At 36.7% G+C, this 144,179-nt stretch overlaps 5 protein-coding genes across 5 annotated transcripts; 2 read left to right on the forward strand and 3 right to left on the reverse strand.

The window, feature by feature from the left end:
• Positions 1–23,473: 23,473 nt before the first annotated feature.
• Positions 23,474–38,050, reverse strand: LOC132562032 (uncharacterized). Its single transcript, XM_060226754.1, has 18 exons — positions 38,003–38,050; positions 37,834–37,913; positions 37,361–37,401; positions 36,635–37,229; positions 36,437–36,477; positions 33,441–33,551; positions 32,883–33,005; positions 32,498–32,620; positions 30,831–30,914; positions 30,188–30,327; positions 29,389–29,476; positions 28,967–29,067; positions 28,313–28,435; positions 27,056–27,233; positions 26,258–26,398; positions 24,180–24,265; positions 23,839–23,909; positions 23,474–23,600 (listed from the first exon to the last, which is right to left on the reverse strand). Exons 1-18 carry the CDS (start codon positions 38,048–38,050, stop codon positions 23,474–23,476), a joined length of 2,301 nt encoding a protein of 766 aa, XP_060082737.1.
• A 4,928-nt stretch (positions 38,051–42,978) lies between these two features.
• Positions 42,979–57,394, reverse strand: LOC132562039 (uncharacterized). The gene is made up of 19 exons (XM_060226762.1): positions 57,337–57,394; positions 54,158–54,267; positions 53,809–53,888; positions 53,465–53,505; positions 51,553–52,093; positions 51,294–51,322; positions 50,359–50,460; positions 50,041–50,163; positions 49,562–49,684; positions 49,193–49,276; positions 48,945–49,084; positions 46,641–46,727; positions 46,192–46,281; positions 45,844–45,969; positions 44,986–45,175; positions 44,630–44,770; positions 44,310–44,395; positions 43,877–43,947; positions 42,979–43,431 (listed from the first exon to the last, which is right to left on the reverse strand). The coding sequence occupies exons 2-19, from the start codon at positions 54,236–54,238 to the stop codon at positions 43,323–43,325; spliced, it is 2,244 nt and encodes a 747-aa protein (XP_060082745.1). The 5' UTR covers positions 54,239–54,267; positions 57,337–57,394; the 3' UTR covers positions 42,979–43,322.
• Positions 57,395–61,508: 4,114 nt separating this feature from the next.
• Positions 61,509–85,871, reverse strand: LOC132562033 (uncharacterized). Its single transcript, XM_060226756.1, has 21 exons — positions 85,215–85,871; positions 84,828–84,907; positions 84,447–84,481; positions 82,867–83,878; positions 79,479–79,552; positions 75,945–76,025; positions 75,598–75,720; positions 75,065–75,187; positions 74,861–74,935; positions 74,353–74,480; positions 73,662–73,748; positions 73,361–73,450; positions 72,908–73,015; positions 72,551–72,743; positions 71,905–72,045; positions 65,610–65,695; positions 65,363–65,433; positions 64,815–65,110; positions 64,075–64,240; positions 61,843–61,916; positions 61,509–61,613 (listed from the first exon to the last, which is right to left on the reverse strand). The coding sequence occupies exons 1-21, from the start codon at positions 85,869–85,871 to the stop codon at positions 61,603–61,605; spliced, it is 3,711 nt and encodes a 1,236-aa protein (XP_060082739.1). The 3' UTR covers positions 61,509–61,602.
• Positions 85,872–91,663: 5,792 nt separating this feature from the next.
• Positions 91,664–94,168, forward strand: LOC132562034 (uncharacterized). Its single transcript, XM_060226757.1, has 3 exons — positions 91,664–91,800; positions 93,003–93,196; positions 94,017–94,168. The coding sequence occupies exons 1-3, from the start codon at positions 91,664–91,666 to the stop codon at positions 94,166–94,168; spliced, it is 483 nt and encodes a 160-aa protein (XP_060082740.1).
• A 30,274-nt stretch (positions 94,169–124,442) lies between these two features.
• Positions 124,443–134,497, forward strand: LOC132562035 (solute carrier family 23 member 2-like). The gene is made up of 11 exons (XM_060226758.1): positions 124,443–124,634; positions 127,652–127,809; positions 129,284–129,381; positions 129,619–129,716; positions 130,220–130,401; positions 130,761–130,881; positions 131,176–131,332; positions 131,836–132,089; positions 132,372–132,645; positions 132,879–132,974; positions 134,229–134,497. The coding sequence occupies exons 1-11, from the start codon at positions 124,443–124,445 to the stop codon at positions 134,495–134,497; spliced, it is 1,899 nt and encodes a 632-aa protein (XP_060082741.1).
• The last annotated feature ends 9,682 nt before the right edge of the window (positions 134,498–144,179 follow it).

A 144,179-nucleotide genomic window follows, 5' to 3' on the forward strand; every position in this document is an offset into this window, starting at 1 on the left:
TTAAAATATATCAACATAAAAATAAATTTCAATGTAATTCATGTCACTAACAGACAAAACTTGCAGTAAAACGTTCACAGAGAGAGTTTAACCTGTGACAAGTTACTATGAGGAGTGGAAAGATAGCGGCAACCCTAGCTGTCGCATCCTCGATACTCCAGGGATGACAATCACTTTTGTTATCTGCAAATATGTAACACGTCATGGCAAAATTGAAGACACAAGAGAATTAATTTGATTGGTTCCAGGAGAAAACAATTAGCCAATGACAGGCTGATCCACCCCTTTTGAAGACTATAAAGGAGCGACACCGAAACGCTAAGCCATTACAATGTCCAAGGCTCGGTTATAACCGGAACAAGGACGTTAAGCTCAAAAAAAAAACAAAAAAAAACATTACAACATACTGTGTGCGACCCCAATATTAGCTTGATATATATCAAATGACCAAACTAGCCCACTCGCCTTGATCACAAGGCGTCGTGCATAAAATCTTCAATATTGCAATGATATGTTCCAGGGGTGCAGAGAGCGAAAGTGACTCTAACCCACGGAGTATCGAGGATGGTTCAAGGGGTGTAGAGAGCGAAAGTGATTGTAACCCCTGTAGTATCGAGGATGGTTCCAGGGGTACAGAGGGCGAAAGTGACTCTAACCCATGAAGTATCGAGGATGGTTCAAGGGGTGCAGAGAGCGAAGCGATTGTAACCCCTGTAGTATCGAGGATGGTTCCAGGGGTACAGAGAGTGAAAGTGATTGTAACCCATGTAGTATCGAGAATGGTTCCAGGGCTGCAGAGAGCGAAAGTGACTCTAACCCATGGTGTATCGAAGATGAACTGTCGCTGCCGATGACAAATCCTTCTGAAAGATTTAGCTCCATTTTCTAGTCGTCCGATTGAGGATTGAGTTTGATCTCTGATAAGGTCATTTGAGTTACTGGTTTGCATTGTTTAGTGACTTCCATGGAAAAGAATATCGTGTTGCTAGTATATAACCCTTTCTGGTTTCAGGATTTGTGCCTTTTTGTACCGGGCTTCATGATTTGACAGTTTTATTAGATGCTCTGTGTAACACTTTCATCAGTGTGATATTTCACTATATACCACAAACAAAAATGTAATAAAACGGATTTATCATTATCTAGATTTATTGATATCAATAAATCGTTTAAGCGATAAATTTATTTCAAATCAATAGTGTCACAAATTGTATTTCTGAGGTATCATCAATTTTATATATGGATATAATTATAGATGATATCATAGTTAAAAAGAATAGTAAAGTGGACCCAATATAGATCTGTGATAATCTTGAAGATGTGTAGAATAAAGATTATCAAACTTACATCTAGAATCATGTCCTACAACTGTTCCGGGCCCACCCCTATCTTGGTTTCCCCAGTTCCAGCTTGGACCGCGTCGAACACGTGTTCCAATGGAAGGCATGTACGAGTTGCACTCTTCCATGACATCGCCCGTATGGCCCAAGTGACCTAATGGACGAGTCGAACTCTTGCAGTACTTCAGTGACAGTGTTAAAATATCCATCTAAAATTAAACCTATGATGTTACCAATTTATATTCTGCAGTTGTTTGAACGGAAGAAGATATTAGTATTAAAGTAAGTAAAATTAAACTTATGATGTTACCAGTTTATATACGGCAGTTGTTTGAACGGAAGAAGATATTAGTATTAAAGTAAGTAAAATTAAACTTATGATGTTACCAATTTATATACGGCAGTTGTTTGAACGGAAGAAGATATTAGTATTAAAGTAAGTAAAATTAAACTTATGATGTTACCAGTTTATATTCTGCAGTTGTTTGAACGGAAGAAGATATTAGTATTAAAGTAAGTAAAATTAAACTTATGATGTTACCAGTTTATATTCTGCAGTTGTTTGAACGGAAGAAGATATTAGTATTAAAGTAAGTAAAATTAAACTTATGATGTTACCAGTTTATATACGGCAGTTGTTTGAACGGAAGAAGATATTAGTATTAAAGTAAGTAAAATTAAACTTATGATGTTACCTGTTTATATTCTGCAGTAGTTTGAACGGAAGAAGATATTAGTATTAAAGTAAGTAAAATTAAACTTATGATGTTACCAGTTTATATTCTGCAGTAGTTTGAACGGAAGAAGATATTAGTATTAAAGTAAGTAAAATTAAACTTATGATGTTACCAGTTTATATTCTGCAGTAGTTTGAACGGAAGAAGATATTAGTATTAAAGTAAGTAAAATTAAACTTATGATGTTACCAGTTTATATTCTGCAGTAGTTTGAACGGAAGAAGATATTAGTATTAAAGTAAGTAAAATTAAACTTATGATGTTACCAGTTTATATTTATATTACGGAAGAAGATATTAGTATTAAAGGCAGTTAGTTTGAACGGAAGAAGATATTAGTATTAAAGTAAGTAAAATTAAACTTATGATGTTACCAGTTTATATTCTGCAGTAGTTTGAACGGAAGAAGATATTAGTATTAAAGTAAGTAAAATTAAACTTATGATGTTACCAGTTTATATTCTGCAGTAGTTTGAACGGAAGAAGATATTAGTATTAAAGTAAGTAAAATTAAACTTATGATGTTACCAGTTTATATTCTGCAGTAGTTTGAACGGAAGAAGATATTAGTTTTAAGAATATAAAATAAAACCTGTCGTTCCCACCTTAGATATCTTTATGCTGGAATTTGATTGATTTCATCAAAATGTTTCAGAACTGTATGCAAGAATATAGAATATAGTTTCTGAACTTAACAAACAATGAATTATACTTAATATTATCACTATACTTTGTCCTGATCAAAGGTTGGTTCTCCCAGTGTCGTTGACTCGACACCAATAATGGCTCTCAGGAAAGGTTCTCTGTCTTCCTCCTGAAGACTCCTACAATCGTACGCTAAGTTTGCGGCCTTGCACTGCATTCGGAAGAAATAGCCGTAAGCATTTAAGTTAACTTTAATCTTTTTATCTAATAATTCTTCTAATCTACTTATTACATTATGTTTGTCTTAGACGATAAATATTCGTTCAAATACATATGAATTTATAATTAAAGTTATTACATACATACTTGTTTATGATACTGCTTCAATATGGAACCATAGAAAACACAACATTATTATACATACAACTGTCCCTGTGTACAGAAAGCAAAAAATGAGTGGACAGGAAATGCATGCTAACATTGAACTCCACATTGGTGTTTAATATTCCTCCGACCAGCTATTTTAACATGCAAATACATACCACTTCGCGTGAATTATGAAATAAATGATTTAATGACTCGAAGGGTGTGTTAAATGAGTTTTCCATAGTTGTACACAGCCTTACCTGCAGCTGTGCAAATTGTATCATTCGGCTAAGGTTTTGGCTCTGAATCATCCATCCACCACTGGCATCGGCTATTTGTTCCAGAGACAACTATACATCAGAAAATGTTGATGTTATAGTTTTCAAAATACAATTTGACACAATAAATTGGATTTCACAGAAATCAAGTTCAACACAGAGAGCACAAGACTGACGGTCACTATAACTCACTTTCGTGTAATCGCCAACTGGCACCGAGTATACCGTATTCCCACGGGATTTGACTACCTGACCCGCAGCGAACACATTGCTATGCACCTGAAAATTTGCAGATGTATACTTAAATTGTTAGTTAAATATCAAGTCAAAAACATTGTAAATAACAATTCTCACCAATAAATATACGCCAACATACCAACAAAACTATACATTCTCGCCCTTATTTCATCAAATATATCTGTGTGGTATTCTTTTAAGTTATCAATAAGAAATATGTGTTGGTCCTTTACCTCTTACCAGGCAGTTTACACAGCGACATTGCTGTACACACGTCAATAGTCACATGAATTATTTTACATCGTTGGCTTAGTATAACATGTTTTCGAAATTCAAAAATCGTTTCCAGCGTATAGATATCACACAGTATTCTATGACAACTCACCAATATTCTTGCCCTCGCGTTGTCGGGGCTGACTGTATCGCCACTGAGATTCCACTGATCAGGAGTGCCCTTGCCATCAGATATCAGTATGATTCTGCTACCAACAGGGATTCCACTTATGGAAACACCTTTGCCTTATTATAGTGAATTAGTTTTCATTAGTTAGGTTGTACTTTGATATTAAACAATATCTAAACATATATATGTATATATATAGAGAGAGAGAGAGATAAAACATTGAAGAGTTATGTTACCTTTAGCCGAAGTTGTAACAATCCTCTATCTTAATATAGTATACTTTATACCCAAGTAGTGGTCTAGCTATAAGTAAAGTGATGTACATAGTTTTACAATAGAATCAGTGAAGCGATGTCAAAGTAGATTTCAAAGAATTAGCGAAAATGGCATTACTTTATAAATAAAATAGGAACTTAAGGACACTGACTCATTAGGGTACCTCTATATCTCATATTAGTTTTTAATTGTTTTCGTCGTTTACCAACCACACACCATTCAATAACGAGCACATCTTAAAGGCTTCATCAAAGCAGCTTTCGACAATATCTACATTCATTTATCTATATTTTGATCGGGTTTAGAAGTTAGAACCAATGAATACTCGTAGTTGAGATAAACACTCTAGAACAGTATCAACCTTCTATTATTCTTGTCCATAAAGACCGCTTCACTCGAGAAGACAAAAGTGGCCTTAATTGACAAGTGATAAATATACAATTTTAAATATGATAAATAAAACTACATCAATATCTAATACCTCAAAAACAGGTATTTGTGATATAGATGTAGCGTTAGAGCAGGTTCAGCTGTAGCTGTGTATAGAAGATTTCATAACACATCCAGTAGAAGATTAGAGTGTGACGTTCCGATGACTACACTGTCACCTTCATCTTATAACACAACCAGTCGAAGATTAGAGTGTGACGTTCCGATAACTACACTGTCACCTTCATCTTATAACACAACCAGTCGAAGATTAGAGTGTGACATTCCGATAACTACACTGTCACCATAATCTTATAACACAACCAGTAGAAGATTAGAGTGTGACATTCCGATAACTACACGGTCACCTTCATCTTATAACACAACCAGTAGAAGATTAGAGTGTGACGTTTCTATGACTACACGGTCATCTTCATCTTATAACACAACCAGTAGAAGATTAGAATGTGACGTTTCTATGACTAACACAACGGTCAGCTTTATCTTAGAGTGTGACATTCCGATAATACACTGTCACCTTCATCTTATAATACAACCGAAGTAGAAGATGTCACCTTCATCTTATAAGTGTGACGTTCCGATGGCTACACTGTCATCTTCATCTTATAACACAACCAGTAGAAGATTAGAGTGTGACGTTTCTATGACTACACGGTCAGCTTTATTTTGTAATACAACCAGTCGAAGATTAGAGTGTGACGTTCCGATGACTACACTGTCACCTTCATCTTATAACACAACCAGTCGAAGATTAGAGTGTGACGTTCCGATGGCTACACTGTCATCTTCATCTTATAACACAACCAGTCGAAGATTAGAATGTGACGTTTCTATGACTACACTGTCACCTTCATCTCATAACACAACCAGTCGAAGATTAGAATGTGACGTTTCTATGACTACACGGTCAGCTTTATTTTATAATACAACCGGTAGAAGATTAGAGTGTGATGTTTCAATTACTTTATCAATCAAATGACCAGTGTGGAGTTTGATAGTACTGACGTAGGTAGTGTACAGGATGGTAAGAAATCGACCAACTGCATACGTCAGTACTAGTATGCCCAACACTGGTCATTTTTCTGTATTACCAACCAGGAGAAAATGTTCTAAAATGTAGCTGTATATATCTTGGAAAAGTAACAGGGAACCCTTATCTTTTTGATCGATGTTGTCTAGATTAGACGTTCTTATAGACTAAAAATTACTTATAAATTATTTGATTGATTTAATATGGACAACCATCTTGTAAATGTAAAGTGATTGAGAGATTCTCACCGTTCCCTTCGCAAGCAGCCACTGCCATGTGTATTCCTTCCAATATCGGACTAGGGCCCTCTGGCTTCAGTGACACTGTTAATTGTATTTTATATTTGTCAATTATACATTCTGTACTTAACATTACCATATCACTGGTAGTTTAGGTGGTAATAACTGCAAATAAATAGAGAGTGCATCAATTATATATACCTTGTAACTATCACAGATTAGCTAGTTCGGTAAAGTGTTTGTATTCTCCGGAAACAAGATGTCTCGTATTATAGACACCGTATCATAACGTGAGGTACCATACATATTGTTTTTCAATACTGTAAACTCGCATTTCTCAAACACAGGTGATTAATATATTTGAGATATTAAAGACGTGTTTTGGTATTGTAAATGTGCATTTCACTAACAACACGTTGTATTTCAGTGCATTTCTCTAAACACGAGGAATACTGGTTTTTAAGATATACCAAACACATTGTATTTCAGTGCTGTATACAAGTATTTCTCTAAACACGAGGAATACTGGTTTTAAGATATACCAAACACATTGTATTTCAGTGCTGTATACAAGTATTTCTCTAAACACGAGGAATACTGGTTTTAAGATATACCAAACACATTGTATTTCAGTGCTGTATACAAGTATTTCTCTAAACACGAGGAATACTGGTTTTAAGATATATACCAAACACATTGTATTTCAGTGCTGTACACATTGTATTTCAGAGCTATATATTTCTCTAAACACGAGAAATAGGAATACCAAAAACTGGTTTTAAGATATACCAAACACATTGTATTTCAGTGCTGTATACAAGTATTTCTCTAAACACGAGGAATACTGGTTTTAAGATATATACCAAACACATTGTATTTCAGTACTGTATACAAGTATTTCTCTAAACACGAGGAATACTGGTATTAAGATATACCATACACATTGTATTTCAGAGCTATATACAAGCATTTCTCTAAACACGAGAAATACTGGTTTTAAGATATACCAAAAACATTGTATTTCAGTGCCATAAACAAGCATTTCTCTAAACACGAGAAATACTTATTAGATGTTATAGATATACCATACACATTGTATTCAATGTTTATCATTACATGTATGTACACTTACATAATACGTCCTTGACCTTGTGATATTGGTTGGTGAGGTGTATAGACACTCCTGACTTCTTTCCGAAAGTTGCCACTCCAATATTCTCCTCTATGCGAAGGACTTCAGACACGTGTTTGATACCTTATAAACAAGTCAATTGAATTAATGAAGTAAACAATTATTATAGATCTTATTTTTCCAGATCAAATCGTGAACATTATAATTGATAAGCAGAACAATGGACAAAATTAGAATCGTTGAGTATGAAATCTAGCAACTATTGTATCAAAAGCAATAGAAAAAAAGGATTGGTTGGACAAATATATCTTCAATAAATTATTTAATTTTTGAATGATAATGCAGTAGATATATTAAACATGGTACAAATGACATAAGTTAATACAATGTACATACCATCAACAAAACTAATCGCTAATGATATCATTTCCTGGAATGCCGTGCCTTTCATACTGTCTGAAGTGTCTAGACACAATACTGTGTCGGGACCAATTCCCCGAGGTAGTTTCTCATTCTCTCCTGTACAACACAGTTAACACCGTCGTTTAAAAGACAATTGAGGATTGTGTTTCGTGTGATCTACCTGCATCTGTTTCCATCACTTTGGTAAATCTATCGAATAACTTTAAACAACATCAATTGTACGTGTATATGTCCGGGCCGATAGGGGACAAATGCATTGTTTTAGTAGCATTCAGAACTGTTTCTATGTAACACGTATATAACACGTGTTTTACTAGGTTAGGAAATCGTAAAAGGACACACCCCAGTAAATTGTTGCTTTCAAAAAATTGTTGCTTTTAATAACAAGTTGGGGTAGAACGACATCATACAACTGTTTCGGCCTCATACGACTGATCCTACATCATACAGCTGTTTCGGCATTATACGACTCGTCAGTGATGGTACATCATACAGTTGTCTCGTCCTTCTAGGACTCGTCAGTGATGGTACATCACACAGTTGTCTCGTCCTTCTAGGACCCGTCAGTGATGGTACATCATACAGTTGTCTCGTCCTTCTAGGACCCGTCAGTGATGGTACATCATACAGTTGTCTCGTCCTTCTAGGACCCGTCAGTGATGGTACATCATACAGTTGTCTCGTCCTTCTAGGACCCGTCAGTGATGCTACATCACACAGTTGTCTCGTCCTTCTAGGACCCGTCAGTGATGCTACATCACACAGTTGTCTCGTCCTTCTAGGACCCGTCAGTGATGCTACATCACACAGTTGTCTCGTCCTTCTAGGACCCGTCAGTGATGCTACATCACACAGCTGTCTCGTCCTTCTAGGACTCGTCAGTGATGCTACATCACACAGCTGTCTCGTCCTTCTAGGACTCGTCAGTGATGCTACATCACACAGCTGTCTCGTCCTTCTAGGACTCGTCAGTGATGCTACATCACACAGCTGTCTCGTCCTTCTAGGACTCGTCAGTGATGCTACATCACACAGCTGTCTCGTCCTTCTAGGACTCGTCAGTGATGCTACATCACACAGCTGTCTCGTCCTTCTAGGACTCGTCAGTGATGCTACATCACACAGCTGTCTCGTCCTTCTAGGACTCGTCAGTGATGCTACATCACACAGCTGTCTCGTCCTTCTAGGACTCGTCAGTGATGCTACATCACACAGCTGTCTCGTCCTTCTAGGACTCGTCAGTGATGGTACATCACACAGCTGTCTCGTCCTTCTAGGACTCGTCAGTGATGGTACATCACACAGCTGTCTCGTCCTTCTAGGACTCGTCAGTGATGGTACATCATACAGTTGTCTCGTCCTTCTAGGACTCGTCAGTGATGATAATATCGTTATTTTCATATATCTGATCATTTCATTATCAGAGAAACGTCAGCAAATGAGATTTATTATATGCTGAACTAAAGAGTAAATAATTTTGATATTAAAATTCACCAACATAACGAGTTGTGACAGTAATACTAACCTTTTTGCTTCTCTATTTCTGCTCTATTGACGATCCCATCGACACAAGCAGTCATTTCCAGGCTATCCTTCAGTAACGAGTCCAATGCTGTAGTGCAAAATACCATAGAAATAAGCTAAATCGATACAACTTCTAACTCCTATACTATATAAATGAAAGGAAGCTACAAACAGAATCATTAAGCTGATATAGAAATACCCTGTTGATGGCGATAGTCTCAAGTGTACCATCAAACAATACAGATCAAACGGATAGTGCGTTTATTATAAGTTATAGATAATATACCTCGCTAACCTATAAATAACTCATTTCTAAGTAGGTGTCCAAATGAGGTCTGTAAAATGCATCTTTAAGAAGCTTCTCTAATGAAAACAAATAGATACATGAAATGTTACAAAAAGTCTCACAAACGTGTCCTTCCTGTTCCACACACATCTGCAAGAGATCTCTGTTTTCCGTTACAAGTTTCATTGTTTCTTCAATTCCGACACTGAAATGTGGAAAAATCAAATTATTTTGAAGACATAGCTTTAACATAGCCAGTAGAATAATATGTCGTTATAATTTATTCACAAGAAGAACACTCCGTGTACTTTATACTTAACAGGACACAAAACGAACATTCTATGTACCTTATTGTAAACAGGACACAGAACGAACAGTCCGTGTACTGTATTGTAAACAGGACACAGAACGAACAGTCCCTGTACTGTATTGTAAACAGGACACAGAACGAACAGTCCGTGTACTGTATTGTAAACAGGACACAGAACGAACAGTTCCTGTACTGTATTGTAAACAGGACACAAAACGAACACTCCCTGTACTGTATTGTAAACAGGACACAGAACGAACATTCCCTCTACTGTATTGTAAACAGGACATAGAACGAACACTTCGTGTACTGTATTGTAAACAGGACACAGAACGAACAGTCCCTGTGCTGTATTGTAAACAGGACACAAAACGAACACTCCCTGTACTGTATTGTAAACAGGACATAGAACGAACAGTCCGTGTATTGTATTGTAAACAGGACACAGAACGAACAGTCCGTGTACTGTATTGTAAACAGGACACAGAACGAACAGTCCGTGTACTGTATTGTAAACAGGACACAGAACGAACAGTCCGTGTACTGTATTGTAAAAAGGACACAGAACGAACAGTCCGTGTACTGTATTGTAAACAGGACAAAGAACGAACAGTCCGTGTACTGTATTGTAAACAGGACACAGAACGAACAGTCCGTGTACTGTATTGTAAACAGGACACAGAACGAACAGTCCGTGTACTGTATTGTAAACAGGACACAAAACGAACACTCCCTGTACTGTATTGTAAACAGGACACAGAACGAACAGTCCGTGTACTGTATTGTAAACAGGACAACGAACGAACAGTCCGTGTACTGTATTGTAAACAGGACAAAGAACGAACAGTCTGTGTACTGTATTGTAAACAGGACACAGAACGAACAGTCCGTGTACTGTATTGTAAACAGGACACAGAACGAACAGTTCCTGTACTGTATTGTAAACAGGACACAAAATGAACACTCCCTGTACTGTATTGTAAACAGGACACAGAACGAACAGTCCGTGTACCGTAGTTTAAACAGGACACAGAACGAACACTCCGTGTACTGTATTGTAAACAGGACACAGAACGAACAGTCTTTGTACTGTATTGTAAACAGGACACAAAACGAACACTCCGTGTACTGTATTGTAAACAGGACATAGAACGAACACTTCGTGTACTGTATTGTAAACAGGACACAGAACGAACAGTCTCTGTACTGTATTGTAAACAGGACACAAAACGAACAGTCCGTGTACTGTATTGTAAACAGGACACAGGACGAACACTCCGTGTACTGTATTGTAAACAGGACATAGAACGAACACTTCGTGTACTGTATTGTAAACAGGACACAGAACGAACAGTCCCTGTACTGTATTGTAAACAGGACAACATTGTAAACAGGACACAGAACGAACAGTCCGTGTACTGTATTGTAAACAGGACACAGAACGAACAACGAAAAGTCCCTGTACTGTATTGTAAACAGGACACAGAACGAACACTCCGTGTACTGTGTGTAAACAGGACATGACAACACCGTGTACTGTATTGTAAACAGGACACAGACACAGTCCCTGTACTGTATTGTAAACAGGACACAGAACGAACAGTCCGTGTACTGTATTGTAAACAGGACACAAAACGAACACTCCCTGTACTGTATTGTAAACAGGACACAGAACGAACATTCCCTCTACTGTATTGTAAACAGGACACAGAACGAACAGTCCGTGTACTGTATTGTAAACAGGACACAGAATGAACACTCCCTCTACTGTATTGTAAACAGGACACAGAACGAACAGTCCGTGTACTGTATTGTAAACAGGACACAGAACGAACAGTCCGTGTACTGTATTGTAAACAGGACACAGAACGAAAAGTCCGTGTACTGTATTGTAAACAGGACACAGAACGAACAGTCCGTGTACTGTATTGTAAACAGGACACAGAACGAACATTTCCGGTATCATAGTGTAAACAGGACACAGAACGAACAGTCCGTGTACTGTATTGTAAACAGGACACAGAACGAACAGTCCGTGTACTGTATTGTAAACAGGACAAAGAACGAACACTCCCTCTACTGTATTGTAAACAGGACACAGAACGAACAGTCCGTGTACTGTATTGTAAACAGGACACAGAACGAACAGTCCGTGTACTGCATTGTAAACAGAACACAGAACGAACACTCCCTCTACTGTATTGTAAACAGAACACAGAACGAACAGTCCGTGTACTGTATTGTAAACAGGACACAGAACGAACAATCCCTGTAATGTATTGTAAACAGGACACAGAACGATGCAATACCTGGACAGGCCCGTGTCTAGTGTGTTATACAATACCTGACAAGGCCCGTGTCTAGTGTGTTATACAATACCTGACAAGGCCCGTATCTAGTGTATTATACAGTACCTGACAATGCCTGTGTCTAGTGTGTTATACAATACCTGACAAGGCCCGTATCTAGTGTATTATACAATACCTGACAAGGCCCGTGTCTAGTGTGTCATACAATACCTGACATTTCCCGTGTCTAGTGTGTTATACAATACCTGACAAGGCCCGTGTCTAGTGTACTTTGTCCTGAAATTCCCTTTATTTGCTTCATCATGTCATGTTTCAAATATCTCATCATAGTATCGTCTCTCATAAAAGCAGCTAACCGATCACGGACGTCATCTTTGTTACCATCAAACACACTCTTTTCATCTCTTTTCCTCTGTGTAGATCGTTTTTCCTCTCGGTGTTTCATTTCACCTTTACTTAGAAAACGGAGTCTGTTATCGACTCCTGGTTTGGTCAGTTTTCGTTTGAAACCGTTGTCACTTACGGTAACTCTGACGTTTGGGTACAAGGTCTCTCTATAATTTTCCTCACTGCTACAGCAATATGACTCCTCTCCATTACTTCTATCAAAAGATCCGCCTTTCGTACTTCGGGAAGAACCCCGAAAACCTACGATATTTACATCCTGCCCACTTTCATTTTCATCAGCAAATCTTACTTTCTGTTTACTTTTCACCTTTTTTCTGTTGATTCGACCAGGGTTTGGTATTGGCTGTCTTGTATGTTGATCACACTGTTCACTAATGACGCAGATAGTCTTTGATTTATTTTTTTGTTGTCGAGGAGAATTTTCAGATCCTTCGTCATTAAGGTGTAAATCAACTGACCGTTGACTCTTCGTACCACGATCTCTGGTCCACTTCTTGTGCGGTTTTCGGCTCAAAAAGCGTTTACAAGTCATCACCTTTGAAGCTGCTTGTTCGACCTCGGACGAAAGGTTCCTGATCATACAATCTAACTCTTTAAATTCATTGTCACCGTCCTGAATACGTTTCTCTAGGCGTTGGAAGGTGTCCTCTAGATCTTCAGGAATAAGATACGACGGAAAATGCACGTGAGTTCAAATACACTGATATCAATTACCAAGACTAGGACTTAAAACCCGAACGTGCTTCATATTTCCTGCATAATAAAGATCTTTACCAATTATATAAACATGCATTAAAATAATTTGTTGTACTTTAACTAAAATAAGATTTTTTTCATTTCTTTTTAACATAGACTACCATCAAATTATTTGAAACAAAAGAAGTGTGAACGTGTGAGAGAGGTGATTAACCCCTCTTAACCAAACCATTCTCTGATCAGGTGTACAACTTGATGTGTTGATACTATGTTGATATTACAGAATTTACTTTATTTGGGAGGTCCTCAATATATGACATGGATTTGGAATGGGACGTTACACGACGCGACACAACAGACGGGCATTCTATTTAACAACAAATAACAATGACTTTGTAACCGAGAAGAAAACTGTGCAAGACCCCAAAAAAGGAATTCATTACACCCGAAACTGGGTAAAAAGCTGAAGCCATAAAACTGGAGAATCATGGTGGCATGTTAACCCACTTCTCGTGTTAAAATTCTTCTTTATCGCGACAAATTGTTTCTTATTAACAAGACTTGTCATGATAACCTCTATCAAGACGTCTCCTTAAGACGACTAGTTGTGATAATTACCTCTATAAACGATCTTCGAATCACCTGCAATTACATGACCACGTGACTTTTTGTTCTGATAATACTCAGCACACTAGCAAATAGACACTGACGATAATCCGTCTTCCGTAAGACACAGTGACCCTGAATACATCAACATCATTTGATTCTGGTGTTGCTCTTATGATAGAATAGCGGTATTGCTTACGATAAGATAATGCAACTTCAAAAAAACATGATTAGGCTGTACAAAGTGGACATTGGTCATCAAACAGTTGAGACCTGTATGGTTCTACATAACAATCGTTCTATATGGTATCTATTGTGGCAAGTGATCATAGATTATGGATGGGGGGAGTGGGGTAAGTTAAAAGGCGATGATGTCGATGACATACCACGTATTCGGGGAGGGGGGGGTAAGTTAAAAGGCGATGATGTCGATGACATACCACGTATTCGATGACAGCGTTTTTCATCTGCTTCATCATTGGCATCCCTGCAAAAGATAAATATATTTTTTTGTTATTATTTCTAAAAGAATTCGTGCGTATTGTATCATTCCTGAAACATAAATTTATCTTATTTCATCAACACATTATCTTTACCTTTATTGATATTCCCTATCTGTCCCTGACATCCCCCCTCACCCCCGGTAACTCCCCTTACATTTAATGATATTCCCTATCTGTCCCAGACACACACCCTCACCCCCGGTAACTACCATTACATTTATTCATATTCCCTATCTGTCCCAGACACACACCCTCACCCCCGGTAACTCCCCTTACATTTAATGATATTCCCTATCTGTCCCTGACAACCCCTCACCTCCCGTAACTCCCCTTACTTTTATTGATATTCCCTATCTGTCCCAGACACACACCCTCACCCCCGGTAACTCCCATTACATTTAATGATATTCCCTATCTGTCCCAGACACACACCCTCACCCCCGGTAACTCCCCTTACATTTATTGATATTCCCTATCTGTCCCTGACACCCCCCCCCTCACCCCCGGTAACTCCCCTTACATTTATTGATATTCCCTATCTGTCCCAGACACACACCTTCACCCCCGGTAACTCCCCTTACATTTATTGATATTCCCTATCTGTCCCTGACACCCCCCCCCCCACCCCCGGTAACTCCCCTTACATTTATTGATATTCCCTATCTGTCCCTGACATTCCCTATCTGTCCCCCCCCCACCCCCGGTAACTCCCCCCGATATTCCCTAACTCCCCTTACATTTATTGATATTCCCTATCTGTCCCTGACACCCCCCCCCCCTCACCCCCGGTAACTCCCCTTACATTTATTGATATTCCCTATCTGTCCCTGACACCCCCCCCCCTCACCCCCGGTAACTCCCCTTACATTTATTGATATTCCCTATCTGTCCCTGACACCCCCCCCCCCCCCCACCCCCGGTAACTCCCCTTACATTTATTGATATTCCCTATCTGTCCCTGACACCCCCCCCCCCCTCACCCCCGGTAACTCCCCTTACATTTATTGATATTCCCTATCTGTCCCTGACACCCCCCCACCCCCCCACCCCCGGTAACTCCCCTTACATTTATTGATAGTCCCGAGCTGTCCATGACACCCCCCCCCCTCACCCCCGGTAACTCCCCTTACATTTATTGATATTCCCTATCTGTCCCTGACACCCCCCCCCCCCCTCACCCCCGGTAACTCCCCTTACATTTATTGATATTCCCTATCTGTCCCTGACACCCCCCCCCGCCCCTCACCCCCGGTAACTCCCCTTACATTTATTGATATTCCCTATCTGTCCCTGACACCCCACACCCCCCCCACCCCCGGTAACTCCCCTTACATTTATTGATATTCCCTATCTGTCCCTGACACCCCCCCCCCCCATCTCCCGTTACTCCCCTTACATTTATTGATATTCCCTATCTGTCCCTGACACCCCCCCCCCTCACCCCACCCCCGGTAACTTACATTTCCCCTTACATTTATTGATATTCCCTATCTGTCCAGACACACCCTCACCCCCGGTAACTCCCCTTACATTTATTGATATTCCCTATCTGTCCCTGACACCCCACCCCCACCCCCGGTAACTCCCCTTACATTTATTGATATTCCCTATCTGTCCCTGACACCCCCCCCACCCCCCCACCCCCGGTAACTCCCCTTACATTTATTGATATTCCCTATCTGTCCCTGACACACCCCCCTCTCACCCCCGGTAACTCCCCTTACATTTATTGATATTCCCTATCTGTCCCTGACACCCCCCCCCCCCCCCCCCCGCCCCTCACCCCCGGTAACTCCCCTTACATTTATTGATATTCCCTATCTGTCCCTGACTCCCCTTACATTTATTGATATTCCCCCCCCCCCTCACCCCCGGTAACTCCCCTTACATTTATTGATATTCCCTATCTGTCCCTGACACCCCCCCTCACCCCCGGTAACTCCCCTTACATTTATTGATATTCCCTATCTGTCCCTGACACCCCCCCCCCCCCCCCCACCCCCCCCCCTACATTTATTGATATTCCCTATCTGTCCCTGACACCCCCCCCCCCTCACCCCCGGTAACTCCCCTTACATTTATTGATATTCCCTATCTAATTCTCCTTACCATTCATGCAGTAATTGTATTACTCTTTCGTTGGTTTCAAAAATGCCTACTAGCATTGTCTTCATTCTGTTTATCTACAAGTAAATATCATTAGGTTTAACATAAATTCAGTGATAACAAGTTATATTAGATATTTTACACGTATTAACACGAACATTCTAAACCAAGTGAATCAGGAAATGGTCTTCAGAGTATTAAATCATCGTTATGAAGCAAACACAAAATGATCAACGAAAAAACATACCTTGTGTGCTGGTCTAATGATAGTTTTGAGTTTTGAAAGAATTTAATGCAAATCTTTAGGTATTTAAAATAATGCTATGTAGTTGAGTAGTTGGGTAAAATACTTTTCATTTTGTAATTCGTATATAACACAGTTTTTATTAACCTCTTCCATGTTGTCTCTCGGCGCACTTGACGTTGATAAGGGGAGGTTACTCTTACGTACAACCAATACTTTTCCCGTATAATCGAAGACAACTATAAAATAATCATAAAATTTAATTGATCAATTTATTTAAAAGTGGTTTTTAAGTGTCTATACATCACATCGTGTAGCAAGAAAAAATATACAAATCGATATCTACATTATTGTACTTTCGGTTTATATGTATATATTCTCAGTGTGTAGCTGCAGCCTTTGCTACTTTCGGTTTGTAACAGCAGACACTAACATTTTGAGTAACTATGGATACGTGACTTGGTCAGTGAGATGTTTCGTTACTGTTGTATTCGGTAAACATATTATCTATTCGTAAGCAAGATTCAGTACAACAACAGAAACACTAATGAGCAACAGAGCGACTTACTTTGTGTGTCGTTTCCTCCTTGTTATCGATTACGTCTCACGTGATATTGTTTTAAACTTTCCTGTTAAGTACATTCTGAATTGAAAAACAAATATTCAGGAAGGGATTAAAGCTGTGGTCAACTTCCCAGTGTTGTGTATTGCCTGAATATATACAGGGACTATGCCAACTGTCACGTGATATATTGATACACTATACAAGGAAGCGATAATATTATGTTGCACAAAAGACGGTCATGGTGTCTACAGGTCATTGATGTTGTTTGTAGCCACAAAATAGTGTATTTTGTAAGTGTTTTTACCAACAAGTAGGTTGATGACGCGTGTTTCCTTGTGTGATCATTTATTTCCTTCATATGAAAAACCTATAAATAACGTGATATATATATATTCAAATACAGAAATTTAATTCTCAGTGTCCGGTTATTACGTGTTATTACGTCACAGACATTGTATCTAGGCATCATGAAAGTTCAGAAATGAAAGCGCTAATGCTTCATTCGACGTGTTGTTTTAAGTTATTCTAATATCTAGTGAAACCTCCATTGGTCGACTGTTTCCTTACTTTTGTAGTAAATATGTATGGTTCATTCATGAATCATTTAACTTCAGTTAAAAAAATGTAGGACAACAAATGTAAGTAAGTTAGCATTATAAAGATAACTAGATACAAAAATACTGTAGATCGAGAGACCCTCAAGCTGATCACCATTGTGGATTCAGAGATCCTCATGCTGGTTCCCTGTACAGTGAATCAGGCCTTCAACACATAATCTGAAACTCTTACTAAACTGTTCCGATAAATATCTCAATTCAACTTGAAAGCCTACGAACCGATAGTCTAAAATACTTGCACTGATAATCGAGTTTATCTCTTCTTTAAAATAGATATGATCGATATCCATGATAATTTATATTTTTAAGTGTAAATTGAGGGACAGTTTTCAACCAAGCTGTATGATAGGCGTAATAACGGTAAGACTGTCTACTGGCTATACAACAGACAAAAACTATAACGGAAGTCACGGTAAGTAATATTGTCTACTGCCGTTACAATAGACCTAAACTGTTACGGAAGTAACGGCAGATAAGATTGTCTACTGTTGATATATCAGAAAAACCTACAGCGGAAGTAACGGTAGGTAAGATTGTCTACTGCCGATACAACAGACAAAAACTATAACGGAAGTTACGGTAGGTAATATTGTCTACTGGCGATACAACAGACAAAAACTATAGCGGAAGTAACGATAGGTAAGATTGTCTACTGCCGATACAACAGACAAAAACTATAGCGGAAGTAACGGTAGGTAATATTGTCTACTGCCGATACAACAGACAAAAACTATAGCGGAAGTCACGGTAAGTAATATTGTCTACTGGCGATACAACAGACAAAAACTATAGCGGAAGTCACGGTAGGTAATATTGTCTACTGCCGATACAACAGACAAAAACTATAGCGGAAGTAACGGTAGGTAAGATTGTCTACTGCCGATACAACAGACAAAAACTATAGCGGAAGTAACGGTAGGTAATATTGTCGACTGGCGATACAACAGACAAAAACTATAGCGGAAGTAACGATAGGTAAGATTGTCTACTGCCGATACAACAGACAAAAACTATAGCGGAAGTAACGGTAGGTAATATTGTCTACTGCCGGTTACGGAAGTAACGGCAGATAAAGTGACGATAAAACAGAAAAACCAACAGCGGAAGTAACGGTAGGTAATATTGTCTACTGCCGATACAACAGACCAAAACTGTAACGGAAGTAACGGTAGGTAATATTGTCTAGCGGACAGACAAAAACTATAGCGGAAGTAACGATAGGTAATATTGTCTACTGCCGATACAACAGACAAAAACTATAGCGGAAGTAACGATAGGTAATATTGTCTACTGCCGATACAACAGACAAAAACTATAGCGGAAGTAACGGTAGGTAATATTGTCTACTGGCGATACAACAGACAAAAGCTATAGCGGAAGTAACGGCAGATAAGATTGTCTACTGACGATAAAACAGAAAAACCAACAGCGGAAGTAACGGTAGGTAATATTGTCTACTGCCGATACAACAGACCTAAACTGTTACGGAAGTAACGGTAGATAAGATTGTCTACTGACGATACGACAGACAAACCAACAGCGGAAGTAACGGTAGGTAATATTGTCTACTGCCGATACAACAGACCTAAACTGTTACGGAAGTAACGGCAGATAAGATTGTCTACTGACGATAAAACAGAAAAAACCAACAGCGGAAGTAACGGTAGGTAATATTGTCTACTGCCGATACAACAGACAAAAACTATAACGGAAGTCACGGTAGGTAAGATTGTCTACTGACGATAAAACAGAAAAACCAACAGCGGAAGTAACGGTAGGTAATATTGTCTACTGCCGATACAACAGACCTAAACTGTTACGGAAGTAACGGCAGATAAGATTGTCTACTGACGATAAAACAGAAAAACCAACAGCGGAAGTAACGGTAGGTAATATTGTCTACTGCCGATACAACAGACAAAAACTATAGCGGAAGTCACGGTAGGTAATATTATCTACTGTCGATACAACAGACCTAAACTGTTACGGAAGTAACGGTAGATAAGATTGTCTATTGACGATACAACAGACCTAAACTATTACGGAAGTAACGGCAGATAAGATTGTCTACTGTCGACACGACAGACAAACCAACAGCGGAAGTAACGGTAGGTAATATTTTCTACTGCCGATACAACAACTATAACGGAAGTCACTAAAGCTGTTACGGAAGTAACGGTAGATAAGATTGTCTATTGACGATACAACAGACCTAAACTATTACGGAAGTAACGGCAGATAAGATTGTCTACTGTCGATAAAACAGAAAAACCAACAGCGGAAGTAACGGTAAGTAATATTGTCTACTACCGATACAACAGACCTAAACTATTACGGAAGTAACGGCAGATAAGATTGTCTACTGTCGATAAAACAGAAAAACCAACAGCGGAAGTAACGGTAGGTAATATTGTCTACTGCCGATACAACAGACAAAAACTATAACGGAAGTCACGGTAGGTAAGATTGTCTAATGGCGATACAACAGACAAAAGCTATAGCGGAAGTCACGGTAGGTAAGATTGTCTACTGCCGATACAACAGACCTAAACTGTTACGGAAGTAACGGCAGATAAGATTGTCTACTGACGATACAACAGACAAACCAACAGCGGAAGTAACGGTACATAAGATTGACTACTGGCGATACAACAGACAAAAACTATAGCGGAAGTAACGGTAGGTAATATTGTCTAATGGCGATACAACAGACAAAAACTATAGTGGAAGTCACGGTAGATAAGATTGTCTACTGCCGATACAACAGACAAAAACTGTAACGGAAGTCACGGTATGTAATATTGTCTACAGCCGACAAAACAGATCACAACTGGAGCGGAAGTAACGTTCAGAAAGTGTACCACCGATACAACAGTCCAAAAACATAATGGAAATACCAATGTCAAGATGATCATAATGCAAACTCAAATTTAATAAAACTAGAGCAAAACATGAACAAAACAAACCTTTACTCAGAGACTCGTGAAAAAATACACGGAGGATAATACCAGGAATGGTTATCGTCTTCTGCTTCATCGACGACACCCGCCATGTTAACTTTGGTCAATCCAAGTTAGCAATGTCACATCCTCAAATGAGAACAAAGGTATACAACAACGGAACAAATACGCAAACTAACGAACATCAACCACGTCCAGCTTCATATAACACAGGGAAATAGAATATTTCTCAATGAGATCACTATGACCACCATGAAACTTCCTCATGATATTCATCAACTTGCATCTTTTGAACCCGAGTTTGTCCGTCAGTTGACGACGTCTTGCACGGGAATCGTGATAATGGGATTAGGCCCTTAAATATCGAATCGACTGTGACATGTAAATGCCATGAGTTGGGGATGTAGGATATTGCTATTCAGAAATGGAAAGTTCACAAAAAGGGAAATTGAAATCATCACTTTTATCATACAGCTTTGCTGAAAGCTGTCCATATTGGTTTCGTTGTTGGAAAAATCGAGATAAGCAGCTGATTTAGAGGGGTCTGTCGTGCCTTGATTTCCAATTCTGGTAGGTTTATAACGCGGACGTGATCAGTACATTTCTTGTTATTCAAAGTCCAAACGTCATCAATATATCCGCATGTGAAATTAAACGACATTGTGAGCTCTTATGGCAATCTCTTCAATAACTTCAACCTCGTATGAAAACACCCTCTTCAACATTCTTCCCACCTTTATATCTCAACTCTACATAATTTAATTGGTTTTGAGAGAGATATGTATTAAGTGATTTTTGTTCACATTTGATATACTTATATGATTGATATTCAATAGCTTTAGTTGTCAATGTATTTCATTTGAATGAAGAAAATTTTTCTTGAACATATTTGAAACATGTGAGATATTTTATTTTGAAAAAAAAGTAGAAAGACGTTTTTAACTAAATGTACATATTTTGTCTTGAACCTGAAATTTCATTCTGGCGAAATATTTGAAAAAAATTATGCATCATGTATCACTAAAATAAAATCACATTGAAATATTGTTACTGATGACTCGAAAATATATGACGTCGTTCTTTCAGTCGTGCATGTTGAAAAATGATTCATTAAGGTACTGTCGATCATGTCATGCTTTCATGTTTTTAAAACACAACATCATATTACCGTGATTTATCTGTCATAATGTTTTATTGGTCACCGCAATTTTGTTTAATGATTATATCACATTACATTTGTACAAACTATCAATAGTTATATCGCATTTACATTTTGTACAAACTGTCAATGATTATATCTCATTTACATTTTGTACAAACTGTCAATAATTATATCACATTTACATTTTATACAAACTGTCATTGATTATATCACATTTACATTTTGTACAAATTGTCAATGATTATATCACATTTACATTTTGTACAAACTGTCAATGATTATATCACATTTACATTTTGTACAAACTGTCAATGATTATATCACATTTACATTTTGTACAAACTGTCAATAATTATATCACATTTACATTTTGTACAAACTGTCAATGATTATATCACATTTTGTACAAACTGTCAATGATTATATCACATTTACATTTTGTACAAACTGTCAATAATTATATCACATTTACATTTTGTACAAACTGTCAATAATTATATCACATTTACATTTTGTACAAACTGTCAATGATTATATCACAATTACATTTTGTACAAACTGTCAATAATTATATCACATTTACATTTGTACAAATTGTCAATGGCTATATCACATTTACATTTTGTACAAAATGTCAATAATTATATCACATTTACATTTGTATATAGTGTCAATGGTTATATCACATTTACATTTTGTACACATTTACATTTTGTACAAAATGTCAATAATTATATCACATTTACATTTGTATATTGTCAATGGTTATATCACATTTACATTTTGTACAAAATGTCAATAATTATATCACATTTACATTTGTATATAGTGTCAATGGTTATATCACATTTACATTTGTACAAACTGTCAATGGTTATATCACATTTACATTTTGTACAAAATGTCAATAATTATATCACAACTGTCAACGGTTATATCACATTTACATTTTGTACAAATTGTCAATGGTTATATCACATTACATTTTGTACAGACAGTCAATGGTTATATCACATTTACATTTGTACAAAATGTCAATGGTTACATCACTTTTACATTTTGTACAAACTATCAGTAATTATATCACATTTACATTTTTACAAAATGTCAATAATTATATCACATTTTGTACAAACTGTCAATGGTTATATCACATTTACATTTTGTACAAACTATCAATGATTATATCACATTTACATTTGTACATTGTGTCAATAATTATATCACATTTACATTTTGTACATAGTGTCACGACTCATGTCAAATTTATAAACCGTCAAACAAATAAGATGGCCCAATTTACATACATTCAATGATATAACATTACTGTCCCTAATGATATGAATAGATTCACATATCACAGTATTACACCTACATTGTGACGACTGAATCTGTAATTCATATTGTCACTAATATGTCATCTTCAGTTTTTCATTTGTGTTAGGAAACGATCGGTTATTTTCACTCATGAATCCCATGGATTCTCATTAAGGGGATTCCAACATGTTCACACTATTTCATTTAACAAGCCTTATCTTTTACGAGAACATAGCAGTATACATGGTGTGGTACTGATTAACAATATTATGAATCAGGCTACATTAGATATAAATAATACAGTGTTAATTTTGATATGGCCTGTTTTTTCTATTCAGGTCTCCGACAGATGTTTTGGCGAAGGCTACATAGCCGTCGTGTGTCGCTGAACGACACGCCTGATTGTCCAACGGTGTAGTTATATCTTCAGTACTGTAAGTAAGAACTTGAGTATTTAAACATGTATTGAAACTTTACGAAGAAAAGGCAAAATCTAACAATTAACACGATGCATAGCTTAAAACGTATATGCTTTGAAATACGAAAAAAAATAAGAAAATACCACCTTGTCACAAATACCAACAGAAGCATCAGGGAAAAGAATAACCAAAATCAAACATATAAAATAATTGAATTCTAATTCAAAATGAAGTAAATCATGTGAACTTACACAATTTTCACGTCAAATTCGCCATCAAATCCGTAATGGAGGTTAGAAAACGACTTATTTGGCCACCGGATCTGAAGAAGTACATCCTATGTTAATCAGGTTTTTAATCAAGACATTTAAAATTTCAGTCAACACATCGAAATAAACTTCACTCCTCTAACTAATACCAATCTTCCAGTCTACTGAAGACATTCCTATGGTGACTCGTAAAATGACACAATGCAGTGTTAAAACTGAAATTCCCTCTTGCGAATCCACCACTCCTTTATCAAAAGCAAGATACAATATTTCTGAATTTCCCGCGATAACCTCATAAATAACATTATGATATGTGAACTTACAATCACAGATCCGTTCAGGAACACCCGTATGACCACACCCACCGATCCGGGCCCACCGTCCTCATCTGCGTACCGCCATCTATCACCTGTAAAAACCGTATATTAAACGTACGTTTATCACATAGTTTTAAAAAACAATATGAAAATACCATCATTAATACAAAATCATCATCAAAATTCAAGAAACTTGTGCAAAATATGAACAAAAGAAACCTATACAAGCAGAATCAGGAAAGACCAGATGTTCCTTAAGAATGGACATCTTTTGCTTCAACAACGAAAGCCGTCATGTACAGATTGGTCAATCCAAGTAATAAATGAGAACAAGGTATAAAACAACAGAACCAAGAGGCAAACTAACGAGCATCAAACACGTCCAGCTTCGTATCGTACAACAGAACCAAGAGGCAAACTAACGAGTCTCAAACAAGTCCAGCTTCGTATCGTACAACAGAACCAAGAGGCAAACTAACGAGCATCAAACACGTCCAGCTTCGTATCGTACAACAGAACCAAGAGGCAAACTAACGAGCATCAAACACGTCCAGCTTCGTATCGTACAACAGAACCAACAGGCAAACTAACGAGCATCAATCACGTCCAGCTTCGTACTGTACAACAGAACCAACAGACATACTAACGAGCATCAAACACGTCCAGCTTCATATTACACAACGGAACCAACAGGCAAACTAACGAGTATCAAACACGCCCAGCTTCGTATCGTACAACAGAACCAACAGGCAAACTAACGAGTATCAAACACGTCCAGCTTCATATCGTACAACAGAACCAATAGGCAAACTAACGAGCATCAAACACGTCCAGCTTCATATCACACAACGGAACCAACAGGCAAACTAACGAGTATCAAACACGTCCAGCTTCCTATCGTACAACAGAACCAACAGGCAAACTAACGAGCATCAAACACGTCCAGCTTCATATCGTACAACAGAACCAAGAGGCAAACTAACGAGTATCATATACGTCCAGCTTCGTATCGTACAACAGAACCAACAGACATACTAACGAGCATCAAACACGTCCAGCTTCATATCACACAACGGAACCAACAGGCAAACTAACGAGTATCAAACACGTCCAGCTTCCTATCGTACAACAGAACCAACAGGCAAACTAACGAGTATCAAACACGTTCAGCTTCGTATCGTACAACAGAACCAACAGGCAAACTAACGAGTATCAATCACGTCCAGCTTCGTATTGTACAACAGAACCAACAGACATACTAACGAGCATCAAACACGTCCAGCTTCATATCACACAACGGAACCACCAGGCAAACTAACGAGTATCAAACACGTCCAGCTTCGTATCGTACAACAGAACCAACAGGCAAACTAACGAGTATCAAATACGTCCAGCTTCGTATCGTACAACAGAACCAACAGGCAAACTAACGAGTATCAAACACGTCCAGCTTCGTATCGTACAACAGAACCAATAGGCAAACTAACGAGTATCAAACACGTCCAGCTTCGTATCGTACAACAGAACCAACAGGCAAACTAACGAGTATCAAACACGTCCAGCTTCATATCGTACAACAGAACCAACAGGCAAACTAACGAGTATCAAACACGCCCAGCTTCGTATCATACAACAGAACAAACAGACAAACTAACGAGTATCAAACACGTCCAGCTTCGTATCATACAACAGAACAAACAGACAAACTAACGAGTATCAAACACGTCCAGCTTCGTATCGCACAAAGAAATGGATTTTTTTTCTCAATGAAGTCGCTGTGACGATCGTTAATCTTCAACTACAATTTTCATGAATCACCTTTGAAAGCGTTTGTTACGAATTTGCCATCAGTTGACGACTTTTTGCACGAAAATCGAGATCATGGGAATAGACTTCATTGACGCATCATTGTTTCTTACTTCTTTTTTTCAATTCAAAGCAAACTACTGCAGTATGTAACATTTTATTAAAAATTGTTGTGACAGCGAGCAGAAAAAACTTGTTTTACAAAGCTCTCAATAGTGAGTATCCGTAAGAGACATGCCAATATTTAGCCATATGTGTTTCTGTGGATACCAACATACCCCTGGTAACTCGACATCCAGTAGCAATCAACTCATCAGACTTTAGAACTCTATATTCGTTCACAGCCATGACATCTTTTGGTTCAGTCTTGTAATCATAGCTGAAAACTTTTCCATTGTCCCATTCAACCCACACCTTACCTACAAACAAAACGTAGCACTCATTATATTTCTGGTGGAATGTTCTTGTTCCAACCATATTTGGTAAGTAAGACTCTGACAGAAGACGTTCAAACTGGAGGAAAAATCAGGACTAGTATTAGATAGAACATCCCAATAATATAACTTTTAGGCAAGTATTTCTTTCTCATTTTAACACATGTTGAAAGATCTGTATCCTGGTAGTGTAACAACATATTATCCCGTTGTCAGTATGATGTGCACGGTGCAGTCGGTAGTGTACTTCGGTGTGGTAGCACCAGTTCAGGCAAGTTTATTTATATATATATATACCTATTAAGATTTCTATGATGTTAACTTATAAAACAAAATGTTTATATCTTTGTAGGGTATGATGTAATATTCAAGCCTTATAAATCGTTTCAGTATCTCGTTTACAAGTCCCGAAGGGACCGTAATCGGATCACTGAATGAAAACGTTGGAAGAGAATACGACCATGTGTTCCGGAAGAGTAAGTGTTTTCTGCTTCATCGACTGCCCGATTGGGAACGCGGTAAACAAGGTCGTTACTGTATTCAATGAAGATTTATAGATATAGGAAATTCCTTCATTGGGTTTTAAACTATCAAATGCAAGTTGATATCGTAATATATATTGAATTAGAATAAATCAACTACCGTCCTTTCCATGGGAACAGACGGTCCCCATGCCCTTAGAATCTTGATCTTCGTACTTCCAGCCAGAACCACGTCGCACGCGAGTTCCAAGGGCAGGTAAGTCATCGTCATGTTCCATAGCAAGCACCAGGTCAGGTAACTCAGGCACAAAATCGTGCATAATTTCTAGAATTTCAACCTATATAGAAAGACAACATGTGGATATTTCCTCGTCAATTTCGTTAAAAATAGAAATAACACATACAGAGGATTCCATAAAGACTTCCTCAACAGTTCCGTTTTATATCATGATTAAAGTCGTTTATCAGAAATAGCATAGACAGATACTATCTCAAAATTTCCGCCTTCTTTTACACGGAACAGGGAGACATTCACACCAGTTCCAAAACAGGGAAAAATAAATAAATGCTTTTTTTTTATCTGTTACGTTTATAAACAACAAGAATATTTATAGAAACTGTATCGCTAATTTTGTCAGAAATAATGTATATGTGGATTTCTCACCAGTTTATGGAGAAAGGGTTCTAAAAAGTACGTTTCTGTTAGTGTTCTTGAAATTGTGTACAGAAATGTAGTAAAGTATGTATTATTGTTTTTATAATGAGTAATTGGTATAGAAGGTAATTAATGGTTTTCCGTTGAAGATTAGATACATTTCACAAATGACGGACTATCTACATTGCTTATTTTAACAGGCGCGTAGCATGAAAAACACATATATTGTATCATACGAGTGAAATATATATACTATTGAACGAGAAACCAATAAATTAATTTTCTTTTTATTACATTGTAAAAGGAAACCAAATAATAGAAAAATGATCTAAACATCAAGTAAGGCGGTAATAAAATATTAGTACTCCCTTTGACATAAGCTTGTTTGACATTACGTTTGACAACAACACGACTCGACATTGAATATTGTATTCTACCATTGTATGCTGTTATCTAGTTAGTATCGAACGAAAGGGGTTTTTTTTACAGCAAATAAAAGAAAATCAAAAATATACATTAGAATTACTCGATAGAAATCAACCTACGCTTACAGGGAAATTGGCGAATTGCAGCACCGCCTCGGTCTGTCAAAGGTTCAAAGTTCATGTCATCGATGGGAAAGTTATATCATCACTAGTGATATAAGACCAAGTTATAAACATTTCCGTATAACGTGAACTTAAGTTTGCATGTTCTCTTATGACACTCAGAGTGTGCTTTACTGTGTTCTTTGCGTGCATATTAACATGATAGGAACATTACCTTATCTTCTTCTGTAAAATGCTCCTGGTTTTGGTCTCTTTCAAACAGCAAACGCAGAATGAAATTATTTGGTAGGAAACCCAGACTTCTGCTAACCCCCAACAGTAGCAGAGCAGCTGATATCTAGAATGTAATATGTAATAAAACCTGGCCTTAATAAAGGGTTTCAAATATTTTCCTTCAGTGTGATTTCACTACATGTTTTTTTTTCAATTAAGCCTATCATCCTTTATTTCCAAAGTTCAAGAGAAATGATTAATACATGATATTTTTTGCTGATACAGCAACTCAAACAAGCACGACGTGGTTCATACTGCCCCACATGCAAATGAACAAAAATAAAAACAGACAAAATATGATCATCCATGACACAGAGGTATAGTGTTGTAATTAGGGTAATCATTACTGATCTGTCAATATGTCCATTGACTTTGTATCAAAGAGGATCTGGTATACATTTACCTTCTTATAATGTAATCCGTCATGATAAACTGTTGGTAAAATATCATTTGTATTTTTAAAGAGTTAAGAACATATACATGTAGATCCTCATTGTCATTTGTCTCTGTATCGGTTATATAAAACTCAGTTCTGGGAGGATTCTAAATGCTAGGACTTCGCAACAGGCAAAAAACATTATAGTATGATACGTACTTTTCTCATTGACAATCCCAAAAGTTTATCAATCGCGCTCGGAAGGTACACTTTTCCTGATGTGATTTTGGATATGGTTTCCAAGGCAGTCTGTACCAAATATTTCATATAAACAAAAATAAGAATATTATTGGAAAAATAAGCTGTTATACTTCAGTCTCCAAACTGCTTGTTTGTAAGCGGCCAATAAAAATGTGATGGAATCTGACAACGTGAAAATGTTGGTTCAAAATAGCACCATGGATGTGTTTTTATTTTGAGTCATTGACATTTTAATTTTTTTATATGAAATTCATTATATAGTTCCAATGTGATTATAAATACATTCTGAATGCACAGTTTTACGGAATAGGAATTGTAGAAAATCAATAAGACATGAAGTAGGAGACGCGCTTTGTACAGATATTCTTTAACATTGCATACCTGATCTGCATTTCCCACAGGAACACAATACACTCGGTTCCGCCGTTGCTTTAGATTTTCACAGACTGCCTTTTGATTGGAGTCCACCTTCACGATAAAAGATAATATGTTTTCAACAAGGTAGCTATCCAGTAGTGAAAAAGGACATGTATAACATTGAAATACCAAACCCATGTAGATAACAGTAACACAACATTAGTGCGATACATAGAAGACAAGGTAGTGTTATTGAATTAGCGTTTCAAACCTAAAAACAATGAATTCATTTTTTACAACCTTTTGAATGCATTATCCTATAAAATACTGAGCCGACAAACTAATTCAACTTCGACGCATTTCTGAATTGAACATAAAAATATTAACACACACACACATATATATGATACAGTTGATGTGTGATACAAATGATTGTCACTGTCATTAGTTAATATCAAATCAAAATGTGATATTTTCGATATGAAAATGTTTGGTTATGCATTTGCTCACATTCAGTTTATTTTCAATGTTAAAATTTTACAAAACATTCGTAGATCTGATTGTGTCACTGGGTATTAACTGGTCATATGTCTACATATTAAATTATAATGTGTAGATCATGTTTTCCAATGGAACTGATTTATTTATATTGACAAAGTGTTTTCTATTTTAAGTTCAAGATGTATATATTTATATAAATGAATAATAAACTCATAAAACATGTTAAACTACATTAAAAACTGATAAAATATCACAGTTATTGTTGATAAAAGACTTTATTGCATTTTTGGTACTATCATAAAGGTGTTCGCAAACGTTTACAATGAGCTTAGATGCTAGGTCATTGTTGCTCTCCGCCATCAAATCTTGTCCTGCTTTGACATGGTCAGGAGTGCCTTTCCCGTCTGATATCAACACAATCTGTGGTGATATCATCAAATGGCCCAAAGACATATGTTTACCTGGTTTAAAACAAAAACAAAACCGTGATTAACGGGGAGAAGACATTTCATTTTGCTTGCTTTTAAGAGCAGTTTTGAAGAAAATTCTCTTGATGGTTTCAGATTCCTCCAACAACAATGAAATACCAAATTCCACCACACATTTAGTATACCGGGAAAAGATATGTACAAGTATGTAAAACAAATAAACCCAAAACACACACGCATAGCGAAACAGTGAAGTTTAAACTTTCTTGATACCATCAGTTTCAAACATAAAAAAAACTAATTAACAACATGCTTTATTAGGACAGGGAACTATGTGGATACTTATATGTTCCTGAGGTAAACAATTTCTGTACGACAGACAAAAGGGTTTTATAAAACGCATTTACGCTGCATGATTTTAGAATAAACAGTTACGTAAGTTTTCTTATCATTTTCTTGTATTATTCTTCATCTAAGGTTTTGTTTTGTTTTTTCTGGAAAGGACTTAAAGATGCGCTATACAATGTTTGATGTACCATTCCCCAAGCATCCAGCTAGGGCCACCAACAATCCACCAGCTAATGGACTTCGTCCTCGCGGTCCTTGGACACGTATTTGGCCTGGATAATAAATGGAAACAACATAAAATCAACACATTAATTTCTTTCGACGGTATGAATATACACACTAATAGGAAATTACACAGTTGTAAAATTAACGGTGATTTCTTTGTGACTAAAGTTAAGCAATCAATAAAAAACAAAGCATGACAACAGTTTCAGACCTAATACTCTCTACAATCAGGTTCTTAACTCAAATTTTCAGTTAAGTCTACAATCAGGTTATTAACTTAAGTTTTCTGTTAAGGCTACAATCAAGATATTAAATAAAATTTTCAGTTTAGTCTACAATCAGGTTATTAACTAAAGTTTTCAGTTAAGTCTACGATCAGGTTCTTAACTAAAGTTTTCAGTTAAGGCTACAATCAGGTTCTTAACTAAAGTTTTCAGTTAAGTCTACAATCATGTTCTTAACTAAAGTTTTCAGTTAAGTCTACGATCAGGTTCTTAACTAAAGTTTTCAGTTAAGTTTACAATCATGTTATTAACTAAAGTTTTCAGTTAAGTCTACGATCAGGTTCTTAACTAAAGTTTTCAGTTAAGGTTCTTAACTAAAGTTTTCAGTTAAGTCTACAATCAGGTTCTTAACTAAAGTTTTCAGTTAAGTTTACAATCATGTTCTTAACTAAAGTTTTCAGTTAAGTTTACAATCATGTTCTTAACTAAAGTTTTCAGTTAAGTTTACAATCATGTTCTTAACTAAAGTTTTCAGTTAAGTCTACAATCAGTTTATTAACTAAAGTTTTCAGTTAAGTCTACGATCAGGTTCTTAACTAAAGTTTTCAGTTAAGGCTACAATCAGGTTCTTAACTAAAGTTTTCAGTTAAGTCTACGATCAGGTTATTAACTAAAGTTTTCAGTTAAGTCTACAATCAGGTTCTTAACTAAAGTTTTCAGTTAAGTCTACAATCAGGTTATTAACTAAAGTTTTCAGTTAAGTCTACAATCAGGTTCTTAACTAAAGTTTTCAGTTAAGTCTACAATCAGGTTATTAACTAAAGTTTTCAGTTAAGGCTACAATCAGGTTCTTAACTAAAGTTTTCAGTTAAGTCTACAATCAGGTTATTAACTAAAGTTTTCAGTTAAGTCTACAATCAGGTTATTAACTAAAGTTTTCAGTTAAGTCTACAATCAGGTTCTTAACTAAAGTTTTCAGTTAAGTCTACAATCAGGTTCTTAACTAAAGTTTTCAGTTAAGTATTCAATCAGGTTATTAACTAAAGTTTTCAGTTAAGTCTATAATCAGGTTCTTAACTAAAGTTTTCAGTTAAGTCTACAATCAGGTTCTTAACTAAAATTTTCAGTTAAGTTTACAATCAGGTTCTTAATTAATGTTTTCAGTTAAGTCTACAATCAGGTAGCTTTCTATAAATCTTTATAACTTAAGTTTGCTATCAATGTTTAAAACTTCAAGTTTACCATCAAGGTTTAGAACTTCAAGTTTACCATCAAGGTTTAGAACTTCAGTTTACTATTAAGGTTTAGAACGTAAGTATACTATCAATTTTAAGAGTAAAGTTTGCTATAATTTTAGAACTTCAGTTTACTATCAATGTTTATTACTACTTTAGTTTACTACTTACGAAGAATTTCCTGTACAGCATTAAAGTCGTCGGTCATGTGTATCCAAACCTTCGTTTCTGCTCCAATGGTCGTCACGGAAATGTTTCCCTCAATTTTCTTAACATTTTTTAGTGCCTCCATCCCTAATTTATAAATAACTGAAGATGATTAACTCAGTATGAATTGGTTTGTAAATATTTAAGAAAAAGAACAATAGTTTATTAGTGGTGACTGTTAATGCCGTTCATTGCCTGTTCATTCGTAACAAAACTGTTTGCATGATTGTTATTACCTTTCAATGACATACCATTTGATTTGCTGATTGCTTCAAACATCAGGCATATAATACAACTTTTACTGAACGGTACTTAGAAACACAATAATTGATATCCATAATCAAATTACCTGTGACAAAATAGCTAGCTAAGTCCATCATTTTCTCGAATGGCGCTCCCTGCATGCTAGCAGAAGTGTCTAAACACAAAACTGTGTCTGGTCCATCGTTCCTGACGAGACCGCTAACGGATCCTAGCAATAGCAATGGAAACACGAAAGGATAATACATTTTTCATTGACAGTGTAATATCGTCTTAAAGCCTTAAAGTATAAAATAGAAGTGTTTCTTAAGCCTTGCTATCAACGTCAATATTCTATCAATCGATTATTTATAATTCTACAAAAAAGTCTTTCATTTCCGTCAAAAATTAATTTAGACCAAAAAAGGTAATTAAAAAACTATAAGAATGCGTTAAGTGTGTAGAATGAAAGCCAGAGTAAATAATGATTAAACTATGTTTAATAGACTAATACCTGGTAGTTTATTTAAGTACATGTAATGTGTACGCCGAACAATATATCTCAAGTGTTTTCAACATGGCTAACCCGAAGTCTTTTACATGTAATTGCATTTTTAAAATAATCTAAAGATTCTTAAAGGAGTCGGTGTACTTTTTTCTTTGTTACCTATGACTTTTTCTGTTTCTGCATAGGTGTACCATTTTTTGAAAATGAGGTTAGCTACGAAGTTGTTTTTCTCCATATCCGCCAATTTTCCGCTGTAGTTCTCATCTATCCCTAGGAAAGAACATTCTCTTGTTTTGTATTGATGAAGACTCAATAAAATACATTACAATTGAAAGAAGAAATTTTGCAATACTGACATATATCTTTATCTACACGGTAAAATTTACTGTCGGTATAATTCACTGTCGGTATAATTTACTGTTGGTATAATTTACTGTCGGTAATATTCACTGTCGGTATAATTTACTGTTGGTAATATTCACTGTCGGCAATATTCACTGTTGGTATAATTCACTGTCGGTAATATTCACTGTCGGTATAATTTACTGTCGGTATAATTCACTGTCGGTATAATTCACTGTCGGTATAATTTACTGTCGGTATAATTCACTGTCGGTTATATTCACTGTCGGTATAATTCACTGTCGGTAATATTCACTGTTGGTATAATTCACTGTCGGTAATATTCACTGTCGGTATAATTTACTGTCGGTATAATTTACTGTCGGTAATATTCACTGTTGGTATAATTCACTGTCGGTATAATTCACTGTCGGTATAATTCACTGTCGGTAATATTCACTGTTGGTATAATTCACTGTCGGTATAATTCACTGTTGGTATAATTCACTGTTGGTATAATTCACTGTCGGTATAATTCACTGTTGGTATAATTCACTGTCGGTAATATTCACTGTCGGTATAATTGACTGTCGGTAATATTCACTGTCGGTATAATTGACTGTCGGTATAAGTTACTGTCGGTATAATTTACTGTCGGTATAATTCACTGTCGGTAATATTCACTGTTGGTATAATTCACTGTCGGTAATATTCACTGTCGGTATAATTGACTGTCGGTATAATTCACTGTCGGTATAATTTACTGTCGGTAATATTCACTGTTGGTATAATTCACTGTCGGTATAATTCACTGTCGGTATAATTCACTGTCGGTATAATTTACTGTCGGTAATATTCACTGTTGGTATAATTCACTGTCGGTATAATTTACTGTCGGTAATATTCACTGTTGGTATAATTCACTGTCGGTAATATTCACTGTTGGTATAATTCACTGTTGGTATAATTCACTGTCGGTATAATTTACTGTCGGTATAATTTACTGTCGGTAATATTCACTGTTGGTATAATTCACTGTTGGTATAATTCACTGTCGGTATAATTTACTGTCGGTATATTTATAATTCACTGTTGGTATAATTCACTGTTGGTATAATTCACTGTCGGTAAATTCACTGTTGGTATAATTCACTGTCGGTATAATTCACTGTCGGTAACTGTTGGTAAAATTCACTGTCGGTATAATTCACTGTCGGTAATATTCACTGTCGGTATAATTCACTGTCGGTAATATTCACTGTATAAATTCACTTGGTATTCACTGTAATTCACTGTCGGTAATATTCACTGTTGGTATAATTCACTGTCGGTAATATTCACTGTCGGTATAATTCACTGTCGGTAATATTCACTGTCGGTAATATTCACTGTCGGTATAATTCACTGTCGGTAATATTCACTGTTGGTATAATTCACTGTCGGTAATATTCACTGTCGGTATAATTCACTGTCGGTAATATTCACTGTCGGTATAATTCACTGTCGGTAATATTCACTGTTGGTATAATTCACTGTCGGTATAATTGACTGTCGGTAATATTCACTGTCGGTATAATTCACTGTCGGTAATATTCACTGTTGGTATAATTTACTGTTGGTATAATTCACTGTCGGTAATATTCACTGTCGGTATAATTGACTGTCGGTATAAGTTACTGTCGGTATAATTTACTGTCGGTATAATTCACTGTCGGTAATATTCACTGTTGGTAATATTCACTGTTGGTATAATTCACTGTCGGTAATATTCACTGTCGGTATAATTCACTGTCGGTATAATTTACTGTCGGTAATATTCACTGTTGGTATAATTCACTGTCGGTATAATTTACTGTCGGTAATATTCACTGTTGGTATAATTCACTGTCGGTATAATTGACTGTCGGTAATATTTACTGTCGGTATAATTCACTGTCGGTAATATTCACTGTTGGTATAATTCACTGTCGGTAATATTCACTGTCGGTATAATTCACTGTCGGTAATATTCACTGTTGGTATAATTTACTGTCGGTAATATTCACTGTCGGTATAATTCACTGTCGGTAATATTCACTGTCGGTAATATTCACTGTCGGTATAATTCACTGTCGGTAATATTCACTGTTGGTATAATTCACTGTCGGTAATATTCACTGTCGGTATAATTCACTGTCGGTAATATTCACTGTCGGTATAATTCACTGTCGGTAATATTCACTGTCGGTATAATTCACTGTCGGTATAATTCACTGTCGGTAATATTCACTGTTTGTATAATTCACTGTCGGTATAATTTACTGTCGGTAATATTCACTGTTGGTATAATTCACTGTCGGTAATATTCACTGTTGGTATAATTCACTGTTGGTATAATTCACTGTCGGTATAATTTACTGTCGGTAATATTCACTGTTGGTATAATTCACCGTCGGTATAATTCACTGTCGGTATAATTTACTGTCGGTAATATTCACTGTCGGTATAATTTACTGTCGGTATAATTCACTGTCGGTATAATTTACTGTCGGTAATATTCACTGTCGGTATAATTCACTGTCGGTAATATTCACTGTTGGTATAATTCACTGTCGGTATAATTCACTGTCGGTAATATTTACTGTCGGTATAATTTACTGCTATAATTTTGTTGAACAGTAATGTTTACTGAGATAAGGTAGGTAGGTGTAAATGTATATTTTAGATATCTACCTGTCAACACTTGGATAGCTGGATAAACACTCAACACGTTATGGTAGATTGGTATACTACATTACCGTACACCTAAACTGAAGTGATAGTATTGTATTTACCTGGCATTGTCGATGTTTGCTTTGATATCATATTCAAGACACTGAAATGAAAAGCTCACAACAATAAGTATTTTAAACGACATTTCTGAAGTAAATCCACTTAAACATATCCTGGTACCGTAGGTAAAACAAGAATATCAGACAGATCTAAAAGGACGCTAACCAATAATGACCATTTACCCATTAGTTGTATCGTACCTAGACCCGGTGCTTAAATTACGACTGCGTGCTAGTGCAAAGCTGCTTCCAGAGTCACGCTCACCATACTTGATGTTCACAGTTTCTGGGTGACTTTGCGCATCTTTTCGTGAGGAAGAAGGTATATTTGGCTGATGCCCTGATTTTAACCTGTTGTCTGTCCTATCGTCTGTTAGACGACGTTTGTAGCCACGTGCGTTAACAAGTGGTGGTAGTTCATCCGATGTATCTCCAAGCGTATTCTTCACGTGCTTTTGTTTCGTGTTTCCACCACAAGTTACATTCTGTTCAGTTTCCGTTTTATCTCTCCCTGAAGAGTGTTGTTGATCAGGAGGAACTGCCTGTCCATTGTCTAACTCAAATCTCTTTGTGGAGGGATGTCCACTTGTACGTTTCACAGAACCAGTATTATCTTCAGTTTTTGATGGTTGTTCTTGTCTTGCATGTTGTTCAGGTGTGTCTTTAATCGCGGAAAACCCTCTGAGCAGTCCATCGACTTTGCCACATAACGTATTGATGTTATTTGTAAGTCTATGTAAACTCATATCTTTTTCCTCTAGTTGTCGTAAAATGTTTTCTCCGCGAGCTGTCATTTCTGTAAACAAGCATTTTAATGAATCGTTTAACAATTGACGTAATGTATAAAACATATACAGAAAATTACTGTCTGAGTTCGCTCTATGACCTCCGTCTCCTTATAGTTGACTTACGAAATAACAACCTTACCTGAAATTTTTCTCTCGTTATCTTCATGTACAATAGCAGACCTGTGTAACATAAGAAAATATCATACAGTATAAGCGTCTTTTAATCAGATTCAAAAATGGTAAAACTTTAGCAAAATCTGCACAGAAGAATTAATTAAATGATATATTCAATGCACTGACCAAGCACAAGAAAAAAAAATACCCACGGGGAAGTAACTCTTGATAAAGATAAAATTATGGGGGTTGTTCTTTCATTGTAATTTAACAAGTTCTCCCCTACATCCATTGTATCATATTTATATGGTACCATTGTAACCATGGTGATTTCATTTAGTAGTTACAATAAATGAGTATTACTTGGTGATTGTGAAATCGACTAACTACTGATTTGAACAGGAGAATTCGATTCATAGCTTGATTATCACTTATATGCACATATTTCATGCTGCGTGTAGTTTAGCATTCTTACATTCAATTAGATTGTTTTCCTACCTTTGCCAGGATTCAAGTTTGTTCAGAAATTTCCTGTTGGATGTCTCAACATTTTCAAGTCCGTGACGGAATGTTTCCAGCTTAAAAGAATAGAGTTCGTTAATTTTTTTAAAGAAAAGATTTATGCTTGACAGTAGTAAACCTTATCAATTGGTGAGAAATGACTTACCTCCACCATACACTCCGCTACAGAGACATCTCTTCCGTTACCTGACATCCTCGTCTTGTTGACACGGTAACCTCACAGAATCATGGGATTTTCTTTTCACTTCATGAAACCAGGTTCCAATTGTTCCAAGCCTGATTAAAGATTTTCAAACACAAGTTACAGAAACGTCTCGGTAAAAACATGGATGTTGTTATTTATCATGCATACTTATACACTTCCAGTTATACGTCTATGCTATCCCGATATTCATAGCCGACTTCCAATGTTCAGCTTGACCACTTCTTTGATTCGGGAAACACCTCTAAAATCTAGCGTTGAATAACGATACGCAATAGTTTTGAAAACGAGGCAGTTCATTTTGTATACACGAACACATGATGGCGGGCAGAAATGATATCGACAGTAGTGACACAATCAGTAAAATCCTGTTTTTCTATTTCAGATTTTGCTACGGGTGTGGCAAATGTTATTCTATAACTTTAAACAAATGCGGAGTTGCAAAATAAGTGGCATTAATCGGCAACTGATTCAGTCGAGAAGCCATTTCTGTTTACCGGCGACTGTGTATTGTGGGCATGAGTTATCATATAGGACGCAAAAATTCACATGTTCAGACTGTTGATCAGCAGATCAGGATTTTCTTTTTATAATTATTAATTAACTTCTGTTATGTGCACATTTAAGCAAACAACAATTGTCATTGTTCATAAGTTGATACACTTCATATATTTTACATATATGGAATATAAAAAATAATAAGTAGGAGAAAGAATGGTTTTACCGAAATGTCGCTTCAACAAAATTAGAAAATTCTTTATTACTTCACAGCCGTAGGATCGTTGGGAACGGTTAGATTAATTTATTTTGAGTGTTAAGTTTGCATTGACACTATTGTTTGTAAAATGGTAACAATTTGAAGTTTCCATTAATCAGTGGTTAAGTTTTGAGCGACCGAGGTTTGATGGTGATGATTTTATAATTGTTGTCAGATTTTGTGTCAGAAGTGGCAGTATTTTCTCACCAGGAAAGACGTGAATAAATACCTGTTTAAATCGATATATTGATCTATGAACCAAATGTCTTATTCCTGACGAGTTTGTTTCAAGGGGAGGCAACCGTTCTCTGCATTTGATATTATGCGAATATTATTGATTGTACCAGGAAGGTTTATAATCCAGGTCAGGGCACACGGTAAACATTATACATTGAAACCAGTATGAAGAAATAAATTACAGCATCCAGTTTCTACATACCTGAAATAAATCATGTTGGTGTGATGTATCAAGCTTATAAAAGTATCACGATTTAACAGCACAGAGTTGATATAACTACAATACATAACACTAATATTTACGTGTAGCAGGATAGATATCTTAACCGGTTTACCTAGTGGTATAGACACAAATACTCCAGAAAAGTACCCTGTGGACGGTATAAAGTGAGAAACGAAAGTTAAATAACACAAACCTGTCACATCATTATATTTAGTCTTCTGACCATATTCCTTCCTAGCGCTACGTATTACGTCTATATTGATTGGGAATTTCCACCTGAGAAGGAAACTCCAATTTGCGACGATCTATTTTTAGAAACGGATGCCCCGCAGTTTATAGAGCGTGAAAAACTGTTTAACTGTTGTGGCTTGTGGTACACTTTGAAAATCTAAATAATACAGGATCTCCAATAGGGTATCGGATTTTTCTTACGTGTATTTGATTTTACATATATTTGTAAAATAGACCGATTCAGTTGACACACGGACTTAAATATATCTATATAGATTCGTTACTGACAGCATCAGTAGGTCTTAATGACGAAATATGCATTGGTATAAATTCCATTTTCTTATCACTGCTAATTGATAACACACTTTTGGCAACATTCATAGATCGTATTCGGTTTTGCTGAATGTAAATATATTGTAGCAGTCGTAAAGCGGTGTGATTATTATTGTTATCATTAATTATTTATTGTTACAATGTAATAGTTTATGTTTCATCATTTAAGGTCTTTAATGGTTCCTGTCTTTACATTGAATTTCTTCGTATCTGTGATGTTCCAGTACATCAATACTGGAAATATTTTGTGTAATCTTCAAGTGATATTAATAATACCCACCTAAAGTGTGATATTATGATGAAATCTACCGGTATGAAGTGTAGCCACGACATATTGTGAAACAATGTAGTTTTCAGCGACATCTTTATGTCTAAAATTATTGATTTGTGAATCGTTAATGTCCTGAACCGAAAGGTCTCGAACTGAATGGATTCATTGATAGCCTCAGTTGTTGTGTCTGGATTTTGAGAGCGGGGCATTTAGTGTTAAATAAGATGAGGTTATGCCGGTAAATATCATACTGATAAGTGTTTAAATGTTAAATTAAATAGTTAACTCAAGAAAAATGTCCTGCATATTGCAAAAGAAATATTATTAAATAATTTAATGCATTTTTATTTCCCCAAAATCATAGTCAAAATTGCCATTGCTTTTTTGTCGAAACAAACAAATTCAATGAATCATTGTACTTCGGTCTGTAATCGGAAGATGAATCATTAGGAATTTTTAAAACGGGTATCTATCATAAATGAATTTTGAGACATCTTATTACAAGGGACAAATATATATATATATCCGAAAAAAAACATCAAAGACATGAAGGTGAGCAGTAAGCTACCAACTTCCCACACTCCTGCAACTGACTGTTTCAAAACATTTAACAGTAAGAGGTGCAAGCTTTGTACGTAAACTCGCAACACCAATTCAATTAAATGTGAGGTCAACGGCCAAAACTAACACATCCTCCAGTCGGTATCCTGCACATTGGCAAATGTAATATACTTGATAACGTGTGCTATGTGCCATTTGCAGTATGTGGGGGAGACCGAAACTTCACTTCTATCAAACAGAAACGCCCGGATCTGCCGGTAAGACATTTCAACATGCCTTGTTATTCGTGGCATGGCATGCAGGTGGTATCCAGTGACCACTACAGGGGTTTGGATGACCAGCAACGTCTCAGTAAGGAACGACACTGGATCAACCAACTCCAAACCTGCTATTAACTCGGCATGAACGAGAGATGATCTTGCTACTACGTACAAGTCCAGTCAATAATTCCTGGCAGCCGGTGCATTTCAAGCCACCATTGAGGCAACTAACAAATATCACTCACCTCTCCGCCCCCTTTAAAAATTATCTATCTTTTTTCGAATGAACTGACCTGCTCTATTTAATGCACTTTTTGTTTTGTTACTACATCAGCTTTCCTTCCTATTTGAGATTGGCGCCGTTTATTAACTCTGGTCCGGAAGTAGAAATTTTCAGTTTTATGGGGCGACTTTTCTGTGGGCGAGTTGACGATCTGGGGACTATTTGACCATATTCAAAATTATATATCTTATATAGATTTATTTTTTGCATTTAACTAGTGGTTTTTATCAAATTACTTTTTATTGTAACTACACATACATTCAACATTTTTCACAATAATTTTCATATTTTTAATCAAACAATTCCTCATTTAGAATGTGGTCAAGATGTACCGGTAGACTATTGTCCGCAGAGTGTGACGTGCAATTGCTTTCATTGCGATCACACATAGGCTCAGTGTCTAGAGTGCAAAACATACCTAGATTTATGTAAAACATTTTTAATATTTTAATCACCATCTTACATACAACAACTTGGGATTTTCTTTAAAGGGCCTTCGGCGTCCATCGGCAGAAGGAATTATCGAGACACCTAAATTTACACCACCGCTATCGATTTAGATTTATAACTTTGTGCTTGTTTTATGTTCTATGTATGTGATGTATTTTATGCAATATTTGTGTCTTGATAAAGGGGCAGGTTGCCTCGAATATTTGACAATTCGCTTGTCCGTACTGTCGCTATTACTTCACTGACCATATATATAAGAAATAACACGAAACGGTGATAATGGGCATGACGGTTTTTGTGTCATGCATTCAAGAATAGCTATAGCATTTCAATCGCTCCATGAATTAGCTTTCAGCGAATCACAGGAGGAAAAACTGTTCTAATATATTTTAACAATAAAAATATAGGGAATGATATGCCCACCACTTTATTTCAGGTATAAAAACTACGTTTTTCCTTTACATGGTGTTGATGGCAAAATAATTCAACCATTATTGTAAAATCATTCACGTAAAGTAAAACATTAATAACGACGTTTTTAGAAAGAATGATGGATTCAAAATGCAGTTTTTGTCACCAGTACTATGTCCCAGTATATGAAGGAAACATGATGGACATGAATGTTTTAAGTTTGTGTTTCATTGTGTCCACGAGATGTTCTTGATGTGTAGATATTGATATGTATAAACGTACCACACAGCGATTCTAAAGATGCCGGTTGATGATGTTTATTACAATATTTAACTTCTGATTCATGATCCCGTAGAGAAATATGATGTTATTGGCACAATGTATGTCTAGTGGTTTCGTCGTTTTAAAACTTGTCCTCAGTCTGTAGTTGGATAGACCAAGAACTTTTCCATGGTCTGAACACGAATCAGGTAGATCTGTGACGTTTGGTATATCAGGTATTTATATTGCTACTACCTAGGGTTGGCGGATTATAATCGAAGCTATGTGTTCTACTACTATATGGGTGATAAGTGCCGTGGTGATCAGCTTTGGATGCTGTGACAGCTACCATAAACCCCACCTTTCCTATGTCACCAACAACTTCAGCTCTGTGAGAAGAATCGGTGAACACCATAAAGTAAGCGGATTTGTATATTGATGTTTGTGATATCAATTACTATTCGGAAATATAAACAAATAGTCGCTTTCATTCATTTTTTTATAGAACAAAATTATAACCAGAATTGAAAGCAATTCGTGAAGACATGGATTCGAACGCAGGAACAAAGAGCTACATTTGTAAGAATGGTCATCACCAATGACATTATGACATAGCCGAGACCTAGAAAAAGTCTGTCACATATGAATGTTTCCGCTCCAATACAAACTATAATATGATCAATGATTGAACTTAAAAGTTACATAATCTGGCTAATATGAGCCAATTTTATTGTAAAATATAAAGACTATACAGAAAACAATGTGAAATATCCAATTCAGGACAATCTTCACGTATAATATCTTCTTTCCAAAACATGGCAATTTTGTTTTCTAAATAAGTCATTGACTCAACAACATGAATGGTTATTATTATACAAAAACAGCAGTGAGAAATTATTGTCGTCGGCGGCCTTTTTAGGTATGGGTCTCGTTAAAACATTAACTGCGTGCTGATTCTGTCCGGGACGTTCTGTGTTAGGCTGCATTATTGTGGAGGTGGAAGGAAAGATTCTATTCTAAGCCCCTCGCCGTCTGGTGCCATGTATGAATCTGAACCTCCTTCCAGTGTTGGGGTAGAATGGGTCTCGTCCGCGCTGAAAGAATTCAGACTACTTGGTTAACATCAAAGCGACTGGACAAAAGGTGTTATATTATATCTCTATAATTGAAACAATTATGAACTGAAATATAACATTACCAAAATTCTTCATTTAATTACATTAACATGATTATACTGTTAATCATCTATTATCAGAAACGATCTTGATATGGTATTCACACACACACACACACACACACACACCCTCACACACACACACACACACACACACACACACACACACACACACACACACACACACACACACACACACACACACACACACACACACACACACACACACACACACACATTTATATATATATATATATATATAAACAATTAAAATTGAAATACATTCATTCACTTCATTGACTCAAACTATTTTATTCATCCAATTAGCCATACAGTTTTTAACAACACAATAGTATAACACATACCAGACTTGTACTTCGAACAATCCTTCTGACCCGAACTTGTACTCACTAAATTTTTTGTTTGGCCATCGAACCTACAGTGGACAAAATCGGCTTATTAAGGTAACAACATAAGACATAAGAGTATAGGATATATCGTCAGTAGTGCTTGTTGACCACTTTGTCTCGATGGTAAAAAAAAGCTTAGAGTAATACAATGCAGGTATGTGTCAATCGAAGTCAAAATATTGAACACCAAGCTAGAAAGATTCAGATGCTGATATAAACAAAGTGAAGCCGAAACTTCGAACGCAATCTGATATCCTGTTAAAACAGTTAGAGCCAAAATCCAAAAAAAAATCTACTCTGTCCAATGATTGTTTATTCTTAGTTTTAAGATCGAATAAATAGTCCGTTTGCAGACATTGTAGCAGTTATAGCAGACAAAAATACATACAATAACTGTTCCGTGTTGATGCACCCTGGTGACCACGCCCATCGTCCCCGGTCCTCCGTCTTCATCACCCTTACTCCAGTTATCACCTATCGCAAAACAGCTTTAGTCGTAACATTATATAATTCCAGGAACTGAGAGTTCTGGAGATATACCTCTGTTTACAGCGTGGCATTATCATTGTTTCGTCATTTCATCATAATGCAGAATTCAGAAATATACCAATATTTGATATTTTATTTCCTTCTAATTTTACTTGATTAAATTCAGAAAAAGAAATATTTAAGTTAATTCACTCAACACAAAACTAGCTTGTCACTTACCTCGTTTGACATAACAACCGGGAGCAATCATTTCGTCCCTTCTCAGAACTCTCTTTTCCGTCACGGATACGACCTCACGAATACCATCTTTGTAATTGTAACAGTTTCTGTGTGAATTGTCCCATTCCACCCAAACCATGCCTAGCATCAAATAACGAATTAAAAATGATACAATGTGACCTCAATGGATATATATATATATATATAGAAAGAGAGAAAAAATTCAACAAGACACGTTGTATATTTTCCTTAGAGTGGAGTGTAAGTAAACAACTTCTTTTTCAGTAAAGATCATACGACTGATATAATAATTCCTTTGAAAATGATAATGATAATATACAGTAAAGCATGTATACCGGTCTTTCCATGATTACAAACTGTTCCTGGACCCTTGTTGTCCTGATGGTCAGGATAGTGCCAGCCAGGACCCCGCCGTACACGTGTTCCAAGCGGCGGGAGATCAGGGTCGTGTTCTGAGGTCAGATGCTCGTCTTCTGCATCATCTAACTTTATCATTAATTCGCCAGCTATACTTACTATATCCTCCTGATAACACAAATTAGACAGGTATCTGTTACCGGTATTGTTCATAGAAACATAGCAATAGTCACTTTATAACTCATTAATGCCTACTTTCATATTATCTTCTTTATCAATCTACATCTAAACCTATATTATCGCCTTTATCATTTACATCTACTTCCATATTATCACCTAGTATATCTGCGATATGATGACGACATATTTTTATTTACATTTACTTCAATTTATACTTAAATTTTTGACGACAATTATAAACTTATTTTGGAGCAGGTTGAAGACTGATAAGGTGGCGAGCCTCTGACGAGGCACGTTTGTCTTTCTGTCCAGAGCCAAAACCAGACACTGAGCACGTATTATATTTATCCTGTAACATCTATTGAAAACTCAGACTATTGAAACTTCATATTTATGTTATATAAATGTAATATTTAGATACATATAAAGAGAGTAGCTCCGTCGTATTAATCCATATACAAATACACAGCTGTTTTATGTCTGCCGAATACAACCCAAAATGGCAGCGCTAGTAGCAGGATTAATCACTGAGGCGTATTCGGTATCTTGACATAGCGATGTTGCCATAGATAGAAATCTGTACATGTATATATATACCTACAAGTTTTATCAATTCATGCCTTTTACATATAAATAATTTAGATGAAAAGACTAACCTTGTCTTCCTGAGACTGCATGGGTAAATAATCATTCAAAAATACTTTTAATAACGCGTCAGTTTCTTCCGAACTCTTGCCCGGAACTAGTTCTAGGACTTTCTTACACAGCGAAGCCGCACGGACCTGAAATAATGATTAAGTGCCTACTTTCACGTAACACCATAAGCAGTTTACAAATGTCACGTATACAAATAGAACAAAATTAACGACAACAAAACTCTAAAATAACCATGTGTACCAATCGCAATTAATTACCTTAAAACTGTGTTTATGATGAAAGAATGACTACAATGTAAAAAATTCACTGTTATTGCTTGCGAGAAAATTATCAAGTTATTAGCTTACTGTCAGTTTGGACCAATCCACTAACCGGTCGCGTTTTATTGGACTGAACACTTTTCCTCCGGTACATTTTGAAATCTCTTCCAACGTTCTCTGAAAAAATAAATTTCCTGCTCTTGTAAATAAATCATGTTGTTTTATTATTAACTGTGGTCTTTACATTTGTTATCTTTTTGTAAAATGTAAACGAACTGAAAATATTTTGTATCATTTTGAACCTAATACAATTATGACCTTTACATCAAAGTTAGTAAAAACTGTGTTATTCTAAACATAAACAAAATTTGGACATCTATGGGACGACACATCGACAGCTCTACACTGTATAGAACTAGTTTTTTTAATATGAGTCACAGACCGATGAAAAACAAATAAGAAGCAGTTCATAAAGGTGATGTTACGTTATGCCTTTTCGGCAGTCCTTTTTACAATTCTTTGGAAGTTATGCTCACCGTGTTCGCATTTCCCACCGGTACACAATAAACAATGTTTCGTCGCTTCTTTAAATTCTTTGATACTTGTTGAAGATTTCCGTCGACCTGAAAACATGATAATAAGAACGACCTTGTTCCACCAATCAAGTAGCATTTCATGGCACACATACACTAAGGAACAATCAGAGATATATAACTACATTCCTGTTCGTGAAAAATTCTCAGTCGAGGCATTAACGCCCCATTTTCAAGATCAAAACATTCAATTGAAAAACGAAAATAGCAAAAGCTGAAGAAATAGAAATTATAATTATATGCATTGTATATATAATAAACAAATAACTTCTAGACAAATATTTTGTTTCACACGATAGTGCTTTCTAACCAATATTTATTACTTTTTGCACTATACACCATCGCCATTAAAATCTATATTGATTATAATCAGCTTTATTGCCATGTACTCATAGACTGATTGAAATAAAAATTAAACAATAGTTGAAAAAATGATGAAACCGCTTTGGACAAAGATGTACATTACCAAAACATGTTCATATGGACAGTATTCACTTTGAGTTAAATGAAAGCTTGACTTCAATAGCTTAAGAATGAACGAAGGCATTGTGACCAATACAAAATGGAATAAACTGATGAATATCGAAGGAAAATGTAGGAAAAAAATTAGAGTGCATTAAACGAAATATTTATTTCATATAACATATGTTTTCTCTTTTCTTTTTATAAATACTTTGTAATTATCTGTGTTAACAAGTTATTAATTTCAATATTCTAGACTTATTATAAATAATCGGAATTCATTTCCTTTTTGGGCTGGCTTCATTTTTTTTTATAATTATATCCTGTCGTTCATGTCAGTTTTAAAAATTGATATAAATTATACAGAAGTTCACTCAAAAAATCAGTTTCCCCATAGAGTTACCCTTGGTTTTGGATGCTTTGGATTTAAATGATGTTACCATTACCATTTTTATTTTATAAATGTATGGCTGAACTATGATATATGAAAGGTAATGTCTAGTGGTCACATAATTAAATCTTTTCATTTATCTAAACGTATTAAAGTTAACTAGGCCCGCTGTCGAATTTAAATACACTAAAAAGTGAAGACATATTTATTGAATCAGAGAGAAATGATAGAAGAGGGAGGCGAGAAAGATATCATGATGAAGTACGTGTTGCCTAGATATACAGACTACCCCCTTTCTGGTAATGTTACCAAGGGGAAGTACGTGTTGCCTACATATATAGCCTACCCCCTTTCTGGTAATGTTACCAAGGTGAAGTACGTGTTGCCTACATATATAGGCTACCCCCTTTCTGGTAATGTTACCAAGGGGAAGTACGTGTTGCCTGGATATATAGCCTACCCCCTTTCTGGTAATGTTACCAAGGGGAAGTACGTGTTGCCTACATATATAGGCTACCCCCTTTCTGGTAATGTTACCAAGGGGAAGTACGTGTTGCCTGGATATATAGCCTACCCCCTTTCTGGTAATGTTACCAAGGGGAAGCACGTGTTGCCTGGATATATAGCCTACCCCCTTTCTGGTAATGTTACCAAGGGGAAGTACGTGTTGCCTACATATATAGGCTACCCCCTTTCTGGTAATGTTACCAAGGGGAAGTACGGGTTGCCTGGATATATAGCCTACCCCCTTTCTGGTAATGTTACCAAGGGGAAGTACGTGTTGCCTACATATATAGCCTACCCCCTTTCTGGTAATGTTACCAAGGGGAAGTACGTGTTGCCTGGATATATAGTCTACCCCCTTTCTGGTAATGTTACCAAGGGGAAGTACGTGTTGCCTAGATATATAGTCTACCCCCTTTCTGGTAATGTTACCAAGGGGAAGTACGTGTTGCCTGGATATATAGCCTACCCCCTTTCTGGTAATGTTACCAAGGGGAAGTACGTGTTGCCTAGATATATAGGCTACCGCCTTTCTGGTAATGTTACCAAGGGGAAGTACGTGTTGCCTACATATATAGGCAACCCCCTTTCTGGTAATGACCTATCAACAAATAAAGAAAAGCATTGATGATTCATTACTCACTTCCATCACATTTCACCACATACAACAAAAGTGTGGGTGATCTGAACCCGATGAGACCAGACATCTGATCGATACGGGATTATACCAATCACCAAGTACAATATGTAAAATTAATAAGAAAAAAGATACCATTCCGTGGCATTTAACACTAGCAATAGTTGTGGTGAAAAGATTATTTGATCGCAATCATGATATACCTATCACCATTTGTCAAGGATTGAATTACTGATAAATGTGAGTTATTTACCCGTAAACTGGACCGCATGTCCTCTTCCTCAGCTCTCATCAGATCTGGTCCGGTCTTGATGTGATCAGGTGTACCTTTCCCGTCAGATATCAAGATGATTCTCGCGAGGATCGGAATTTCCCCAACAGAGATTACATCAGCTACGACATTAAAAAAATCTTTTAATACCATCGTACACTTTCATTTTATGGTGACAAAGCTCGTTATAGAAAAATAGATTATGTATTCAGATGCTCAGGTGTACCTACCGTTACCAAGACAACCAGCAAGGGCTACAAGTAGACCGCCTCCAATTGGGCTTCGACCTCTTGGAATCAAAGACCATATTTCTCCTGAAAACAAGTATATATCCTCATGAATCTATAAACACATATCGTAAGTTTCCTGAATTGTTTCAGGGTATTGGAAATTATCATCCCCGGATGCAATAATGTTCCAGCGACAAGCTGTTCATGGCGATCACATATTCAGATTGTTTAAATTTGGAACGTACACACACAACACCTTTAAACGCTCGCTATTTGGTTAAAACGTGCATTTTTGTCATTTCATTTTTTTCACTCTAAGTAAAAATTTGGTTTTTTTCAGATTGGACTTATGCAACACTTAATCCTTACGCAGGGTGGCTTTTACGGCACTATAATTGGATGTAAGATGGATCCACACTTTTGTGACACATCCAAAGGTTGTTACTGATATATTCTCTGTCAGATCAGAAATGTGTGACACCTGTTCAACCCCTGTAAAAACAATGTAATATTCTAGATAAACTAATATATCAAATACAAATTTATATAAGAATATATATTACAGATGAATAGTACAGACAAGGAAATTGTCAAATTTAAAATCGATCTGCTTCTTTGTCAATACACCAAAGTAAAATATTGGTAATAAATGTGATGTGATATTTAATTATCTCCCCTCGACCACAATACAAATAGGTATATAATTTCCTAAACACGATAAAATGTTAGAATACGAGTGAAATATATATTGAACATAAACTTACACCAGAATTGTCTATATATCTTGACATAAAGACTTTTTTTTTTCTTTTTTCGAACAAATGTTTTATCCTAAGAAGGAAACATACCTTCGACGTATTTCATTGCGAACGACATCATTTCCTCAAATGGTGCTCCTTCCATGCTCTGAGATATGTCTAAACACAGAACAACATCAGGGCCCTTACATCGAACAATGTGACGCTGGGAATCTTAAAAAAAACCACAACAGTTGCATTTTCAATAACAATTCGAATGAATTCTGAATATTTCATTTACATATATTGTTTTTATTGCCTCTCTTTTAATTGCTATATCAACTACCGCAGAACATGAATATCCCCATAAGTAAACGAAATCATTTTGAATCAAATCACGTGATCACGTTATTTTATATATATCTTCACCTTTGTTTTTTTCCTCTTCAGCGTATGAATGCCACTGCTGCCACACAAGATCAGCCAGGAGAGCGCCACCCTCACCTCCAACAAGACTGTCAGCACTTAAACCTGGTAAAGTGAAAATTGTGAGAACTCTACCTCGATTACTTACATATACATAGTGTATTTATTGTGCTTTCTGAGCTGACATGTTACCTGTATACTCGATAATTGTATGTTATAATGTTTTATATATTGCATTTTTTGGTACAACACACTCTATACAAAGATTGCTAAAAACGTATTTACTGTAAAGATTGTTGACACATTTAATCTTATACACACTATGCAGAAAGATCACATTTCCACGGAAAAATACTAACACACTGTACAGAATAATAGCATTTCCTGAAAAAAAAATTTACAAACACACTGTAATAATCTATCGTATTTCCTAGGAATATCACTGACACACTAAAACGGACGATCTTATTTTTTTATTTATTCTTTATTATTATATTTTTTTAACACTTGTAACATACTTTATCTACTGATAATAGTTCCAGATACTACATTACCTTGTCCAGGTTACATGATATATAAGGCACATTTCGTATCTTATTACATAACGGTCATCTTGTTTTAAGATAATCGCGTAACACTCATATATAGCCACCAAAATATATTTTCAGAGTAATACATAACAAAATTAATTCTAAAAAATGATAATGTGCTTGATTTTTAAAAAGTTGAAACCTTCTTTATTATATAAATTGAACGTATTTTCTTGGAAGTAAAATCTAGAGACGTAGTTAATGTAAAAAATTCATTTTACCCAATTCATCCAGTTTGTTCTAAACAATGATTCGCCCTGTACGTAAGCAAGAGAACACGACATGACTTTACTCGTCGATACAATATCCTAACTCGGAAGCAATATATAAAATACATATAATACTTACCAGGAATCCTCTTGAAATCTGCCTCGAATCTATGAAAAAATAATCATACATTTGATAAACTTCTGAGAAGGTTATGGGAAGATGTAAACTCTGTATGTTTATCTTAGTGAACAATAAAGTTACACGTTTAACGAAAGACATATGATGCAAGACACGCAAAGTGCATTTCAAGCGGGATATCAATTTAGTACTATTATTGACTTGTAAGACAAATATGTTATTACAAAGACCAGACATCATTAAGGAAATCCTTTCATACCTAGCCTCCTGTGCCTTGATACGGACATATGTGTTTTTAATGTTTACATTAGCTTCATCAGAATCTGATTCTCTAGTACGTGGTCGCTGTCTCTGTTCGGCCAGCTTGTCTGCGTTATGTCTATTGTCAGTGTCCTCTTGTGTCAGACGTCTTTTAAAACCGGATAAGCAGACAACTGATGGTAAGTCATCCACGGGATCTGGCGTCTGTTCCTTAGTGTTCCTTTGTTTGTTTTTTCCATCGTTTTGCTTTTTCTTTTGAACGTGTGCCGGATCATCAGTCCTTCGCAAGTGCTTGTCGTGGAGTTTAGAATTACTTTGGACGTTTGCGTCTCTCAATTCTCTGTTCCTTACACTACTTTCCGTTACCCTTTTCTTTACAACATCGTTTATATGACCTTCTGCTTGTTTAGCTTTATCGATTGTGTTTATAACATCATCGATTCTACCACACATTACGTTTACAGATATTTCTAGATCTCTCAAACTTTTGTCCCTTGTGTCCATCTTTTGTGTTAACATTCTGGCTCTGCTCCCCATGTCTGAAATGATATTTCAATTTTGTGCATGTGTTTTTGAGACATTTCAAATACGAGTATCTGAACTGTTTATCGATTTCAGAATGATCGTTAATATCCAGGAGGAATACTGGCGCCCACCTTGGTATGATCTTCATCGGTTCTTTATAAGTTGCATCTTTCCTCTTATTTGTTATCCTTTATTTGTGAGATTGTTAGGTGAATTGATAAAACGGTAATATCAATAAGAATGACAGCTTTATAAGTGGTAGACAATGCTGATGGACGATTAGTTCATGAGGTTTGTCGTAGCATGCATGCCACGTTTAAGTTAATTTGAACACTGGCACGGTTCATAATATTCACATGCTCTTAACATTGTTCTAAAATGACCTGATATATGAATATTACGAAGTTAATCGAATTATGGGGTTAGTGCACCTCCCTATCTAGGTTCTGACTTTTCTTTCGATTTTGGATTTTCCCTATATGTAGACTTCGTTATTTAAATCCTTAGCTCCTCGGATGATGATACGACTTTATGATGCAGTAAATTCCTTCTTTGGCTCTACTTAATCTAACTCTAGACCAGAATTAAGAAATGTTATTCACCACTGTGTTCTTTGTTCAATCATATAGCTGAAGTGTACAGATAAAGGGGAACCGAGAGCTGAATTTCAAAGAGAATCGAGCAAGAACTTCATTGAAAAATAGTAGTAAGAAACATTAATTCCTCAATATTAATATGCTCGCTTGTCAGCCAAATTATTTTTTGTTCTGCTTAGACAAACCTAAAAGGGCATCACAGTACCTCCGAAGAAATAGCGACAACAAATTTCCATCATCAAAGTACGAAATGACCGCCTGTCTGCTATTCTTTTTTTCTGATCAGTCGCAAAATTAGATTGGAGACCAATGAATAAATCCACACATGATATTTGCTTCTCAAGAAATAACGACAAGTAAAAAGACATGAAGGCACATTTTGTCCCAAAATCAAACGAGCACACCTAGAGACCAAGAGGATCCTACACCATGATTTTCAGAAAGATCTATTCAGTGCTTCGGATGAAATAGTGATAACACGTTTTCATTGTCAAAATTCTAGATGCCCACATGTCAACCATTGAGTACAACAAAGAACAGAGAGGAATCTTCATACGAATGTTAAGAGAGATTCATAAGGGACAAAGGGGAACATCCAGATGAAGGCTGAGATAGATTCATTCAGTACATCTCATGAAATAGGGATAACAAAATCGTTACAGACGTACGACGGATGAGTGACAGACGCAAGGCGATTTGAATAAAGATATAATGTTTCCTCATTTGAAACGTTAAATTGAATATTTGACACTTTATAGATTTATAAATTATGGCAAGACGTGGCTTCACCTTCAATTTTCTGTGGAGCATCTTCAAGCACTGGCGTCTTCCTTCAATAGAATAAAAAGATATACATTATTTATACACTTCAAATGTCATGTTACAAGATGATACCAGATACGTGAACATTTTCAACAAAAGCAAACAAGCCACAAATACATGTAATGAATTATGTACTAAGATCTGATTGTTGATACTTATTACAATCTCTGAGAACTTGGACGTTAGTTCTATCAGACTTATCAAAGTGTTATATCATACACACGTTAACATCATCTTCGCACCCAACTAAAGACGTGAAAATAAGTTAGTAGAACCTTTTCTCAATAATTTATATCAAGATGACTACTTACTTTTGCCGGGTTTCAATTTGTTCCAAGACTTTCCTATTAGTTTCCTCCACTTTCTCCAACACATGGCGAATAGTATGAATCTAAATTGAACAAAGTAAAACATCAAAATAATGGGATGTGTTTTTCAGGCAATGTTGACGCGGATGATGTGAATTTCACTTTTATAAACATCCACATTTATCTACAGGATGTTACATTTTACAGATAATTCATCATTAATCAGAACACAGGATTTAGGGAAGAATTTACTTCGTTTAGAAGGTCTAAACATCCACATTTATCTACAGGATGTTACGTTTTACAGATAAATCATCATTAATCAGAACACGGGATTTAGTGAAGAATTTACCTCGTTTAGAAGGTCTTCACCAGACAATGTTTTTGTTCCCACACGTTTCATTTGTGGTGTTCGCCTCATTACAGTCGTCATGGTCCTCAGGAATAACCTGTTCTACACAGCTGTGAAATAAACGAAAAATCATTTTGTTAAACTATAAACAACAACCTATACAGTGTGAACAACACTATGAACCTTTGCATCTCTTATATCTATCTTGTTAATTAGATAATTTCTATAAGTACCCTTATCATGGTCGCTATATACCCCTACTTATGTCTCAATTAACACCTCTAAACATTGAGCCTTTTAAATCCCCTCATCTGTGTATATAAAACAGATAAAATAAAACATTGTACCGAGTTCAATATAAAAACTTCTATATCTTTTGTACCGAGGTCCCTATCTAAACTCCTATATCCTTTGTACCGATGTCTCTATCAAAATTCCTATATCCTTTGTAGCGAAGTCTCTTTTAAAACTCCTATATCCTTAGTACCCAGGTTTCTATATAAAAAAAAACTCCTATATCATTTGTACCGAAGTCTCTATAAAAACTCCTATATCCTTTGTACTGAGGTCTCTATAAAAACTTCTGTATCTTTTGTACCGATGTCTCTATAAAAATGCCTATATCCTTTGTACCGAGGTCTCTATAAAAACTTCTATATCTTTTGTACCGATGTCTCTATAAAAATGCCTATATCCTTTGTACCGAGGTCTCTATAAAAACTCCTCTATCGTTTGTACCGATGTCTCTATCAAAACTCCTATATCTTTTGTATTGAGGTCTCTAAAAAAACTCCTATATCCTTTGTACCGATGTCTCTATAAAAACGCCTATACGTTTGTACCGAATTTTCTAAAAAAACTCCTATATCTTTTGTACCGATGTCTCTATAAAAACTCCTCTATCGTTTGTACTGAGGTCTCTATAAAAACTTCTGTATCTTTTGTACCGATGTCTCTATAAAAATGCCTATATCCTTTGTACCGAGGTCTCTATAAAAACTTCTATATCTTTTGTACCGATGTCTCTATAAAAATGCCTATATCCTTTGTACCGAGGTCTCTATAAAAACTCCTCTATCGTTTGTACCGATGTCTCTATCAAAACTCCTATATTTTTTGTATTGAGGTCTCTAAAAAAACTCCTATATCCTTTGTACCGATGTCTCTATAAAAACGCCTATACGTTTGTACCGAATTTTCTAAAAAAAACTCCTATATCTTTTGTACCGATGTCTCTATAAAAACTCCTCTATCGTTTGTACCGATGTCTCTATCAAAACTCCTATATCCTTTGTACCGAGGTCTCTATAAAAACACCTATGTCCTCTATATTGAGGTCTACATAAAAAGTTCCTATATCTATATAAGAAATAACACTTTGTACCGAGGTCTCTGTAAACCGTACCTGTGTGTCAGCAATAGAACCAAGCTATCAATAGACCCACTGCATTGCTTACACATACCTCTCAATAACACACGTACCCATCTCTCTTTAAGCACGGTACTACCTATCATTTTATAAACACATGAACCTATTCCTTAATTAACACCTGTATCTGTCTCATCATAAACACCTGAAGCCATCTCTTCAAACACCTATACTTGTCTCTTTATAAACACCTGTACCTGTCTCTATATAAACACCTGTACCTGTCTCTTTATAATCACCTGTACCTATCTCTTTATAAACACCCGTACTTGTCTCTTTATAAACACCTGTACCTGTCTCTTAATAAACACCTGTACTTGTTTCTTTATAAACAATTGTACCTGTCTCTTTATAAACACCTGTACTTGTCTCTTTATAAACACCTGCACCTGTCTCTTTATAAACACCTGTACTTGTTTCTTTATAAACACCTGTACCTGTCTCTTTATAAACACCTGTACTTGTTTCTTTATAAACAATTGTACCTGTCTCTTTATAAACACCTGTACATGTCTCTTTATAAACACCTGTACCTGTCGCTTAATAAACACCTGTACTTGTTTCTTTATAAACAATTGTACCTGCCTCTTTATAAACACATGTACTTGACTTTTTATAAACACTTGCACCTGTCTCTTTATAAACACCCGTACTTGTTTCTTTATAAACACCTGTACCTGTCTCTTTATAAACACCTGTACTTGTTTCTTTATAAACAATTGTACCTGTCTCTTTATAAACACCTGTACTGGTCTCTTTATAAACACCTGTACCTGTCTCTTATTAAACACCTGTACTTGTTTCTTTATAAACAATTGTACCTGTCTCTTTATAAACACCTGTACTTGTCTCTTTATAAACACCTGTACCTGTCGCTTAATAAACACCTGTACTTGTTTCTTTATAAACAATTGTACCTGTCTCTTTATAAACACCTGTACTTGTCTCTTTATAAACACCTGTACCTGTCTCTTAATAAACACCTGTATTTGTTTCTTTATAAACAATTGTACCTGTCTCTTTATAAACACCTGTATTTGTCTCTTTACTTGTCTCTTTATAAACACCTGTACCTGTCTCTTTATAAACACCTGTACTTGTCTCTTTACAAACAATTGTACCTGTCTCTTTATAAGCATATATACCTGTCTCTTTATAAACACCTGTATCTGTCTCTTTGTAAACACATATATCAATCTCTTTATAAACACCTGTACCTGTCTCTTTATAAACACTTGTACCTGTATTCCATCCTTTAGTAAGCTAATTAAGCTATTAACCACCAACTGCCATACCTGAACAGCCAATGTTTTATCCAACTGAATGTAACCCAACAGAAGCGAGACCACATTTCATCGGTATTTAGGTCTAACTTATCACGTTGTACATTCCTGTCTCTAACGATTGCTCAGTCCAGTCTCTACAGATCTACTTTCGTTTTCAAACAGTTCATAATTGGAACTGAGTTTATATAAGGCAAACAATACCTACCTGTATAATTACAGTTATTCACAGGTGTGTCGGTATTGTTTGACTGGATAAAAACGGAAATTTCGTGTAAATAGGATCCACCTCGATCCTACTGACCGAGGTCACACAAACTGTTGTAACGACAGTACATTTAAGTATACACGTACATATATATATACACTCGATGTTGGTCACTCCGTTGATCACCTCTACAATAGCTATTACACATCATCTCGCATTTAAAACAGTTGCTGGTTACTGTAAACGAATATAAACTTACCTTCCCAATAAATCGAGTCACATTTTGTAGTATATACCTCACTTCCCTTTTGGTTCTAGACAGGGTTTACCCAAAGACTATAAATACATATCCTGTTGCTATTTAAAGTAGTAGCTATCACGTGACGTATTAGCATTGCGAGGTGCCCTTAAGGGAAACTTTGTTGTTGTCAGTATTTCAACACTTACAATTTTTATTTCATCATTTGAAAACTATAGATGATAGAATACACGAGACTTTAAGATTAAGTTCATTCATTACTAAGAGTAAAACAGAGCAGCAGTTAGTCTTGTATATTGCCAATGGTGTAACAATAATATGTGTATGCTTAAACCTGCACTCGAATTCCATCGAGACATGTTTTCTTACTTCTGGTTTTATCTGTCTCGCTCCTTATCTACATCTTGTCTAAATTTATTCTATAATCCTAATTCCATAAAGTATTGTGTCTCAGCAGACTTTTGGAAAATAAATTTGTTATCCAAACAAAAATATATTTGTAAATTGCTTTGTACAGATATCATTAACTCTTTCTTTAACAATTTACGTTAACTAATCGTGTACAACATATTGGGTACCTGCCATGTTATAACCAGTAATTATCGACCAGTCCACTAACACCCGGGTATATAGATAGTATATGTGACAACAGGTGCTTACTTCAATCCTTCCCTTTTTCTTTGTTTCAGCTTGACAAATGTATCGACCCCTTGACTTTGGTGGTCCAGGTTGATTCATGTTTCCTCGCCTCCTGTGTATATTGTAACACTACCCGCAAATGGTCACTGTTCTGGCGAGAACAATCAACCCGTATGACAAATCGTACAACATATTTGCCATTAAAGGTTATTCCGCAAAAATACACCCTTGACCTTCAAGCTGTGCGGGGAAATGTAAATCTATACTCTGTTTCTGTCGCCATTATATATATAAATCATTTAATCTTTTCTCTCAAACAGGAATAAAACTTTGATATCCCTTGATATCATATACAGATTTTTTAAACCATGACAATGTGTAACACGCTTGATATATTTCCAAATAATTTAAAGACGTAATTGAAATCTGTATTCATTTTAACAAATTTTATTGACAAAATATGTTAATATAAATAACAGGCAAAGCCTATATAAATTCTCTCCATATATTTGCCATAGTAGAATAAATGAATTGATTTACTCTTGGTATTTTCACAAGACTGAAATGAAAATAACACAAAATAATTAATACACAAATATAGAAAATGAAGGGAGATAACTCTCACACATCATATACACTATAGCATATATACATACATCACAAATACAACATTTTTTACAACGTCCTTTATACATTATATAGTGTATAGTCATCAACAGGTATGACCTAAAATCTGTATTCAATTAAACGTTTTCAATTTAATACCACTGTCAATTCAAATAAAGAATTAGGTGCGGTATCATAAACAGTATATTGTTTATTCAAATACATTTGGTTGCTGATTTTGCAAATGGGTTGGGCAGTGAATTAAACTGCGTCATAGTTAATTAGTTCTAGGACGCGTAAGTGATGCTACGGATCGAAAGTGACAAAGTTCATTAAGATCAGTTTGTGTCTTGGTAAAGAACAAACTAGGACAAAGTTTGCGACCTTTCCGTGGTAAATATTTACTGGTCAACTTTCAGTCTAGGAAATGCTATAAGAACTTATAGATTGACACCATCATACTAAATTGATAGAATGTTCCTAATTTGATTAAGCAGGAAATGTCAGTGTGCTGACTTAGAAAATTGAATTCTGTAATTAATCAAAAACGGTAAAACTCAACGCACATACCTTTAGTATTGTGATACTTAAACTGAAGCCCAAGACCGTTTATTTTAATTTGCAGCAGAACACGCAAAAGTAAGCAAACAAACCACATTATATTTGCATGTTTTATTACGTAGTTAAAGCAGTATCTTGCGAACCACACATAAAAGATCATTCAAACAAACAACGAACTAGGTAGGGTTTTATTTTCAAGCTTTTACCTAACAAAAGTATCTTCTAAAAAAAACCAATACCTTTCTTGTATTAAGGGCTTTCGTAAGAGCATTTGGTAAACATGTCAGTCAGATATGTGTAGTTAACGATTCACAATACTAGCACAAAGTCCATACCATAGTTTCTAAGCTGTGACCATACTATTGAAAATATTTGTATCAGCAATTGTACACGTCCTCTCATATATTTCTCTGAATTATTTCATACGCAATACTGCAGGTACAATCTATTTCAAATTACTAAATATAAAAATATTGCACTCACTCAGCTGGTTGCTTTCCTCTCACACATACTAATAATATATTTACCATGCAACAACAATGCCATGAATCATGTGTTAAGTAATCGTGTTCGATCGGCAGCGAAAAACCAGTCAGTTAATCATAACAATACTCCTACACGCTGATAGAACAAGTTGCATAGAAAAAAGAAAAGCACGCATTGTTCCAAAATTTGCACGTCAAGTTTGTCTTAATACATGGGAACGTAACATTATTCTCCGGTTTGGGGTATTGTTTATACTCGTGAAAATCCCATGCGCATCAAAGCAACTTAAAGATGTAAGTTTTTATCTGATCATTGTTAAACAAGAGGCCCAAAAGGCCTGAATCGCTAACCTGTTTGTTAATTGACAATTAGTTGTGCAATGTTAAAAGTGACTGAACAAGTTTTAAAAATCTTTTAAAAATTCAACACAGTTTACCTCGTGATGTTGAAAATTAAGAAAGGTTGTGCAGTTGAACAAACTTGGAAGCCATCATATCAGCATGTTACTGGTGAAATTTCAATATCTAAGGTTTTCTGGTTGTTTAGAATATGTTGTTATAGATGTTTTCAACCAATTTGACCAGGGTGACGTTGATTGCGGGTCGACAAGGTCATTCACTGGAACAACTAATACTGTAGTGATTTGGAAATTGACATTGTCAGCAGGGTATTAAGATGGGGACTCAGGGTGGATGGCAAATGCGAAAGTATGAACTTTTACTTCACTAGATAGTTCAGTATAAAGATTGCAATTGTTATGTTATGGTCCAGCAATTATTTGAAGTTTTCAGAGGGAAGACAGGATTGAGTACAAGGCCAATCCTCACTATGAACTTGAAAGTGGGTCAAGGTCATTCATTTGAACAAAGCCCGGGCCTTTCAGTTAATGGAGAGAAGTCTTTTGAAGATATTTATACATTTGACCAATGTGACTTTGAAAATAGGTCAAGGTCATTCATTTGAACAAAACTTTGCAGCCCTTCATCTCAGCAATATACAGGCCAAATATCAGTACCCTGGGTCTACCGGTTATTGATGAGTTCTTCCAAGATTTTAACATTCGGCCCTTGTGACTTTAAAGTGGGTCAAGGTCATTCATGTGAAGAATCTTGCTACATCTTTTAGTCCTTTTTCCCAGTATGCACAAGGTCCATTATTATTACCTCGGCATTTCCCTTACTGAGAAGTATTTCAACCCCTTTGACTCATGTGACCTAAAATATAGGTCGAGGGAATTATTTTGAACATACAAAGTGTCATTCCTTTCCAGTAAGCCACAAGTCCAGCATCATTACCCTGGGTATTTCAGTTAATAGGAAGAAGTTGTTAGAAGGTTTTAATACATTTGACTCGTATGATGTTGAAGGTAGGTCAATGTCATTCATTTGAACAATTTTGGTAGCCCTTCATCCCAGCAAGCTACATGTTTAATATCAGTGCCCTGGGCATTTTGGTTATTAAGAAGTTCTTCCAAGATTTTAACATATTTGACCCCTTTGACCTCGAAAATGGAGAAGACGTTTGGATGTTTTTAAACGCATTTGGCCTTTGTGACATTGAAAGTGGGTCAAGGTCATTCATTTAAACAAACTTGGTTGACCTCCATTCAAGCATGTTACAGGCTCCAAATCAGCACCTTTCTGTTATTGAGAAGTTGTTTGAAGCGAAAAAAATATACGCCGGACGGACAATGGTTTATAATCATAATAGAATAATACTACCACTAGTGACGCTTAAATCCGAAAGTAAATCCTACAATGGTTTCGTATAAATCTATCCCGTAAACGTGTGTGAAATGTAAAACATAAAACTACTTATCAAAATAGGAAAACAATTATGAAAGACAAATGTAGTACTGTTATTCATTAGATCATCTCCAAGACATTTAATGCTAAAACTTATAGTAGCATCAATAACTACTTCTGTAATGGTAGGTGTTTTACTTTCCCGGTGGATATCAGCGTCACCTTCACTTTATGTTAGCACTGAAAAACAAAAACAATAATTATATAGAATATTCAAATTCGCCTTATAACAAAACATAAGAAACTAATGTTATTTAAGATTTACAAAACATATTGAATATTTTTCGTATTACAGCAGATGCCGAGTAGCCAGTAAAACGTAACATAGGACAGAATGACTAGCGTTTTACATCATCATTAATCGTTTGTTGCTCAGTAAGACCCTGTACTTAGATATAGCTACTATTACCTGTCCGTCGTATATGTACTGCTGTTTTTGTGTTGATTTCAATCTGCTGCATCTTTGTGAAAAGGAGCCGATACCTACAAAATGGATTAAACATAAATGTACAGTCTTCGTGCAAAGGCTGTTCTAAGTACAACGTACTCACTTATTTTTGGAAAATGTGATGCAATTAACAATTGCCAAAAATATATCAGTCTCTCTTAATTATGAAATAGGACACTCGTTGATGCGTGAGTTCTAAGAAGCGGAAGTCTGTTGAATATTTCGTGTAATGGATAATTGTGAGTGTGCCCATCCAGATTTTGACATTTCAGCCTTCTTCAGTTGCCTTCTAGGCTTCGAATGTTATACCTTTATCATCACTGATGAGTCCTAAAAGGACTAAACAGCTGTAAGCTTTAGCATCAATGACGAGTCCTAGAAGGACGAAACAGCACTATCATGTTACAATACTGACGAGTCCTAAAAGGACGAAACAGCTGTAAGCTGTAACAATACTGACGAGTCCTAGAGGGACGAAACAGCTGTAAGATGTAACATCACTGACGAGTCCTAGAAGGATGAAACAGCTGTAAGCTGAAGCATCACTGACGAGTCCTAGAAGGATGAAACAGCTGTAAGCTGTAACATCACTGACGAGTCCTAGAAGGATGAAACAGCTGTAAGCTGTAACATCACTGACGAGTCCTAGAAGGATGAAACAGCTGTAAGCTGTAACATCACTGTCGAGTCCTAGAAGGGCGAAACAGCAATATCATGTAACAATACTGACGAGTTCTAGAAGGACGAAACATCTATAAGTTCTGTGTTATTATGAACGTGTCGTGTACCACAATTCTTTGTTATTATGAATTTCCCGATAAATGTCCTAAGTATTGAGTCATTATGTCCTGAGTTCTGGGTCATTATGTCCTGAACACTTGATCATTATGTCCTAAACACTGGGTTATTACGTCCTCAGTACTGGGTTATTATGTCCTAAACACTGGGTTATTAAGTCCTAAGTACTGGTATATTACGTCCTCAGTACTGGGTTAGTATGTCCTCAGTACTGGGTTAACATGTCCTAAGTACTGGGTTATTACGTCATCAGTACTGGGTTATTATGTCCTTAGTACTGGGTTAATATGTCCTAAGTACTGGGTCATTATGCCCTTAGTACTGGGTCATTATGTCCTCAGTACTGGGTTATTATGTCCTAAGTGCTTGGTTATAATGAATGTGTTATATGGGCCAATTTCATTTGTAGTCCTAATACTTTCTGTCCTGATATCCACCTGTAACACTACACTCTTGTAGATTACGTACTCATCCATTCAATAATTTTAAATTTAGACAGACCAAATTGTATTTTTCTCAAGTGGACCACAAAAAATGAGATAAAATCTCAACACACAAACCCACCTAGCACATACAGCTCTTACAAATACATTTAACCAATGGATTAGTCTTTTTTTGTTCAAAATATGATAGAAAACAATATCACCTGGCCTTCATATTATGTCAATTAACAGTGAAAACAAACCATAGATAGCAAGAATGAGATTTAGCTCTGTTTATTCAGTGGGGTGATATACCAATGTCCTTACCCTACACCGTCCATGTTGATGATGACGGTCCCACCTGGACGTTTGATATACCATTGTCCTTACCCTACACCGTCCATGTTGATGATGACGGTCCCACCTGGACGTTTGATATACCAATGTCCTTACCCTGCACCGTCCATGTTGATGATGACGGTCCCACCTGGACGTTTGATATACCAATGTCCTTACCCTACACCGTCCATGTTGATGATGACGGTCCCACCTGGACGTTTGATATACCAATGTCCTTACCTTACACCGTCCATGTTGATGATGACGGTCCCACCTGGACGTTTGATATACCAATGTCCTTACCCTACACCGTCCATGTTGATGATGACGGTCCCACCTGGACGTTTGATATACCAATGTCCTTACCCTACACCGTCCATGTTGATGATGTCGGTCCCACCTGGTCTTTTGATATACCAATGTCCTTACCCTGCACCGTCCATGTTGATGATGACGGTCCCACCTGGACGTTTGATATACCAATGTCCTTACCCTATACCAATGTCCTTACCCACCGTCCATGTTGATGATGACGGTCCCACCTGGACGTTTGATATACCAATGTCCTTACCTTACACCGTCCATGTTGATGATGACGGTCCCACCTGGACGTTTGATATACCAATGTCCTTACCCTACACCGTCCATGTTGATGATGACGGTCCCACCTGGACGTTTGATATATGTGGCCTCTATCTTTCCATTGACGTTACCAGGGTAGTCACGGAACTGACCTCCACTGTCGACATACTGCCACTTTACGCGGTAGTCAGCAGTAGGTGAGTCAGGCGATACGGGTGGTGTTGTTACATCGACTGAAACCAGACATAATGTTATCATCATCACTATCGGCCAAACCTTACACATTGTGTAAATGACAACACTTCCTGAATTTAACGAGATTTTTAACATCACACCTAAATGAAGACACTCTATCACATTCTTCACAACGTTATATGTAAATTAATGTGTGGTATCATATGTACTTATATACTTAGCAATATAAGAAAATTTGTATCTAGATAAACAATTTAAGGCCCCATGATTAACAACATGTATCTATGTTAATTGTTAAACTTTATCATTATTATTTATTCAATACAAGAAAGGTGTTTCCAGCGCCGAAAATTTAGTGTTTTTTTTATATGTACCTGGGAAAGGAATTAATATCAGCTCTAAGCTTGTTTTCCAGTCCCATACGTATCTGATGCACGTGTTAAATTTATTGTATTAGAACATTGTTTAAGCTAAATATAAGGCAGGTTTGTATGGATTTGCAGCGTTTATTTTACACTGAATTATCTTTAATTTTGCAAACAAAAAGAACAAATTTTCAGCGTAATTAGAATGACCTGATAAGTCATATCGTCTTATACTTTTGTTTTACATATAATTTACCCTTAGATTTAACGATATCACTTTCTCCAGATCGGAGTGATGTCTTTGGAGTCAGTGACGTGTTTTTCTTGTTCATTTCCTCCACGGATGGCAGGCACGATTCTATCTTGTTGGGGACGTCTGTATTTGTATTGACCGTTTCTCGTGGTGGATCATTTCTCAGGGTAGGCCTCGGTAAGTTTTCATTTGTGAAATGACTACCGCTGTTTTGAACGCGAAAAGAACTTTCCCGGCCGGTTTGAATACGGGGGCGTGGCGTCGTATTCGGATCACTGTAATTAAAAGAAATCAAAGTTGTTGATAAATATTTGTTTGGGTGAGGCTGCAGTTATAAAGTTTACTGACATTGGTTCTAGGTCATAGTGTACTATCTATCCTTAAGAATGTGGCACTTCATCTAATTCGTTTGATTACACGTTTGTGTGTCTTCGAGGTACTTGTATTTGCGTGTATGCGCATGCCCGTAAACATCTAAACATTTCAAACCTGTTACGAATATTATTTTTGGGTAAGGAAGATAATACCATATTTCTATATCAAATCGTCCTTCCGCTCCATATTTGTAGCTACCCGTATTACCGCAGGGCCACCTCACCTAAAAAACACCAAGAAATAAATTTTTTGTCAATGTTAAGGTTGGTGCTATCCTGACAACATGATAACAAAGCACATTTTACATCAGGAAGATGTTTCCTAAGATGTGATAGACCCAGAAGCTATCATTATGATTGACTTCCATTAACACTGAAGCATGAGGATTTATCAGCGTACCCCAACAATGCCGTTCTCCTTGACCCGGAACACAACACCAATTTTGCCTTCACCACCATCCTGGTCAGCAAAGGTCCAGTCTGTACCTTTATAAATAACACAACTACAGCTGTGAGTATTCCATTAAAACAAATAAAAAGCATATGAACGATAACAGGACTGGTACATTTCGCCGTTTTTTTCAGAATTTTAAAACTTCACAGTTATAGGATTTTTTACGTACATGTTTTCGTATACCTGACGATGTCCATTTTTAGCGGCGAAGTTTGAGTTAACAACAAGCATACGTTTTTTTTATGAAATATAGCTAAATGAAAGACAGATGAAAATATATGAATCAGTATTTTTGAAATGTTGCGCTCTTTCCACAGATGACCTGTAAATTATATACATATTATCTTATGCTTCATATAAAAAAAAAGACAACAGAACAGTTAAGAGGAATATTTAAAGAAGTTGATAGAAAGTCTAGAAGCTAGCTTAAACCCAGACCAGGAAGAATTAGATAATAGAAAACAAGAATTAGAATCTTCACGATTGAGAAGGATAAAGGAAAGTTTTATCAGATCAAGAGCAAAATGGATTGAAGAAGGGGAAAAGCCTACTTCCTATTTCTTGAATTTAGAAAATCTAAATTTCACTTCTAAAATAATTCCAAAATTACAAAAAGATAATGATGACGTGATTACAAACCAGGGGGATATTTTAAATGAAGTTAGATTATTCTATGAAAATTTATACAGATTTAGAGAAGTTGATGCTGTCGATTTAAATTATCATCTTCAGGGTTGTGGAGTACCAAAATTAAGTAACACAGAGTCCAAGATTCTGGAAGGTTTGATCACTATAGAAGAGGCAGGTAAAGTTTTGAAAGATATGAACAATAATAAGAGTCCTAGATCAGATGGTTTCACCCCTGAATTTTTAAAGACCTTTTGGAAATTTATAGTATTTGTTGTCCGTTCAATAAATTAAAGTTTTTCTGTAGGTCAGCTTTATATAACTCAGAGACATGGCATAATAACCTGTATTCCAAAGGGAGATAAACCACGTCATTTCTTAAAAAAACTGGAGACCTATCTCTTTGTTAAACATTTCCTACAAAATAGCTTCCGGAATAATTTCTCATAGGACAAAATCAGTTCTAGGAAAGCTTATAAATGAAGATCAGACAGGTTTCTTATCTGAGCGCTATATTGGTGAAAATATTCGTACTCTTTATGACGTAATGGCGTATGCTGAAGATTTAGATATTCCAGGAATGCTCCTTATGGTCGATTTTGAGAAAGCTTTTGATTCTGTTTCATGGGATTTTATTGATAAAGTTCTTGATTATTTCAATTTTGGGCGGGATATAAGGAAATGGATTAAAAATTTTCATACTAATATTTACTCCTCAATTAATCAGGGAGGTAATATTTCTGCCTCTGTTGACATCCATCGCGGTTGTCGTCAAGGTGACCCTATCTCCCCGTACATTTTTATTTTGTGTGTTGAAATTTTAGCAGCAAAAATCAGGACAAATAACAATATAAATGGTATACAAATTGATAATGTATCTATTCTTAATATACAGTATGCAGATGACACTGGTCTTATACTTGATGGCTCAGAGAACTCACTCAAGGAATCAATTATCGAACTAACCTTTTTTGCTAAAATGTTAGGTTTAAATATTAACACAAATAAAACACATGTAATTTGGACAGGAAGCAAAAAATATAGTGATTACTCTTTCCTTCCAGAATTGAACCTTCTCTGGGGCAATAATAAGTTTACTTTTTTGGGTATTGAATTTTCGGTCAACCTTAGTGAGATTCCTAGAATGAATTTTGACAAAAAATAGTTAAACTGAAAGCAATTATTAACATGTGGCGAAGACGGAATCTTCGTCCTATTGGTAGAATTAACATAATTAAGTCACTTCTAATTTCCCAGTTCAATTATTTATTTATAACTCTTCCTAATCCTCCCGACAAAGTTCTTGCCAAATTAAATTACTGTTCGAATTCCTCTGGAATGGTAAATGTCACAGAATTAAAAAGGATGTGGTAATTCAACGCCATATAGATGGGGGGCTAAAAATGATAGATGTAGGAGCTTTTATGGATTCTCTTAAATTAGGATGGATAAGAAGAATCACTCAGTCATCAGGAAAATGGAAAGTTCTATTGAATTCTATTGTAGAGGTAAAAAAATGTTTCATTGCGGAAAGGAATATGTTAAGTCATGTAGTAACAATTGCAGCAATATATTCTGGAAAGATGTTTTTAAAAGTTGGGTTAGATTGAATAATTCCTTTCCTATGAGGCAAAGTATGCCAGAGTCAATTTTAAAAACCCCTTTATGGTACAATAATGACATTCAAGTGGGCAATAGATATGTCTTCTATCCAGTATGGTTTAATGCTGGTATATATACCATCAATGACCTAATTAAAAATTCTGATCATTTGACATTTTTCTCCTTTGATGAGTTTCTTCATAAATTTTTAATCAATACCAACTATTTACAGTATCTTGGCTTGATTACAGCCGTCAAGTGTTTCTTGAGAAAACATGACTTCCATCCATTAGGACTATTTCAGCCTTTTATACCACTTCTATGGGATTTTTTTTTATAAAAGTGAAAAAGGTGCCAAAGACTTCTACAATGCTATTATTAAACCAGCTCCAACCCCTACTGGTATTCGAAAATAGAGTGATGAGTTCGACTTTGATGATCAGAAGTGGAAAAATATATCAATAATTCCGTTTACTATTACAAAAAGTTCTAAGCTACAGTGGTTTCAAGTAAGGATTATACATCACATTCTGGTTACTACCTCCTTTCTTTTCAATATTAATTTAATACCTAGCCCTTTATGTACACTATGTAATATGGAAAGAGAAACAATCCTTCACTGTCTATGGGAGTGTATAGAGGTACAGACTCTATTGGAGAGATTTGAGTCTCTTCTTGATATTCTTCTGATTCCTTTTTGGATAAACAAAGAAACGTATTTATTTGGAATTATCCATCCTAATGCTAACACTGTAGATAACGAAATTTTAATTCTCATTAAACACTATGTTTATATGTCAAGATGTCTACAAAAATCTCTTAATTTAAATGCTCTTATAAATAAGATTAAGGATAATTTCCATGTTCAAAAGTACATTTCCAGCAAAAACACTATTATGAAAACAAATTTTGAGAATAATTGGAAAAAATGGATGCCCATTTTGGAACTATAGTATGTATGCTAACAAGTCTGTTCCCAATGGCCATGGACTTGACTTTACCAAACTGACTCTCTCTCTCTCTCTCTCTCTCTCTCTCTCTCTCTCTCTCTCTCTCTCTCTCTCTCTCTCTCTCTCTCTCTCTCTCTCTCTCTTTGTTTAGGATGTATAATGTTTTTTTTATATATAAATGTATTCATGAGTGAGTACGTGTGTGTGAGAAAATATTTTTGATAAGTGTAAGTGATATGATATTGTATGTGTGTGTGTGTTTGTGAGTTTTTTGTTAAGTACATGTAAGTTTGCTATGTGAGTGTAAGTGGGTGTGAATGTTGATGAGTGAGTTTGTGTGCAGTAAGTAGTAGATACTACATGATGATGATGATGATGATAATTATATGATGATGATGATGATGATGATGATGATGATGATGATGCATGTATATGTGTAAGACATATTCAAGTAAGAGCACACAAGTGTGAGAGTGTGGGTGTATGTTTTTGTGTGGTTTCTCTTGTATATTGTGTAAAATGTAAAAAAAAAAAAAAAATAAAAGAATTACAAAAATATATATATATATATACATATACAACAATTGAGTTGTACATTCCTCATTTGAGGAGATATCAGGCAGCTTTATACACAACCTATCATACCTCCATTAATGAAATACACAACCTATCACACCTCCATTAATGAAATACACAACCTATCACACCTCCATTAATGAAATACCCGCCAGCTTTATACACAACCTATCATACCTCCATTAATGAAATACCTGCCAGCTTTATACACAACCTATCATACCTCCATTAATGAAATACCTGCCAGCTTTATACACAACCTATCACACCTCCATTAATGAAATACCTGCCAGCTTTATACACAACCTATCACACCTCCATTAATGAAATACCTTCCAGCTATGTACACAACCTATCACACCTCCATTAATGAAATACACAACCTATCACACCTCCATTAATGAAATACCTGCCAGCTTTATACACAACCTATCACACCTCCATTAATGAAATACACAACCTATCACACCTCCATTAATGAAATACCAGCCAGCTTTATACACAACCTATCACACCTCCATTAATGAAATACCTTCCAGCTTTATACACAACCTATCACACCTCCATTAATGAAATACCTATGTACACAACCTATCACAAATACACAACCTATCACACCTCCATTAATGAAATACCTGCCAGCTTTATACACAACCTATCACACCTCCATTAATGAAATACACAACCTATCACACCTTCATTAATGAAATAACCGCCAGCTTTATACACAACCTATCACACCTCCATTAATGAAATACCCGCCAGCTTTATACACAACCTATCACACCTCCATTAATGAAATACCTGCCGGCTTTATACACAACCTATCACACCTTCATTAATGAAATAACCGCCAGCTTTATACACAACCTATCACACCTCCATTAATGAAATACCTGCCAGCTTTATACACAACCTATCACACCTTCATTAATGAAATACCCGCCAGCTTTATACACAACCTATCACACCTCCATTAATGAAATACCTGCCAGCTTTATACACAACCTATCACACCTCCATTAATGAAATACCCGCCAGCTTTATACACAACCTATCACACCTCCATTAATGAAATACACAACCTATCACACCTCCATTAATGAAATACACAACCTATCACACCTTCATTAATGAAATAACCGCCAGCTTTATACACAACCTATCATACCTCCATTAATGAAATACCTGCCAGCTTTATACACAACCTATCACACCTTCATTAATGAAATACCTGCCAGCTTTATACACAACCTATCACACCTCCATTAATGAAATACCTGCCAGCTTTATACACAACCTATCACACCTCCATTAATGAAATACACAACCTATCACACCTCCATTAATGAAATACACAACCTATCACACCTCCATTAATGAAATACACAACCTATCACACCTTCATTAATGAAATACCCACCAGCTTTATACACAACCTATCACACCTCCATTAATGAAATACACAACCTATCACACCTTCATTAATGAAATACCCGCCAGCTTTATACACAACCTATCACACCTCCATTAATGAAATACCCACCAGCTTTATACACAACCTATCACACCTTCATTAATGAAATACCCACCAGCTTTATACACAACCTATCACACCTTCATTAATGAAATACCCGCCAGCTTTATACACAACCTTTCACACATCTATTAATGAAATACCCGCCAGCTTTATACAAAACGTATCACATCTCCGTTAATGAAATACACGGTAGTTAAATATACCTGCCAGCTTTATACTATATATACACACCTTTGCCTAGCTAACCGACAGTTATATATAAATACCTGCCAGCTATATATAACATACCTCCAACCAGATACCACAGCTATATATAATGAAATAACCGACAGCTTTATACAGATAAACAGCTATCATCTCCGTTAATGAAATACACGGTAGTTAAATATAACTTGCCTCCTTTCACCAGATAACCGACAGCTATATATAACATGTCTCCTTTGACCAGATAACCGACAGTTATATATAACATACCTCGTTTGACCAGATAACCGACAGCTATATATAACATACCTCCTTTGACCAGATAACCGACAGCTATATATAACATACCTCCTTTGACCAGATAACCGACAGCTATATATAACATACCTCCTTTGACCAGATAACCGACAGCTTTATATATCTTGCCTCCTTTGACCAGATAACCGACAGCTATATATAACATGTCTCCTTTGACCAGATAACCGACAGCTATATATAACATACCTTGTTTGACCAGATAACCGACAGCTATATATAACATACCTCCTTTGACCAGATAACCGACAGCTATATATATAACTTACCTCGTTTGACCAGATAACCGACAGCTATATATAACATGCCTCCTTTGACCAGATAACCGACAGCTATATATAACATGCCTCGTTTGACCAGATAACCGACAGCTATATATAATATACCTCCTTTGACCAGATAACCGACAGCTATATATATAACTTACCTCGTTTGACCAGATAACCTGTAGCAATCAGGTGGTCTCCTAGGATCTGGCGAGGTTCATCAACTACTCTGACGTCATAGCAGTCGGGCTGGTAGTGATACCGGTTTTTAAAGCCGTTGTCCCACTCAATCCAAATCATTCCTTTAAGTTTGTGAACGTTGACCATTAAATACAGACATTCAATCGCAATGACAAATAAATGTATTCCTCAAAACTACAAAAAAATCTCTCCGTTTTATTAAAGGTGTCTATCAACATCTTTTATGTTGAACGATTTTAATTTATTTTATAATCATCTATATCGAGGTGAAACCAACAATGGCCGACGTTTGTCAAAATCTTCCAATGTGTATATAATACCTACCGCTGACTTGACAGAACTCATTCTGTAACATATGGCTCAAGTTTGTCAAAATCTACCAATTTTTTATATGTTCCGTTCGCTTGTCTTTATCATATGGCTGACGTTTGTGAAAATTTACCTATTTGTTTACATCTACCGTTCGCCTGACAAAAGCTAGTCTTTTATCTAGCTATTATAAATCAGATTATAAAATTATAAATTGTTATACCAACATTATTGATATCAATGTCTACTAAACAGCCAGACAAACAATGACGACTTCCATCCAACTACGATAAGTACCATTGTCTTGGTGTCCTATAACAGTTCCGGGCCCCTCCGTGTCCTGGTTTTTCCATTTCCAGCTTGGTCCGCGACGAACACGTGTCCCGATTGGGGGCATATTTGGATCCTGTTCAATATACATTGTTAGTTCTATCCCTGATGTAGACGTTTCCCTGCTCTTCAGATATTCAACGTAATCAACGATGTCCTCCTGATGATGTAAAAATAATTCTCTGTCTCTCTCTCTTTGTCATTAAATTTCAAATTGTTCTGTAAGAACTCTCTTATTAAGGCAAGTGACTAGAATGATTATCTGCAATGTATATATATACTGCTATATGACTCTTTGGGGGCTGACTGGAGCTGAATACTTACTGCGTCCTGTTGGACAGAGAAAGGAGCCATTGAACGGTCTGTCAGGATATCCATCATCTGTTGCCGGCTATTTCCTTTGAGCGCTTCATACATTTCAATGGCGGAAACCTTGGTAACATTAGAAAGGTGACAAATATGAAACATTCCATCTCTACAGCTGACAAACTTACAATGGATCTACACTGAAAAATGAAACGATCCATGCACCAAACGGTGTTTACTCTGAGCTTTTATTAAATCAAAGTAAGTGATTGCATACTAAATATGTGATACCACCCTCCAAAAGACAACACCCACGTATTGACAATAACATGGAAATAATAAATAAGACCCGCATAGTTTGATTTATCATCAATATTTACTATAAAGATTACTACTGTATGAAAAAAGGATCTTCGTTAGCATTTTACAGGACATGACATCATATCTCTCTCTCTCTCTAAAGTACTGAACCTTTGCCTGGGTCATCTTCACAAGCCTTTGGACATCACTTGACGGGTAAATCCTTCCCTTTGTCATTCTACAAATGTCCTCGAAATATACCTAAAATATCAATACATTTATATCAGTTTGTATTAAACACTTCTGCTCTTCACTAACTTCCCGTCACATCAATTCTGCCTTAAATATGCAGATCGTTCACACGTATCAAAAGAGTTCCTCTTCAATAAAAGTATAATTCACTATTGGACATAGCTGGAAAATATACAATTATTTTCATAGGATCATGGAGTCAAATAAATATCATTCTTACCGTCTTTGCGTCCCCTACTGGTACACAAAACACGCGGTTACCTCTCTCTGCGTAGTCCTTCAGAACTGGCAATAGCAGAAGGCGAATCTTCAAACGAAAAGAAAATGTCCTATGATTAGAAACTGATAAATTCCTTTAGAATACAAAGTTATTCAAATCATTCCCTCATTCCGTACCACGAAAACTACCACTGTATCCAGATTGGAATTATGTCCCCCAAAAAACTGGATTATTGTTGTCCGTTAAGCAGATTTCAACTTGATAGTGTTAGAAGATTTTTTACAAGCTAAAGAGATATATTCCTTTGTGTACTGTTTTCGTATTTGTGCTGAAATATATTTCAGCTTCTGAATTATTATATTACAGTGAAGGTTAATATTAAGTGTAACTTTGCCAATTCTATTTTTTTCTTTCACTTCTACAGAAAGAATATCACGAAGTTCGCGAAACCATTTTAGACATGTAACTAGGAAAAATTAACAAGCTCAAGTCTAACCCACAAGTATCAATGTCAACAAATACGGCACGTGATCTAACACCACAAGTATCCTCTGGTCAATAATGACGACACGTGATCTAACCCCACAAGTATCCCTCTGTCTACATAGACGACACGTGGTCTAACCTCCGCAAGTATCCAATCGCCAGCATAATTTTATTGTGAACCAATATAAACCCGTGTGTTACCTACATGAGAAGTTATATGGGAGCCCTCTTCTGTCTGTTCCGTGGTGCAAGTGTCTCGTGTAGCATGGCCGTCACTGATGAGAATAACTTTTGAAGATAGTGGTACGCTTCTCACGTTTGTAACACCCGATGCTGAAACAAAAATAATATACAAAAAATAGCAATAATCTTTGCAGTATTGCTTATTGTTAAAGATCGACATCCACAATTTTTTTTTTTTTTATTTTGAAGATACCATTAAAAATAAAGCGTCGTCAGCAGAGATAAAAAAAAAACACCCATTGTAAGTGAAATCAGTATGTTTTCAATGCATCGAACATTTACAGTATATACTATATACAAGGCGATAAAAGGTAATCATATCACATATATGGGCGTTCTCTCTAGGTAGTCTGATAAAATCTCGGTGTCCATCGAGATGCCATCTTGTCCTCCAAAACCAGCTTAACTGGCTACGACTCAAGGGGCACATATCGAAAGTTCTGATAATGAAGAAAGTGTCTCTTTCTCACCATTTCCTAATAAAGCTGCTAAACCCATCACTAGACCTGCTGAAAATGGACTAGGACCTCCAACTGGTAAGGTATCTGTAAGTCAATGAAATAAGGTTAATATCAGCAGTATAGTGTACCTGTTTCTATCGCAGTAATACCAGATACTTAACAGATTGCAATGTAAAATGTATGAAGCTTTTATTATTTTTAAAATTTGTTTACCTAAAGAAGATATCAGATCGACGTAATCCATTGTCAAATGCTTGAAAACAGTAGTTTCCTGACCAATTACAGTTATGGCGATATTTTCCTCAACTCCGATTGTCTTGTGCACAGCCTGTATACCTGTGGTATAGACAATGTATCGATATCAGTAAAAATCAATCAAAGGTACAATCGCCAGATAATCGATCACTTTTTCACTTAAAACGTTATACGAAATACACAAACGTCATCTTTCTATAAAACATCGAGTTACTTACAAAACAAAAACGAAACTTCATCATGCAGCAGTTTCGTTCATCTCGGACTCAAAGCAAACAAAGTGTATATCAACACGAATGATTGTAAATAAACACATATTTACAGATCAGCATATCACCATGTATTCTACTGTACATCAACAGCTAGTGTATTAATATCGAGTAAATAATTATGATACATTATATGCATCAATTGTATGGATATTAAATACGTAAGCAGATGGTAAACGCAGTACACTGAGTCTCATACTTAACACATCTACAACAAACTACCTTCTATGATCAGTTTGGCAATTCGTATCATCTCGTAAAACGGTTGACCACGCATACTTTCTGAAGTATCCAAAAGAAGGACTGTATCAGGGCCTCTCCCGCGATAGGGAGCTAAACGTGTCCCTATCAAAGAAAAAATAATTCCATTAGATCATGTCCATGTCTCTTGTGCAAAAGGAATGAAAAAAAAAAACATACGGAATTGTTGGCAAGGATCAACTGTAAATCACATCGACGTGTTAAATATGTACCTGACTGGTCACATGTTGCTAACCACTACACAAGACAAGAATTGAAACCGAAACCAACATATACACGTATCATATGTACTGACAGTTCCAATTTACCCTTTTGGCGTTCCTCGTTGGCTTTTGCTACCCATCTCTTAGATGCTTTAGCGTCGGCCTCTGTTATGCTAAAGTGATCCACTGAAATAAAGAGTCCGAAATATGCAATCAATTTTGTGTATCAATACGATACGAAATACACGCTTTTGTGTCGTATACTCACTCCGTATCCAACGCGATGACACAACGTACAAAACTGTGGTTAGTGAGCTCATGCAAGGTCACTGTTAAGGTCTTATTTCATTTATTTCTGTATAGCTCACTCATTGATATCTTTGTGTGTAGGTCCATGAACACTATAACACATTTTGGCAATAGAATTAGCATTGTTCTCACAAATATCGTAGTTAATTCTGAAAAAAACTGAGAACGAAGTATATAGCCCTTGTAAATATTATGGAAACAGGTAGAGTTCACATCCATAAGGGAAGTGTATAGCCCTTGTAAAAGCCATGGAAACAGGTAGAGTTCACATCCGTAAGGGAAGTGTATAGCCCTTGTAAAACGTAAGGGAAGTATATAGCCCTTGTAAAAGCCATGGAAACAGGTAGAGTTCACATCCATAAGGGAAGTGCATAGCCCTTGTAAAAGACATGCAAACAGGTAGAGTTCACATCCTTAAGGGAAGTGTATAGCCCTTGTAAAAGCCATGGAAACAGGTAGAGTTCACATCCATAAGGGAAGTGTATAGCCCTTGTAAAAGCCATGGAAACAGGTAGAGTTCACATCCGTAAGGGAAGGGAAGTAAGGGAAGTATATAGCCCTTGTAAAAGACATGCAAACAGGTAGAGTTCACATCCATAAGGGAAGTGTATAGCCCTTGTAAAAGCCATGGAAACAGGTAGAGTTCACATCCATAAGGGAAGTATATAGCCCTTGTAAAAGACATGCAAACAGGTAGAGTTCACATCCGTAAGGGAAGTATATAGCCCTTGTAAAAGACATGGAAACAGGTAGAGTTCACATCCGTAAGGGAAGTGTATAGCCCTTGTAAAAGACATGCAAACAGGTAGAGTTCACATCCGTAAGGGAAGTGTATAGCCCTTGTAAAAGCCATGGAAACAGGTAGAGTTCACATCCGTAAGGGAAGTGTATAGCCCTTGTAAAAGACATGCAAACAGGTAGAGTTCACATCCGTAAGGGAAGTGTATAGCCCTTGTAAAAAACATGCAAACAGGTAGAGTTCACATCCGGTAGGGAAGTGTATAGCCCTTGTAAAAGACATGCAAACAGGTAGAGTTCACATCCGTAAGGGAAGTGTATAGCCCTTGTAAAACGTAAGGGAGTGTATAGCCCTTGTAAAAGACATGCAAACAGGTAGAGTTCACATCCGTAAGGGAAGTGTATAGCCCTTGTAAAAGCCATGGAAACAGGTAGAGTTCACATCCGTAAGGGAAGTGTATAGCCCTTGTAAATGTCATGGAAACAGGTAGAGTTCACATCCGTAAGGGAAGTATATAGCCCTTGTAAAAGACATGCAAACAGGTAGAGTTCACATCCGTAAGGGGAGTGTATAGCCCTTGTAACAGTCATGGAATCAGGAAGAGTTCACATCCATAAGGGAAGTGTATAGCCCTTGTAAAAGACATGCAAACAGGTAGAGTTCACATCCGTAAGGGAAGTGTATAGCCCTTGTAAAAGCCATGGAAACAGGTAGAGTTCACATCCGTAAGGGAAGTATATAGCCCTTGTAAAAGACATGCAAACAGGTAGAGTTCACATCCGTAAGGGAAGTGTATAGCCCTTGTAAATGTCATGGAAACGGGTAGAGTTCACATCCGTAAGGGAAGTGTATAGCCCTTGTAAAAGTCATGGAAACAGGTAGAGTTCACATCCGTAAGGGAAGTGTATAGCCCTTGTAAAAGACATGCAAACAGGTAGAGTTCACATCCGTAAGGGAAGTGTATAGCCCTTGTAAAAGACATGCAAACAGGTAGAGTTCACATCCATAAGGGAAGTGTATAGCCCTTGTAAAAGACATGCAAACAGGTAGAGTTCACATCCGTAAGGGAAGTGTATAGCCCTTGTAAAAGACATGCAAACAGGTAGAGTTCACATCCGTAAGGGAAGTGTATAGCCCTTGTAAAATCCATGGAAACAGGTAGAGTTCACATCCGTAAGGGAAGTGTATAGCCCTTGTAAAACGTAAGGGAAGTGTATAGCCCTTGTAAATGTCATGGAAACAGGTAGAGTTCACATCCGTAAGGGAAGTATATAGCCCTTGTAAAAGACATGCAAACAGGTAGAGTTCACATCCGTAAGGGGAGTGTATAGCCCTTGTAACAGTCATGGAATCAGGAAGAGTTCACATCCATAAGGGAAGTGTATAGCCCTTGTAAAAGCCATGGAAACAGGTAGAGTTCACATCCATAAGGGAAGTGTATAGCCCTTGTAAAAGACATGCAAACAGGTAGAGTTCACATCCGTAAGGGAAGTGTATAGCCCTTGTAAATGTCATGGAAACAGGTAGAGTTCACATCCATAAGGGAAGTGTATAGCCCTTGTAAAAGACATGCAAACAGGTAGAGTTCACATCCGTAAGGGGAGTGTATAGCCCTTGTAAATGTCATGGAAACGGGTAGAGTTCACATCCGTAAGGGAAGTGTATAGCCCTTGTAACAGTCATGGAAACGGGTAGAGTTAACATTCGTAAGGGAAGTGTATAGCCCTTGTAAAAGACATGCAAACAGGTAGAGTTCACATCCGTAAGGGAAGTGTATAGCCCTTGTAAATGTCATGGAAACGGGTAGAGTTCACATCCGTAAGGGAAGTGTATAGCCCTTGTAACAGTCATGGAAACGGGTAGAGTTCACATCCGTAAGGGAAGTGTATAGCCCTTGTAAAAGACATGCAAACAGGTAGAGTTCACATCCGTAAGGGAAGTGTATAGCCCTTGTAACAGTCATGGAATCAGGTAGAGTTCACATCCCGTAAGGTGAGTGTATAGCCCTTGTGAAAACTAGGTTTTCCTACCATTTCGGTTAGAAAATGTCTGTTAAACTCAATCGTTAATGCAATTCTTTAAGACTCCTTTGATATGTAGGGGTGTAGGGTATTGATATCTCACCCAAGAGGGGTAACAAAATGATGTAAAGCCTGAGGCTTTGCTGAAGGTTTTGCCACATTTTGCGACCTCGAAAAATCCCATCCTACGACCCGAAATATGAAAGGGTATTTTAATGCTATTTCTCATTATGATATAGTGGAAACATCTTCGATCATGCACTACAAAGGACACTATATCATACAAAGGACACTATATTATACCAAGGACACAGGACACTATATTATACAAAGGACACTATATTATACAAAGGACGCCATATTACAAAACAAAACAAAGTATTTAGATACCTGTAGAATTGAGAAACACATAGTACGCTTTTTGACGAAGAAAACCTTTCATTGATAATTCCTTAATTCATTCTGAGTTAACTGAAGTCCATTTACCCCAAATGTAGTACGTGGAGTCATCACAAAATTAGTTCTGTTTAATTACCATCTCGTATACAAATTACCCTGCAACAAACTTACATCCCATTGCTGACATATCTGCATGCATCTTAAACGCGTCATAAGCGCTCGATACATCAACTGTATTTCTGAAAGAAAAAAGATGTTTGATTACATGAAATTAAATTGAGTTTTTGAGTCAGGCATACTTAAACGATTTGACAATATAGCAACCATATAGTCCAGTCATTTTATAGTTTAACATCAAACTAATTGCAACAGATTTTGTTTTCGTTTTATTTATTTTTTTCATAAAGATTGGTATATATATTGTAACAGGAAAAAGTCTCGTCTCCCAAAATCAACCTTCAGCATTTTCACTGGACCAACTTTGAAGTTTAATTCCAATATCTTGTGTAACATTGAACAGGAGAAATTAATTGTACTGCAAATCGATATTCAATACAGGTAAGCTTCAAAATTCAATAGAAATACTGCAATGAAAAATACGAAATCACTAGTATTACTTTAAAACATTGAAACGCCTACCATTCTAGCTTTTGTTGAATTTGTAAGACAAAGTAGTAAATCATTTAACATCAATATAGATACAAATGAAATACCATACGTATATTTAAAAAACGAGGATTTTACTTTCACATAATAGGATTTACGACTGTTTTAAGTTAATCTGTGAGGCTGATTACGCGCTGTCCAAATTTTACAATAATTAAGTTTATGTATGTAAGATTTAAGAAATATCATCAGGTAATGCTGAAAAGTGCGTTACATTATTTTCCATGAAAGTTATCTTCAGCAGAAATGCTATCTTGGTTAAGATATCTGCTTATAATGAATGACGTCATGTTCATAAAAAAAAATTTAATAAAAACGTCTCTTTCCTTCAACAGTATACAATAGGGGTATCAATAATGAAGGTTTAACTTTATATCATAAAAACATTCCTTATATGATTGCTTTACTGTCTACATCTTCTTTAGGACGAAACCTGTTTAAAATATCACGTTTTCTGTTGATCAGAATTGTTTTTAGCGCTGAAACAATATTGCATGAAATGAGTTTTCGCCATTAAAACTTGGACGCATTTGTAAATTCATTATTTCAACATTTCCTGCACATATACAAATGGATACAAAAGAATGGTAAGCATTGGACTGTCTTTTTTCGTATAACAGCTTGCAGAAATAGGTTTATTTTCTATTCAATTTGGACTTATAATAATACCAATTGACCAAATTCGGTGAATAATACCCGATAAACTCGGAGGTATGGTGCGACTAATTTCTGTATCATATGTAGTAAGTGAATGTTTATGTACCATTGATCATGTATCAATATTTGATAACATGTAATGTTTTATGAAGTTAGATATGAAATCACATTATAACTGAGATTAAGAATCAGTATTTTCTACATTTAAATTCGATACAAGTTAACGTAAAGAGTGACATTTTAAAGGAAAAACACATAAACATAAACTCCATCCCACCATTGATAAATTGTTGTAGATCATCATTTTAATTGATGTTTTTGAGTATGCTTTGGCATCATTTGCAAATAAAATTATAATATAATCAATAATTTTTGTTATATAATTCATCATGGGTTAAATACATATGATGGTTACATATAAAAATGGAAAAAAATGCCATCAAGTCATTCTATTTTTTGACGGACCATAGAATACACCCATACCAGAACTCCTCCAACAGCCAAATACAACAAGACAGTGCACCAAACAGACTATTGGCATTCCATACATATGACAACTAACTGCGCCCCTCTGTTTGTTGACTTGTTTTGGTTTTTATAAGAGGCTGAATTTATCGAAGAGCTTATCAAAACCTGTCAAAAAGTCGTTTCATTTTACTGTTAGATATATTGATGTCTTTTAATATCAAGAAATTTATTGATCACGTTAATCGTATATACCCACCAGAATTAAAAATCAAGGACCCGACAGACTCTACTACATCAGCTGCTTATCTCGATGTTTTTCCTACAACGAAACCATGTGGACAACTTTCCACCAAGCTGTATGACAAGCGCAATGATTTCATTTTCCTGATTGTGAATTTTCCTTTTCTGGATAACAACTTACCTGCATCCCCAACCTATAATGTTACATATAACAATTGATTCGATATTCTGTTCCCATTATCACGATTTTCGAGCAAGAATTCGACAACTGACCGACAGCCTCGTAAAAGTTTCAAAAGATGCAGTTTTACGGTCATCATAGTAATCTCATTGAGAAATATTTTTTCTTTGTGTGAACTGATGCTTGTGTTAGATGCTCGTTAATTTGCTTGTTGTTATATATCTTTCTTTTTTATTTGAGAAGGTGACATTACTTTCTTGGGATTTTCATGGTGTCGTCGATGAGGCAGAAAAAGCTTACTTTAAATGAGAACTCAACGCAAAAGGCACCGCTAGAGTGATAGGATAAGTGGACAAAGTTTCAGGTAGTTTTATTGAACGCTATTGACACTTGACTCCCAAAACGATAAAATCTGTAGTATTTCCTGATTCCATGGAAGCAAAAACAAAATTTTGTTTAATTATCCGTAGCAAGAGGCACTACCAGAACGCTTCATAGTTTCCGGTTGTTATCCTGAATGGTTTTGAAGTTGTGCTAATATGCCGTTTCCATGGTAACGGAAAAGGCATTTGAATGAAGAACTTCTCCATAAAAAATGAACTACTCGAGTACTTGGTTGATAATTGTGAAAAATTTGAGTAGTTATCTTGTGCGGAATCAGAGCTCTAGTCCAGAAAAGTTGAAACATGTAAATTTGCTAAATGGAGAATTTCTTCCTAGCAAAAGGTGCTCCAGAAAATGTCCATACATGCGCGGGTAAACGCGCGGAACCCAATTTAAACCCCCTCCCCCCACCGCCTTCCCTACTCCCACCCTTATCCAACCCCAACAACAGTTTCAAGGGGGATATAAAATGCAAATATTGTCAGCTTCAAATAGTCTTTACGTTACCTTGATGTTTCAAGATGTTTTTCAATACAGCACATCTGCTCTAACATTTTGATATTTGCTAAGCTTCAGCTGGTCGTAGTACAGTAATATATTACACTAAAAAAAGAGGCACGATATGTGATTTTTCCTTACTTTCTCATTCCTATAGAATGTGTTTTTTAAAGTTAGATTTCAAACGACAATTTCCTTTATAATACTGATAATCCCTTTCCAAAAACCAAAAAATAACTGCTGCAATTAGTTTGTGGTTATTAATATTTCAAGGAAAATGAATGGACTAAGAGTGGCTTATGAAAACGTACTCTAATTACAGACGGAGTAAGAAGTACCCCAAAAATCCAGAAAACATTATATATACACAAATATACAGAATCTTATGTCACTAGTTCGTCTTTGTGAATATCTTTACAGCAAATATGTAAACCAGCATGTTTTCAGCAAGATGGAAAATCTTACCCAAAGGATTCGAAAGTCGCTCCTCCAAGGCTGGTAGTGGTCGAAGCCTCCTTTCTAGGACTACTTGGAATACTCAATCTAATGTTGCTATCCATCAAATAACATGCTGGGCCACCACGTAAAACGACTTCATTACGTATAACCTTTAATCTGTTATCATTTCTGGGGCTCGTCTTCCGATATCTGAAGCCGAGATCGGAGCATTTCATCTTCCTCCGTCTGGATCTAGGCCGTGATGATGTTTCCTCACCACTTACGTGTTGGTCCAATTTTAACGATGGTGAACTCCTTTTCACACTTAATCCTCGCTTTCTTTTTGACCTTAATTGTTGATTCACGTGATCAACACCGAGTCCATTCTCTCCAAGAACGCGCTCTTTTGTTTCTAAGAGCACATCGGTACTTAGATCAGAACTCGTGGCATTGTTCCGTGGTACTCCGTCTGTACCATTGCTCTTGATTGTTTGGGATGAAGAAAAGACAGTTTGGTGTTTCGTTGTGTCTACTTCTGCAAGTGGATCTACTTCAATTCTGTCTTCGAGAACACAGCCTGATCCAGATTGATGTGGAGAGCTCGTGTCTCTGCGTTCTCCGTTGATATTCGTGGATGTATTTGACTCTGTAGTAAATCTATCTCCTTTATCTCTGGAGCTAATATGTAGATTTGAGTCCATGTTATGTGTCCTTTGGTCGTGGCTTTCGCTCCTTTGTATCTGTCCCTTAAGCTGTAGGTTACCTTCACTATGTTCGTTTTCTACTCTATTCATTTCCTGTTGATCCACTTCATTGGTCAAACCGTGTCGATCTGCTTCATTCGTCGCTCTGGTCTGATGACGATGGCGTTTATTTCTATTTCCGTTCATTACATTCCCCTGTAAGGACTTCGTTTCAAATGACTTACAAAGTTCGTTTAGTTTGTTAAGGGCATCAGTAAGCTTTTCCTCCAATAGTTCCATTTCATTATCGCCGTCTGTAATCCGGTCTTCCAAACGTGTGAAATTACAACTGGTTTCTAAACAAATAACACCATACAAGTTAGTACGCTTCTGTTACAACTAATGTTTCCCTGGTCTGTTCACTGCATGAATTATTTTGGTAACGGTAGGAAAAAAAACAAATAAAATAGAAATTGCTGGTATATTGGACAATTGGACAATTTCAATCTTTTAATATAGCTGTAATACACGGACATTTTATACATACCTTTTAATATTACTGAATATTCCGTTGGGTTGAAATATGTTGTACAAAGCTTAAACATTTCATTTAACAGTTACTGCGTTTTGCAATTCATCTTTGAAATTGAAACTGGTAAGTCACTTTCAGCAATGAACTTCTAAGATGAAATTTACAAATTAAGAAATCTGCTTCTGTCTTACATACTGAATTCACCATTCAAAAACTTAATTTCTTCCTGTTAATATCACCTTATAAAAATAATGGATTATATCATAGTTAACAACTCATCGTATTTTTACCTTGTTTAACTTATAACTCATTAAGAAAAGAGAATCATTTGCCTTTTGTTGTTTCTGTAAACTAAACATAAAAAACCGCTTTATCAAAATATGAAAACCTACCAGTAATCCTTTGCTGAAGGGCTTCGCAGCTTGCGCTACAACATATGTTGGTAATCATTATGTGTAATGATCTGGCAAACCAGCTTCAAGTCACAATCATACAACAGATTGTAAATTCTTAATACTTTACATTGATTATTGTCTTGCCTCACACAAATAATAATTTTTAATACATTTTTATTGAAACAAATCTCAATTATTTTGATAAGTAGCAGAGAGAATGAATAACAGCTTATCTATTAATCAGAAAAGTCATGTTTGAATATTTTAATTCTATTACAATCTTTCGCCTTTTACAATCATGACGACGTCTCAAAAATATACGCTAATGAACAGGTTCAAATGATGTTTGACATTATTATAAGTATCGTATGTAATTACCTATCGTCATGTCTAATGCGGTGTAGGAAAGTCTCATTCTGTTTCTGCAAGGCGCTGGACTCCTTGAGAACATCCTGAAACTGGGAAAAGAATTAAGGGCATGAAGCATCTAGTTTCACATATCATACCATAAAAGTAAGCCCAATACGATATATCGTAAAACTAGTATTACATAATTGTAATAACAAAAAACACCAGCATTGCATTTTATGAAGAAAAAGACACCACTGCAGCGAGTCATTTTGTTACGTAAAGAGGTTGCTAAAATAAAGTTAAATGCTAGTTTTGTATTCCTTATATTAGCCTTTGTATGTGCTAAATTAATGTTACATTCTGTGATAGAACTAAAACCATTAATTTACTCTTTGCATTTAAATAAAGACTCACACGTTGGAGTAGTGGGCCAAGCTCCACTTCAGTAATACATACTAGAGATGATGACTGGTCTGTGACGTTTGTGCCGGATGCATCAGATATAAGGTCTCTAGACGACGTTGGACCATTGATGTTAGGAATGCCTTGTAACAAGCTAGAATCTGAATTTACGAATCCAACACCATCAAACTCAAACTTGCCATTTGAACTGGAATTTAACTCAGTAACGCTCAAGTCTAACACATGTGCAAAATCCTCTTTGGGTCTTGCGCCTTGTTTAGAAAAATCTCTTCCTGAAGTGACTTTTTTAGCACTTTCCTGAGTAGAAGGGTTTGAACATGATATGTTCGCCTCTCGCCTGTGTTGTGTAGATATAGAGGGCTGGTGAATCGGAACGTTGCTCTCTGTTAGTGGCTGTTCTAGATCTGTGTTACTTGGAAATGTCGAGATACTTTCAGTCTGACTCTTAGAGACTTGGTACAAAGAAGCCGAGCCTCTGTCTGAAATATGATTACCCTGGGCGGACGACCGACGTTTGTGTAACCAGGGGATATTTGGCACTGTATCATTATGTAAACTGTCGTTTGATGCTGTCTCTTCGTTCACTTTTTCACCGGTTTTCTTGTTTAGTAGAGGAATATTGGGTTCATTATCAAGTGGATCTCCCATAGTCTGAAACAATTAGTCGCTATAATACTGGATATATTAATTGCTGATTGGGTGACAAGGAGTAGAGAGGATTGATGAAAGGCCGATATTTGATTTAAAATTTCGACATGATTATCGATGTCTAAATATGTTTAATGTGGTTTGCGTATGTTATGCTTGCTTACGTCGTGCATAATAATATTATAAAGAGTGTATAATCATCAGCGACTGAATGTTTGAACACAGGCCAGTGTATGCGAGATAAGGACGTTCATGGAGAGAAACAACTATCCATGTCATAGTTGTATTGTAAGTTAGATTGTACAAAAGACACAGAAGTGAAAAGTATCTTTAAACACAAATTAAGAAATAAAGACAGTAGAGGCAAATAATGATTTAAACTGCATTTTACACCTATTTTGTCTTTCTACGATTCTTCAGTGATGCGAAAGGCCTACATTGTGAAACCTGGGAGGCGACTGTAGACAATCCAAAGTGATCAAAAGAAAAGCCAAAATGACGATGGGGAGGTGCACAAGCACATTTGTACTTATAAACAAAAGTAGAAGATCGTTAAAGGAATCATGGTACAGTTGTATGTTTGCCAGGTATATGTGAAGATTCCATGTATGCACGCGAGCATGTGCCCTTGTCAATGAAGTGTTTGTACAGTGTAACGTTTGTATGCACGATTAAATAAATGACAGAGTGAACTATCTATCTTCAGGAGAAAGATATTTATAATGTTAATATGCGTTTGTTAATAAAATGTTTGCTCCTGGAAGAAGGAGTCTGCACTCAGTCTTCAAAATGGGATCAGCGTTCGAAATTTCAATGCCAAGTACATTAAGTAATTAATAATTATGCACCCTTGCTACCCCTGAATTTACTACAAATTATACTTTACATCTCCTACACTGAAAGTTATCCAGCGTACAAAATAAACAGTACTAACCTCAAAAATTCTACTTTTGTCTTTTTGCATCACAAAAGAAAAGGTCCGAAGGGCTTCATCTCTTCGCCTATCTAAATAACCACTGCGGGACATTATCCAGAGCACCATAACCCAGTGTAAAGAGAAATAATCGTTCTCAAATAAACACTGACTGATTAGGCGAGATTAATAACGAGATCTCCTGTGACAGTGTGCAGCGAAACCACTTGACAGCGCTCTCTTGACTCACGCAGACGTGTTCACTAAGCGTGAGCAGTATCGCAGTATCATTTGTTATTTAGGAGCTGGGAGCAACCGTAGAGGTTCATGTGTGAATGTTGACACGGGATATTTATACAATACAGACACATCGTAATTATTGCCTTGTGATCTGACCTACTGATTACATCCTAGAAACATTAGGTTGAACTGCAAACATGCTTACCTTGTCGACTTAATTTGATTTAATTTTTTTAAAATTGTTGAAGGAAGGACAACTACTCACTATTCAAGACGAGCTAAGAAGTGAAAATATCTCAGATTTCTCAGGTATCTTAAATATTTCAACTTCATATCCAAAACAGTAAAAGACGACCTCTTGGAACTATGTTTAAACATAATATCCCACGTAATTATCTAATCACTTTAAGTCAAGCACTTAAAACTGAATGTGAAAGTAAATGGAAACTACACATTCATAACTTCACTGGGCCTACTCAACGAAATCATGTATACCTGTACAAGTATATAACGTATCTCATGCGACACCGTTCCATGAAAATAATTTGCACACATGAATATTATATTTGAAATGTATCTATTGTATTAAAAACAAATCTTCTGCATATATTCATCTTGTTACTCAGAAGTATGATACGTTTGAAGTCTGCGTTTGTTATCCCATTATCGCCGTGGAAATCGTGAATCAATAAAAGTTAAATAGATTTTCAGCCAAGATATCGCCATACAGCGAAATAACAAAAGCGAAAGTAGACACAAATATTACATTCTGTTAAACATGAAACGAATTTCCCGGATATAAATCACTGAAAGTCATTTAAACAGCTTATGGAATTCAGAAGATATGAACATCACATGCTCTAAGTTATACTACACCAGCTCGAGTTAAAGATGTGTATCACAGTACGTCCGTGTACGGGTCAGCATGGCTGTTATGTATATGACGTGTCACAAGATTTTATTTCAAAGCGTTATGCCATTTGATCACCAAATATATTTCATACTGTCACCGTTTTACAGTTCTGATCCTAACTGTCTAAATATATTGGTGTTTATGAAAGTATAGACAAAACAACTCACCCTCGTCGTACTTGTAATTTGCTTTCATTTTCCACTGAAAATTCCCAATGCTATTTTAAGTCTGTCATTCGGAATCTAGGTTTTGTTCCGAATGATATATCGGCGCGTTCGATTCGATAGCCGGGAAAAAAGTTCCGACTTACACACTGTCTATTGAACAGGTTGATGATATAAAAAATATAACTATTCCCAGTAAGTTACATAGATGTGAAGCCTTGCTTGAATTATATTTTGATTAAGAAATTGATATTTAGTAATAGATTAAGTCAATTTAAGGTTCGTGAAGCGCGTTAAGTTACCGACGGAATAGTTTGATATATAAGAAACCTAGTATCTATTTTCAATTTCTTTGGGTAAATATGTAGATTACAGGTTTCAGAGAAAGCGTAAACTTGATGTTTTACATTCAACACGAATTAAACGTATGATCTCCGAGGTTTTTAAGATTTCTAATGTTACTTTACCTTCTATTTCACAAATTTTTGTTGAAATAAAAGAACTTTTTTAGAATCTTAGATAAGATAAGCAGGTGAAGATTCCAAGGATGAACATCTCTACATATGGGAAGAGATGTTATCGTTTTATGGCTGCCCAGGTGTGGAGGTGTGGAACAGCCCTACAAATGATCTGCTGTTAGATGTAAACTATGGGTCTTATCGTCGACTGGCACGCCCAGGTCTACTCCTGTTCTTTCTACATACACTACATAGTGAGAGTTGTCCCCTCTTGAACCAACCTTGCCAGATCAGCGCGTTGTTAAAGCTATCGCTTTATGATGTCGAGTTTGTCTGGCTACGATACCTTCTTTTGATACACAATACATTTGTGTATATCCTGTCAATATATGTACACTCCGATACTACATTTGCCCTGTCAATTTATGTACACTCCGATACTACATTTGTGTATATCCTGTCAATTTATGTACACTCCGATACTACATTTGTGTATATCCTGTCAATATATGTACACTCCGATACTACATTTGTGTATATCCTGTCAATATATGTACACTCCGATACTACATTTGCCCTGTCAATATATGTACACTCCGATACTACATTTGCCCTGTCAATATATGTACACTCCGATACTACATTTGCCCTGTCAATATATGTACACTCCGATACTACATTTGTCCTGTCAATTTATGTACACTCCGATACTACATTTGTGTATATCCTGTCAATATATGTACACTCCGATACTACATTTGTGTATATCCTGTCAATATATGTACACTCCGATACTACATTTGCCCTGTCAATATATGTACACTCCGATACTACATTTGCCCTGTCAATATATGTACACTCCGATACTACATTTGTGTATATCCTGTCAATATATGTACACTCCGATACTACATTTGTGTATATCCTGTCAATATATGTACACTCCGATACTACATTTGTGTATATCCTGTCAATATATGTACACTCCGATACTACATTTGCCCTGTCAATATATGTACACTCCGATACTACATTTGCCCTGTCAATTTATGTACACTCCGATACTACATTTGCCCTGTCAATATATGTACACTCCGATACTACATTTGCCCTGTCAATTTATGTACACTCCGATACTACATTTGCCCTGTCAATATATGTACACTCCGATACTACATTTGCCCTGTCAATTTATGTACACTCCGATACTACATTTGTGTATATCCTGTCAATATATGTACACTCCGATACTACATTTGTCCTGTCAATATATGTACACTCCGATACTACATTTGCCCTGTCAATTTATGTACACTCCGATACTACATTTGTGTATATCCTGTCAATATATGTACACTCCGATACAACATTTGTGTATATCCAGTCAATATATGTACACTCCGATACTACATTTGTGTATATCCTGTCAATTTATGTACACTCCGATACTACATTTGTGTATATCCTGTCAATATATGTACACTCCGATACTACATTTGCCCTGTCAATTTATGTACACTCCGATACTACATTTGCCCTGTCAATATATGTACACTCCGATACTACATTTGCCCTGTCAATTTATGTACACTCCGATACTATATTTGTGTATATCCTGTCAATATATGTACACTCCGATACTACATTTGTCCTGTCAATATATGTACACTCCGATACTACATTTGCCCTGTCAATTTATGTACACTCCGATACTACATTTGTGTATATCCTGTCAATATATGTACACTCCGATACTACATTTGTGTATATCCTGTCAATATGTACACTCCGATACTACATTTGTGTATATCCTGTCAATTTATGTACACTCCGATACTACATTTGTGTATATCCTGTCAATATATGTACACTCCGATACTACATTTGTGTATATCCTGTCAATATATGTTCACTCCGATACTACATTTGTCCTGTCAATATATGTACACTCCGATATTACTTTTGTGTATATCCTGTCAATATGTACATTTGTGTGATATACAACCCTTATGTTTCAGGATTGAAAATTGACTTAAACAAAAATGATTCGATAGTTATTGCAGCTGCTCTAATGACATATACTGTGATGAATTGGAGATTTACACTTATATTTGTCGTACCAACAGCACCACAGTGTTAGTAACGTGAAGAAGTCGCTGAAGTCACTAATACGAAAGTATTTCTGATCACTCCATCAATGATTACACTAAACCATAGCTATTAGCTATGTCGAGTAAGTATGTATCAACCCGGGGGGGGGGGATTGTTACATTGTATTGATAAAAGATACGTGCTTACAGGGATTGCGACATGTGTGTTTCTGTTCTCTTCAAAAGAGTTCTATCGGTAAGTAGATCGTTGGACGAATAACTTGATTTCTAGCTGAAACCAAAACTACTGAAATGCTGGCAAAATTAAGGGAATCCTTATACGTATGACAGTACGTTTTAGGTTTGTTTACAAATAGTGACTCTACACTCTGACGTATTGAAGCCGATTAAGCAAGATGTATATTTTTAAATGGATACATTTTCCTCTCAATTTCTACAACATGACTAGCCACCTAGCGAGAGTATGCATGAATACAATAATCGTAACGTATGTATGACAAGCATGTGTCATATCGGTCCTAAATAAACTGACACCAAAATGTATGTATGACAAGCATGTGTCATATCGGTCCTAAATAAACTGACACCAAAATGTATGCGACAAAATACGTTTAGATACAATGTAGTTCATAACCTTTCGTGTTAGTAAAGTAAAGATAGTGTACTTAATGGGTGACTTCTTTGGCGATAAATGGAAAATGGTCACCTCATGGTCAAAGCATGTAATTCTAAAAACTTAAATATGCATCAGAGTCGAAGTGGGAGCAGCTGAGAGAAACCTCTCTGATAACCTCCTACACAATGTTTGAACATTAGGATGTACATAGATGTTCCTAAACTGCACGTGTCACAGCCCCTGTGGGTCTTCCATTTATCTAAACTGACGTATATATCGTATTCCAATACATCATCACTTGCATCCTCAGACAATGCAGCAGTTGTCGAATCTAGTGACTATAAGTCAGTATAAGTGTTAAAAGGCATTGACGCAATATGAGTACGAAACGGTTAATTTGTAAAGTCGTGACGATTGCCATACTGGTGTTGTTGCTAGGGAAACCGGATCTGTCATCGGCAGCTCTCTGTAAGGATGTCCTGTATTTAGAGGAATGTGACACGTGGCTATCTGGGTAAGTAATAAACTATAAAAAAAAAGTAACAAAAGAGAGTTACATCACATAACGGACTAGAGACGTAGGGTACATTTCGAGATTACTTTTAATTCATAATACAGATAGGTAGATTACTGTCTGGATAAGTGATGCGTTATGGTGTTAACCTTTCCACTTTTCTTCAGTTTTCTCCTTGCCTATAATAGCATATCAATTATCAATATAAAGTAGAGAGCAATAACGTGTGAATCTGGGGAACAAGTCACTTAATATCGAATCAAATGCGATATGTAAACACTGTAGATTGAGGAAGCGGGCATGTTACCATCTAGAAGCTGCGGTATTAGAACTAACAATAAATAAATAAGAAAAATATATATTGTAAATATCAACTAGTCGTTTATTTGACTCAAATTATACATTCTTTGTTTCTTGTTCAATTACATTTCATTTCTCGAGTGCCCAGTTCTGTTCATCAAGTAACAATCCAAAAGTCCACTTGCTTTTTCTTCACTTAGCTTCAATTCACGGCACCATCTACTTGCTGTGGTATTAAAGAATTTCACAAATATGGCTGTATGAATGAGTGTAGGTTTTGTTGTCAGTAACTTATCCTTGAAGCGTAACTCTAGTATTTCTGTCAATCCGAAGCCATATTACAAGTGACCTCGATCTTTTACAAATAAACATATAGGTACGACTTTCAGCCAACTGTATGATAAAAGAGATGATTTATATCTTCCTATTGTGAACTTTCCATTTCTTGATAATAGCATTCCTGCTTCCCAATCGATGATGTTTAAATATCACAGTCCATTCGATATTCATTAACTTTTTCCAATAACATCGATCCCCGTGAAAGTTGTCGATAACTGACAGATGCGCCATAAATCACACAGGTTTACGAGAGGAGCAGGTTGATGAAGACATTATGAAAGATTTACGGTTAAGTACATTCTCAAAGTTAAGAATTGAAAATGGTTCAAGAATCTTCGTGATACACATTTTGTTGCTCAGATATTCTCAAAGTTACGCATATTCTCAATGTTAAGCAATGAGAACAAAATTAAGAAGTTTCGAGATTCCGGGACCAGATTTTTAAATACGTTTCAACTTTTAAAGCAATTCACGAACTTGCTTGATTCCAGTCGGAATCTCTCATCAATGGATAAATAAACGTGCTATTTTTAGGCGATATTATCACATTTTACACGTTACAGAAGTGGTATCATACTGTTGGAACCTATCTGTAGTAATGGTACTATCCACTGGCATAATTGTCAACACAACAACATCACGCTCAACATGCAAAAGCAAGAAATGTTCCGGATGTGCTTTTTATTGGACAAAATTCCATACAACATCATAGACATGACAAACAGCCGCAATGTTCCGAAAAAACCTCCAAAGAAAGGTTAGTGAACGATAAGATATTTCGACATTAATGTACTGATAAGTGTATTTGTGGTGTACTCACAGAAAGTGTATTTGTGGTGTACTCACAGAAAGTGTATTTGTGGTGTACTCACACATCGTGTATTTGTGGTGTACTCACAACACGTGTATTTGTGGTGTACTCACAGATCGTGTATTTGTGGTGTACTCACAGAAAGTGTATTTGTGGTGTACTCACAGAAAGTGTATTTGTGGTGTACTCACAACACGTGTATTTGTGGTGTACTCACAGAAAGTGTATTTGTGGTGTACTCACAGAAAGTGTATTTGTGGTGTACTCACAACACTTGTATTTGTGGTGTACTCACTGAAAGTGTATTTGTGGTGTACTCACATAAAGTGTATTTGTGGTGTACTCATAACACGTGTATTTGTGGTGTACTCTCAACACGTGTATTTGTGGTGTACTCACAGAAAGTGTATTTGTGGTGTACTCACAGATCGTGTATTTGTGGTGTACTCACAGATCGTGCATTTGTGGTGTACTCACAGAAAGTGTATTTGTGGTGTACTCACAGAAAATGTATTTGTGGTGTACTCACAGAAAGTGTATTTGTAACTAATTTTTTTGAATTGTGTTTCAGTCTATAATAATATGTACATTGTAAATATTACATAATTACATACCGATGCCCAAAATCTCTTATGGCATCGAAAAGTATCATTGAAAAGATAGGGAACCATCAGAAATATATGTCACATATTTTTGAAGGGACATCTGAATAGCGGTACACTATTAGTACCGTTGTCCTCAATCATGTGATTCTCTCTCTTTACAGATAAACCGAGCTGTGTGTTGTCCCGGCGAACCAACAACAAAAAGGAATCATTGGAACTGAGATTCAAACCATCTTCGCGAGGGTCACAGTTCCTCACCAATATCCCATTCACTGTCGAGAGAGTCTCTTTGCCAAAGCTCCCGTATGGTTAAGGATTCATTTCGTTGTAGCTGAATAGCCGACCACACTAATAAATTTCATGTAAATGTATAATTGGTTTTTATGTTTTTATCAACCATGTTAACCTTATCAACAAGACTGGTTATGACAAATAAATGGAAACTCATGACAGAACGAAAATGGTTTTTCAAGACGACAATACTAGCCTGGGCCGATAATTTTCACATTAGTCATGGACATCCTTTAGCAATAAAAGAGGAGTGATTATTCCTTGGCGAAGAGAGAGAAGTGGGTATTCCTTGACGATAAGACAGGCGCGGACTTATCTTGACAACGAGACAGAAGAGGGTATTCCTTGACAAAGAAACATGTGTGGGCATCCCTTGACAATGAGACAGGAGCAAGTATCCTTTGACGATGAGACAGGAGCCAGTATCCCTTGACAAGGAGACAGGAGCAAGTATGCCGTGACAAGGAGACAGGAACAAGTATCCCTTGACGATGAGACAGGAGCAAGTATCCCTTGACAAGGAGAAAGGAGTTGATATACCTTGACAAGGAGACAGGAGCAAGTATCATTTGACGAAGAGACAGGAGCAAGTATATTTTGAAAAGGAGATTGGAGTTGATATTTGTCGATAATGAGAGGAATGGATATTTGTCGATAATGAGAGGAGTGAGTATTTGTCAATAATGGGGTAAGAGTGAGTATTTGTCGATAATGAGATAGGAATGGGTATTTGTCGATAATGAGATAGGAATAGGTATTTGTCGATAATGAGATAGAAGTGGATATTTGTCTATAATGAGATAGGAGTGGATATTTGTCTATAATCAGATAGGAATGGGTATTTGTCGATAATGAGATAGGAATGGGTATTTGTCGATAATGAGATAGGAATGGGTATTTGTCGTAATGAGATAGGAATGGGTATCTGTCGATAATGAGATAGGAATGGGTATTTGTCGATAATGAGATAGGAGTAGGTATTCCCCGATGGAATAAGAGTGGGCGTTGCTTGACAATGGGTATTCTCTGAAAACAAGACAGCAGTCAGCATCATTTGACAACCGAACGAGAACTAAAAAAGAATATCATTAACAAAATTCAATCGTCTAAATTGAACATTCCTTCCAGCATTGTATAAGTTTACAATCTATCGATCTGGGAATAGTCTAGATAATCAATACGGTATTGATTTTTGTTTTAGTGTTTTTAAGGAACACATTTTAATATTCATATTCAGTGTACAACATATATCATTTATATTATCTTGTTTTAAATCATTAATTAAAACAAATATTATTGTCTATTTCACATGAAATAACTGACCGAAATAATCACCGAGAACTATCGATAAAGGAGCTGCCCTTCGCTGACCTAACGATTCACAATTGTAAGGCTTCGGCGTTTACTGTTGGTCTGTCTGTTTATTAAATGTTTTGTATATATTGTACCTAGGATATTGACTATGGCAACAAAATAAATATATCATTCAAGACAGACATGGGTTATTCGGTATTTACATTTCTTCTATTGCCGGTTCATGTGCAATTCAAATGCCAACAGAAGTTAGTGGTTGACTTACTAGACTGAATAGAAGGCTAAAAACTATAACATTCTAAATTTTCAACTTTTTATACATTGAATTAGCTTTTATTCACCATGTAAAAATCAAGTCGAGTTATATCAAGTGAGAAATAAAACTGCATCAGATAAGAGAAACAGGGGGTGCTGAATTGGAGGAAGACATATTAGGACCAACTGGTAGTTCATCACTGCTGTCAAGGTACTTTAGTAGGAAACTCAAAAACTGGTTTTCAACTTTAATAAGTTTAAAAGCTAAATTTCCATATTCATCAATTCAAAAGTATTCTGTATGATAAAGACACAATAAGTATCATAAAGAAATGTTAACGACTTTGTTTGGAGGGTTTAGTGATGCAATGAAACATGGTAATGTTTAGACTTTGTGATACCGGTACGTTGTACTTATTTCCTCTGTAGACATTGTGATACCGGTACGTTGTACTTATTTCCTCTGTAGCCTTTGTGTTACCGGTACGTTGTACTTATTTCCTCTATAGACATTGTGATACCGGTACGTTGTACTTATTTCCTCTGAAGACTTTGTGATACCGGTACGTTGTACTTATTTCCTCTATAGACTTTGTAATACCGCTACGTTGTACTTATTTCCTCTATAGACTTTGTAATACCTGTACGCTGTACTTTATTTCCTCTATAGACTTTGTGATACCGGTACGTTGTACTTATTTCCTCTGTAGACTTTGTGATACCGGTACGTTGTACTTTTTTCCTTTGTAGACTTTGTGATACCGGTACGTTGTACTTATTTCCTCTGTAGACATTGTGATACCGGTGCGTTGTACTTATTTCCTCTGTAGACTTTTTGATACCGGTACGTTGTACTTATTTCCTCTGTAGACATTGTGATACCGGTATTTCCTTTGTAGACTTTGTGATACCGGTACGTTGTACTTATTTCCTCTGTAGACATTGTGATACCGGTACGTTGTACTTATTTCCTCTATAGACATTGTGATACCGGTACGTTGTACTTATTTCCTCTTTAGACTTTGTGATACCGGTACGTTGTACTTATTTCCTCTATAGACATTGTGATACCGGTACGTAGTACTTATTTCCTCTATAGACTTTGTGATACCGGTACGTTGTACTTATTTCCTCTGTAGATTTTGTGATACCGGTACGTTGTACTTATTTCCTCTTTAGACTTTGTGATACCGGTACGTTGTACTTATTTCCTCTATAGACATTGTGATACCGGTACGTTGTACTTATTTCCTCTGTAGATTTTGTGATACCGGTACGTTGTACTTATTTCCTTGATAGACATTGTGATACCGGTACGTTGTACTTATTTGCTCTGTAGACATTGTGATACCGGTACGTTGTACTTATTTCCTCTTTAGACTTTGTGATACCGGTACGTTGTACTTATTTCCCCTTTAGACTTTGTGATACCGGTACGTTGTACTTATTTCCTCTTTAGACTTTGTGATACCGGTACGTTGTACTTATTTCCTCTATAGACATTGTGATACCGGTACGTTGTACTTATTTCCTCTGTAGATTTTGTGATACCGCTACGTTGTACTTATTTCATTAATAGACTTGATATGCAAGAGCATTTATTTCTTCGCGATGACGATAATTTTGGGTCATACAGGCATACCTAGTACCTAGGATGACGTCAGTTTTGAATCGTTCAAGTATATCTAGATCCTTTGGTGACGTCAGTATATAGGTGTATACATGTATCTACCCTAGTGTGACGTCAGTGCAAAACTGCATCTAATTTTAACGTATGACATCAGCGGTGTGCTTTACATATACATGTCTAAGTGTCATGTAAGCTTTTGGGTGCATATACCCTTCTGTTACGTCACATTCCTTAAGGTACCCGGACCTATGTGATAATGACCTTCATGTCATGCTCTATCTAAAAGTAATAAAAGATTGTGTTAGTAAGTATTACACAGGTGATAATTAAGTAAACAGTGACTTTCATGGTGCATGTAAAATGCATATTTAAAATGTCGTATTTTAAAACGATTTTCTAACTTATTATCGTCGCTGCATTTTTGATAAATTATACCCTTCTTTAAAAATTGAAAAGACGATATCGCGTGTGAATATAAAGGTCGTTGGTGACAGGTGGACAATACTATACCTATCTAATCAACCTATCTATACACGTCGTTCTAAACATTCACCTGTCTGTTACCTAACAATTTCGCAGGACTGGAAACGAGAGGATAGAAGGAACGTGAAGGCGGATATGGAAGTTAACGTGTCCATTGTCAGGTAAATATACACTAACCGTTGTATTACAGCTGACAACACATTACATAGTGTCCGAGAGTTTTGCGAATCCCTTTTGTTTTATAATGTTTGACTGCTCTTGAGTGAAATTGCTTTGTCATGAGCACAAAAATTGAACAAAATAAATCCATAACGATCAAATAATCCAGGTTTAATTGCAAAAGAAGTGATTATTGACAAAGTAATTATAGCGATAAATATATGCGATCATGAGTGAGTATATAGAATGTGTGACAATGGAACCATTCGGAATGCTATACATATCGTCATGGTCCAGTGAATGTAATGTTAAGGCTCTGTTTACTTACAAACCTATGAATGACATACTAAACACCCTCCCCCACCTAACCTACTCTCTAATCCCTATTACAGAGCTAGCGGCTGTGTGTTATTTACCATCACGAGACCTAAGTATGTGTACATAAACACACTATTACTTGTGAAACAATTCACATAATATTAAACCTATGAATGGGAAGTTCTCCAGTGTATTACGAAGGACACTCATGCTGTTCTCTATTGTTGAATTCCAATACTTGTAAATAATTTGGAAAGTGTTTCGAATACACCTAGCAAAACATCATGCAGAAAAATGGACATTATCAGAAAGAACTTTGTATAGTTGGTGTCAAATGAGTACAAATCACGTATGAGCATGTCAGCTAGACTTTATGTTTAGTTTCAGATCAGTGTAATAAGAGGAATACCTGGCATACGAGAAAATTCATACTTCTCTAAAGCCAGTGAAATACTAGAATGGTGACAAATGTTCACTTAAAGAGCCCCCTTACAAAAATAATCACTGTTTACAGGTAGATAATAAGACTGTAGTTTATTCATCAGTTCTGTTCGGTGCAGATTACAGATACCTGTACATCCCGATAATTGTATCTGAAGAGAAACAATTTAAGATATAGGTTTAAGATACATAAAATGTATGGGAGCCAATTCTGGCATCAAATCCAAGGTTTACCAAGAATTCAAAGGTATCTGATGAATTGATAGCTTTCCTAAGATGTTGATTAAGACATCACATGCCTGACTGCATGTTTTAACAGTAGTAAATGGAACAGATCTGTAGGCATAAATTTCATAATCCGTTTATCAAGAAACCTTTGTAGGGAAGTTAAAACTTCTCAAATTTACACCTAAAAAATTTAATCCGATTTTTCCTCAACAAAACGTGCATATCTTCACAGGGAACCCCATACAAATCACGAGACCGTACCTGGGTCTGCTGACATGACGTCAAAAAAGTCAGGCGATCTGCAGAATAAGACAGAAACATGAGCATATATATATATAATATATAATGTAATATATTTCGCCCCATACACAGCTCAAACTCTTTAGCATAGACGCCTGAACTCTTTCTGATTAACAAAGATCTATAGTAACGGTACAAAAAACCCTCCTACTTTGACCGAGTATAAACATTACTACACTTGATCGTAGAGGTTTCAGTTGTTCTGTTATTTACCCGTGGAGGGGATAGTTTATTAAAACAAGAATGAAAGACCTATTTTCATGCCACATAAAAAGTAAAAAAAGCCTTACTTGTCCTCACTCGTTTTAATTAAAGGTACGTGACCGCTTCCCCTAACCTGATTTCGATTTCTCGTCGTGTAACACAAACCTTTCTATATCCAACGTGTCCTTGTAGATACTGTTATATGATACACGTGTAGGGGGTGGGGATGTCGTTAGGGGGGTACTTCCTTATAAACAATCAATACTGCTGCTATTTTAATTGTAGCGCCCTAGATACCAGAGTAAAGTAATCTACTGGGTCATAGGAAGAAATCAAACCACATACACCTCTACACTTTTATAAGAAACCGTAGGTAGTCTCCCCTTATAATAAATTTCTATGATTTCAGCTGAAGTTTTATATACATTATTTACCGTATGTGTCAGTTTGTTCGTCGTATTCCACTTTGTAAAAACAATTATATTATGTGTATATAATTACAAACTAAGAAGCTATTGGCCATAAAATTGTATAATTCGTGTTATTTTTACCGTATGATGTGTGAAATATTTCTCATTAATATATACTACAGCGTTTAATTACGTCGTTGTGAGTATTATACATGTACGTGTCTAAAATCTGACTTAGCTGCTCTTTACTTGTTAACAATAATTGGGGCACAAATTCAATAGCCGAGAGGCGGTTGTAGAGTGTTGGGATATGACACAGGCTAAATTCTATTAGTATGAAATGAATATATTTCCCTGTATATGTTTCTGAGTATATTGAATGATGTGTGTGTTTAATATAAACCTTATAACTGGCTTTAACAACCATTTCAGCGGACGAATTGTGTACGTTTTATTTCAAAGAAATCAATTACATTTTAAAGTAAACTTAAGAACATACAGGAAGATATATGTATATAACAACATACGAAAACACCACTACTTACGTCTACAGGGGAAATTGTATACGAAACATCACTACTTTCGTCTACAGGGAAAACTGTATATGAAACATCACTACTTCCGTCTACAGAGAAAACTGTATACGAAATATCACTACTTCCGTCTACAGGGAAAACTGTATACGAAATATCACTACTTCCGTCTACAGGGAAAACTGTATATGAAACATCACTACTTCCGTCTACAGAGAAAACTGTATACGAAATATCACTACTTCCGTCTACAGGGAAAACTGTATACGAAACATCACTACTTCCGTCTACAGGGAAAACTTTATACTAAACACCACTACTTCCGTCTACAGGGAAAACTGTACACGAAACATCACTACTTCCGTCTACAGGGAAAACTGTATACGAAACATCACTACTTCCGTCTACAGGGAAAACTGTATATGAAACATCACTACTTCCGTCTACAGAGAAAACTGTATACGAAATATCACTACTTCCGTCTACAGGGAAAACTGTATATTAAACATCACTACTTCCGTCTACAGGGAAAACTGTAAACGAAAGATCACTACTTCCGTCTACAGGGAAAACTGTATACGAAACATCACTACTTCCGTCTACAGGGAAAACTGTATACGAAAGATCACTACTTCCGTTTACACGGAAAATTTACATACAAAAATAAACTTCTTCCGTCTACAAGGAAAACTATTTTTTAAAAAATACTTCCGTTTACAGGGAAAACTGTATACTGTAACAGCAACACATAGTAGCTATCAAATTAGAAATCTTCTTTTAATAATTCTTTTAACGATCACGTACCTTTCAACGGCCTTGTTATAATAATCATCTTAAGAAATTGAAATATTTATACACAAATACTGTTCGAAAAGAAAGATGATCAAGGTGTTTGAGTAGTGATTAAGGTGAAGGCGAATCTGACTGAAACATTGGGACATGAAACACATTGAATAACATCATCTGTATCTACAAAAGGCATGTTATCACCTGGGAACGATACAGGTAAACATTAACACATCCCAATGTGAATACGACCGACAAACTGCTTAGTGTAACAAAAGTAACGGCGTTCAGCTATAGGTGAAGTGCATGGCAAACAATGATACCAATTGTGTCGTTACAAACTCCTTACCTACAAGGAAACAGAGAAAAACTTCGAATCAGTTGTGTGATGAGCGTGGTGATATTTGTCCGTGTCTATGTGGCACACGTCTGATTAATGAGCTGTGAAATCATTTCAAACATCCAGCCTTGCGATGTCCATTAACTACTCTTCTCGTGTATTTTTAAAAATTATTTATACATACTTGAAAACAACCTTGTTGGTATATGAATAAATTACCGTGTGACAGCACCAAACACGTTTAGTTACTCTTCAATATATCATCGTTAAGGAATCCCAGCATACCTATGTTTACATCCTCGATATCATCAGAATTTCCGCAAAAAAGGGCACCTGTTGTAATTTGTCAAGATGTCATCACCATCAGTCATAGATAAAAATGAATAAATATCGATGTTATTACGTGCTTACAAATATAAAACCTGTAGTCTCTTCATTTAATTTATATCCTTTGTTTACACATACGAATGTTTTCCTTGTAACTACACTACACAGAAGGAAATACACTTGACAATTATGAGTGAGACAGATTTAATTATCTTCAGTGTTTCGCCACTCCTCTTCCGTCATGTTGCGTTTTTGATTAAATCAGTATTCATAACAATGTGTAGTGATGAAATAAATGTAATGTCTTCCGAAATATATTGCAAAAACTTATATTTTCGTGGTTTTACAAAAATGTCTGTTTTCGTTGGCGTTTGATCTTTAAATGTGACATCTATGACACGTTTTACACAAGATATCAAATATAGTATCTAGGCGATATCTAACACACTATATAGAGGACTATTTAAATATTTCACGCTTCATAAGATATACAATGTATATATCCCAATGTGAAACATCACATCACGTGATGTAAGGTATATTTCATGTCCTATAAGATATTTATCACGTGATATAACGTATATTTCATATCTTATAAGATATTTATCACGTGATATAAGGTATATTTCATGTCCTATAAGATAATTATCACATGATATAAGGTATATTTCATGTTCTATAAGATATTTATCACGTGATATAACGTATATTTCATGTCCTATAAGATATTTATAACGTGATATAACGTATATTTCATATCCTATAAGATATTTATCACGTGATATAACGTATATTTCATGTCCTATAAGATAATTATCATATGATGTAAGGTATATTTCATGTCCTATAAGATATTTATCACGTGATATAACGTATATTTCATATCTTATAAGATATTTATCACGTGATATAAGGTATATTTCATGTCCTATAAGATAATTATCACATGATATAAGGTATATTTCATGTTCTATAAGATATTTATCACGTGATATAACGTATATTTCATGTCCTATAAGATATTTATAACGTGATATAACGTATATTTCATATCCTATAAGATATTTATCACGTGATATAACGTATATTTCATGTCCTATAAGATAATTATCACCTGATATAAGGTATATTTCATGTCCTATAAGATATTTATCACGTGATATAACGTATATTTCATGTCCTATAAGATATTTATCACGTGATATAACATATATTTCATATCCTATAAGATATTTATCACGTGATATAACGTATATTTCATGTCCTATAAGATATTTATCACGTGATATAACGTATATTTCATGTCCTATAAGATATTTATCACGTGATATAACGTATATTTCATGCCCTATAAGATATTTATCACGTGATATAGGGTATATTTCATATCCTATAAGAAATGTTGAACGTGATAAAAGGGATATTCCATGTCCTATAAGAAATTTTTAAGGTGATATACTGTAAATCTCTTGTCCTATAAGATATAAACTGTATGATAAACGACATGCCATATATAAGAAAAGATGTCTCATGATATAAATGATATCTCGTGTACTATAGAGATGTGTCACGTGATATTAAATGTATCACATATCCTATACAATCTGTGTACATCATAGGATACAGTATTCCCATAATATTATATATATCTATAAAGTTTTCTCCACGATAAAAGATTTATTTATATATAAAAAGTTTTCCCCACGATATAAGATATATTTATGTATAAAAAGTTTTCCCCACGATATAAGATATATTTATAAATATAAAGTTTTCCCCACGATAAAAGATATATTTATATATAAAAAGTTTTCCCCACGATATAAGATATATTTATATATAAAAAGTTTTCCCCACGATATAAGATATATTTATAAATATGAAGTATTCCCCACGATATAAGATATATTTATAATTCTATCATTTTTGAAGAGTGTTAGGTTGACTCGCCATAAAAGTTGGATGGTGTGTGTTAATGGACATCCTTACTATGTGACTCTGACACACCTGTATATAACACAGAGATACACACCGGTACTGAAGACAGCAGAGACATGAGGCCTACAAGACACGACGTGTACGTTGTAAATGATGGATACGACACAGACGATAAACGGTAAGACTGTTTACGTAGACAAACACAAAAAATAAGACAGTTAGTTTTATCATCAGATAGTGCGTCCAGTATTTGCCTCCGTGTTGTAGATAATAATGGATATTTAGCATATGTCTCCTGTGTCGGAACGTCATTCCGTGCGTCCCTACGATTTAGGTCGCGGCAAAGTCAAAGGTCAATCAGATTCATGTTCAGGATTCATTTTCTTACAATGAATAAACGATCAGGCGTTAATTTGTTTAATTTCAGGTGTATTATATCAGGGTTATTGTATCAGGGATAGTATATCAGGGATATTGAATCAGGGATATTATATCAGGGATATTATATCAGGGATAGTATATCAGGGATATTGAATCAGGGATATTATATCAGGAATATTATATCAGGGATAGTATATCAGGGATATTGTATCAGGGATAGTATATCAGGGATATTGTATCAGGGATATTGAATCAGGGATAGTATATCAGGGATGTTGAATCAGGGATATTGTATCAGGGATAGTATATCAGGGATATTGTATCAGGGATAGTATATCAGGGATAGTGTATCAGGGATATTGTATCAGGGATATTGAATCAGGGATATTATATCAGGGATATTGAATCAGGGATATTATATCAGGGATATATCAGGGATAGTATATCAGGGATGTTGTATCAGGGATATTGTATCAGGGATAGTATATCAGGGATGTTGTATCAGGGATATTGTATCAGGGATAGTATATCAGGGATATTGTATCAGGGATAGTATATCAGGGATATTATATCAGGGATATTATATCAGGGAGATTGTATCAGGGATATTGTATCAGGGATATTGAATCAGGGATATTATATCAGGGATATTGAATCAGGGATATTATATCAGGGATATATCAGGGATAGTATATCAGGGATGTTGTATCAGGGATATTGCATCAGGGATAGTATATCAGGGATGTTGTATCAGGGATATTGTATCAGGGATATTGAATCAGGGATATTATATCAGGGATATTGTATCAGGGATATTGTATCAGGGATATTGAATCAGGGATATTATATCAGGGATATTGAATCAGGGATATTATATCATGGATATATCAGGGATAGTATATCAGGGATGTTGTATCAGGGATATTGCATCAGGGATAGTATATCAGGGATGTTGTATCAGGGATATTGTATCAGGGATATTGAATCAGGGATATTATATCAGGGATATTGTATCAGGGATATTGTATCAGGGATAGTATATCAGGGATATTGAATCAGGGATATTATATCAGGGATATTATATCAGGGATAGTATATCAGGGATATTGAATCAGGGATATTATATCAGGGATATATCAGGGATAGTATATCAGGGATGTTGTATCAGGGATATTGCATCAGGGATAGTATATCAGGGATGTTGTATCAGGGATATTGTATCAGGGATATTGAATCAGGGATATTGTATCAGGGATAGTATATCAGGGATGTTGTATCAGGGATATTGTATCAGGGATAGTATATCAGGGATGTTGTATCAGGGATATTGTATCAGGGATAGTATATCAGGGATATTGTATCAGGGATATATCAGGGATAGTATATAGGGATATTGAATCAGGGATATTGAATCAGGGATATTATATCAGGGATATTGTATCAGGGATAGTATATCAGGGATGTTGTATCAGGGATATTGTATCAGGGTAGTATATCAGGGATGTTGTATCAGGGATATTGTATCAGGGATAGTATTTCAGGGATATTGTATCAGGGATATATCAGGGATATTATATCAGGGATAGTATATAGGGATATTGAATCAGGGATATTATACCAGGGATATAATATCAGGGATATTATATCAGGGATATTGTATCAGGGATATAATATCAGGGATATTATATCAGGGATATTATATCAGGGATATTGTATCAGCACTTCATAGATAATATTAGACTGTTATATTGTTAAACCTGTTAACCAGGTATGTAAGGATAGTTCGCTTACTCTCCGGAACACCTGGTCTTATCTTCCTTTCCTTTTTCAGGAGTTTCCATATAACGTTTTCCTTTGTCCATATTTTGTCCTTGTTCTTAGTGTTTGGGTTATAATTATGTTGACATGCTGGTATTTTCTTGTCGAGTATTCGCCTCAGTTTCTACGTTTCTATGAGTTTAATTCTGAAAGTGGACGATAAAGAATAAAGCTACCTTAAAAAGAATATACACAATATGTGTATATAGTAAAGTTGGGAACATGGCATGCCCTTTGACAGGTTTTATGCTCGAAGCCATATTAGTTTTGTCATCTGATTGTGTTCAGACTTGTCTAATTTACCAATGAGTTAATAAAATAAAAGATTCGGGTAACCTAGGTAAATTTGTAAACTTGACTTTTGAAAAGCGATCTCTGTCTTTATTATGCTATAAAACGGTCTCCTGTGTTTAAGTGTGTGATTGTGTCAACAAACAGCTATAACAGTCTTGTCCAACATTCTTAAACCATAAGACTTGAAGAACAAACAAACCGATTTCTTCCTCACACTATGAACTTTTAACCTGTATTTGGTGTGCCTGGGACCAACACTTCTGATCCCCATTGAATGAGCGCCGTCGTATATGGCCCCCACGCTATGCTTCAGACCTCTGTTTGATTGGCTTAGTTGTCGGGGACCTTCAAGTTATACTTCAGATCTGTCTGGGTCCCTCACACTAGACCTAATAGTCTCTATTGTCTGGGACCCTCACATTAGACCTAATAGTCTCTATTGTCTGAAACCCTCACACTAGACCTTATAGTCTCTATTGTCTGGGACCCTCACACTAGACCTTATAGTCTCTATTGTCTGGGGCCCTCACGCTAGGCCTGATACTTCTCATTGTCTGGGACATCCACACTAGACCTGATAATCTCTATTGTCTGGGGCCCTCACACTGGACCCGATAGTCTCTATTGTCTGGGGCCCTCACACTAGACCTAATAGTCTCTATTGTCTGGGGCCCCCACACTAGACCTTATAGTCTCTATTGACTGGGACCCTCACACTAGACCTAATAGTCTCTATTGTCTGGGGCCCTCACACTAGACCTGATAGTCTCTATTGTCTGGGGCCCTCACACTAGGCCTGATACTTCTCATTGTCTGGGACATCCACACTAGACCTGATAATCTCTATTGTCTGGGGCCCTCACACTGGACCCGATAGTCTCTATTGTCTGGGGCCCTCACACTAGACCTAATAGTCTCTATTGTCTGGGACCCTCACACTAGACCTAACAGTCTCTATTGTCTGAAACCCTCACACTAGACCTAATAGTCTCTATTGTCTGGGACCCTCACACTAGACCTTATAGTCTCTATTGTCTGGGGCCCTCACACTAGACCTGATACTTCTCATTGTCTGGGACATCCACACTAGACCTGATAGTCTCTATTGTCTGGGGCCCTCACACTCGACCCGATAGTCTCTATTGTCTGGGGCCCTCACACTAGACCTAATAGTCTCTATTGTCTGGGGCCCTCACACTAGACCTGATAGTCTCTATTGTCTGGGGTCCTCACACTAGACCTTATAGTCTCTATTGTCTGGAACCCTCACACCAGACCTGATAGTGTCTATTGTCTGGGGCCCTCACACTAGACCTGATAGTCTCTATTGTCTGGGGCCCTCACACTAGACCTGATAGTCTCTATTGTCTGGGGCCCTCACACTAGACCTGATAGTCTCTATTGTCTGGGGCCCTCACACTCGACCCGATAGTCTCTATTGTCTGGGGTCCTCACACTAGACCTTATAGTCTCTATTGTCTGGGGCCCTCACACTAGACCTGATACTTCTCATTGTCTGGGACATCCACACTAGACCTGATAGTCTCTATTGTCTGGGGCCCTCACACTCGACCCGATAGTCTCTATTGTCTGGGGCCCTCACACTAGACCTAATAGTCTCTATTGTCTGGGGCCCTCACACTAGACCTGATAGTCTCTATTGTCTGGGGTCCTCACACTAGACCTTATAGTCTCTATTGTCTGGAACCCTCACACCAGACCTGATAGTGTCTATTGTCTGGGGCCCTCACACTAGACCTGATAGTCTCTATTGTCTGGGGCCCTCACACTAGACCTGATAGTCTCTATTGTCTGGGGCCCTCACACTAGACCTGATAGTCTCTATTGTCTGGGGCCCTCACACTGGACCTGATAGTCTCTATTGTCTGGGGCCCTCACACTAGGCCTGATACTTCTCATTGTCTGGGACATCCACACTAGACCTGATAATCTCTATTGTCTGGGGCCCTCACACTGGACCCGATAGTCTCTATTGTCTGGGGCCCTCACACTAGACCTGATAGTCTCTATTGTCTGGGGTCCTCACACTAGACCTTATAGTCTCTATTGTCTGGAACCCTCACACCAAACCTGATAGTGTCTATTGTCTGGGGCCCTCACACTAGACCTTATAGTCTCTATTGTCTGGGACCCTCACACTAGACCTAATAGTCTCTATTGTCTGGGGTCCTCACACTAGACCTGATAGTCTCTATTGTCTGGGTCCCTCACACCAGACCTGACAGTGCCTATTGTCTGGGACCCTCACACTAGACCTTATAGTCTCTATTGTCTGGGACCCTCACACTAGACCTTATAGTCTCTATTGTCTGGGGCCCTCACACTAGACCTGACAGTGCCTATTGTCTGGGACCCTCACCATACGTAAGAACCCGGACGGATGGTCTCGGACCCTCACACTTATTCAGTTTCACACTAGTATGTATGCTATGCATTGACTACACACATGGTCTCATTTGATGAACATTTATATCTTAGAAATTACACTTATGCTTCCCATTGTGTCGTCGTTCAGGTCAAGAACCGGTCCAAAACATTCGAGATAACGATGGCCCATATATGACATAGAATCCTGTTCTATAAACAGTTAGTGTTGTGTGTATCGTATTAGTACTCATGTCTTTAGTCTCCTCCTGAAAATTTCCCTCTGTGTTGAAGTTAATATGTATACTCACAGCCAAACAACAGATAACGACACGTATCGTTTAATTTCAGACTGATTCTGTCAGCTAATATATTCCATGGCACGATTAAAATACACAGATTCCCACGCACATTATTATCTAATTATCAAATAGAATCAAATTGGATATTTTAGACTTTGAACAGTTGAAGATGAAAAAGGTAGAAAAAAATGTGGATGAATTAGGAAGGGGGTAGTTTCTGAAGTTCTTCTTTGGTGTTGTTGATACCAAACTTGTACCATTTCACTTCTGTATTTGTAGTTTTCTTAAACAATCACCCCATATGTTTATATACTGAAAAACGAAGACTATATATATATTTAAAATAAATGAAGGTTTATCCCTATACTTTTCTCACCTTTGAATACATTCCTTTCTTTAAGATTACAGGGCAGCTTCATTAATTACTTACAATTTAACGTAACAAGTAACGACCCAATAATTATAACTAATTTATGAACGGTTGCTACCATTTCAACAGTAGAGAGTTTGAGGTTCGAACTATCATGGACACTAATGCTTTGTTTATGACTGAATTGTTACAACTTCGCCCTATTCCTTGTACTTGAGATCTGTTAGACTTTTTTGTCCAAATATAGAGTGATGAACAAGGCATTATATATGTGATCTGTGTCCGTGAAAATACTTTCCCATTTTCTACAAACACGAAAACTAGGCTTGCTCGATGACACGAGAAACCCTGACCTCACAATGTTTCCAAATAAATTACGATTTTTCAGATTGGGGTTACTGATAAGAAGACGAACCTCTCGTGTTTATCGCATCCCTAATATTTAAGTGAATCAATATAAACAGAGTTTTATTGCTAACTAGTGAAGTTCTCTTCCTTCGTCCAAACTTCTAACTATCATTAAATCGGCTACTGTTTTGGTATGAGTTAAAGAAGCCAAAAGACTTCCCCACCTACTTGTATACTACCTTCAACAACGTCACGTGAGGATAACTTCTGTAAGAACGAGTTTTATACTTATCTACTACAGAAACGCCTTCAGTTTCTAGCTATGAGAGATTCCATTTCACGGAAAAGTGAACGCGATTCTAAGCATATGGCTGTGAACTAAGGACAAAATCGTTGAGTGATGGTTGTAAGATCTTCAAAGAGACTAAAGTGACATATCCTCGAGAACAAAATTTTCCTCTCTTGATCGACGTTTTTTTTAACTTCTTACGAGGTTTAATTTGTTGAAAAGGTGTCTCTTAAAGGCACTAAGAAAACCAGATCGTTCAGTTTCATTTAAAGATGTATTGGTGATGTCTTAAGTTTAAATAATAAGAAACTATTTTACCATATTCATCGTATACCCACCAGAACCGGTGATCTACCGCTTACCCCAATCTTTTCTTGCAGCGAATCAACAGGTCAAGCTGTATAAAAACGCGATGTTCCTTTTTCTGGGGAGTAATATACCTGTTTCCCCAGCATACATATAAGTTGTTTACACGTCATCGTTGATTCAATATTTATGGGCTTGTTCCCGATGTCATGATATTCGGAAATGTTGACAGATGAACTTACCACAAAGAGATTAGGGCGTACTGGCTAATGACAAGTATCGGGAGTTTTACGGTCGACACTTTAATTATATTGGCATTTTTTCCTTTGTGTGATAGGTATCATTTTGAGAACATGACATTATTTTCGTAGATTGACTGACTTGGAATGGTGGGTGTCGTCAATGAAACATGAAACACTTATCCCTCCGGAATACTCAGTCTTATTCTCTCTGTACATTTTCACATTTGTTTCCGTGTAAATCTGTATTTTGTTCATGCTCTATCCTCATATCATGCACTTCTAGATTTAGATTTTGTTAACTCTTCATATTTTTTTTCTTTTTTTTTTTTTTGCTTTAGTTTCATTTAATTTTTAATTATATTGTTTAAGAATATTCAGTTTACTTGTATTGTGTAGTAATTTTTTTAAACATTTTAAAGGTGACTTAAAAAAAATATAACAAAGAGTGACCTGCTTCAGTTGCCGCAACAAAACCCTGCCAGAGCCGATTTATAGCTATGTCTAATGTAAATTGATTGTTTTCTTATCATAACTAACCATGTACAACAGGTCAAAACTGGACGAACGAAATAATTTATAGATAAAGCTGATTGTCTCAAGACAATTACCTGCCGAAAATAGCAATATCAAAGTTCACGTAACGGACAGTAGATTATGTTATCTAGGAAGTTCCCCTTAGTCTTATCGTGAAGAGGTCTATCTTGGTGGCGTGGACTATTGTAAAAGGACCTCTCTACAGAGGTCCATTGTATAAGGACCTCTCTACACAGGTCTATTGTATAAGGACCTCTCTACACAGGTCAATTGCATAAGGATCTCTCTACACAGGTCTATTGTATAAGGACCTCTCTACACAGGTCTATTGTATAAGGACCTCTCTACACAGGTCTATTGTATAAGGACCTCTCTACACAGGTCAATTGTATAAGGATCTCTCTACACAGGTCTATTGTATAAGGACCTCTCTACACAGGTCTATTGTATAAGGACCTCTCTATACAGGTCAATTGCATAAGGAGCTCTCTCCACATGTCTATTGTATAAGAACCTCTCTCAACAAGTCTATTGTATAAGGACCTTTCTACACAGGTCTATTGTATAAGGATCTTTCTACACAGGTCTATTGTATAAAGACCTCTCTCCACAGGTCTGCCTTATACAGACCTATCTCCGTAGGTCTATTGTGTAAGGACCTTTTCTCCAAAGGCCAGACATCTTTCCGCTGGTCTTATCCAATCGCTTGTAAACACAACATCTAATAACATCATTTATGTAAAATCCCATTGGTTACCATTCACAAGTGAAAAAACAGTATTATCAAAGCGATATTTTATTCATAATATAAAAATGATACTGAGCCTGTCAAAGACTGATGGAGAAAATCCCAAATCAACTATATACTATACATGTATATATATATATACTATATAACTATACTAATACTTACAGGTGTATTCTCAATGTGTTTCCTTTGTTTTTAGAGTTTATCATGCTGTAAACAGCTAGTTCAATTCTTAAGTTGAGGATTAGATGCAATACCGATATACAACAGGAATATGCGACATGAGTCCATCCTTCCCCTCAATCATCATCATTTAATGATGATAACAGCATTGATTTACGAAACCAACAGACAAATATTGTGTAAAAAAATCCGCTCATTGTAGAACGTTTTGATCAGGCCCCACTTGTATAAAACATCTCAACTTGAGATTTCCTCAAGTCGAGATTTTCCTCAGCTGATATCTCACTGAAAATATCTTGCATGACAATTCCTCAAGGAATTTCAGGACATCCTAGCCGATGACTTCATCCTGTTCTTTGAGAAAATTTTATACAAGCCGTTTTTAAGGAGATATCAGCTGAGGAAAATCTCGACTTGAGGAAATCTCAAGTTGAGATGTTTTATACAAGATGACATAAGGTAAGGCAAGCCAAAGTGGAAAACTCCGTCAACAGATATACCCATAATTAATTCTAAATATCTGTAAATATAAATTCTAAATATAAATTCTAAATATCTATAAACAATTCTAAATATCTGTAAATATAAATTCTAAATATCTATAAACAATTCTAAATATCTGTAGATAATTCTTAATATCTTGAATAATTCTAAATATCTATTAATAATCATGATATCAATAATTTAATTTCAGAAACCCTTAAATGAATTGTAGATATCCAAATAAATAGTGACGTATTCCACTTTAGCTTGCCCTAATACGGAAAAGTTTATAAAACTGGTGATTATTTAAACGTATAACCGAAAGATAAAGAAGTAGGTATATATATATCATATATATATGTATTGAGGAAATCTTACGTGGATGTTTTCTACCTGAATGCATATTGCATTACTTGTATATGTCCTTTTCGAAAATTTGGAAATTTTCTTATTTACATGTACTATACACGGTATGTTATGGTTCTTACACACGCTGTCGCTATATCACATATTAAATCACTACATGTAAAATTAAAGTAGCATTGATCTCGTTAATAAGTCGATATTACTCGCGTGTATAATAATATCAAAAAGTTGTTAGGTTGTTACTATGACAGATGTCGGTAACAATACGTCGTGGTGGGCAGGAAGTTTGTGCGAGTTAGCTCCCCTACACACACGTACATCTGTGCACACACATGTGAACCGGTGTCGAGGCAAAAGCTAAACGTACAGTAACATATGTCAAGTTGACACCGGCTGAGTACATGTGGTACACTATTACATTTATGTAAGCATTTGAGTGGCGGATTTACTGAGACTGTTTACGCCCGCTCCTTAACCGAACAGATTTTTGGGACTTATTCAAAACAAGGCACGTGTCATCGGACCAGGCACCGGTATTTTTACAGTGTCATAACTGAGGTAGGTGTAGTAGCGTACACGGCCAGAATCCGTTATGTAAACAGTCTGTTGGTTGTATAATCATTACATTAGGTATTACATTAGCTATTTGTAAGGATCCAGTCTAAAAAAAATGTCAAAAATTAGAACATACTCGGCTTCCTACCCTTCTCCGATTTCTTCACACAAGGCTTTGTTAAAAATGGTGTCTGAATGTCGTCGTCACTTCAAAACCTTTTCTTCTTATTTTTTTAAAAAGAAAGAGTTTCACAAAACACATCGACGCTGAATGTAGATTCCTGTGAGGCAGGTAAGATACATGGGTCCGAGAAAGCTTCTGTAAAACACAAACAATTTGACTATTAGTGTATATGACTTAGCTGACAAACATTGGATACAGGAATAACAGTTACCATAATCTTTTAAGTTTAGCCATTCGGTTACTATTGTAATTACAATGGTTTTTTTTCATAAATGTGAGGACAAAAATATCCCAATAAATGTTAATTATCTTCATTTATACGTGAAAAAAGTGTTGAATGTCACCCTACTGGTTTTCTTAAGTGGTAATGAAAAATTAATGGAAAATTGAGCATTCGTCATAATTAAGAGACTGTACAGTCCCTCCTTTTCTGTGGGAGAGAAGATCAAACCTACAAACTGTTAATTCCACATTGATACTCGACGATAAAACATGTTTATAAGAGATTATATATCAGAACATTAATTAATAATGTTGACGTCCAAATATCAAACCACTTCAAATATCAAATTGATAGTAAACATAAACAGACTAGACCAGTGACGCATATATCGTACAGAGTTTCGGTGAGTTACATATTCAACAACTACTTGCACTGACACTACACATCATTTCCATCTCTTAACTGACAACGGGAGAGCGGGAAATTCAAATTCAATCAGGAAAAATGTAAAGTTCAGAACATAAGTGGTAAATATAAGCATTTAATGGCTTTCAGGTGGCATTTATGGGGTTATGAATGTTAACGGGACAGAAGTGTATTCATCATGTAACGCTAACGCGCTTCATGGTATTGACATTATCCACTTGGCGTTCATAAACCCATGAATGCCAACTGAAAACTGTTCAGTGCTTAGATATTTACATTTCTATGACAATGTAACGATAAAAACTAACCACTAACTAGAAAACGGTATCGTTCAAAAGTATGTTGATTACCATTCAGCGCTTTACTATTGCATCATCATTATCGTGTATTGTGGGCAAAAAATGGCGACGATTCGTCGCTAAGATGGCGGCTCTTGACGGAATATAATTTTGAAAATGAATTAAATGTAAGGGTATGGATTTAAGTTTACAGCTGTCGTGATAGGACACTTTATAACAATCATAAATACCATTTATATAGCGTTGTATACGTTAAGATTGATTTTTCTCTTACAATACATATTGTGCGACCTGTCAGATTATGTGGTTGAACGAACTGGGAAGCCCGTGAAACGATTAACAATCGAATAAATGAAGTGGATGAGAGAAGAAAATCATATTACAGAGATAAATCATGAAGCGAAAGAAGCACCAGTAGTGTCTCAATTTTTTGCTTTTCTATAAAAAGACACTACAGAAGGTGAGAAACCAAGCATTTTCATGTAAGATGTGTGATAAGGTGCTCCGTGAAGAATATCGAGAATATTTCATATAGAGAAACCAAACGTTGTTTGGTGAGTGTCGAGAGTTTATATAGAGAAACTAAGTGTTGTGTGTGTGGCGAGTGTCGAGATTTAATATAGAGAAACCAGACATTGTTCGGCGAGTGTCGAGAGTTTATAAAGAGAAACTAAGTGTTGTGTGTGTGGCGAGTGTCGAGAGTTAATATAGAGAAACCGAACATTGTTCGGCGAGTGTCGAGAGTTAATATAGAGAAACCAAACATTGTTCGGCGTGTGTCGAGAGTTAATATAGAGAAACCAAACATTGTTCGGCGAGTGTCGAGAGTTAATATAGAGAAACCGAACATTGTTCGGCGAGTGTCGAGAGTTAATATAGAGAAACCAAACATTGTTCGGCGTGTGTCGAGAGTTAATATAGAGAAACCAAACATTGTTCTGCGAGTGTCGAGAGTTTATATAGAGAAACTAAGTGTTGTGTGTGTGGCGAGTGTCGAGATTTAATATTGAGAAACCAGACATTGTTCGGCGAGTGTCGAGAGTTAATGTAAAGACACCAAACATTGTTTGGTGAGTGTCGAGGGTTAATATAGAGACACCAAACGTTGTTTGGTGAGTGGCGAGAGTTAATAAAGGCAAACTAAGTGTTATGTTGGGCGTGTGTCGAGAGTTAATATAGAGAAACCAAACATTCTTCGGCGAGTGTCGAGAGTTAATAAAGGCAAACTAATTGTTGTGTTCGGCGTGTGTCGAGAGTTAATATAGAGAAACCAAACATTGTTCGGCGAGTGTCGAGAGTTAATATAGAGAAACCAAACATTGTTCGGCGTGTGTCGAGAGTTAATATAGAGAAACCGAACATTGTTCGGCGAGTGTCGAGAGCTAATATAGAGAAACCAAACATTGTTCGGCGAGTGTCGAGAGTTTATAAAGAGAAACTAAGTGTTGTGTGTGTGGCGAGTGTCGAGATTTAATATAGAGAAACCAGACATTGTTCGGCGAGTGTCGAGAGTTAATATAGAGACACCAAACGTTGTTTGGTGAGTGTCGAGAGTTAATATAGAGACACCAAACGTTGTTTGGTGAGTGGCGAGAGTTAATAAAGGCAAACTAAGTGTTGTGTTGGGCGTGTGTCGAGAGTTAATATAGAGAAACCAAACATTGTTCAGCGAGTGCCGATAGTTTATATAGAGAAACCAAACATTGTTCTGCGAGTGTCGATAGTTTATATAGAGAAACCGAACATTGTTCGGCGAGTGTCGAGAGTTAATATAGAGAAACCAAACGTTGTTTGGTGAGTGGCGAGAGTTAATAAAGGCAAACTAAGTGTTGTGTTGGGCGTGTGTCGTGAGTTAATATAGAGAAACCAAACATTGTTCGGCGAGTGTCGAGAGTTAATATAGAGAAACCGAACATTGTTCGGCGAGTGTCGAGAGTTAATATAGAGACACCAAACGTTGTTTGGTGAGTGTCGAGAGTTAATATAGAGACACCAAACGTTGTTTGGTGAGTGGCGAGAGTTAATAAAGGCAAACTAAGTGTTGTGTTGGGCGTGTGTCGAGAGTTAGTATAGAGAAACCAAACATTGTTCGGCGAGTGTCGAGAGTTAATATAGAGAAACCAAACATTGTTCTGCGAGTGTCGATAGTTTATATAGAGAAACCAGACATTGTTCGGCGAGTGTCGAGAGTTTATATAGAGAAACCAAACATTGTTCGGCGAGTGGCGAGAGTTAATAAAGGGCAACTAAGTGTTGTGTGTGGCGAGTGTCGAGAGTTTATATAGAGAAACCAGACATTGTTCGGCGAGTGTCGAGAGTTAATATAGAGACACCAAACGTTGTTTGGTGAGTGTCGAGAGTTAATATAGAGACACCAAACGTTGTTTGGTGAGTGGCGAGAGTTAATAAAGGCAAACTAAGTGTTGTGTTGGGCGTGTGTCGAGAGTTAATATAGAGAAACCAAACATTGTTCGGCGAGTGTCGAGAGTTAATATAGAGAAACCAAACATTGTTCAGCGAGTGCCGATAGTTTATATAGAGAAACCAAACATTGTTCTGCGAGTGTCGATAGTTTATATAGAGAAACCGAACATTGTTCGGCGAGTGTCGAGAGTTAATATAGAGACACCAAACGTTGTTTGGTGAGTGGCGAGAGTTAATAAAGGCAAACTAAGTGTTGTGTTGGGCGTGTGTCGTGAGTTAATATAGAGAAACCAAACATTGTTCGGCGAGTGTCGAGAGTTAATATAGAGAAACCGAACATTGTTCGGCGAGTGTCGAGAGTTAATATAGAGACACCAAACGTTGTTTGGTGAGTGTCAAGAGTTAATATAGAGACACCAAACGTTGTTTGGTGAGTGGCGAGAGTTAATAAAGGCAAACTAAGTGTTGTGTTGGGCGTGTGTCGAGAGTTAGTATAGAGAAACCAAACATTGTTCGGCGAGTGTCGAGAGTTAATATAGAGAAACCAAACATTGTTCTGCGAGTGTCGATAGTTTATATAGAGAAACCAGACATTGTTCGGCGAGTGTCGAGAGTTTATATAGAGAAACCAAACATTGTTCGGCGAGTGGCGAGAGTTAATAAAGGGCAACTAAGTGTTGTGTGTGGCGAGTGTCGAGAGTTTATATAGAGAAACCAGACATTGTTCGGCGAGTGTCGAGAGTTAATATAGAGAAACCAAACATTGTTCGGCGAGTGGCGAGAGTTAATAAAGGGCAACTTAGTGTTGTGTGTGGCGAGTGTCGAGAGTTAATAATAGAGAAACTGAGTGTTGTGTTTGGCGAGTGGCGAGAGTTAATATAGAGAAACCAAACGTTGTATGGGCGTCACTACGCCGAGTATTAGGTACTAGATACAGGGAAGTCACTATCCCCTGTGTTAGGTACTAGATACAGGGAAGTCACTATCCCCTGTGTTAGGTACTAGATATTAGGTGTACTAGATACAGGGAAGTCACTGTCCCCTGTGTTAGGTACTAGATATTAGGTGTACTAGATACAGGGAAGTCACTGTCCCCTGTGTTAGGTACTAGATACAGGGAAGTCACTGTCCCCTGTGTTAGGTACTAGATACAGGGAAGTCACTGTCCCCAGTGTTAGGTACTAGATATTAGGTGTACTAGATACAGGGAAGTCACTGTCCCCTGTGTTAGGTACTAGATACAGGGAAGTCACTGTCCCCTGTGTTAGGTACTAGATACAGGGAAGTCACTGTCCCCTGTGTTAGGTACTAGATATTAGGTGTACTGGATACAGGGAAGTCACTGTTACTAGATATTAGATATGTCACTTCCTCTTAGGAATCCCCTCGTCAAGGTTAAAATTCATTTGATAATATATATTTGTGTATATTGATATAATATATTGAGAAGTATCTTCCATAGTTACCATATTTTTAAACGAACTGAATCACCATTTAAATATCTTCTACGTGTGATGATGAGTTTATATAGGAAAGTCTTCAAGAAATTAATGACGCTGAGGCAATTTTAAGGATGTTCATCTAAAACTTTACTTTAAAGTCAGAATAAGCATCATACATGTGCTCTAATATAACTGATGGTATACGAAATGATTGGAACATGTTTGTATACGTTCTGTACAAGTATGTTTGTGTTATGAACTGAAAACATCGAGTTGATGTGATATAGCGAACAGGTCCCACAGGTTTTATTGTGTATAAAGGTTACTGGGTATAAAGTATGTAAGTTCAAAGGTTATGTGAAGCCATCTACCCTATCTACTTCACTCAAGTAGGGGTCAATGTACATTTACTGGGGTAGTTATTGTTTTGGATATTTACCGATATGGGTAGAGGTCATGTGAGGACATCTATAGGAAGACGAGGGTTAAGTTGTCATCTTCTGAAGGGTCAAGGTCATGTGAGGACGTCTGCTGAGAGCTGGGAGCTTCGTGAAGTCGTCTATTGAGAGGTAGAGGTCACGTGAAAACATCTGTTTTGGGGTTCGGGGTAAGTGGTGTCATCAGTTCAGTTGATATCAACCACCGAGGGGTCAATGATGACAGATCCTGTTGGGGTGACACCGATAGACGACCTACCCCAGAAAGACAATTTTCACTGTAACCATCAAACATCCGTATTTGTGAAAACAATGTAGTATTTACCTGTCAAATTTGAAAGCAACGAGGAATTTGATATTTGTGAAGGAACGTTTGAACTTGTAATGTACCACCTTGTGAGGGCCAGACAGTATACTGCGGATCTACCTAATATACTGCCATTGCGTATTAAATGGTTGACTTTAAGTCCCATGCATTGAGTCTGTAGACGACCGTATTATGCGTAAATTATTGGTATCACTCTTTCTTAAAATTATGTACGACAGATAGATCTCGTATGTCTGAGATTTTATATACCGAGATTTTCCGTGGTCATTAAGACGCAGTTTTCCCTGTCAGTTAGAGGAAGTATTCTTTTGATTGAAGTATGAAATATTGCTGTTTTAGAGGAAATAGGTCCAGATGGATAGGTATAATACTATTTACTGAACGTGTCTCCCAGGTCCAGATGGATAGGTATAATACTATTTACTGAACGTGTCTCCTACACAGGTCCAGATGGATAGGTATAATACTATTTACTGAACGTGTCTCCTACACAGGTCCAGATGGATAGGTATAATACTATTTACTGAACAGATCTCCTGCACTGGTCCAGATGGATAGGTATAATACTATTTACTGAACAGATCTCCTGCACTGGTCCAGAAGGATAGATAGACAGTTTTTAGTTAAAGTTTTTAGGTGTAAATGTGGCTGTTCTTTGTTGTCTAGACCTATCATTCATCTCTGTCTGAACCCTGTCACATCGCTGCTGTCATATCCATGAAGAGTAATTCATGTGTACACTCCCACAGGGACTAGAAAACTTGTTACATGTTTACCTGGACATATCGAGACTTGTTTATTGCATGACATTTAGTAAAACGGAACAGTATTTTAAGTAGTATGATTTTCAATAACTCTGAAAGCGTCCTCGCCGAGATAATTGTATGCAATTCAGGTGTAGATGATGATGAGAGGTCGGACAAAAAGATATAATTTGCACCCCCCCTTCCTCCTCCTCCTACATGTATAAAGGTGTGTGTGCTGGGAAATGTCCCAAACTCTACCCCTATCCCACTCCTGGTTTAACGCGCTACTGGGGAGGAAAGTTCACTTCAAACATGCGTAACCAACTTGTGTTTCCCTATCAAAAAAGTATTTCTCATGAATGTCCCAATGCACACAAGGACTAAATGGTTCTTAGTTACCTCATATATCTAGATATAAATCTGTTCCATAGTTTGAAACGTCTGTTTGTAGAAGATAAGGAGAGTTGATCATATAAGTTAAAAAAAAAATAAGAAAAAAAATTTCCTTTGATACTATGATACTACCACGCGACGCCTCAAACGTCTAAAGTGTTAAAAATAATTCGGAATATGTCCAAATAACCAAATCACTTGTAGGTAAAATGCATCTCATATGATACCCAATCAAACTGCAATGTCTGTCTTGTTAAATGTAACGTTAAGTGCGAATTCATGTGTCACTTATCCTATGTTTGTGCACTCACTTATAAACAACTACGCAATCTTCAACCGGATTATGACTCGTTAACATCTGACACATCTAGACACTTTCCTTTCATATATATAATGCCAGAAAAAGGTATACACCTAAGTACGGGTTTATAGATCTGTATGTGTGATATGATTAAAGTCCCTGACATGTTTAAGGTCCCTGACATGTTTAAGGTCCCGACATGCTTAGGGTCCCTGACATATTTAAGGTCACTGACATGTTTAAGGTCCCTGACATGTTTAAGGTCCCCTGACATGTTTAGGGTCCCCTGACATGCTTAAGGTCCCTGTCATGTTTCAGGTCCCGACATGTTTAAGGTCCTTCACATGTTTAAGGTCCCCGGACATGTTTAAGGTCCCCGACATGTTTAAGTTCCCCTGACATGTTTAAGGTCCCTGACATGTTTAAGGTCCCCTGACATGTTTAAGGTCCCCTGACATGTTTAAGGTCCCTGACATGTTTAAGGTCCCCTGACATGTTTAAGGTCCCCGACATGTTTAAGGTCCCTGTCATGTTTAAGGTCCCCTGACATGTTTAAGGTCGCTGACATGTTTAAGTTCCCGAAATGTTTAAGTTCCCGACATACTTAAGGTCCCTGACATGTTTAAGGTCCCCAACATGTTTAAAGTCCCTGACATGTTTAAGGTCCCCTGTCATGTTTAAGGTCCCCGACATGTTTAAGGTCCCTGTCATTTTTAAGGTCCCTGACATGTTTAAGGTCCCCTGACATGTTTAAGTTCCCGACATGTTTAAGGTCCCGACATACTTAAGGTCCCTGACATGTTTAAGGTCCCCGACATGTTTAAAGTCCCTGACATGTATAATGTCCCCTGACATGTTTAAGGTCACTGACATGTTTAAGGTCCCTGTCATGTTTAAGGTCCCTGACATGTTTAGGGTCCCCTGACATGTTTAAGGTCCCTGACATGTTTAAGGTTCCCTGACATGTTTAAGGTCCCCTGACATGTTTAGGGTCCCGGACATGTTTAAGGTCCCCTGACATGTTTAGGGTCCCTGACATGATTAAGGTCCCCTGACATGTTTAAGGTCCCTCACATGTTTAAGGTCCCCTGACATGTTTAAGGTCCCTCACATGTTTAAGGTCCCTAACATGCTTAAGGTCCCTGACATGTTTAAGGTCCCTGACATGTTGAAGGTCCCGACATGTTTAAGGTCCCTGACATGTTTAAGGTCCCGACATGTTTAAGGTCCCTGACATGTTTAAGGTCCCCTGACATGTTTAAGGTCCCCTGGCATGTTTAGAGTCCCTGACATGTTGAAGGTCCCGACATGTTTAAGGTCCCTGACATGTTTAAGGTCCCGACATGTTTAAGGTCCATGACATGTTTAAGGTCCCCTGATATGTTTAGGGTCCCCTGACATGTTTAGGGTCCCTGACATGTTTAAGGTCCCCTGACATGTTAAGGGTCCCTGACATGTTTAGGGTCCCTGACATGTTTAAGGTCCCCTGACATGTTTAGGGTCCCTGACATGTTTAAGGTCCCTGACATGTTTAATTTCCCGACATTCTTAAGGTCCCTGACATGTTTAAGGTCCCCTGACATGTTTGGGGTCCCTGTCATGTTTAAGGTCCCCTGACATGTTTAAGGTCCCCTGACATGTTTAAGGTCCCCTTACATGTTAAGGGTCCCTGACATGTTTAGGGTCCCTGACATGTTTAAGGTCCCCAGACATGTTTAGGGTCCCTGACATGTTTAAGGTCCCTGACATGTTTAAGGTCCCGACATGCTTAAGGTCCCCTGACATGTTTGGGGTCCCTGACATGTTTAAGGTCCCCTGACATGTTTGGGGTCCCTGACATGTTTAGGGTACCAGACATGTTTAAGGTCCCCTGACATGTTTAAGGTCACCTTACATGTTTGGGGTCCCTGACATGTTTAATGTCCCCTGAAATGTTTAGGGTCCCTGACATGTTCAAGGTACCAGACATGTTTAAGGTCCCCTGACATGTTTAAGGTCACCTTACATGTTTGGGGTCCCTGACATGTTTAATGTCCCCTGAAATGTTTAGGGTCCCTGACATGTTCAAGGTCCCCTGACATGTTTAATGTCCCCTGACATGTTTAAGGTCCCCTGACATGTTTGGTGTCCCTGACATGTTTAAGGTCCCCTGACATGTTTGAGGTCCCTGACATGTTTAAGGTCCCCTGACATGTTAAGGGTCCCTGACATGTTTAAGGTCCCTGACATGTTTAAGGTCCCCTGACATGTTTGGGGTCCCTGACATGTTTAAGGTCCCTGACATGTTTAAGGTCCCTATTCTACGTGTCCACGATCGAAAAATGGTATCCTAAGCGTTCAGGATCAAGAAAGTGTATCTAACTCGTCGAGATTCGAAAACAAGATATTCAACACGTCTAGGATTGAGCAATTAACCTGTAATCAAACTAATCCAGTCTTAACGGAATACGTGTGGGCATTTTTATGTGATTAGGGAATAATTCGGCAGGTGATTATGAATAAGAATAGTCTACGGTATTTGTTGGAAGTTTTAATTATCTCTTCCAGGGAGGTATACATGATAGTGTATGTCTAACTCCGTGAATCCCCTATAAAATACATATATACTCAATAGCGTCACCATTACGTGTGATACTGGTATTATATAAAGGGTGATGTTTGACAGACCCGCACAGAAATAGACTTTACTTCAAACTTTTATCAATTACCTTTCGAAAACACTTGTTTATGTAATGGATAGTGAAAAGTTGTTGTAAAAAGTCATCACGATTTTAAGCGTGAATTAACACGTCTGAACGACTCGCTGAGAAGTGTTACACTGTACTTGTGTACCATTAATGTCGCCAGCTTATAGGATCCTTACGTAAACTAGTTCCTTATAGGGTGCCAAACTTAAATTCTCATTCAAAATAGATTTTTTATTTTTGGTATTCATGGAACGTACAGAGCTATTCATATGGAAAATCATCTTTTTTTTTATATAAAATCTGTTTAATGTTTTTTAAAACGAGTTCTGCAAATAGTATTCACGACATGCACTTAAATGGAATACCTTTTGATTGAAATCATGATAACTTTTTCAGTTTAAATCTTCAATCATTTATCTTGCTGTTTAATTAATTTGTCTTAACGCCTATGTAGAAACATCGGTCTGTGTTTGCCGTCCAACTCTCAACATAGGATACGCTGTAAACATATGTGTCGGTCAGTTGCTCAGGGGAAACTGTTCTTGACGTAACTTTCGTTTTATTGCCTTTGTGATATCACTAAATCAGTGATCCATTAGCGACTTTGAGGTTACCATACTTGGTACAGGTAAGTCGTTAACATCCTTGAAGTAATTTCAAATATAAACTTCCTCACTGTAAGCGGATCTCTACTTCTAGGTCTTGCGCAACGAAATCAATCACTATTTGTTATTACTTTGTATTTTTATCTCAAGCTGAATATATTGGTTCGTAGAAACATACCTGTCAAAGGCTACAAATTTATAATTTACTAGGTTAAATGACATAGCAGTCTGTCATCGCATTCAGAAGTCAACAACCGCAAGTTTGCAAGTGAAACTGATTATTCATTCGGGGAAAACATTTTAAACCAAATTTGCTAAAACTATACATTACATAAAGCCAAACATCTGCAGGTTTCTGTTATAGGAAATCCTGCCACCAGTTACATTGTGTTGTGTGGAATCTGAAGTTAGAAACGAACTAAACTCGTAAGAAAAAGTAAGCGAATTTAGTAGCGCGATTCCGTTTATGAAATATTTATATAACGAGACTATTACTTTTGCAGTGACAAGCGTCCCGGTGACCCGGCCTGGATGGATCAGAGAGGCGATGCGGATGGAGCGAAGGAGAACGGATCGTCTCCTGCCCATGCCGTGCTCATGTTGGATAGCAATAACACGGACACGGAAGAAACGGCACAGGAACACCACCAGACAACAGAGACGCTCATCTACAAAATTCGGGAAAATCCTCCCATGCACCTTACCATCCTCTTCGCTTTTCAGGTGAGAGTTCACTTATTGTTTGTATCCCTCCTGAACAAATGGATATTTCTTTTGAATGGTAAGTCACGTGTTAACTGAACACTCCATGAAAGAATGTATAGGTGTCCCAGGTTATGGACTTCGGAACTGGTCTGAGCTTTGAAAAGCTGGGCACTGTTAATTATATACTAGATGACATGAACATGAACGGTAAACAAAGGTGGAACCGGGATCTTAGTCCAGTGACTGGTTACTGTCTTTTCTAATCTCCCATTTTGATATACCACTGTAGTTCTTGAGTGGTGAAGAACATCGTTAGGAAGACATTATCACGTGACTGTTTACTGTCGCAGGTGCAAGCTTGGTTTCATCAAACTGAGAGGACTATCATGAACTTTCCAATATTTTCATATCTCTGTATATGATCGCTAATTAACGTTTATCCGTTTCTGTATATGTTAGAATTGCTTTGATATGTAACAAATTAATGTCTTGGAATACCAATATATACGGACTTAATTATCATTCATAACAAACGGAACACAAAAAAAAGAGATTAATATGAGAGTTCCCAGATATAATTTAGATTTAGGGGAGAAATAAGATCAGGAAGACTGCACTAGTTTTATTTAAAATCTTTCACTGAACTACAATAGTTTTATTTATAAACTGCCACCGTGACTACGATACTTTTATTTATCAACTCTCATCGTGCCTACAAAATTTTAATCTTTAAACAGACATACAAAGCTATAAATGACAACCATACCGATTATATACTAGCACTTTTTACAAAAATATAAATGGGTTTTCACAACAAAAGATTTCTAATATATAGTTGGTGTCGGAACAAACGAGTGAACTGCCTTAAGATTAAACATACAGGCGTCCTGTTGGAGGCTGCAGAAAAGGTCTAACGGAAGACCAATCGATAGATGGTTGCTGTTAATTCCGGCATGTCGCATGATTTTAACGTTTGGACTTAAATTATCTCTTGGTCACTTTGAAGAAACGGACTTAAATTCTCTCTTGGTCACTTTAGAGACACTTGGACTTAAATTCTCTCTTGGTCACTTTAGAGACACTTGGACTTAAATTCTCTCTTGGTCACTTTAGAGACACGGACTTAAATTCTCTCTTGGTCACTTTAGAGACACTTGGACTTAAATTCTCTCTTGGTCACTTTAGAGACACTTGGACTTAAATTCTCTCTTGGTCACTTTAGAGACACGGACTTAAATTCTCTCTTGGTCACTTTAGGGACACTCGGACTTAAATTCTTTCTTGGTTAATTTAGAGATAACAGTTAAATAACCATTGTAGATATTAGCTACATTTCATAATCAACTACGAAAATATTAGTCTGTAGTTAAAATTTTACAAACTACGTCCCTTTAAGAATTTAGCCCTATTGGTAGATTGATTTTTTCACCAGTTGACAACCGTATTTCCTTTTAAGATCATACATGTAAGATATATGGTATTACAAACATGTCTAGACAGTGGATGAGTAGGTGTATTGGATGTCCTAGCTAAACATTTGCCTTTGGATTTGATCTTTTTACCTTTACCCGCATATCAATTTAGATAACCGTTTAAAATCATTCAATTCAAGAACATGTTCGAGTAATTAGAGGCAGTAATTACAAGGATTCAAATAATGCCTTTGTCATTAAAAGTTTTCTATTCTGAGATGATTGATCAAAACTTTTCATCTTTGTTTTGGAATCCAAGCGATGGCAAGCTAAGGGGGCGACAATAGCTTAGGATTTAACACGTAATTAGTATACGTAATCTTTGTTGGAGAACCGAGGTTCGTAGTTCGACGCTCCCCACGTGGCGATTCGTGTTTTTTAGGAAGGTTGGAAGAAACGGGCCGGTTTGTTCAATTCAATTCAATTCAATTTTATTACCAAATGCACACTGCATATATGCATACAATAATATATATATTGATCAAAACAAACACAGATTTCTTGTACAATGGCGGAGAACATATGAATTAGATTCGATTCTCACAAATTCATGCAAAAGTTACAGTGTTGGGAAAAAAATTATTTTTAAGGCAGCTAAGAGAACTCTTTGAGGCATGATTTTAACTGGTCAAGTTATTGGGAAATAATAATAATCATACTACCTTCAGCAGAAGGCCAAATAATTACAGTATATTACTTACTTAGATTCACAGTAATACAACTTATACCTTAGTCACGTTATTCAGTAACAAGACGTTTAAGTAAGATATACAGCTTATATGCATAATAAACTATTTCTAAGGACTACTGCTTGAATCAAGTACTTACTTAAATTTCTAGCATGTTTTAAATTTTTGCAAGATAACACCTCTACCAATTTAAACACAGACGGACGAATACGATAATATGACTTAGTATAAGAGATCCTTAATTCTGGTTTTGTAAGATATCACTGTACATCAAAACTATCAACAATGTGTTTGCACAACATACATTTTGAAGATGCCTAAAAGTTCGTCGTAACAGGCCCTCAAAATACAGTTATCAGTCTTTAATACTTTCAACCAGTACTTAACAATAGCAATCCTACGCTGTACTGATTGTGACATTTGACCAGACAATTTACACTAATTGCTTTGGATGACATACGACAAGCCTCCATATGTTGTTCAATGAAGTTACTGACGATAAGTGTTCACGGTGTAGATTTAGACAATCATTAATTTCATCTGATAATGTATTTAAACACAGGGTCTTGATACGTATTCAGAGCCCCATGGTCCGGATATCCGTAAGATAAGGCTATTATAATGCTTACCTAAACGGAATCCTTCTCAACTTCCGGTGTTGTCAACAGAAAACAAGAGAGCAACAGTCCTAGGCGATAACTTTCGTTGGTCACGTCATCTAAGTAACATGAAAGGAAAATGAAGAATTGTAGAACAGCTTTCATAATAAAAGCAATGTGATTGTACTTGTATAAGATATTGGCTTGATAACTACACAAATTGTACTGTATGTGATAAATTAGTATAATTGAATGTGTAATTTGATTGTTTACAGCAAGCCCTACTTTCCTTAGCGAACCAGTTAGCATTGTCCCTCATGGTGGCCCAGGCTGTATGCGGCGATAATAGCGCGTGGTTCAAAACTCAGCTTCTCAGCTCCACCCTCTTCATGGATGGCATCACGACCATAGCCATGGTGTTATTTGGTGTCAGGTAGGTCACTTATAGATAGATTTGTAGGTAACTGTACTAAAAATTACCAGCCTCAGATACACAGCCTCAGATACACCTGTTGATTACCAGCCTCAGATACACCTGTTGATTACCAGCCTCAGATACACCTGTTGATTACCAGCCTCAGATACACCTGTTGATTACCAGCCTCAGATACACCTGTTGGATACCAGCCTCAGATACACCTGTTGATTACCAGCCTCAGATACACCTGTTGATTACCAGCCTCAGATACACCTGTTGATTACCAGCCTCAGATACACCTGTTGATTACCAGCCTCAGATACACCTGTTGATTACCAGCCTCAGATACACCTGTTGATTACCAGCCTCAGATACACCTGTTGATTACCAGCCTCAGATACACCTGTTGATTACCAGCCTCAGATACACCTCAGATTACACCTGTTGATTACCAGCCTCAGATACACCTGTTGGATACCAGCCTCAGATACACCTGTTGATTACCAGCCTCAGATACACCTGTTGATTACCAGCCTCAGATACACCTGTTGAATACCAGCCTGAGATACACCTGTTGATTACCAGCCTCAGATACACCTGTTGATTACCAGCCTCAGAATCACCTGTTGATTACCAGTCTGAGATACACCTGTTGATTACCAGCCTCAGTTACACCTGTTGATTACCAGCCTCAGATACACCTGTTGATTACCAGCCTCAGAATCACCTGTTGATTACCAGTCTGAGATACACCTGTTGATTACCATTCTTAGGTACATATATTGAATACCTGCCTTAGATACACCTGTTGATTACCAGCCTTAGATACACCTGTTGAATATTACGTGAGCGATATCCTTAATGTCCTGAACCGCTACAAGGATATTTAACATAATTGTAGATAGTGACTTGGAGAACGCGGAAAATGACTTTGTAAAACTTCCTACCTATCATCTGACAGCCGTTAAGTAATGTTTTTTTTCTGTAACAAAATCCTGTCCAGGTTCTTATGGGAGGGGGGTGGGGGGACAGCGATTTGTTCCAGCATCTCCTTAGTTTTCATGACGACACCATACGAATAATATGCTGATCCAGATTAACCCATATGCACATAACGCTGTATTTCCCACTAGAAATCGTGCAGGAACAGGCAGGATGTGTTTCTTTCGTAAAAGAAAAATGCTTAAACCTAGCAAGGTAATACTATTGAAAATCGAAACGTCAGATCATTTTTAATGTGAACAAAAGCATTACAGTCATAGATTATTCTCTAGTTTAAAATTTATACAGGTACATACCATCTTAAAAAAAAAACTACCTGTGCGATATGGGTTTTTTCTATTCTTCATTTCCTCCTTTCTTAATCCATGGTTAAAATGATGGTTTAAACTTTACAAACATCGTGATAAATGTTCTCAAATTGATTATATTTTATAAACGGTCTGTACCAGAGATAAAATTATGTATAACCATATCATTTTCTTTCCAGATTACCACTGTTTCAGGGTGCAGCTTTTGAATATGTTGTGCCATTGTTAGCCCTTCAAACATTAGACCCAGACAGGTGCAATGTGGTGGAAATATCAGGTACATACCATCAACCAAATATAAACTTATTTCAACCTTATAAATTATGTACGTTTATACTTTCGTCCGAATGTGACATGCTAACTTCCGGAAGTTAATTACAATTTCCGTAATGCCAATTTTGTATACATACACAACTTACAGAGTGCCTATTTGCTTTTTCATGAATTCTTTGTTTTGCTGTTACCTATTGTCAGAGGTTAGGTAGTGTATTCATGTTTATCATTATTCTTTTAGAACAGTCAATTACTAATGAGATGACAGGACAGAACTCAACTGTCTTAGTGAACAAGACTATGGAACTTGACCAGGTCGTCCTGGCTAACACCCAAAGTGTAGGTTTGTTTGTATTTACATATATGTTGTACTTCCTTTATCTACAGTTTTAGAAAACATAGTGTATATAAACTGTTTCTTCACTTATTCACGAAACTTGTCCAACAGTTCACGAAAAAGAATGTTTCTCTTTGCGTTATTAACACCTTTATTGTTCGTCGAATATTGGTGGGTATTATTTGAAATTATTATGCTGTGAACAAACTTACCCAAAATATGCCATTTTTAGTGTTCGTTTCAGTGTCATTTATTTTGATCAGTGTCACTTTGACACTTTTCTTCCTGTCTTTAATGATATGAAACATCTTAGAAAGCAAGCATATAAATGATGTCAATTTTTTCTAAGATGGCGGGAACATCAAATTCAACATTGGTGTCGGCATGAACTTGAATCAAAATTGCATAAGCAATATTATGTACACTTGTAATATATATATATATAATCCAGGAAGTTATACACAAATCACAATCCAATATTTCATTGCTGTAAGTTGTGTTTCAGCTGATGGGTAGTCTGATGGCAGCAGGTTTTATCCACTTTCTGATCGGGACCACCGGACTAGTGGGCTTCCTATTACGGTTTGTGGGACCAGTAACAATCGTGCCCACCATACTTCTCATAGGCCTGTACATGACCAGGACGGCTGTTAAATTCATAGAGGTTCACTGGGGTATAGGGATCATGTAAGTACAACACGAGAGATTCACAGGGGTAGAGGGACCAACTATATATAATACGAGATTCACTGGGGAAGAGGGGTCATGTAAGTACAACACGAGAGATTCACAGGGGTAGAGGGACCATCTGTATATAACACGAGATTCACTGGGGAAGAGGGGTCATGTAAGTACAACACGAGAGATTCACTGGGGTAGAGGGATCGTCTGTATACAACACGAGAGATTCACTGGGGTAGAGGGATCATCTGTATACAACACGAGAGATTTACTGAGGTAGAGGGATCATATACAACACCAATTGTTATATCCGAAGTGTTTCTTTGTTTTTGAATCATGTACTTTATATTTCAACCTCCCTACAGGACTACAGCTATTTCCTTGCTACTGTCGCTGTATCTAGGACGATTTAAATTGCCGATTCCTGTCTGGACTCGAAAACGAAGTTGTCACGTAATACGATACCCTCTGCACCAAGTCTTTGCTGTAAGTTTGAGTTAGAGGTTGTGTTGGTGCATCTTTTGGGATATTATTTTGTTTTATTATGAGAGTATCTGTATTCATTTTTTTCCTGAATTTTCTAAGAATTCCATACTTCTCGTTACATATTTTAACTGATTAGACATACGTTTGATGGTAAAGCTTTCTTCAAAGATGATATGACATCTATTTAGTTTGTATTCTGGTAGATCTACCAAATTTTGTTACCTGTTCTGTCGTTGATCTAAGAGACTGTATGTTCTTATGTAACGTGTTGATGGTGATGGGATCTGATTGCAGCTGCTGATAGGGATGATGATAGGCTGGGCGGTCAGTGGAGTGTTCACGGCATGCGGACTGCTCAGTGATAACCCCGATGACCTTCAGTATAAAGCACGTACAGACATTAACCATGATATCGTGACGAATGCCAGCTGGTTCTACTTCCCACATCCAGGTAGGTGACACCTGGTAATAGTGTACCTTCCATTAGATCGCCTGATCAGGTAGTTACACGTGCACTTTAAAATCAACCTTGCCATCTATGATTTATGCGTTTGAAGTTCCCAACTTTCATACCTCCGCTACTTCCTCCATTACCGACTGGTATCATGAGTTGTATACCTAGTTTACCTAGCCCATGTACACGTATATCGTCCTCTTCACGTGTATATACGATAGATTTTCCTTCATCACATTGCACCATCATTTCTTTTTTTAAACGTTAACTCAATATTGATCAGACTTTCGCAGTGACATTTGCATTCTTAAACGTTGTATTATGTAACTCCGTAATTTTTTCAACTGTCGCCAAATGTCACCAAGACGTTTAGAAATAACAATCCCTGATTAACTGAAGACATTAATTGTACAACTAAGACATATCATCTCTTGCACCACAAGATGATCTTGTATCTGGTCTATTTGAGAAACATTACCTTGATGACTGTTCCACTACAGGACAGTTCGGTGTACCCGGCTTCAATGTCAGTGTGTTTGCCGGTTTCCTGCTCGCAACTCTCATTTCCATTCTGGATTCCATTGGGGACTATTATGCCTGCGCGAAAACGTGCAATGCTCCCCCTCCTCCATCACACGCCATCAACAGGGGAATCGCTGTGGAGGGACTTTGTACATTCATGTCTGGAGTTGTGGGATGTGGCCACGCTACGTCGACGTACGGGGGCAATGTGGGCGCCATTGGGATCACAAAGGTAAGGCACTTAAAAAGCAAGGCGATTTCTTATACATCCTTGCGAATGGGGTTTGTGTATTGGTTTTATTGACCGTTTACACAACTCATTTCGCAAGTTTTCTAACCTTCAGTTTTGTTGGTCACTAAGAAAGAAGAGAAAATACAAATTGCACGGCGGAGTTTCTCACTGAAACCATTCCAGGAGCTCTCAATCTGTTGTAGAATTGGAGTCCGAAATATTGGTCTTCGGTAGCACTTACATTTGTAAGAAAATATTTTTTATTATTTTGTTTTATTTTAGGTTGGGAGCAGACAAGTGTTCCTCCTCACCGGGATCATTTATATCGCCTTCGGTTTGATTGGGAAGTTTTCGGCTGTCTTCATCACCATTCCTTACCCCGTTCTAGGTGGCGCTCTCGTCGTCATGTTCGGAATGTTTATTGGTGTAGTGTTATCTAATCTGCAGTATGTTAGTCTTACATCTACTCGGAACATCGCCATAATCGGAACCTCCATATTGTTTGGTCTTATGGTACCTTACTGGGTGGAAAAAAACCCTGACGGAATAAACACAGGTATATAATGGAATATTGCTATATACTTACTAATGTCGGTTTGGTTTTTAGCAAAATAAGCAGTCTTGCATTAGTTTTATAGGAAAAGTGTTTCGTCTTCTTTTCTATGACCATTTTAAAAAATGTCGATGAAATTTATTTTTCCAAATTCTCTATGGTTTTTTAACATAATATCATGATTGATTGTGATAAGGCAGTATGGACAATCACAACACGTTGTATCCGTTATTTAGGTCATTCTGACACCGACCGTGTGCTGAGGGTGATCCTGGGTAACGCCAATTTCGCGGGAGCTGTGTTAGCTTGTTTCCTAGACAACACCATTCCAGGTAATGATTCTGGTGACACTGTGCAATTCTGATCCCTATTTTAAGTTGTGATAATGATTATAACGCTTGAATTAACAATCAATAAGGCGTGGATGTTGATCAAGATAACAGCCCCTATGTTATTTACAAGCTGTAGAATTTGATTTGAATTATTGTTGCTTCGCCATTATTAATTACTTGATTCTCGCATCAAAACTATTTGATCGTGAAATCCACTCATTGGTTAAACGTACATGTAGGCGTATCGATTTCGTTTTTCGGCCTTTAAGGACATGATACAGCAAACTTCGATGAAATTAAAATTGAAATGTTTAATCAAGATTGCCTTGGAAAAAGAAATTAATGACAAGATACTCCTTATACTGGTGTATGGACTGTATCTCTTGCGTAAAGTCGCTCAACCGGTAACTCATTGACAAGGAGAGCAAACGGCCAACACCGACTGTATAACAAGGTTAAAAAATGCCAAGCATATAGATAATGCATGGTCAGTGTCTTAAAATATATGTTGTAATTTGGAGTAAAGACAGAAAAAAGTAGAGAACTTTTGTCGTGGCATTGTTGTCTTTCTGTCCTTAGCCAAAATACAACTTATTTAAGACATTTCAATTGCCACGGTTATTCCATATCGTCCCACTTATCCAATACTGATGTGTCAGAAGATCTCGTGTTCCAATACTAGGGATACCTACCTCGTGATATGTCCACACACAAATACCCTTTACATTGGTATTACATTTTACAAATAACATTTTATGTTCAGTGACTGTCATGGTTGAACATTTTAACTTGACAACAAAATCGTACTGAAAGCCTTTGCTTCAATTAGTACAATTTATCATATACACACACACACACTGTAGCACATTGACATGTCTGGATCAACAGAAATTCTCAGGTGAGTACATCCTTAATGTATCTCATACACACACACACACACTGTAGCACATTGGCATATCTGGATCAACAGAAATTCTCAGGGAAGTACATCCTTAATGTATCACATACACAACACACTGTAGCACATTGACATGTCTGGATCAACAGAAATTCTCAGGGGAGTACATCCTTAATGTATCGCATACACACACACACACATACGCTGTAACACATTGACCTGTCTGGATCAACAGAAATAAGTTGATCATATTACTCCCAGACAATCGGTCCAGTAAAACAAGATGGTAACATTAACGTGGTTGTGGTGTTATTTGAATATCGGAGAGAGTTCAATGTTTTTCATTACTTTTGCAGCCACCAAGGAAGAGAGGGGTATCACCGCTTGGCAGAACGTTGCCAAGCATAAATCGAAGGAGGACCCACAGCAAGGCAAAGAGGAACAACAATATGAGGAATCTATAGATGTTTACGAACCACTGCTTCCAAAAGCGTGGAGAAAACATTTCATCCTCAAGTATATACCATTTCTACCGGATCCGGACGAGTACAACATTGTTAGTGATTGTGCCTATTCGTCTCCTGACAAATGTAAAAATGGTACGTTAGAAACTGCCCAGCTTTGAGGGTACATTTCGACTTCAGGGAGTATGTATCATATCATTAACGCCAAATGGGAATTTTATTGATAATAATCGTTTATCAAAATATCAAAACAAGGGATTCGAAAAGGCCAAACTAGATATTTAAATATCTGATATTTATTTGTTTGATTAGTTTAAACATGATTATAAATTTACTGTTTTATTGGACAGAAATTGAGTAAGCATAATAGAGCTAGTGTCTGGGTGTTGTTGATATATATTTTTGTTACATTCTTTGCTTGAACGGGGCCATTGCACATAACTTGTTGATTGGTTGTTCGTAAATGTGATTATTTTCTCTCTTTTTTTCTACAAATAGAAACATCTTGTATGATTTTATCTTTAGTTTTTATTTCACTAATAATTTCAACAAGTAATAATAAGGAGCTTTTTTTCTATGAGTACCTGAATCTGTTTATCCAGTTACATGTAAGTGTATCATTATTTGATGGTGACTTTCCTTGTAGCCATGAGTAGTTGGGTAAGACATAGAAACAAAACACGGTAGTCAGAGAATAGAAATAAATTTTCTTATGAAAACAAGTTGAAAGTTGATAGATCAAGTATTCTTAAAGGCATTGCTGCTTGTGTGTAAATTGATATCTGTAAGTTGTCGCCGATATAACTACGTCACCAAGAAAAATGAGACTCCGATAAAATCTGTCTATACACAGATACAGCATGTGAAACAGATCTAAGTATAATATTTCATTATCCATAACTATAAGATGTGAAGTCTCTATGTCTCCATACGTCGTTACTAAATACGATTGTTCATTACAGATTCTCGTATCTGGTATAATTTCTCAGGTTCACCATTAAATGTGGAACAGGTTTCCTTCTAATAATTTTATTTATAGGACAGATCTGATGTAATTTCTCTGGTAAGACTTATCAATGATATAATTTCTCTTGTGAGACAGGTTTCTGGTATGAGTTTCCTTGGGAGACAGATCCCTGATCTCCTTTGACACAGGTTTCTGGTATGAGTTTCCTTGTGAGACAGATCCCTGATCTCCTTTGACACAGGTTTCTGGTATGAGTTTCCTTGTGAGACAGATCCCTGATCTCCTTTGACACAGGTTTCTGGTATGAGTTTCCTTGGGAGACAGATCCCTGATCTCCTTTGACACAGGTTTCTGGTATGAGTTTCCTTGGGAGACAGATCCCTGTTCTCCTTTGACACAGGTTTCTGGTATGAGTTTCCTTGGGAGACAGATCCCTGATCTCCTTTGACACAGGTTTCTGGTATGAGTTTCCTTGGGAGACAGATCCCTGATCTCCTTTGACACAGGTTTCTGGTATGAGTTTCCTTGGGAGACAGATCCCTGATCTCCTTTGACACAGGTTTCTGGTATGAGTTTCCTTGGGAGACAGATCCCTGATCTCCTTTGACACAGGTTTCTGGTATGTGTTTCCTTGGGAGACAGGCCCCTGTTCTCCTTTGACACAGGTTTCTGGTATGAGTTTCCTTGGGAGACAGGCCCCTGTTCTCCTTTGACATGGTTTTGGTATGAGTTTACGTGTGAGACAGGTTTCTGGTATGAGTTTCCTTGGGAGACAAGCCCCTGATCTCCTTTGACACAGGTTTCTGGTATGAGTTTCCTTGGGAGACAGATCCCTGATCTCCTTTGACACAGGTTTCTGGTATGAGTTTCCTTGGGAGACAGATCCCTGTTCTCCTTTGACACAGGTTTCTGGTATGAGTTTACCTGTGAGACAGGTTTCTTGTATGAGTTTCCTTGGGAGACAGATCCCTGATCTCCTTTGACACAGGTTTCTGGTATGAGTTTCCTTGGGAGACAGATCCCTGTTCTCCTTTGACACAGGTTTCTGGTATGAGTTTCCTTGGGAGACAGGCCCCTGTTCTCCTTTGACATGGTTCTGGTATGAGTTTACCTGTGAGACAGGTTTCTGGTATGAGTTTCCTTGGGAGACAGATCCCTGATCTCCTTTGACACAGGTTTCTGGTATGAGTTTACCTGTGAGACAGATCCCTGATCTCCTTCGACACAGGTTTCTGGTATGAGTTTCCTTGCGAGACAGATCCCTTTTCTCCTTTGACACAGGTTTCTGGTATGAGTTTCCTTGGGAGACAGATCCCTGATCTCCTTTGACACAGGTTTCTGGTAGAGTTTGATCTCCTTTGACACAGGTTTCTGGTATGAGTTTCCTTGGGAGACAGATCCCTGATCTCCTTTGACACAGGTTTCTGGTATGAGTTTCCTTGGGAGACAGATCCCTGATCTCCTTTGACACAGGTTTCTGGTATGAGTTTCCTTGGGAGACAGATCCCTGATCTCCTTTGACACAGGTTTCTTGTATGAGTTTCCTTGGGAGACAGATCCCTGTTCTCCTTTGACACAGGTTTCTGGTATGAGTTTCCTTGGGAGACAGGCCCCTGTTCTCCTTTGACACAGGTTTCTGGTATGAGTTTCCTTGGGAGACAGATCCCTGATCTCCTTTGACACAGGTTTCTGGTATGAGTTTCCTTGGGAGACAGATCCCTGATCTCCTTTGACACAGGTTTCTGGTATGAGTTTCCTTGGGAGACAGATCCCTGATCTCCTTTGACACAGGTTTCTTGTATGAGTTTCCTTGGGAGACAGATCCCTGATCTCCTTTGACACAGGTTTCTGGTATGAGTTTCCTTGTGAGACAGATCCCTGATCTCCTTTGACACAGGTTTCTGGTATGAGTTTACCTGTGAGACACAGATCCCTGATCTCCTTTGACACAGGTTTCTGGTATGAGTTTCCTTGGGAGACAGATCCCTGATCTCCTTTGACACAGGTTTCTGGTATGAGTTTCCTTGGGAGACAGATCCCTGATCTCCTTTGACACAGGTTTCTGGTATGAGTTTCCTTGGGAGACAGATCCCTGATCTCCTTTGACACAGGTTTCTGGTATGAGTTTCCTTGTGAGACAGATCCCTGTTCTCCTTTGACACAGGTTTCTGGTATGAGTTTCCTTGGGAGACAGGCCCCTGTTCTCCTTTGACACAGGTTTCTGGTATGAGTTTCCTTGGGATCTCCTTTGACACAGGATCCCTGATCTCCTTTGAGGAGTTTCTCCAGGTTTCTTTGAGACAGGTTTCTTGTATGAGTTTCCTTGGGAGACGGATCCCTGATCTCCTTTGACACAGGTTTCTGGTATGAGTTTCCTTGGGAGACAGATCCCTGATCTCCTTTGACACAGGTTTCTGGTATGAGTTTCCTTTACACAGGTTTCTGAGACAGACAGATCCCTGTTCTCCTTTGACACAGGTTTCTGGTATGAGTTTCCTTGATCCCTGTTCTCCTTTAACACAGGTTTCTGGTATGAGTTTCCTTGGGAGACAGATCCCTGATCTCCTTTGACATGGTTCTGGTATGAGTTTCCTTGGGAGACAGGCCCCTGTTCTCCTTTGACACAGGTTTCTGGTATGAATTTCCTTGGGAGACGGATCCCTGATCTCATTTGACACTGGTTTCTGGTATGAGTTTCCTTGTGACACTGATCTCTAGTATAATTATCTCCTGCGAAACGCGTTTGCGGGTGATATCTAATTGGGCAGCGTCCGTCCTTGCAAGGTCATTTTCCGGATTAGTGCTCTGAAACCGTTCTAGACTTTTTACAGTCATCAAGCCAGTAATGTGGTTATGACTTTTGCTAGGGAGAAGTTCTCTTTTTAGATCGTTTTTTTCTCTATTACTATGGACACAGATAGGCCGAATCACAAATTTCAGATTTTCTGGAGCAGTGCTCTGAAACGTTCAAGATGATTACTTGAAACTTTGTACAGTTATTAAGATAGTAAAGTAGTAGTGTCTTTTGCTATGGGGAAGTTCTCCATTAAGTGCATTTTTGTAACCATGGGAAAAGGCCAATATATATAGTTGTGTGTCTTTTAAACAGCATGACGCGGGAATAATGTCATCTCTTCCTTCATTTTCTGTTCTGAGACAGGTCTCTGGTATAATTTCTCTCATGAACCTGGTTTCTGTTTTAAAATCTCTTATAGGACATATTTCTGGTAAGGGTTTTCTTGTAACACAGGTGTCTGGTATATTTTCTCTTGTAACACAGGTCTCTTGTATACTTTCTCATGAGACAGGTCTCTGTTATAATTTATTTTGTGAGACAGGTCTTTGGTATAAAAGGAGGATCACCGCTAAATGTGAAGTAGATATTCCGTCGCCTAAATGTTGCATCTAAATTGTACACATTGTTACCTGTTTCATTTACAGTATGATAGTTAACGTTTTGTTCCAATGATAAAATGCACTTTGTAAACTATTGTTACAAGTGTAGTGTTTTAGTGACTTTACTTTGTTAAATTGATGAAACTGCATCAGTTGTAGCGTAGTTATTACATGTGAATCATTCAACAATGCAGTGACGTCATTACATCATGTTACATGTAGTGACGTCATTACATCACGTTACATGCAGTGACGTCATTACATCACTTACATGTAATGACGTAAAACCACATGTTACATGTAGTGACGTAATTACATCACCTTACATGTAGTGACGTCATTACATCATGTTTGGTTGTAGTGACGTCATTACAACGTATTACATTATGCTGACGTTGTAATTTGTGTCATGTTCAGTTATAGTGATGTGATCAGTTTACGTTACGTTTTAGTGACGTCATTTAAAGTTGTTTTGGCGCAATTACATGTTGATAAGTTGTTTTGATTAGAAGTGTACTTAGATGATTGGATAAGGTTTATATAGGATAAATAAGTTCCCGTTTAGTGCAATGAAATTAAACTACAAACTGTTATCCAAACAAAGTCCATAACAGTTGTATGTAGATATTCCAATCACATACTTAAAGGTTGATGCGCCATCCTTCATATTCAAATAACAGTTATCCGACCATCGCTTCCATTTGACGTTCAGAATATACCATTCCCACAAAATTTAGTTTTTGTTGAAAATGTATAAAGAACCAAGCTTCCTAGATATTCAAATAACCAAAAATATCTAAAAAGCTGAAAAATCAAATATTTTCGTGGAGTCAAGTTTTCATGATTTTCGTGTATATATGAACTCATGATCAAGTTTACACACAAAATTAACGGAAACACATGCAAATCACACACGAAATTAACGGAAATACGTGTAAATTACACGCGGTATTAACGGAAATACATGTAAATCACACACGATATTAACGGAAATACGTGTAAATCACACACGATATTAACGGAAATACATGTAAATCACACACGATATTAACGGAAATACGTGTAAATCACACACGATATTAACGGAAATACATGTAAATCACACACGATATTAACGGAAATACGTGTAAAACACACGGTATTAACGGAAATACATGTAAACACACACGATATTAACGGAAATACGTGTAAATCACTCACGGTATTAACGGAAATACGTGTAAATTACACGCGGTATTAACGGAAATACATGTAAATCACACACGATATTAACGGAAATACGTGTAAATTACACGCGGTATTAACGGAAATACATGTAAATCACACACGAAATTAACGGAAATATATGTAAATCACACACGGTATTAACGGAAATACGTGTAAATCACACACGGTATTAACGGAAATACATGTAAATCACACACGATATTAACGGAAATACATGTAAATCACACACGATATTAACGGAAATACGTGTAAATCACACACGATATTAACGGAAATACATGTAAATCACACACGATATTAACGGAAATACATGTAAATCACACACGATATTAACGGAAATACGTGTAAATCACACACGATATTAACGGAAATACATGTAAACACACACGGTATTAACGGAAATACGTGTAAATTACACGCGGTATTAACGGAAATACATGTAAACACACACGATATTAACGGAAATACGTGTAAATCACTCACGGTATTAACGGAAATACGTGTAAATCACACACGGTATTAACGGAAATACATGTAAATCACACACGGTATTAACGGAAATACATGTAAACACACACGATATTAACGGAAATACGTGTAAATCACTCACGGTATTAACGGAAATACGTGTAAATTACACGCGGTATTAACGGAAACACATGTAAATCACACACGATATTAACGGAAATACATGTAAATCACAAACGATATTAACGGAAATACATGTAAATCACACACGGTATTAACTGAAATACATGTAAATCACACACGGTATTAACGGAAATACACACGGTATTAACGGAAATACGTGTAAATCACACACGGTATTAACGGAAATACATGTAAATCACAAACGATATTAACGGAAATACATGTAAATCACACACGGTATTAACTGAAATACATGTAAATCACACACGGTATTAACGGAAATACGTGTAAATCACACACGGTATTAACTGAAATACATGTAAATCACACACGGTATTAACGGAAATACGTGTAAATCACACACGGTATTAACGGAAATACATGTAAATCACAAACGATATTAACGGAAATACATGTAAATCACACACGATATTAACGGAAATACGTGTAAATCATACAGGAAAAAAAATGATTACATACAAGTCAATACACCGGGCCAGTGTTGCACACGTTTTTTTCACACCGTAATTTACATTGTTTTAAATGTGTATCACAGAATTTTTTTGCGCTTAAGTCATAGTATATTTAGTTAAGTTTTGTTTTGTTCCACCCAATTAATAGCCGTTAACATGTAAATGCACACTTAATTGATTCTCGATAAAAGAACTCGGAAATTACTATTACAATGAAATACGTTCTTGTGTAAGATACCCCTTTAGTGTTTCCTTCCGTAGTTATTTTACAGTGTGTCGTAATGACTGGTGCGGGTCTAGCCATATATATTATTCAGATAGACTGTGAAGTATTTCAATTAAACGAACTCCATTGCTATATATAAAGCAATTATGAACTAAATAACCTACAAGTGATGTCACGTTCTTTATAGAACCATTAGATGAAACAATGTGATGTTTGCAACATCACAATATGACGATTCATTTATTGACCTTTGAAATTCACATATGGAGTGTTAGATGTAACGATTCATGGTCCACCATTGAGACGAACATAACATGTAAAATATGAAATATTAAGTTCATGATATGCAATTGAGATGAACTCTACATGTAGAGTATCAGATCTAAAGTTCGTGGTCTTCCATTTACACGAAGCCCTCATAAGTATTAAATGAGAACGTTTTCAACTTTGAAACGGAATCTACATTTTTAAGTTGCGTGTGCACGGTAATTACTGCTCTGTTTGATTATCTCCCTTGGTTCTTCCCTTTCCTAGTTGTCGGAATGTTTGTTATATTGTTATATCTAACATTATATTATGTAATTGACTTTTGTTACGTTGTGTTATAGCTAGTATCTCGTGTATACTGCCATTACAGGTTCATAATGACTGACTGTAGATATGTTGTATTTCATCTTTGTCGTATCGACTGATGAAAAGATGTGAATCTGCCCAACTGTTCAACCCTACTGTTTACTCAATATATCATATTTTGTTTAAAAAATATCTCAGGTGTTTTGTCTGTCTTTACTAAAGGTACATGTAATGAGATTCTCCACATATATAAACACACACGTGTTAAAATATTGATCTTGCATATTAATTAATCATGCAGTGGTGCTAACTGTCAACTCATTTCTTATACCTGTATTGTCAATGGAGTTCATGTAAAAACCTTCATTTGAAAATCTTACAGATATATATTTTTTTCTATTTTGTTAAATTGAAAATGCATTTTACTCGTTGAGAAATGGTTGGTACATAAGTCCGTGGGTTAGACACGAAATTGGTTGTACGTTTTAGCTCGTTTTGAACTGTTATTTAAACACATATTGTAATTTTCAATGAAGCTCTTATCATATTTTTTAAACTTTTTGATTTAGAGGAAATATGAACTCACATTATGTATTATGACGTTGTACTTGATTAAAGCGACACTTAGTTATTCCAAGAAGTATTGTGATATGTAGGAAATGTTAATGAGTTTCGGAAAATGATGTATTTGTTCGAACGCTTACTCTGTCGCTGTGTATTTTTCTATGAAAAATTAACATGAAAATTACCGCATTGCAATGCGTCAGTGTCACATGATATAGGCTGGATTACCTGCCTTTGTTGGTTCTCTCCACCAGATGTCGCATAGTATAGTGAATCAACTAGGTTGTGTCACTTTGTAATCATGGAGGTCTCCTCATTCCAAGTCTGGAGACAAATGGTATTAGAGAAGTCAGTTGAACTCCAGAGCTCTGGATAGGAAATTTGTATTTTTATTTTTAAATCTTTTTTTCACGAAAAACAAATACTCGTTCGTTTTTTTTTAACTTAATGTCAAGACAGATACAGTGATATTTATAGATTTTTTTTGTTTTACCAGTAGGAAAGGACGGTACATATTTTCTTCTGTGAAAGATTAAGTAACAATATCGTGTCACTATTGTAACTATTTCCCAGTAGTACGAATAAATCAGTTTCTATATAACACGTCAGTGATGAGAGTAGATCAACTAGCCCAAACTCTCTCAGACCCAATCGGTATCTGCTTAGCGAAATAAAACACAGAAATGATAGCAAAATAGTTGTAGACATGGAACACCCATTGTACGAAGAGAATCTCATTTCACTTTAGTTGTCAAAACAGGATTATTTTATCCTAGTGATATTTCAAGTTTATTTCACTCATTTTTATCAATCTTTTAAAAGATTAAGAATCGGATATTAAATCAAAAACATTTTTCAGAAAATCTCGATATTTTAGTGATACCTACGAAAGTCGATATTACATCAATAACAGTGTATCGATGAAAGTTTGATGTATAAATGCTGTCTAGATCATCTGATTAATAAAAGAAGATGATAGTCGTTTTTGTTTGTTTTGGCCTTGTTGTGTATTATGCTGTCATTTTATAAGGTCCCTATTTGGAATCACAGATGCCCTCTACGTTAATTACTGTTTCCGTCTTTAAGTCAGTTCTTATACATTTACTTGGTCGTGCCTACAAGGATGTTGACCGCTGTCGTACACACATTTATTTGTAGCCCCTTCAGTGATATTTACCGCTGTCGTACACACAATTATATGTAGCCCCTTCAGTGATATTTACCGCTGTCGTACACACATTTATATGTAGTCCCTCCAAGGATATTTACCGCTGTCGTACACACATTTATATGTAGTCCTTCTAAGGATATTTACCGCTGTCGTACACACATTTATATGTAGTCCCTCCAAGGATATTTACCGCTGTCGTACACTCATTTATATGTAGCCCCTTCAGTGACATTTACCGCTGTCGTACACACATTTATATGTAGTCCCTCCAAGCATATTTACCGCTGTCATACACACATTTATATGTAGTCCCCCCAAGGATATTTACCGCTGTCGTACACACATTTATATGTAGTCCCTCCAAGGATATTTACCGCCGCTATGCTCTCCTTTAATCACATAACGATGATTTAATGCCACCAAAAGCTTTCATTATTGATTGGATGAAAGGGTTGGGGTTTTTACCATACGTCTTGCGTCTTTTCATGTGTCTTTCGATGATGACCTGAGGCCATCAAAGGGAACTCTTGTCCGTCAGGAAGCAAGCAATTATTGTTGTCGCTTTTTCTTGGGAAAAACCTAACGAATCTTCCTC

This window comes from Ylistrum balloti, unplaced genomic scaffold (assembly GCF_031769215.1).
Source record: "Ylistrum balloti isolate Yb309-2 unplaced genomic scaffold, AGI_CSIRO_Ybal_v1 Utg371328, whole genome shotgun sequence".
In the NCBI taxonomy this organism is placed as follows: Eukaryota; Metazoa; Mollusca; class Bivalvia; order Pectinida; family Pectinidae; genus Ylistrum; species Ylistrum balloti.

Bases quoted from the DNA above. Each gene is read 5' to 3' on its own strand.
- LOC132562032 (XM_060226754.1), bottom strand. From the start codon at position 38,050: ATGTCAGGTAACGGAAGAGATGTCTCTGTAGCGGAGTGTATGGTGGAG. The intron at 37,914-38,002 runs GTAAGTCATTTC...TATTCTTTTAAG, and splicing joins TAGCGGAGTGTATGGTGGAG to CTGGAAACATTCCGTCACGG. The intron at 23,601-23,838 runs GTAAGTTCACAT...TCTTACTTACAG, and splicing joins GAATTTGACGTGAAAATTGT to TACTGAAGATATAACTACAC.
- LOC132562039 (XM_060226762.1), bottom strand. From the start codon at position 54,238: ATGACGACTGTAATGAGGCGAACACCACAAATGAAACGTGTGGGAACA. The intron at 46,282-46,640 runs GTGAGCATAACT...TTATTTTTTCAG, and splicing joins CGGTGGGAAATGCGAACACG to AGAACGTTGGAAGAGATTTC. The intron at 43,432-43,876 runs GTATGTGTTATA...GAATTCTTTCAG, and splicing joins TTGTTCGAAGTACAAGTCTG to CGCGGACGAGACCCATTCTA.
- LOC132562033 (XM_060226756.1), bottom strand. From the start codon at position 85,871: ATGGGAGATCCACTTGATAATGAACCCAATATTCCTCTACTAAACAAG. The intron at 75,188-75,597 runs GTAGTTTGTTGT...TCTATACCACAG, and splicing joins TGCCAAACTGATCATAGAAG to GTATACAGGCTGTGCACAAG. The intron at 65,696-71,904 runs GTAAGTTATATA...TTATTTATAAAG, and splicing joins AGGTTATCTGGTCAAACGAG to GTACAGACTGGACCTTTGCT.
- LOC132562034 (XM_060226757.1), top strand. From the start codon at position 91,664: ATGAGTACGAAACGGTTAATTTGTAAAGTCGTGACGATTGCCATACTG. The intron at 91,801-93,002 runs GTAAGTAATAAA...TACACGTTACAG, and splicing joins TGTGACACGTGGCTATCTGG to AAGTGGTATCATACTGTTGG. The intron at 93,197-94,016 runs GTTAGTGAACGA...CTCTCTTTACAG, and splicing joins GAAAAAACCTCCAAAGAAAG to ATAAACCGAGCTGTGTGTTG.
- LOC132562035 (XM_060226758.1), top strand. From the start codon at position 124,443: ATGGATCAGAGAGGCGATGCGGATGGAGCGAAGGAGAACGGATCGTCT. The intron at 124,635-127,651 runs GTGAGAGTTCAC...GATTGTTTACAG, and splicing joins CCATCCTCTTCGCTTTTCAG to CAAGCCCTACTTTCCTTAGC. The intron at 127,810-129,283 runs GTAGGTCACTTA...TTTTCTTTCCAG, and splicing joins ATGGTGTTATTTGGTGTCAG to ATTACCACTGTTTCAGGGTG.